At 40.9% G+C, this 144,179-nt stretch overlaps 2 protein-coding genes across 2 annotated transcripts; both read left to right on the forward strand.

The window, feature by feature from the left end:
* ATF1 (activating transcription factor 1) lies at window positions 6,754–69,015 on the forward strand. The gene is given in 9 exon segments (XM_021091659.1): window positions 6,754–6,918; window positions 15,856–15,954; window positions 41,949–42,068; window positions 44,663–44,763; window positions 52,887–53,017; window positions 56,737–56,919; window positions 57,004–57,053; window positions 57,056–57,162; window positions 67,505–69,015. Coding segments are annotated over 9 exon segments (1,008 nt in total). The 5' UTR covers window positions 6,754–6,846; the 3' UTR covers window positions 67,650–69,015.
* On the forward strand, window positions 86,418–115,544 carry TMPRSS12 (transmembrane protease, serine 12). Its single transcript, XM_021091214.1, has 5 exons — window positions 86,418–86,862; window positions 87,548–87,743; window positions 100,891–101,159; window positions 111,195–111,337; window positions 114,542–115,544. Exons 1-5 carry the CDS (start codon window positions 86,517–86,519, stop codon window positions 114,791–114,793), a joined length of 1,206 nt encoding a protein of 401 aa, XP_020946873.1. The 5' UTR covers window positions 86,418–86,516; the 3' UTR covers window positions 114,794–115,544.

Raw genomic sequence — 144,179 nt, forward strand, 5'->3', positions numbered from 1 at the left:
GTCTCGTGATCAGGGGCATGCTGATATAGTCCCTAAGACAGAAAAAACAAGTTGCTGCATCCTGCATCCCTTTCTCAAAGAGGGAAGAACAATCCTTGGAAGGCCTGTTCAAGTTCTGGGGACAACACATTCCATGCTCAGTAATACTGCTCTGGACAAATATCAAGTGACACCATTAAGTGTGGTTTGGAACCATATGATCTGGCAGATCCCACAGTGGTGGAGGTGACTTGTGGAAAAAAAGCAATGGGAGAATCATAATGCCTATTCTGGAGCAAGAATATACCAGCTGTAGCAGAGGATTGCAAGCTTTTGAAAACAGCTTCTGGTGTGCTGCCGGGCCATGGTGGAGATGGAAAACACGATTGGGTGACACCCGGTGACTACGTATCTGGAACTGTCTATCATTGGCTGGATTCGGTCAGAGATACTGAGTCACAGAGTCAGATGGACCCAACACCAAGCCATCATAAAATAGAAGTGCTACACCTGGGATCAATCTTAAGCAGGATCAGAAGACATAGTCAATATGCATGCAGAAGTAATCCAGAATCGAAGTTCCTGTTGTGGCTCAGTGGTTAACGAATCCTAGGAACCATGAGGTTGCGGTTTGATCCCTGACGTTGCTCAGTGGGTTAAGGATCTGGCATTGCCGTGAGCTGTGATGTAGGTCATAGACGAGGCTTGGATCCTGTGTTGCTGTGGCTCTGGTGCAGGCCGGCAGCTACAGCTCCAATTAGACCCCTAGCCTGGGAACCTCCATATGCTGCGGGAGCAGCCCTAAAAAGCCAAAAAAAAGACGTAATCCAGAATCTCCTGTTACCCACTGTGGTTGCACCAGCCTTCTTCACTTAGCTCACACCTATGGCCATAGTGAAAAATGGGGGTGCTGAAGCAGGCAGAAAAAAGCCCATTTGGCTTATGCATGAATTATGGCCTTTCTCAGGAGTGACTTTGAAAGGCAGTTATATGGGGAATCTTTCCAATGGGCAGGTATTAAAGTGATCACCCATTTTGTGTGGAAGGGGAAGTGGCTCAAAGTGAGAATACATATCATGGGCAGTGGCCTGGCCAGTTGGTCAGTGTCTTCAAAGAAAAGAGACTTAAGAATAGATGCAACGAGGTCTGGAGTAGAGTATATGCATGGATATAGGGGAGGGAAGACAAAGTATGAAGATCTTCGCTTTATATGTCAATGCCCACGAAAAAGAAGTCACGGTAGCAGAGACCCCGGACATCCAGATACACAAAACGATGTGACTGGTTGTCAGCCACGTAGCATCTCAGAACTGGCACAAGAAGCACGTGAATGGAATAGGCACAGTGGCAGAGTAGAGGCTATGCAAAGGCCCAATAGCATAGACTCCTCCTATCAAGGTTGATTTAGCTACTGCTCTCTGAAACTTCAACTGAATATTGACAGAGACCAACACTGAGCTCCCAAGGTGGGGCTCTTTCTTTAGGAGACTAACTGGCCACTTGACAGTAAGTTGACAGCACTGGGCTTCCTCCATCCTAGAAGAGCTAGTGATTTGTTCTCCCGTGGTCTTATGTTTTCTGGATAAGAATCTGATTCTCCCATCCTCAGAGCCTCACTAAGCATCACAGCCTGGGGTGTTACAAATGTGTGTTATACTTGCAGGCTGCTCTAAAGATGGTTCCTCCAGTAAGCTGAATTTAAGTTCCAAGCTGTTTTGCTACAACTCTGATCATCACAAATTTTTTTTTTTCTTTTTAGGGCTGCACCTGTGGCATATGGAAGTTCCCAAGCTAGGGGTCAAATCTGAGCTGCTGCCCTATGTCACAGCCGTAGCAACACAGCATCTGAGCCATCTGCGAGCTACACTACAGCTCAGGGCAACAGTGGATCCTTAACTCCCTGAATGAGACCAGGGACTGAGCCTGCCTCCTCATGGATACTAGTTGAGATCCTAACCTGCTGGGCGACAACAGGAACTCTCTTGGACTCCTTAATCAATTGAAATTGGTAAGAAGCCTAACGAGAAATTCAGGCAAGGCTTTACTGGGATTCCTGCTGCACGAGGGATCCAAAACAAGGAACAGGTTCCCTAGCTCCCTCCCTGGGAGAGGGAGGGGGTGAGCTGGTCCCTTAAATGGGGTGAGAGCAGGGGTGGATCCATGCGTAGGGCCGGAGTGGTGGCTTAAGTGGTCTGCCACCCCCTTGGTGGTGCTGTGTGCAGGGATCAGGGGCAGCTCCTCACACCTCAGAAGTAGCGGTTGGCTTTTTGGTCTTTTAGTATTTTGTTCATAATTTGCCCCAACGTGCATGTATGCAGTCATTTTCGTCTCTTATATTTTCTTTGTATTCTGATGCTTGAGGAGACATTTGTCCAGGTGCAAACACTGCAACAAGGGGTCCCAGGTTCCAGGTCTCAGCCTGTTTCTCTTCCATGAGAAAGAAACAAGGATGGTAGAAATATTTGTGAGTGGAAGTGTTGCACAGCATAGTATTTGATTTAGACTTACGATGCTTTACAGGTGGAAGAGGAGCTAAAGGAGCAGACCATGCACATTTTGAAGGTTTCAGTAAAATTTAATTTCTTTCTTTTTTCTTTCCTTCCCTCCTCCGTTTCTTTTTCTTTCTTTCTTTCTTTCTTTCTTTCTTTCTTTCTTTCTTTCTTTCTTTCTTTCTTTCTTTCTTTCTTCCTTCCTTCCTTCCTTCCTTCCTTCCTTCCTTCCTTCCTTCTCTCTCTCTCTTCTTTCTCTCTCTCTCTTCTTTCCCTCTCTCTCTCTCTCTCTCTCTCTTTCTGCACCTGCAGCACGTGGAAATTCTCAGGCCATGGACTGAATCCGAGCCACAGGCTGGCTCCTTTACCTTGCTGCACAGGGCCAGGGACCGAACCCACACCTCCTCAACCTGAGCCACTGAGGTTGGATTCTTTTTTTTATTTTTTGGCTGATTCTGGCACATGGAGTTCCTGGGCCAGGGATCAGATCCGACCTGCAACTGTGATCTACACCACTGTTGTAGCAATGCTGGATCCTTTAACCCACTGTGTCAGGCTGGAAATTGAACATGCATCATGTTGCTGCAAAGATGCCGCCAATCCCATTTTGCCACAGTGGGAACTGTGGGTTGTTTTTTTGTGTTTTGGCTTTTTTTTTTTTTTTAGCTTTTTAGGGTCATACCCATGGCATATGGAGGTTCCCAGGCTAGGGGTCCAATCAGAGCTACGCTGCCGGCCTACAACACAGCCACAGCAATGCAGGATCCTAGCCACATCTGTGACCTACAACACAGCTCATGGCAATGCCAGAACCTTAACCCGCCGAGGAAGGCCAGGTATTGAACTGTATCCTCAGGCATACTAGTCAGGTTTTTAACCCGCTGAGCCACAAAGGGAACTCCCTAAAATTTAGTTTCTTTTGATGGTTGACATTTTTCGGTCTCCCCGACCCCTTCTTGTCCCAATCAACATTTGTTAAGCATTCTCTCTTCCAAGGAAAAAACAACTGAACAGGAAAGAATGCTGGACTTTGTTAATCAAGAAAAGCTGATAGGAGTTCCTGTTGTGGCACAGTGGTTAACGAATCTGACTAGGAACCATGAGGTTGCGGGTTCGATCCCTGGCCTTGCTCAGTGGGTTAAGGATCCAGTGTTGCTGTGAGCTGTGGTGTAGGTTGCAGATGTGGCTTGGATCCATAGTTGCTGTGACTGTGGCGTAGGCCAGCAGCTACAGCTCCAATTCGACCCGTAGCCTGGGAACCTCCATATGCCTCGGGAACTGGCCCAAGAAATGGCAAAAAGACAAAAAAAAAAAGGCTGATATCTGAGAATCTCTTCTCCAGTCCTTACCTTTATAGGAGGACACTTTTCTATGATATATGACATTTTGATTCTTTAAATAATGCTGGGACATGGGATGAGTATTACATTTTTCCCAATTTTGATAAGAAGATGCACTTATGTTGGGTAATCTGCTTGAAAATCTAAAATAAGAGCAGTTGGAGTTCTCTTGTGGCATAGCGTGTTAAGGATCCAGCATTGTCTCTGCAGGGGCTTGGGTTGCTGCTGCGGTATAGGTTTGATCCATAGCCCAGGGAACTTCCACGTGCCACAGGCACAGCACCCCATCCCCACCGAAGACAGCTAGCCAGCTAGATAGATAGGTAAATAAATAAATAAGTATATGTATAAATAATACATCTAAGTTCCTGTTGTGGCTCAGCAGTAATGAACCCAACTTGTATTCATGAGGATTTGGGTTTGATCCCTGGCTTCAGACAGAGGTTGAGGATCCTGAGTTGTGCAGCCCTAAAAAATAAAAAAAAAAAAGTCATAATAAAATAAATAAAATAAGGGCAGTTACTTGTTGCTTTTATTTTTTTTGCTTTTTATGACTGCACCCATGTATGTGGAAATTCCCAGGGTAGGGGACAAATCAGAGCTGCAGCTTCTGGCCTACACTACAGCCACAGCAACGCCAGATGTGAGCTGTGTCTGCGACCTACACCGCAGTTCACGGCAATGCCAGATCCCTAACCCACTGAGCGAGGCCAGGGATCAAACCCACATCCTCATGGATCCTGGTCGGGGTTCACTACCACTGAGCCAGGACAGGAACTCCTGTAGCTTTTAATAGGTAGTCAGTGTTTGCTGAATGACAATGGATAAATGACAGTTCTTAGGACTGTCTGGAAGAGCCAAGTCTGCATATTGAAGTTCCCAGGCTAGGGGTAGAATCCCAGCGCAGCTGCCAGCCTACACCACAGACAGTTACTTGGGATCCGAGCTGCACAGCTCATAGCAACACTGGCTACATAACCCACTGACTGAGGCCAGGGATCGAACCTGCATCTTCATGGTTAATAGTTGAGTTGGTTACCCCCGAGCCACAACAGGAACTCCTGGGAGAATAACTCTTGAGCTTTAAATCACATTGTCTGGCCCTATAGGTCAAACCAGGAAGGTTCCAATCACTCAATCAGTTTCCTAGTTGGAGCTCTCAAGCTAGTAGTTTCAGAAAAATTCTGATTTTTGTCTAGGGTATCTTGAAAGGTTTATCCTTTGTTGTTCATTATCACTATAAAGCCATAAAAGAACATTTTGCAAAGAAATGGATAAAGAGTTCAGGAGTTCCCGTCGTGGCGCAGTGGTTAACGAATCCGACTAGGAACCATGAGGTTGCGGGTTCGGTCCCTGCCCTTGCTCAGTGGGTTAACGATCCGGCGTTGCCGTGAGCTGTGGTGTAGGTTGCAGACGCGGCTCGGATTCCGCGTTGCTATGGCTCTGGCGTAGGCTGGTGGCTACAGCTCCGATTCGACCCCTAGCCTGGGAACCTCCATATGCCGCGGGAGCGGCCCAAGAAATAGCAAAAAAGACAAAAAAAAAAAAAAAAAAAAATTCAGAATAACACATCAGAATAATGCATCATCCCTGCTCCAGAAAGGTAGATGCACATTAAAAAATGTGTTTTTTTCTTTTAATTTTTCTCTTTTTACCGCCATACCTGTGGCATAGAGGGCTAGGGGTCTAATCAGAGCTGCAACTTCCAGCCTACCCCACAGCCCCCAGCAACAGGGATCTGAAGGGCATCTGAGACCTAAGCTTCAGCTTGCAGCATGACTGGATCTCTAATCTACTGAGCGAGGACAGGGATCCAACCTGCATCCCCAGAGAGACAACCTCGGGTTTTTAATCCGCTGAGTCCCAACAGGGAATTGTTAAAAGTTTTTTAATGTATCAAAATGACGACGTGATTTTACTTTACCACTTTATGTTAACATTTTTCTGGCATAATAGTTGGGGTAAATCTGTGCTTCAGTGTGACACTCCCTACCTGGCACCCAGTGGGCGTGTTTTTTAATCCTTTCAGATGTGATAAAAGACACAAATCCTAACGTGGTTTTATGGGATTAGAATTAGCCTGGGTGGTAAGAAGCGGAGACAAGCCTTGAATCTTCAAGTCACTCTGTCTACAAAGGGCGGATAGGTCGGGCGTGGGTCAAGGCCGGGGACCACAGCTCGGGCCAGAGCTAGGAGCTGAGCTGAGGGATGTAATTAACCGAAGAAAAGTGCCCCACCCCGAGCGACCTCCCAGAGTCCGGCCGGTCTCCGAAAACAGCTGTGCGGGGAAGAGTGCGGACAAAGCTCCTGCACCGAAACGGAACGCAGGTAACTTTCCCCCTCCACCTCTCTCTGCCAATAACACTTTCGGGACTAGAACTGGCCAACCCGGAGAGCCCCGGCTCAACATGGCGTCGCGTCACGTGAGCAACGCGGTGACGTAGGACGGCGGCCCAAGCGGAGGGCCCGCCCTAACCTCACCCCCCACGCTCTTACTCACTTTTGCCCCCCTTCCCTCCCCCGCCCCCGGCCTGGTGTAGATCATGCCGCCAGTGGCGGCCCTGACTGCCGAGGAAACCGTAGCCTAGGACAGTTGGCTGTTAAGTGACACTGATTCTCCCCGCCCCGCCTGACCCCTGAGAAAGAGGCACGTCCCCCGCCGCGTGAGGGGGTGGGGAAGTGGGTAGCGAATTCGGATCCACCTGGGAGGGGGGGAGTGGAAGTTCCCGCCCCAGACAGCGGCGAGGCGGCAGCCACAGGTAAGCGGGGGGCGGGGGTGGGTACGTGCTCCCGTGTACCCGGTAGGGGGAGGGGACGAGGACGCGGCGCCGGCGGGGACGCCGAGCGGGTCCCGCGTCGGGTGGGGGGTCGCGCGGGGCGGCCGCGGTGGGGGAGGGGCGCGGAGGGCCCGCGGCGGAAGGGGGAGGGGCCGCCCGCTCTCCCCCACGGCCAGGCGCGCTTCCGGTTCTCGCGCCTCGGCCCCGCGGTGCCCCTCTTCGGTCCGCTGTCTCCGCCTCCCTCCTTCCTGCCGCCCCCTCATGAAAATTAAACCGAAGACCTCCCGCCGCGGGGTGGCTTTCGCCTCTGAAGCCGCCCGTCCGCGGCCCAAGGCGAGCGCCCTCCGTCGAAGGTCTTGGGGTTGGGGCGGGAAGCCAGGGGGAGGGCGGCGTGGCCTTGGCCTCCGCCAGTCGTCCGCCGAGCGCAGCTCAAGACCGGTCATCTCTGCCGGCGTCCTCGGGGTGGGGGCCCGGGCCGGCAGAACCATCCCTAACCATCTGGGAGCTTCCACTCGATTGGGGAGGCAGTAGAATAATCACAACACACGAAACAGTATGGAAAGGTGCAGCCGACAACCAAGGAAGGAGTGTGTGGAGTGACAGAGGCTCGTCTTTTTACTTCTGGAGAGTTGACTAAATTTAGGAAACGATCTCTTTGATTTTCCTCCTGTATCACAAAACTAAGCGTGGTATATACCATAGCGTCAGCTGCGCTGTGAAGCGTGTCGCTTGATCTCTTCACAATTACTGCAGGTGTTAATGACCGTTGTTTTGTCAACTTTTGAGGCACAGTGGGCTCTTAGTCATTGGGAACCTTTACGTTTCTGAGGCTTTTTCTGCATAGATTTGACAAGCGTCTTTGTCAGACTGGCCTGTGATGAGAGTATGTACACTGTTTGCTTATGTTCGCAAAATGCGTTTTATCCCGAGAGTTTCGTTACCAACAGAAATTGCAGTTTTATTAAAATGCAGTTTTTCCTATTGACTTTATAACGTGCAGTTTCCTCAGTGCTCATTTGGCCTCAGTACTGCTGTCCTAAAACCGAATATGTGAGCTCTGTTACTGGCAGCTCTTCTTTATGCTTCGTCTGTAATACATCTGTGCAGTACTACTGTATCACCGGTAGGTGGTAGTACCTTCAAAAATGCTTTCGCCCTCCATGTCATCCCATTTGTACTAAAGAATTTTTAACTTTAAAGTAGGATGTTTTCTTATGCCTGAATTTTCCTTTTTCTAAAGGTAGGTTGAAGTAATTGTCTAAAGATATTTCTTTAACTGTTATTTCTATCAGTTTTAAGTAGGTAAATCTGTAAGTAAACATTGATTTATTCAGCAGTAATAATCTTACACTGGGAACAGGATGTGGTCTTGACTCCTTAGAGCTTGCATTCTGGTAGGGAGACAAAAAACAGGCCATTACATCAGCGTGATAAGTGCCCTGAAAGGAGGGGGAACATGTGTTGTGGGGATAGAGCTGAAGCTTCTAGACCAGCCTAAGGGAGTCATGAAAACTTGCCTGGAAGAGTAACTCATAGAAATAGGCCACATGAAGAGAAGAGGAATAGTATTTCTGGCAGAGGGAATAGGATATGTGAAAGCCTGAAGGAGAGAGAAAGCAAAGCCAGCACATTTGTAAATCTGAAAGAAATTCAATTTGACTAGTAGGAGCAATTTTGAGGGGTGATCATGCGTTCGGTTGTGGAAATGTTGAGCAAGAGACTTCTTACCCTCAAGCTTATTGTAGTTCAGCATCATCTACAGGTGGGGAAACTTAAGGCTCTTCATTCATCAGGTGAGAATACTATACTGTATTTGTTGATGTCTACTGCTTTACTGCATACGTGAGGGTCTGCTGGGCACAGAGCATATACTCACAAGATATAGGCCCTGTTCTTAGGCACTTTAAAACTGGGGGAAACAGACATGCCAATAAACACACGGCTCAGAATATTAAGTACCTCATTAGAAATATCTGCAAGGCACAGTGGACCAAGCATTAAGGAAGGAAGGAATAGAGCAGTTGGAACATAAAGTTTGGGATGAAACTTGAAAATGAGGCGTGTGCTAGGTGGACAAGTTGGGGATGTGAAGGTATTCTTGGAAGAGGAGCAGTATGGAACAAAAGAACATGGATTTTGGTTTGTTGTTGTTGGGGTTTTTTTTGTCTTTTTGCCTTTTCTGGGGCCTCTCCCGCAGCATATGGAGGTTTCCAGGCTAGGGGCTAATGGGAGCTGTAGCTGCCGGCCTACAGCACAGCCACAGCAACACGGGATCTGAGCTGTGTCTGCGACCTACTCCACAGCTCACAGCAACGCCGGATCCTTAACCCACTGAGCAAGGTCAGGGATCCACCTGCAACCTCATGGTTCCTAGCCAGACTCCTTTCCTCTGTACTATGACAGGAACGCCAGTAATTCCGTCTTTGATGCTGTCTGTATGTTTAGTCTGCTGGCTTATTCTTTTAGTCTAGATTAAAAATCACTGCTCTCTTGGAGTCCTCTGGTGGCCAAGTGGTTAGGAACTTGGTGTTGTCACTGCCGTGGCTCTGGTCACTGCCGTGGCTCAGGTTCAGTCCCTGGCCTGGGAACTTCTGAATGCCACAGGTGCAGCCAAAAAACAACAACAACAACAAAAAATCACTGCTCTCTTTAAAGAAGGACTATATGTAGCTTAAAAGCGGCTGAAGAAACAGCAAAGGAAGCGCTAGATTAATGTGTCAAAATTTGAAGTTCTAAAATAACCGTAGTTAGGTATATTGGAAAAAATTTGTATCAAAATGAAGGAAATAAAATTTATATGAAGAAATAATAGGAGTTCCCGTCGTGGCGCAGTGGTTAACGAATCCGACTAGGAACCATGAGGTTGCGGGTTCGGTCCCTGCCCTTGCTCAGTGGGTTAACGATCCGGCGTTGCCGTGAGCTGTGGTGTAGGTTGCAGACTCGGCTCGGACCCCGCGTTGCTGTGGCTGTGGCGTAGGCCGGTGGCTACAGCTCCGATTGGACCCCTAGCCTGGGAACCTCCATATGCCGCGGGAGCAGCCCAAGAAATAGCAACAACAACAACAACAACAAAAAAGCAAAAAAAAAAAAAAAATAATAGGGCGTTCCCATTGTGGTGCAGTTGAAACAAATCTTACTAGTGAGGTTATGGGTTCGATCCCTGGCCCCTCTCAGTGGGTTAAGGATCCGGCATTGCTGTGAGCTGTGGTGTAGGTCTCAGACTTGGCTTGGATCTTGCGTTGTTGTAGGCCAGCAGCAGCTGTAGCTCTGATTCAGCCCCCTAGCCTGGGAATTTCCATATGCTGCAGGTGAGGCGCTAAAAAGCAAAAAAAAAAAAAAGGCGAAAAGAAAAAAAATAATACAGAGTAATAAGGAAAACACTAAGATGGATAGGCAAATAGTATGAAAAGAGAGCTTACACAACTAATGGAGAAGGAAAGTAATGTAAAACGGTGGGCCGTTTTTTATCTGTTAGTAATGACTTTAAAAAATTCCTGTTGCTTTCTCACATGCTTCTGGTTGACTAATTCCTTCAGAAGACCTTCAGTAATCATACTTCTTAATTAAGTCATTCTTCTTTTGGGAATAAATCCTATGGAAATTCAGTATTGTTTTGCTTGGTGAAAAATGTGAATTAGGTACAGTCACTTGTTGAGATACTATTTTAGTCTTTAAATATGTGTCTACTTAAAACCTAGACAATATTTCTGATAAATGCGTAAAGAGGATACAAAATATGAGGATACAAAGTTGAACATAAAATATGTTTATAACTTTTTCAGAGTTGTGGAAAGAGGAGACAAAAGAAATTAATATTGTAATTAAGGTTTTGTCATACTTTTTTATTTCTGGTGTGTGTGTGTGTGTGTATATATATATAAATTTTCTTTTTAGGGCTGCAGCCACAAAAAAGGAGGCTCCCAAGCTAGGGGTTGAATTAGAGCTACAGCTGCTGGCCTGCACACAGCCACAGTAATGTGGGATCGATCCCTTACCCACTGAGCAAGGCCAGGGGTTGAACCTGCATCCTCAAGGCTGCTAGTCAGATTTTTTTTTTTTTTTTTTTGTCTTTTGTCTTTTTGTTGTTGTTGTTGTTGCTATTTCTTGGGCCGCTCCCGCGGCATATGGAGGTTCCCAGGCTAGGGGTCGAATCAGGGCTGTAGCCACCAGCCTACGCCAGAGCCACAGCAACGCGGGATCCGAGCCGCGTCTGCAACCTACACCACAGCTCACGGCAACGCCGGATCGTTAACCCACTGAGCAAGGGCAGGGATCGAACCCGCAACCTCATGGTTCCTAGTCGGATTCGTTAACCACTGCGCCACGACGGGAACTCCCTGCTAGTCAGATTTGTTTCTTCTGTGCCACAATTGGAACTCTTTTTAAAAATATTAGCCATCCTGATAGGTGTGAAAGTACTTGATTTGCATTTCCCTAATAATTAGTGATACTGAGCATCTTTTCATTTGTTTTCGTTTGATGGCCAGCTCTCTTTTTTAAAAAAAAGTCTTTTCACATAATAATAGAAACTTTAAATTCTACTCAAATCTTTTACTAGTCTCTTGCTAAGTGGTGTTCCTCCTATTTGACATTCTATCTCTCATTTAGTCTCATGCTTACCCTGCCTGCATGTCTTGCAGTTGATTACCTAGATCATTTAGATCTTTCTTTTTTTTTTTTTTTTTTTTTTTTTTTGTCTTTTTGCTATTTCTTTGGGCCGCTCCCACGGCATATGGAGGTTCCCAGGCTAGGGGTTGAATCGGAGCTGTAGCCACAGGCCTACGCCAGAGGCACAGCAACGCAGGATCCGAGCCGAGTCTGCAACCTACACCACAGCTCACGGCAACGCCGGATCGTTAACCCACTGAGCAAGGGCAGGGACCGAACCTGCAACCTCATGGTTCCTAGTCGGATTCGCTAACCACTGCGCCACGACGGGAACTCCCATTTAGATCTTTAAAACCTCCTTAGGTTGGTTTCATTGGTTTATTTATTTTGTTCAACCTTTGCTTAATAAATTCTCTTATTTTAAACTATATATACCATTATGAACTGTTCCCTAGACTGCAGCAAAGACTGTAGTGTCTCTGGACAGAAGACCATTATACTTCTTGAGTAGAATAACATTTGAAAACTTAATCACAATAATTTATGTACAAATACCGTTTATTAAAACGTTTATGTTGATCAAAATTCAAAAAATTTAAAAGAATATGCAAAGAAAAGTCTCTCTTTAAAACATTTTTTTTATTAAAGGATAGTTGATTTACAGTGTTGTGCCAATTTTGTATAGCAAAATGACTCAGTCATACATACATATATGTGTGTGTGTGATGGAAAAATAACATGTTTATTTTATATACACACACACACGTTTTCATATTATTTTCCATCATGGTCTATCCCAGGAGATTGGATATAGTTTCCTCTTATCTGTCCTTTCTAAATGTAATAGTTTCCATCTACTAACCCCAGACTGCCATTCTCTTTCCTTGCTTCCTCCCCCTTGGCAACCACAAGTCTATTCTCTGTGTCTGTGAGCCTGTTTCTGTTTTGTAGATAGGTTCATTTCTGCCATATTTTAGATTCCACATATAAATGATATACCCTATGGTATTTGTCTCTCTCTTTCTGATCGACTTCACTTAGTATGAGAATCTCTAGTTGCATTCATGTTGCTGCAAATGGTATTATTTCATTCTTCTTTATTGCTGAGTAGTATTCTATTGTATTTATGTGCCATAAGAGAACTCTTGTCCTGTATCTTCTTAATGCATTCATCTGTCAGTGAGCATTTAGGTTGTTTCCATTGGCTATCCTGAGTAGTGCTGCTGTGAACATACAAGGGCATGTATCTTTTTGAATTATAGTTTTATCCAGATATATACCCAAGAGTGGGATTGCTAGATCATAAGGTTGTTCTAGTTTTAGTTTTCTGAGGAGCCTCCATACTGTTTTCCATAGTGGTTGTACCAGCTTACATTCCCACCATCAGGGTAGGAGTGTTCACTTTTCTTCATACCCTCTCCAGCATTTATTTGTAGACCTATTAATGATGGCCCTTCTGATTGAGGGCCATCATGAGGTAGTACCTTGTTGTAGTTTTGATTTGCATTTCTCTAATAATTAGCCATGTTGAGTATCTTTTCATGTGCCTGCTAGCCATCCATCTGTCTTTGGAGAAACGTCTATTTAGGTCTTCTGCCCATTTTTCTTTTGTTTGTCTTTTGAGGGCCGCACCCACGGCATGTGGAGGTTCCCAGGCTAGGGGTGTAATCCGAGCTGTTGCTGCCAGCCTACGCCAGAGCCACAGCAACGCCAGATCTGAGCCCCGTCTGCGACCTACACCACAGCTCATGGCAACACCGGCTCCTTAATTCTGCCCATTTTTCAGTTGGGTTTTTGTTGTTGAGGTGTATGAATCGTTTGTATATTTTGGAGATTAAGCCCCTGCATCGTTTGCCAATATTTTCTCCCATTCTGTAGGTTGTCTTTGTGGGTGATGGTTTTTTGTGTGTGTGTTTGTGGTTTCCTTTGTCATGCAAAAGCTTGTAAATTTGGTTAGGTCCTATTTGTTTATTTTTTGTTTTTATCTCTTTTGCCTTGGGAGACTGACCTAAGAGAACCTTTGCATGGCTAATGTCAGAGAATGTTTTGCCTATGTTCGAGGAGTTTTATGGTGTCTCGTTTTATCTTTAAGTTTTTAAACCATATCAAGTTGATTTTTGTACCTGGTGTGAGGGTGTGTTGAATTTCATTGATTGACATGTCTAACTGTACCAGCACCTCTTCAACTAAAGAGACTCTCTTTTTCCCATTTTATATTCTTGCCTCCTTTGTTGAATAATTCACCATAGATGTGTGGGTTTATTATTTCTTTTTTTTTTTTTTTTTTGTCTTTTTGCTATTTCTTGGGCCGCTCCTGCGGCATATGGAGGTTCCCAGGCTAGGGGTCTAATCAGAGCTGTGGCCGCCAGCCTACGCCAGAGCCACAGCAACGCAGGATCCGAACCGCGTCTGCAACCTACACCACAGCTCACGGCAACGCCGGATCGTTAACCCACTGAGCAAGGGCAGGGACCAAACCCGCAACCTCATGGTTCCTAGTCGGATTCGTTAACCACTCGCCACGACGGGAACTCCTATTTCTAGGCTCTCTCTATTCTGTTCCATTGATCTGTATGTCTGTTTTTGTACCAATACCACACTGCTTTGATTATTGTAGCTTTGTAATAGTGTCTGAAGTCTGGGAGAGTTATGCCTTCTGCATTTTTTTTTTCCTCTGAGGAATGCTTTGGGCAATTCTGGGTCTTTTATGGCTCCATATAAATTTTTGGATTATTTGTTCTACTTCTGTGAAAAATGTCATGGGTAATTTGATAGGGATGACATTAAATCTATAGATTGCTTTGCATAGTATGGCCATTTTAACTATTCCTCCACTCCAGGAGCATAGGATATCTTTCCATTTCTTTGTTGTTGTTGTTGTTTTAAATTTTATTTTAGGTGTTTTTCTATTATAGTTGATTTACATTGTTCTGTCAGTTTCTGCTGTACAACAGAGTGGCCCAGCCATATATATGTGTGTGTGTGTGTATATATATACACACACACATATATATATATGCAGACACATTCTTTTTCTCACATTATCCTACATCATGTTCCATCACAAGTGACTATATATATATATAGTTCCCTGTGCTATTCAGCAGGATCTCATTGCTTATCCACTCCAGATGCAATAATTTGTACCAACTAACCCCAAACTCCCAGTCCCTCCCCCTCCCCTTTGGCAACCACAAGTCTGTTCTCCAAGTCCATGAGTTTCTTTCTTTTCAGAAAGGTTCGTTTGTGCTGTGTATTAGATTTCAGATATAAGTGAAATCCTATGTTATTTGTCTTTCTCTTTCTGACTTCACTTAGTATGAGAATCTCTAGTTCCGTCCATGTTGCTGCAAGTGGCATTATTTTGTTCTTTTTAATGGCTGAGTAGTATTCCATTATGTTTATATACCAGATCTTCTTCTTCTTCTTTTTCTTTTCTTTTTTTTTTTTTTTTTTACATTTTAGGTCTGCACCTGAGGGGCATATGGAGGTTCCCAGGTTAGTGGTCCAGTTGCAGGCCTATGCCACTGCCACAACCACAGCAATGATGGATCTGAGCCATGTCTGTGACCTACACCACAGCTTATGGCAACACTTCAATCCCTGAATGAGGCTAGGGATTGAACCCACATCCTCAAAGATACTAGTCGGGTTCGTTACCATTGAGCCGCAACTCTCCGACAACCCATTGGTTTTTTAGTAGCATGTTGTTTAGTCTCCATGTAGGTTTTTTTTTTTTTTTTTTTTTTTTTTCATTTAATAAAGAGTCTCTTTTCTGTCTCTGTACCATAGGTATCAATTCTTTTCCATGAGGCAACCAAGTTTTCAATTTTTATTCAGCTGTATAGAGTATACTATCCATATTCTGTAGCACTTCTTTTGTTTTGTTTTGTTTTTTTCTGTAGCACTTCTTATTTGCCATTTTTTTTCTTTCCTCTTTTAGAGCTGCACCTGTGGCATACAGAAGTTCCCAGCCTAGGGGCTGAATCAGAACCATAGCTGCTGGCCTACACCACAGCCACAGCAACACCAGATCCTAGCCACATCTGCAAACTGTGCTGCAGCTCGTGGCAATGCCAGATCCTTAAACCACTGAGTGAGCCTAGGAATTGAACCCATCTCATGGATACTAGTTGGGCTCTTAACCTGCTGAGCCACAGCAGGAACTCCTTTTATTTGCCATTTTAAAAGATCTTAATCATTCAGTCCCTATACACCCAGAGCAGAGGTGTGGGAACATATGGAGTCTGGATCACTTGAGCTTGGCCCATAGTATAGAAAAACTTTGTCTTTTTCCTCAGAAAAAGTATGTATGTTGGAGTTCCTGTCGTGGCGCAGTGGTTAACAAATCTGACTAGGAACCATGAGGTTGCGGGTTCAATCCCCGGCCTTGCTCAGTGGGTCGAGGATCCGGCGTTGCTATGAGCTGTGGTGTAGATTGCAGACAAGGCTCGGATCCTGCGTTGCTGTGGCTCTAGTGTAGGCCGGTGGCTACGGCTCTGATTAGACCCCTAGCCTGGGAATCTCCATATGCTGAGGGAGCAGTCCTAGAAAAGGCAAAAAGACAAAAAAAAAAAAAAAAAAGTATGCATGTTAAGAAATGTCTTAAGATTTTGTGAAAATGAAATTAGCATCTTTTAACTGATTTTTTTCCCCTTGCAGTTGATTATGGAAGATTCTCACAAGAGTAACACTTCAGAGACAGCACCTCAGTCTGGTTCAGCAGTTCAGGGAGCTCATATTTCTCACATTGCTCAACAGGTAAGGCAAGAACCAGCCAAAATATTGAGCCAGTTAGGATTATCCGTAATGTAGATTAATCTGTTGTTTCAGATTGCTAATTACTAACATTCAAAAAAAGAACCAAGGAGGGAAAAAAACCTGTACAATGTTGAAATGTATAGAAGGAAGGGATATTTTATTTAACTATCTTAAGATCATTGTTTTATTTTCTTTCATTCAAAGTATATTTAGTATTGTTTTAATATGCATATACTTCTCAAAACTTGGAAAGATAGATTTCATTTTATGTGGTGCAGGATCATTTAGATATTTTTCAGACAAAATTTATTGCTGCATAAGAAGAATGAAAAATTATTTGGCTTTTTGGGCTAACTTGAAATAGACACTGATAGTTTCAGGTGGGAAACTTTCTTTTATGGGGGGAACCATTTCCAATTTTATAGATATATTGTGGATATATAGAAAATATTTTTGCTGAACTGGAATATAGGCATATTAGAGAATTTAAACTGACAGTTGTACATATTGCAGAACTGATGATATTTTTAAAATGTCAAATTTTCTGATTCATGGACCTGACTCTATTCAGGGAAGACAACTGACAGTATATGTTGCCAGCAATAGGATTTGAATTTTTGGAATTCCTTTCGTGATGCAGTGGAAACAAACCCGACTAGGAACTATGAGGGTTGTGGATTCGATCCCTGGCCTCGCTCAGTGGGTTAAGGATCCGGTGCTGCTGTGAGCTGTGGTATAGGTCGCAGACATGGCTTGGATCCCGCGTTGCTGTAGCTGTGGTGTAGGCCAACAGCTACAGCTCTGATTCGACCCCTAGCCTGGGAACCTCCATATGCTGTAGGTGTGGTGCTAAGAAGCAAAAAAAAAAAAAAAAAAAAAAAAAAGAGTTGAACTTGCAAGCAAAAATTAGAATTTCAGAAAACTTGTATTCACCATCGTGACCTTGACAGCTTCCTAGTAGTTACTGACTTTTTAGTTACAGAATTGTGTTATAAAATCATGCATGGTGTAAGTTCCATCCAGGGTGCAAGACAGACCCACGGATTTTAATCCTTTAACTCGTCCTCATGAATGCTAGTTGGGTTCGTTAGCACTGAGGCACAACAGGAACTCCCCAGACAACTTTTATGAAAATACATCCTGTCGAGTTTAGATATGGTATCAAAAAAGAAATATCCACAACTATCTGAGAGTTCCCTGGTGGTTAAAGACCTTTAAAACACTCCTTCCTTTTCTGACTACATATCTTTGTGAGGCCGGACTTTCTTCATATATTTCAACCAAAATAATGTACAGCAGATATTTAATGTAGAAGCAGTAAGCGATTTCAGCCATTTTCTGTGAATTCATACATAAGGAGATTTGCAGAAAAGTGAAACAGTGTCATTTCTCTCACTAACTTGGGAAGTGTTTCATTTTATTAATGAAAATACATTATTTAGGTTTATGATTGTTATTTTTGGATGAACTGGTAAATAGTTTGAAAATTTCTATTTAAAATGTAAATGTTAGTAGATAAAAATCCACATAATTAAAAGTTCTTTGGGGTCCTTAATAATTTTTAAGAGTCTTGAGACCACAATTTGAGAATAAGCATTTAAAGGATTAAGCTTTCAAGCTTAAGCATCCTTCTCTATTTGGCTGTATGTGTGAATACACAGTGATACAGAAGCAGTGAAAGAGTCTTTCAGTTACCTTTCTGTTAATAGAGCCCCTCACAGAAATGTTTTAATTCAGTTGGATTACTAATACATTTCAGTTATTTTGGTTAGATGTGAATGTTTTTCAAGTGTCCTCAGAAGCCTATTTACAGTGAGAATAAGTACATTTCTAGTTGGTGAATAATTTTATAGCGGTTTTTAAAAATAACGTCATTGACTTTGTATCCAAATTCTCTTTGCTTGACTGCTTTATTAGGCTCTAAGTTCTCTAAAGAAACAGTATCCAATATAGTGATATTTATCCAGTCATTGAGTATAAGGTGGGATATAGCAGTGAAGGGAAGTCTCAGCTCTCATGGAACTTACATTCTAGAACTGGGGAGAATAAAACATGTCAGTAGCAGGAGTTCCTGTCGTGGCACAGGGGAAACGAATCCGACTAGGAACCATGAGGTCTGGGTTCAATCCCTGGCCTTGCTTAGTGGGTTAAGGATCTGGTGTTGCTGTGAGCTGTGGTGTAGGTCATAGACATGGCTCAGGTCGTGCGTTGCTGTGGCTGTAGGCCAGCAGCTGTAGCTCTGATTAGACCCCTAACCTGGGAACCTCCATATGCTGCGGGTACAGCCCTAAGAAGACAAAAGACCAAAAAAAAAAGTCCCCATCACCATCAACAACCCCCATTCTTCCTACCCTGCTTTATTAGCCTCCACAGCGCATATTACCTACTGGATTTTTTTTTTTTTTTTCCTGTTTTTTTAGGGCCGCACCCGCCGCATATGGAGGTTCCCAGGTTAGGGGTCTAATCGGAGCTATAGCTGCTGGCCTACAGCCACAGCAACGCTGGATCTGAGCCGTGTCTTTGACCTACACCACAGCTCACTGCAACACTGGATCCTTAACCCAATGAGCGAGGTCAGGGATCGAAACCACGACCTCCTGGTTCCTAGTCAGATTCATTTCCACTGCCACAACAGGAACTCCTGACTTTTTTTTTTAATTAAAAATTTTTTTGGTCTTTTTAGGGCTGCACCCACAGCATATAGAGGTTCCCAGGCTAGGTGTCGAATCAGAGCTGTAGCCACTGGCCTACGCCACAGCCTTTGCAAGATCCAAGCCCTGTCTGTGACTTACACCACAACTCACAGCAATACTGGATCCTTAACCCACTGATCGAGGCCAGGGATCGAACCTGCATCCTCATGGATGCTAGTAGGATTCATTTCTGTTGAGCCACGATGGGAACTCCTAATTTTTAAATTTTTTGAAGGGGGGTAAAGGAGACAAAGATAGTTTTACTGCTTTGTCAGGCAAAGGGGGCCACAGCAGGCTAAAGACTGCCCCCCTTGGAATGGGTTAGGAGGTGGTTTTATAGTTTGGGGAGTGGAATAAGGATCAGGGCCATAGGTAAGGATCAAGGTAGATGCAGGCTTGCATTGTTTCTCAAAGCTGGTGTTTCGTGGCCCCAGAACTGGTTATGGTGGTCCTCCTTCCTGGAATGAAGAATTCTTTATCAAGTAGTTCTTGTATTTCTTGGAAGTTTTAGTTCCAGTGTCTGGACTCACTGAGGTTCAGTTTTTTCATGCCTCTGTGCAGGAGTTCAGCAAGAGACAAAGTGATAGGCAAGAAATAGATTTATTAAGATAGGATGCTTATTAAGAGAGAAGCAAGCGGGCAGGCATAGAAGCTCTCCCTAATTTTTAAAATTTTTAAATTTTTTTGTCTTTTTAGGGTCACACCTGCAGCATATGGAAGTTCCCAAGCCAGGAGACAAACAGGAGCTGTAGCTGCCCGCCACAGCCACGCAATGCCAGATCCAAGCCCTGTCTGTGACTTACACCACAGCTCATGGCAATGCCAGATCCTTAACCCACTGAGTGAGACCAGGGATGGAACCCGAGTCCTCAGGGATACTAGTCGGGTTCGTAACCGCTGAGCCATGTCGGGAACTCAGGGGACTTGCCTTTTTATATAAAGTGGAAATACCTCTTCAGTTTTGTGTACCAACAGTTGTACAGTCTGAGACTGATATGTGCTTGGTATGGTTGAGGAACAGCAGGGCAGCCGGTGTGATGGAATGAGAAGGGAGAGTGATACAAGACAAGGCGGAAAAGTGAGGTGCGAAGGGAGGTTGCTAGATAATGTGGGTCTTGTATGCCCCTGTAAGATTTCTGGCTCTTAATCTGGGTGAGATGAGGAAGCTTTGGAGTGGTTTGAGTAAAATCATTATCTCCTTGATATTTTTATGGAATCACTCTGGCTGCTTTGTGTGGAGTAGAAGTAGGAGAACTAGTTAGGAGCCTGTTACACCAATTGTGTGTGAGAAACAACAGTGGCTTGGGCCAAGGTGGCGACTGTGGTAGTGAGATAAAGTTGGATTGTGGATATAATTTGGTTGTGAAACCAACAGTGTTTGCTTTTGGATTGGATGTGGGTTTAGAGAAAAAAAAGGAGTCAGGATTGACTCTACAGTTTTTGAAAGAATGAGAGTTATTTTAGCTCTCAAAGTGTAAACAATTCTGTTTCGTGATCTAGTTAGTGCCACATTTTTCACCTTTTATTGTGCTTTTTGATAGTGATTTTGCTGTTTATTTTTTTCATTTTTTTTATTACTCAAATGAATTTATCACATCTGTAGTTGTATAATGATCATAACAATCTAATTTCACAGGATTTCCATCCCACAGCCCAGGCACATCTCCCCACCCCCCAAACTGTCTCCTCCAGAGACCATAAGTTTTTCAATGTCTGTGAGTCAGCATCTATTCTGCAAAGAAGTTCCATCTGTCCTTTTTTCAGATTCCACATGTCAGTGAAAGCATTTGATGTTGGTGTCTCATTGTATGGCTGACTTCACTTAGCACGATAGTTTCTAGGTCCATCCATGTTGCAAAAAATGCCGGTATTTCATTCTTTTTGATGGCTGAGTCATATTCCATTGTGTATATGTACCACATCTTCTGGATCCACTCCTCTGTCGATGGACATTTAGGTTGTTTCCATGTCTTGGCTATTGTAAATAGCACTGCAATGAACATTGGAGTACATGTGTCTTTGTGAGTCATGGTTTTCTCTGGATAGATGCCCAGGAGTGGGATTGCTGGATCAAATGGTAGTTCTATGTTTAGTTTTCTGAGGAATCTCCATACTGCTTTTCACACTGGTTGCACCAATTTACAATCCCACCAACAGGGTACTAGGGTTCCTTTTTCTCCACACCCTCTCCAGCACTTATTGTTTGTAGACTTTTGGATGATGGCCATTCTGGCTGGTGTAAGGTGGTACCTCATTGTGGTTTTGATTTGCATCTCTCTAATAATGAGTGACGCTGAACATCTTTTCATGTGTTTCTTGGCCATCCATATGTCTTCTTTGGAGAATTGTCTGTTTAGATCTTCTGCCCATTTTTGGATGGGGTTGTTTGTTGTTTTGGTATGGAGCTGCAGAAGTTGTTTATAAATTTTGGAGATTAATCCCTTGTCAGTCGATTCATTTGCAAAGATTTTCTCCCATTCTGGGGGTTGTCTTTTTTTTTTTTTTTTTCCCCACTGTACAGCAAGGGGGTCAGGTTATCCTTACATGTATGCATTACAATTACATTTTTTCCCCCATAGGGGTTGTCTTTTTGTGTTTAGGGTTTCCTTTGCTGTGCAGAAACTTTAAGTTTGATTAGATCCCATTTGTTTATTTTTCTTTTTATTGTCAATACTCTGATAGGTGGATCTGAGAAGATGTTGCTGTCGTTTATGTCAGAGAATGTTTGGCCTATGTTTTCCTCTAGGAGTTTGATAGTGTCTGGTCTTATATATAGCTCTTTAATCCATTTGGAGTTTATTTTTGTGTATGGTGTTAGGGAGTGTTCTAATTTCATTCTTTTCCATGTGGCTGTCCAGTTTTCCCAGCACCACTTAATTGAACAACCTGTCCTTTCTCCATTGTATATTCTTGCCTCCTTTGTCATAGATGAGTTGGCTGTAGGTGCATGGGTTTAATTCTGGGCTTTCTATCCTGTTCCACTGATCTATATGTCTGTCTTTGTGCCAGTACCATGCAGTCTTGACGACTGTTGCTTTGTAGTATAGTCTGAAGTCCGGGAGCCTGATTCCTCCAGCTCCATTTTTCTTTTTCAGGATGTCTTTGGCTATTCTGGGTCTTTTGTGCTTCCAAACAAACTTTAAAATATTTTGTTCAAGTTCTGTGAAAAGTGTCCTTGGTAATTTGATAGGGATTGCATTGAATCTATAGATTGCCTTGGGTAGTATAGTCATTTTGATAATATTAACTCTTCCAATCCACGAGCATGGTATATCTTTTCATCTGTTTGTGTCATCTTTGATTTCTTTCATCAGTGGCTTGTAGTTTTCAGAGTACAGGTCTTTTGTTTCTTTAGGTAGGTTTACTCCTAGGTATTTTATTCTTTTGGATGCGATGGTAAACGGGATTGCTTCCCTAATTTCCTTTTCTGCTCTGTCATTGTTAGTATATAGAAACGCTATCGATTTCTGTGTTACGCTATTGATTTTGTATCCTGCAACTTCGCCAAATTCATGGATAAGCTCTAACAGTTTTCTGGTAGAGTCTTTAGGATTCTCTAGGTATAGTATCATGTCATCTGCAAATAGCGATAGTTTTACTTCTTCCTTTCCAATTCGGATTCCTTTTATTTCTTTTACTTCTCTGATTGCTGTGGCTAGGACTTCCAGAACTATGTTGAAGAGTAGTGGTGAGAGTGGACATCCTTGTCTTGTTCCTGACCTCAGCGGGAGTTCTTTCAGCTTTTCCCCATTGAGAATGATGTTCACTGTGGGTTTGTTGTATATGGCCTTTATCATGTTGAGGTAGGTTCCCGTTATGCCCACTTTCTGAAGGGTTTTTATCAGAAATGGGTGTTGGATTTTGTCAAAGGCTTTTTCTGCGTCTATTGAGAGGATCATATGGTTTTTATTCTTCAGTTTGTTAATGTGGTGATGGATTTGCGGATATTGAAGAACCCTTGCATCCCTTGGATAAATCCCACTTGATCATGATGTACAATCCTTTTAATGTATTGTTGGATGCGGTTTGCTAGTATTTTGTTGAGGATTTTTGCATCAATGTTCATCAGTGATATTGGCCTGTAGTTTTCTTTTTTTGTGGAGTCTTTGTCTGGTTTTGGTACCAGGGTGACGGTGGCCTCATAGAATGAATTTGGGAGTATCCCTTCTTCTGCAGTTTTTTGAAATAGTTTCAGAAGGAGAGGTGTTAGCTCTTCTCTAAATGTTTGATAGAATTTGCCTGTGAAGCCATCTGGTCCTGGACTTTTGTTTGTTGGAAGTTTTTTAATCAGAGTTTCAATTTCAGCTCTTGTGATTGGCCCATTCAACTTTTCTGTTTCATCTTGGTTTAGTCTTGGAAGATTGTACTTTTCTAAGAATTTGTCCATTTCTTCTAGGTTTTCCATTTTATTGGCATATAGTTGCATATAGTAGTCTCTTATGATCCTTTGTATTTCTGTGGTGAACTTTGTTACTTCTCCTTTTTCATTTCTAATTTTATTGATTTGAGTCCTCTCTTTTTTGCTTGATAAGTCTGGCTAGGGGTTTATCAATTTTGTTGATCTTTTCAAAGAACCAGCTTTTCGTTTCATTGATCTTTTCTATGGTTTTCTTTGTTTCTATTTCATTGATTTCTGCTCTGATCTTTATGATTTCTTTCCTTCTACTAACTTTAGGTCTTGTCTGTTCTTCTCGCTCAAGCTGCTTTAGATGTAAAGTTAGCTTGTTTATTTGGGCTTTTTCTTGTTTCCTGAGGTGGGCTTGTATTGCTATAAACTTTCCTCTTAGAATGTCTTTTGCTGCATCCCATAGGTTTTGGAGTGTCATATCTTCGTTGTCATTTGCTGCTAGGTATTTTTTAATTTCCTCTTTGATTTCTTCAGTGATCCATTGGTTGTTTAGTAGCATGTTGTTGAGTCTCCATGTGTTTGTGTTTTTTGCAGTTTTTTTCTTGTTGTTGATTTCCAGTTGTATAGCATTGTGGTCGGAAAAGATGCTTGATATGATTTTGATTTGCTTAAAGTTACTGAGGTTGGATTTGTAGCCCAGGATATGGTCAATCTTAGAGAATGTTCCATGTGCACTTGAGAAGAATGTGTATTCTGTTGCTTTTGGATGAAATGTCCTATAAATATCTATTAAGTCTATCTGGTTTAATGCTTCATTCAGGGCCTGTGTTTCCTTATTGATTTTCTGTCTGGTTGATCTGTCCATTGCTGTAAGTGGGGTGTTAAAGTCCCCCACTATGATTGTGTTATTGTCAATTTCTCCTTTTAAGGTTGTTAGCAGTTGCCTTATATGTTGTGGTGAACCTGTGTTGGGTGCGTCGATATTTAAAATTGTTATAACATCTTGGATTGATCCTTTGATCATTATGTAATGTCCTTCTTTGTCCCTGAAAATATTCTTCATTTTAAAGTCTATTTTGTCTGATGTGAGTATTGCTACTCCAGCTTTCTTTTGATCCCCGTTTGCATGAAATATTTTCTTCCATCCTCTCACTTTGAATTTGTATGTGTCCCTAGAAGTGAAGTGGGTCTCTTGAAGACAGCATACATATGGGTCTTGTTTTTGTATCCATTCAGCCAGTCTATGTCTTTTGGTTGGGGCGTTTAGTCCATTCACATTTAAGGTAATTATTGATATGTGTGTTCTTATTGCCATTTTATTAATTACTTTGGATTTGTTTTTGCTGCTCTTTTTCCTTTCCTTCTTCTTTTGTTCTTTTCTGCCTGTAGAAGTTCCTTTAGTATTTGTTGTAAGGCTGGTTTAGTGTTGCTGAATTCTCTCAGCTTTTGCTTATCTGTGAAGGTTTTGATTTCTCCTTCAAATCTGAAGGAGAGCCTTGCTGGGTAGAGTAATCTTGGTTGGAGGTTTTTTCCTTTTATCACGTTGAGTATATCATGCCACTCCCTTCTGGCCTGCAGAGTTTCTGTTGAAAAATCTGCCTATAGCCTTATCGGGGTTCCCTTGTATGTTTTCGTTTCTTTTCCCTAGCTGCTTTCAAGATTTTCTCTTTGTCTTTAATTTTGGTCAGTTTGATTAGTATGTGTGTTGGGGTATTCCTCCTTGGGTTTATTTTGTTTGGTATTCGTTGTGCTTCCTGGATTTGAGTGAGTGGTTCCTTTCCCATGTGAGGGAAGTTTTTGGCTATTATCTCTTGGAATATTTTTTCTATCTCCTTCTCTCTCTTCTCCTTCTGGCACCCCTATAATATGGATGTTGGTGCGTTTCACATTGTCCCAGAGTTCTCTGAGACTCTCTTCATTTCTTTTCAATCTTTTTTCTCTTTTCTATTCTGCGTCCATAATTTCCACTAATCTGTCCTCCACCTCGCTTATTTGTTCTTCTGCCTCCTGTATTCTGTTGTTAGCTGCTTCTAGTGAATTTTTTATTTCAGTTAAGTTATCCATCTTTGCCTTCAGTTTATTTCCAATGTCTTGTAATATCTTCAGCATCAACAGTCTAAAGTCTTTCCTGGAGGCTGAGAATCTCCTCATGGCTTAGCTGTTTTTCTGGGGTTTTTTCTTTCTCCCTCATCTGAGTTATAGTTCTCTGTCTTTTCATTTTTATAGGTTTTTGGTGTGGTGACCTTCTTACAGATAATAGAGTTGTAGCCTCTCTTACTTCTGATGTCTGTCCCCCTGTGGCTGCAGTCAGTATTGGGGCTTGGTGTAGGCTTCCTGATGGGAGGGGCTGATGCCTGCCCCCTGGTAGGAGGAGCTGATTCTAATCCCTCTGATGGGTGGGGCTTAGTCTCTGGATGGGATTAGAGGCAGCTCTGTGCCTGAGGGGTCTTTAGGTAGCCTGTTTACTGAGGGGTGGGGCTGTGATCCCACCTGGGTTGTTTGCCCTGGGGCTTCCCAGCGCTGGCTGACTTGGATGGGGCCAGATTTTCCCAAAATGGCCCCCTCCAGAGAAAGGCACTGCTGCTGAATATTCCGGAGAGCTTTGCTTTCAACGTCCTTCCCTCATGACAAGCCACATTCACCCCTGTTTTCCCAGGATGTCCTCCAAGAACTGTGGTCAGGTTTGACCCAGATTCCCTTGGAGACTTTGCTTTGCCCTGGGACCCAGTGCACGTGAAAGTCTGTGTGTGCCTTTTAAGAATGGGGTCTCCGTTTCCCCCAGTCCCGTGGAGCTCCTGTGCACAAGCCCCACTGGCCTTCAATGCCAGGTGCTCCAGGGGCTCTTTCTCCCAGTGCCAGATCCCCACACTTTGATGTGTGGCTCAGAACTCTCACTCCTGTAGGTGAGTCTCTGTGAACCAGTTAGTTTTCAGTCTGTGGAACTTCCCACCCAGGAGGTATGGGGTTGTTTATATCACGAAATCGCCCCTCCTACCTCTTGATGTGCCCTCCTCTTTTTCTTCTGGAGTAGGGTATCTTTTTTAAGGTTTCTGGTCCATTTTGGTGAAGTGTGCTCAGCCTTTAGTTGTGAATTTTGTTGTTTTTAGGAGAGAAGTTGAGCTCCAGTCCTTCTAGTCCATCTTATTCCCCTCCTCCCAAATGAATTTTCGATTTTGCTGTTTAAAGTGGCCTCTAAGCATAGTGCTAAAGTGTTTAAGAAAACAAGAAGGATGTGCTAAGTTTCACTGAGGTAAGATTTGTAGGGCACTTGACTGTATGTTCAGTGTTAATGAATTAATGATACTATATTTCAGACCACTGCAATGAAGTTAATATTGCAGTAAAGCAAGTCACACGTTTTTCTGGTTTCCCACTGTATAAAATCTATCTTTATACTGTATATAGTCTATTAAATATACAATAACGTTCTGCCTAAACAAGGTACATACTTTAATTTAAAGATGCTTTATTGGGGTTCCCTTGTGGCTCAGTGGCTTGAAGATCCAGTATTGTCACTGTTGTGGCTTGGGTCACTGCTATAGTGCAGGTTTAGTCCCTAGCCTGGGAACTTCTACATACCATGGGCAAGGCCAAAAACAACAAACAAACCCCAAAACTTTATTGGGGTTTGTTTGTTGTTTTGTGTGTGTGTGTGTGTGTGTGTGTCTTTTTTGCCTTTTCTAGGGCTGCACCCCACGGCATATGGAGGTTCCCAGGCTAGGAGTCTAATCGGAGCTGTAGCTGCCAAGCCTATGCCAGAGCCACAGCAACTTGGGAGCCAAGCCATGTCTGCAACCTACACCACAGCTGAGAACAACGCTGGATTCTTAACCCACTGAGCAAGGGCAGGGATCGAACCCGCATGGTTCCTAGTTGGATTTGTTAACCACTGAGCCATGATGGGAACTCCCCAAAACTTTATTGTTAAAAAGTGCTAACTATCAGAAGTTCCCTTGTGGTGCAGTAGGTTAAGGATCCTGTAATGCTGCAGCTTTGGTACAGGCTGTACCTGTGGTGCAGGTTTGATCCTTGGCCCAGGAACTTTCACATGCTGCAGGTGCGGACAAAACAAACAAAAAAAAGAAGTGCTAACCATTATCTGAGCCTTCAGCAAGTAATAGCAACAAAGATCAATTATCACATCACTAGAACAAATATAATAATAATGAAAAAGTTTTAAATGTTGTGATAAATTACTAAAAGTTTAAATATTGTGATAATTACTAAAATATTGCAGGACATGAAGTGAGCAAATGCTGTTGGGGAAAATGGTTGCCACAAACCTTCAATTTGTAAAAAATGCTGTGTCTGCAAAGCACAAAAAAGTGAAGCACAATAAAACAAAGTATGCCAGTATTAAATAAGGTGTCTTTAAACAGAAACACACTTAAAATAAGGTTATATATTGACAAGTTGATGAAAATGTGCCCAGAGGTTTGCAGAACCTAACTCTGTATTCCTAGGAGCAGTGGTTCAGTATTTGCTAACTCAGTATACGTGGCAGCTTCATAGAACATAACCACAAATAATAAGAATTGATTGTACTTTGCAGCATGGAGTTCACTGACAGCCTGGACGTGAACTATTTTTAGTGTAAGTGGGAATAAAAATCTAATTGGATCCAAGAGAACATGGGGAAAAAAAGGGGGAGAGAAAATGAATAGACTCATTGACAACAAAATGAATAGGCAGCTTCATCAAGGATTTTTGCTGCAAAGGGATCTCAAAGTTGGTGGAGGCAGGTTTATAGGTGATGGAAATTTTACTTTTATTTGAACAAAATTTAAAAAATTTTTTTGTGTTCTGTTTTGGCTGCCTGTGGCATATGGCGTTCCTGAGCCAGGGATGAGATCCAGGGTGCAGTTGCAACCTAAGCTGCAGCTGTGGCAACACCAGATCCTTAACCCACTGTGCTGGGCCAGGGATTGAACCTGTGTCCCAGAACTTCCAAGAGGCCGCTGAGCTGATCATGTTGTGCCACAGCGGGAACTCCTGAAGATTTATTTTTATTATTACTTTTTATGATGGGGAGGAATCAACAGCCTGTTCGTATTACCATGGGAATTATATAGTGAAAGGGGATAATCTGATGATACAGGACAGAAAGGACAATCCTGGATGATGTCCTTGAGGAGGGGAATGATGAGAATTAGTGTAAAAGGAAAAATTTTATATGAGCATAGGTACATCATTAGTGATAAGAAAGTAAATAAGGTTACGTGGGTATATTGGGGATGAGATACTCTAAGTTTTTTCTTGATAATTTCTTTTAAAGTCAAATAAAATGCTTTGAGAAGACAGTGAGGAAGAAGAAACTATGAAATAGTTTGGTAGGGCAGTAGCAAACATAAACGGACTAGGGCTATGTAGTAGGTTTGTTGGAGAGCATAAACAGTCCACTTGAGTTTACTGATCATGAACTTAACGTGAGACCATTAAGTTCAGTTGTGTGTTTTTCTCCTGTCAGACTCAGGTGCTTGCATTCAGGTTACAGCCACATAATATGTGAGTTAACAGGTTGCTGTTTAGCAGAGAGAGACTACAGTGAAGCAAGAAAAGACAAGGACGTTGAAGGTGTATGGGATACAGCGATGATGATGGTGAACTGTGAAATTTCAGCTGTATAAAGAAGAAAGTGGGGACTTGATGAGGTCAAGGGCAGGGAATAGATAGTAGACTGAATGGATTGTGGGTTCCCGTGGAGTCCAACAATTGTTGGGAGTCCAAATAGTAGAGGTAGTGAGTTGGAAGTAGATGGTACTCAGAGAGAGGGATGCTTGAATTTGAGATTATGGAAGTGTGCATTTATGGTCATGATGAGGTTTAAGTAAGTGTTCTGAAGTGGTACTGCTTCTCCAGTGAGATTCTGGAAATAATGTAGGGGGGTTGGGCTTGCCAACTGGCATTTCATGGGCAGGGGCCTGAGATGCTAAATGTCTTTCACTGAGCAGGATATTCTTGCACATGGAAGAATTTTTCTGCTCAGAATTCCTGTTGGGAAACCCTGTAGGGTATGACAGTGGGAGTGGGTGGCTGAGGAGGGTTAAAGACAGGAGAGGAATCAAAAATAGAGGTCCAGGCATGGCATGATACTGGATGTTGTATACTGAAATCACCACAGATTATATTAGGAATAGTATCGAAGAGAATAGAGTGATCATAGGGCTCAAGTCTTAAAGAAACGAGAGGACATGACTGCCACAAGGATAGGCTGCTGCTATGAGCCTCAAAGTTGGGAGTTTTCAGGTAGAACTTTGAAGGGACAGTGGCGTGGAAGTACCAAAGGAAGCACCTACCGTGCCTGTAGGCTTGTGGCACAAGGACTGTAAGCGCAGTGTTCTCCAGAGAGCAGAGGTTCAATTACGGCAGGAGAGTGAAGAGGAGGGACTCAATACTTGACGAGTCTTGTTTGAGACCTGTTCTGACTCCTGGTTTTGTCACTTAGTAACTCTGGAACATTGACAAGCACTTGACTTATTTAGACTTGATGTTCAGCATGTAGAAATTAAGGGCATTAGACCTGATGATCTCTAAGGTCTTTTCCAGCTCATAACTTTCAGTAATTCTTATACTGTGGAGAAATTTGTTTTCTTTAACCATGTGTGAATGGGGAAAAACACCAATGATAGTAGCAGCTAATATTAAATATTCACTGTCTACCAAGTGTATTTCTAAGCATTTCACATGTTTTAATGCCTTCAAACCTCTATATTAACCTACTGTGCTTTCGTAATCCCCATTTTAGAGGTCACACAACTAGTAAGGCTAGGGACATAATTTGAATTCTACCAGTTTGACATCTCTCACAGGTTTCCTAAGAAGCAAATGGTGTGATGGACATTAGCATGCCAGAGGCTTATTAGGAAGTCCTAATACCTACCTGTGGATTAGGGATTACCACCTGTGGAAGGGACAGAAAGGAATAGAAGGAAGCAGGTTTGGGTAGAGAGAAAAATTGGACTGTGATTCAATCTCAGTTGAAGGCCTCAACTGACCCCATGGGGAGCTCTGAAGCTGAGACAGTTCTTTACAATTAGGGTAGAGGGCCAGCCAGGCCTTTATATTCCTGCATGCACCAGGCACTGGATCTTCACTGACCTGGGAAGGGGTACCTCAGGCAAGGCGACTCTCATCAGCAATTCCTAGAAGGGCTGACAATTGAACATGTTTAGCAGCTGTCCTCCTGCAGCTGGGGAGTTTGTTTTTTTTCTGTAGATAGCTTCATATGTGCCATATATTAGGTTCTAGATATAAGTGATATCATATGGTATCTTTCTCTTTCTCACTTATTTCACTTAGTATGAGAATCTACTTCCATCCATGTTGCTGCAAATGGCATTATTTTGTTCTTTTTATGGCTGAGTAGTATTCCATTGTGTCCATATACCACATCTTCTTCATTCATTCATCTGTTCGTGGACATTTAGGCTATTGTGAATATAGTGCTACAGTGAACATAAGGGTGCAAGTATCTTTTTCAGTGAAAGTTGTGTCCAGATATATGCCCAGCAGTGGGATTGCTGGGTCATATGGTAGTTCTACATTTAGTTTTCTGAGGTACCTCCATACTATTTTCAGTAGTGGCTGTACCAGTTTACATTCCCACCAACAGTGAAGGAGGGTAGCCTTTTCTCCACACCCTCTCCATTTGTGATTTATTGACTTATTAATGATGGCCATTCTGTGTGAGGTGGTACTTCATTGTAGTTTTGATCTGCATTTCTCTGATAATCAGTGATGTTGAGCTTTTTTTTTTTTTTTTTTTTTTTTTTTTGGCTTTTTGCCTTTTCCATGGCCGCTCCTGCAGCATATGGAGTTTCCCAGGCTAGGGGTTGAATTGGAGCTGTAGCCGCCGGCCTACACCGGAGCCACAGCAACTCGGGATCCGAGCTGTGTCTTTGACCTACACCACAGCTCACGGCAATGCCAGATCCTTAACCCACTGAGCAAGGCCAGGGATCGAACCCGCAACCTCATGGTTCCTAGTTGGATTTGTTAACCACTGAGCCACGACGGGAACTCCATGTTGAGCATTTTTTCATGTACCTGTTGGCCATCTGTATATCTTCTTTGGAGAAACGTCTATTTGGGCCTTACGCCTGTGTTTTTTTTTTTTTTTTGTCTTTTTGTCTTTTTGCCATTTCTTGGGCCGCTCTCACGGCATGTGGAAGTTCCCAGGCTAGGGGTCTAATCAGAGCTGAAGCCGCTGGCCTACACCAGGGCCACAGCAATGCGGGATCCGAGCCACGTCTGCAACCTACACCACAGTTCACAGCAACGCCGGGTCGTTAACCCACTGAGCAAGGGCAGGGATGGAACCCACAACCTCATGGTTCCCAGTCGGATTTGTTAACCACTGCGCCATGACGGGAACTCCCATGCCTGTTTTTTAATTGGGTTGTTGGCTTTTTTGTTGTTGAGTTGTGTAAGTTATTTGTGTATTTTAGAGATTAAGCCCTTGTCAGTTGCATCATTTGAAACTATTTTCTCCCATTCCATAGGTTGTCTGTTTTTTTGTTTTTTTTTTTTTTAATGGATTCCTTTGCTGTGCAGAAGCTTGTAAGTTTGATTAGGTCTCATTTGTTTATTTTTGTTTTTATTTCTATTGCCTTGGGAGACTGACCTAAGGAAACATTTGTATGGTTAATGTCAGAGAATGTTTTGCCTATATTCTCCTCTAGGAGTTTTATGGTGTCTTGTCTTATGTTTAAGTCTTTAAACCATTTCAAGTTTATTTTTGTGCATGGCATGAGGGTGTGTTCTAGTTTTATTGATTTACATGCAGCTGTCCAGTTTTCCCAGTATCACTTGCTAAAGAGACTGTATTTTTCCCATTTTATATTCTTGCTTCTGTTGAAGGCATAGACATTGATCATAGATGTCTGGGTTTATTTCTGGGTTCTCTATTCTTTTTTTTTTTTTTTTTTTTTTTTTTTTTTGGTTTTTAGGGTCACAGCCATGGTGGCATATGGAGGTTCCCAGGCGAGGGGTCCAATTGGAGCTACAGCTGCCGGCCTACACCACAGCCACAGCAACATAGGATCCGAGCCATGTCTATGACGTACACCACGGCTCATGGCAACACCAGATCCTTAACCCACTGAGCAAGGCCAGGGATCAAACCCACAACTTTTAATGGTTCCTAAGTTGGATTTGTTTCCATTATGCCATGATGCGAACTCTTGGGCTCTCTATTCTGTTCCATTGGTCTATGTGTCTGTTTTTGTACCAGTACCACACTGTCTTGATTACTGTAGCTCTGTAATATCTGAAGTCCGGGAGAGTTATGTCTTCGGTTTTTTATTTTCCTCAGGATTGATTTGGCAATTTTGGATTTTTTATGTTTCCATATAAATTTTTAGATTGTTCTAGTCATGAAAAATGTCTTGGGTAATTTGATGGCCTTGTACTGAATCTGTAGATTGCTTTGGGTAGTATGGCCATTTTAACAATATTAATTCTTCTAATCTAGGAGCATGGAATATCTTTCCATTTCTTTGAATCCTCTTTAATTTCCTTAATTAATGTTTTATGGTTCTCAGCATATAAGTCTTTCACCTCCTTGTTCAGGTTTATTTTAGGTATTTAATTTTTTAGGGGTGAGATTTTATTTTTTTATTATTATTATTTTTTTTGTCTTTTTGCCTTTTCTAGGGTCACTCCTGTGGCATATGGAGGTTCCCAGGCTAGGGGTCCTATTGGAGCTGTAGCCTCAGGCCTACGTCACAGCCATAGCAACACGGGAACCGAGCTACATCTGCAACCCACACCACAGCTCACAACAACGCCGGATCCTTAACCCACTGAGCAAGGCCAGGGATCAAACCCACAACTTTTAATGGTTCCTAAGTTGGATTTGTTTCCATTATGCCATGATGCGAACTCTTGGGCTCTCTATTCTGTTCCATTGGTCTATGTGTCTGTTTTTGTACCAGTACCACACTGTCTTGATTACTGTAGCTCTGTAATATCTGAAGTCCGGGAGAGTTATGTCTTCGGTTTTTTATTTTCCTCAGGATTGATTTGGCAATTTTGGATTTTTTATGTTTCCATATAAATTTTTAGATTGTTCTAGTCATGAAAAATGTCTTGGGTAATTTGATGGCCTTGTACTGAATCTGTAGATTGCTTTGGGTAGTATGGCCATTTTAACAATATTAATTCTTCTAATCTAGGAGCATGGAATATCTTTCCATTTCTTTGAATCCTCTTTAATTTCCTTAATTAATGTTTTATGGTTCTCAGCATATAAGTCTTTCACCTCCTTGTTCAGGTTTATTTTAGGTATTTAATTTTTTAGGGGTGAGATTTTATTTTTTTATTATTATTATTTTTTTTGTCTTTTTGCCTTTTCTAGGGTCACTCCTGTGGCATATGGAGGTTCCCAGGCTAGGGGTCCTATTGGAGCTGTAGCCTCAGGCCTACGTCACAGCCATAGCAACACGGGAACCGAGCTACATCTGCAACCCACACCACAGCTCACAACAACGCCGGATCCTTAACCCACTGAGCAAGGCCAGGGATTGAACCTGCAACCTCATGGTTCCCAGTTAGATTCGTTAACCACTGAGCCACAATGGGAACTCCAGGAGTGTGATTTTAAAAGTTATTTTTATGTTTTCTAATATTTCATTGTTAATATACAGAAATGCAACTGATTTCTGAGTGTTAATCTTGTATCCTGCTACTTTGCTGATTGGGTAGTTTTTATTTGGAGTCCTTAGAGTTTTCTATATATAATATCATGCCATCTGCATATAGTGACATTTTTACCTCTTTTCTAATTTGGATACCTTTTTTTCTTTTAAATTTAAATCTGATTGTTGTGGCTAGGACTTCTAATATGATGAGGATGTTGAATAGAAGTAGTGTGTGTGGGCATCTTTGTCTTGTTCCAGATTTTAGCAGGAAGGCTTTTAGCTTTTCTGTGTTGAGTATTTTATTGGCTGTGGGTTTGTCATAAACAGCTTTTATTATGTTAAGATATGTTCACTCTATACCCACTTTGGTAAAAGTTTTTATCATGAAAGGATGCTGGATTTTATCAAATGCTTTTTCTGTATCCATTGATTAATCATGTGGTTTTCGACTTTTCTTCTTTGTTGAAGTGGTATGTTGCATTGTTGATTTGTGATGTTGAACCATCCTTGTGAACTTTTGATGAAGCCCACTTGGTCACTGTGTATGACCTTTTTTGTGTGTTGTTGGATTCTGTTTGCTAGATTTTTTTTTTTTCCTTCACTTTTTAGGGTTGCGCCTGTGGCATATGGATGTTTCCTGGCTAGGGACTGAATCGGAGCTGCAGCTGCTGGCCTACAGCAACGCCAGATCTGAGCCACATCTGTGACCTACACCATAGCTAACAGCAACACCTGATCTTTAACTTACTGAGTGAGGCCAGGGATTGAACACTCTTAGTCAGGTTCATTACCGCTGAGGCACAATGGGAATTCTGTTTGCTGAAGTTTTCTTGAGAATTTTTGCGTCTGTGTTTATCAAAGACATTGGCTTGTAATTTTCTTTTTTGGTAGTATCTTTGTCTGGTTTTGGTATTAGGGTGATGGCGGCTTCATAGAATGTTTTTGGGAATGTTCCTTCTTCAGTCTTTTGGACAGGTTTAATAAGGAGGATTGGTGTAAGTTGTTTGTGTGTTTGGTAGAATTGCCTGTGAAGCCATCTGGTCCTTGACTTTTGTTTGTAGGAGTTTTTTAAACTGCATATTCAATTTCATCTCCAGTGATTGGTCTGTTCAAATGATGTATTTCTTCTTGAGTCAGTTTTGGAGGGCTGTATGTTTCTAGAAAGTTGTCCATTTCCAGATTCAATTTTTTGAGGAACCTCTATACTGTTCTCCTTAGTGGTTGCACCAGCTTACATTTCCACCAGCAGTGCGTGAGTGTTCCCCTGTCCTCACATCCTCACTAACACATTATTTGTTGTCAAAAATTTGATGACAGCCATTCTGACAAATGGGAGGTGGTATCTCATTGTGGTTTTGATTTGCATTTCTTCAAAGATTAATGATGTTGAGCATCTTTTCATGTGTCCATTAGTCATCTGTATGTCCTTTTTGGGAAAACGTCTATTCTGGTGTTCTGCCCACTTAAAAGTTTGAATTGTTTGGGTTTTTTGGTATTGGGTTATATAGGTTCTTTCTATATTTTGGATATTAATTCCTTAATGGATATATCATTTGCAAATATCTTCTCCCAATTCATTAGGTTGCCTTTTTGTCTTGATGGTGTTTTTCACTGTGCAAAAGCATTTACATTTGATGTAGTACCATTTGTTTATTTTTCTATGTATAGTATCATGTCATCTGCAAACACTTTTCTTTCTTTTCCAATTTGGATTCCTTTTCTTTACTTTTTTTTCTCTAGTTGCCATGGCTAGGACTTCCAAAACTAAGTTGAATAAAAGTGAGAGTGGATCCTTATCTTGTTCCTCATCTTAGTGGAAATTCTTTCAGCTTTTCAGCATTGAGAATGATGTTAGCTGTAGGTTTGTCATATATGGCCTATTTTTTATTTTTATTTTATTATTTATTATTATTATTGTTTATTTTTTTGTCTTTTTGCCATTTCTTGGGCCGCTCCCGTGGCATATGGAGGTTCCCAGACTAGGGGTCCAATCAGAGCTGTAGCCGCTGGCCTACGCCAGAGCCACAGCAATGCAGGATCCGAGCCGCGTCTGCAACCTACACCACAGCTCATGGCAACGCCAGGTCCTTAACCCACTGAGCAAGGGCAGGGATCGAACCCGCAACCTCATGGTTCCTAGTCAGATTCGTTAACCACTGAGTCACCACGGGAACTCCTGGCCTATTTTTTATATTGAGGTAAGTGCCCTTTGTGCTCACTTTCTGGAGGTGGGTTTTTTTGCTTTTTAGGGCTGCACTGCCCTAAACCAAAAAAAAAAAAAAAAAAAAATTTCCCAGGTTAGGGGTGGAATTGGAGCTGCAGCTGCTGGCCAATGCCACAGCCACAGCAACTCCAGATCGGAGCCACATCTGTGACCTACCTATGCTGCAGCTTGTGGCAACTTCAGATCCTTAACCCACTGAGTGAGGCCAGGGGTTGAACCCACATGCTCATGGATACTAGTCTGGTTCTAAGCCAACTGAGCCATAGCAGGAACTCTGTGGATGTTGGATTTTGTCAAAAGCTTTTTCTGCCTCTATTGAGATGATCATATGTTATTTGTCAGTTTCTTCACGTGGTGTATCACACTGATTGATTTGTGGATATTGAAGAATCCTTGCATCCCTGGGATAAATCTCACTTGATCATGGTGTATGATACTTTTAATGTATTGTTGGATTTGGTTTGCTGGTATTTTGTTGAGTTTTACATCTATGTCTGTCAGTGATATTGGGCTATAATTTGGGCGGGGGGCATCTTTGGTTTTGCCATGAGGCGGGTAATGGCCTCTTAGAATGAGTTTGGGAGTATTGGTTCCTCTGAAAAATTTTGGAACAGTTTCAGAAGGATGTTAATGCTTCTGTAAATGTTTGATAGTATTCAGCTGTGAAGGCATCTTTTTTTTGGTCTCTCAGCAGTATATGGAGTTCCAGGGCAGGGGATCAGATCCGGGCTGCAGCTGTGGCAGAACTGGATCCTTAACTCACTCCGCTGGGCTGGAATCAATCTTGCATCCCAGCACTCCATAGATGCCACTGATCTCGTTGTGCCACAGTGGGAACTCCCAGTCCTTCACTTTTGTTTGCTGGAAATTTTAAAATCAGTTTGAATTTCAATACTTGTGATTGGTATGTTCATATTGTCTGTTTTTTCATGGTTCACTATTGGAAGACTGTACCTTTCTAATAACTTGTCCATTTCTTCTAGGTTGTCCATTTTATTGGCATATAGATGCTGTAGTAGTTTCTTATGATCCTTTGTATTTCTGTGATGTCCATTGTAGCTTCTCCTTTTTCATTTAAAAAAATTTTTTTTTTTTTTTGCCTTTTCTAGGGCCGCTCCAGTGGCATATGGAGGTTCCCAGGCTAGGGGTCTAATCAGAGCAGTAGCCGCTGGCCTACCAGAGCCACAGCAACGTGGGATCTGAGCCGCATCTGCAATCTATACCACAGCTCACAGCAATGCTGAATCGCTAACCCACTGAGCAAGGCCAGGGATTGAACCCGCCACCTCATGGTTCCTAGTTGGATTCGTTAACCACTGCGCCACGACAGGAAATCTTCCTTTTTCATTTCTGATTTTATTGATTTGAGCCCTCTCACTTTTCTTCTTGATGCGTCTGTCTAAGGGTTTATTAATTTTGTTGAGGCATAAATTAGGAGTCTGGGATTAAAACATACACATTACTCTTTATAAAATAGATAACCAACAAGTACCTACTGTATAGCACAAGGAACTATTTATTGTTCTGTAATAACCTATACGGGGTTTGACCCAGATTCCTATGGAGACTTTGCTTTGCCCTGGGACCCAGTGCACGTGAAAGTCTGTGTGCGCCTTTTAAGAAAGGGGTCTCCGTTTCCCCCAGTCCCGTGGAGCTCCTGTGCACAAGCCCCACTGGCCTTCAATGCCAGGTGCTCCAGGGGCTCTTTCTCCCAGTGCCAGATCCCCACACTTGAAAGTTTGATGCGGGGCTCAGAACTCTCACTCCTGTAGGTGAGTCTCTGTGATCAGTTAGTTTCCAGTCTGTGGGGCTTCCCACCTGGGAGGTATGGGTTTGCTTATATCACGAAATCGCCCTTCCTACCTCTTGATGTGGCCTCCTCTTTGTCTTCTGGAGTAGGATATCTTTTTGAAGGTTTCCGGTCCATTTGGTTGAAGATTGCTCAGCCTTTAGTTGTGAATTTTGTTGTTTTTAGGACAGAAGTTGAGCTCCAGTCCTTCTATTCTGCCATCTTAATCCCACCCTCTGTAATAACCTATATGGGGAAAAAAATCTGAAAAAGAATGAATATATGTATATGTATACTTGAATCACTTTGCTGTACACCTGAAACACAACATTGTATAGCAGCTGTGCTCCAGTAGGTGTAAAAATTATAAAAATTCTATTTACAAAGGAGGAAGCTGGTCCTGGGAGGTTAAGTAATTTGTTCAGCATCACAGTGCAAATGATTGCCTTCAGCTGAAAATCAGCCAAAGCCTGCCTCACTCCAAAGTCTGTGTGCCTTTCTGGAGTTAGAACATTCAAACTCTGATAAATAGAGGTCTCTTTCCCATGCCACTCGATTAACTCCCTACCCTCCCTCATCCACGTGTTTACCGACCTGGGATCTGCTAATTAGGGAGCTAAGGAGTACGCTAATTTTTGCCCAGTCACTTGCATATTTTTAGTTTTCTGAGGAACCTCCATACTGTCCTCCATAGTGGTTGCATCAGTTTACATTCCCACTGACAATGTAGGAGGGTTCCCTTCTCTCTGCACCCCCTTCCAGCATTCATTATTTGTACATTCATCAATGGTGGCCATTCTGACCAGCGTGAGGTGGTACCTCATTGTGGTTTTGATTTTCATTTCTCTAATAATTAGTGAAGTTGAGCATCTTTTCATGTGCCTACTGGTCATTGTCTTCTTTGGAGAAATGTCTCTTTAGGTCTTCGGCCTAGTTTTCAATTGGGTTGTTTTTGTCATTGTTGAGTTTATGAGTTGTTTGAATATTTTGGAGATTAAGCCCTTGTTGATTGCATTGTTTGCAACTATTTTCTCCCATTCTGTAGGTGGTCTTGTCTTTTTTTTTTTTTTTTTTTTTTAATGGTTTCCTTTGCCGTTCAAAAGCTTGTAACTTTGATTAGGTCCCATTCATTTATTTTTGTTTTTACCCCTATTGCCCTAGGAGCCTGACCTAATAGAACACTGGTACAATTCACGTCAGAGAATGTTTGCCTTATCTTTTCTTCTAGGAGTTTTATGGTGTCATTCATGTCTTATGTTTAAGTCTTTCAGCTGTTTCGAGTTTATTTTTGTGCATGGTGTGAGGGTGGTCACTTGTATAAGAGTGAGCTCAACCACCCTGTGGAGTGAGAGGAAATCAGAGAACCTTGATCCCGCAGCTACCGATTTAATCAGAGCAGCTCCAAAAAAATTCCTTTTCTACATTTAACATCTCCTAAGAGATAGTTCTGAGGAGTAACTAGCTGGTTACTAGCAAGTTCTACAGCTGTAACATCTAGAAATGGATTGTTTACTAGCTGGTTCTACAGCTGTAACATCTAGAAATGGATTGTTTACTAGCTGGTTCTACAGCTATAACATCTAGAAATGGATTGTTTACTAGCTGGTTCTACAGCTGTAATATCTAGAAATGCTCTGTTCAATATGGTAGCCACAAGTGGATATTTTGATTTTAATGTGAATTACTTACAGTTAAATGAAATTTAAAAACCAGTCCCTCACTCATACAAGCCACATTTCATTTTTTGCTTTTCTTCTCCCCCCCCCCCCCCCCCCCCACTTTTTAGGGTTGCATCTGTGGCATATGGAAGTTCCCAGGCTAGAGGTTCATTTGGAGCTACGGCTATCAGCCTACACCACAGCAACACAGCATCCAAGCCGTGTCTGTGACCTGTACCACAGCTCACAGCAATGCCAAATCCTTAACCCACTGAGTGAGGCGAGGGATTGAACTCGCAGCTTCGTGGTTTCTTGTTGGATTTGTTTCCGCTGCACTGCAGCGGGAACTCCACATTTCACGTATCTGATGTGACTACCATATTGGACAGTGCAGATCTAGAAGATTTCTGTCACTGCAGAAAGCTCTGTTAGTGATGAAAAGTAGCAGGTGGAGGCCATCATCTTTGTCTCAGCCTTGGGTTAAAATTGGAGGTGGCAGCAGCTCCTTTTCGTTTTTTGAGAAAGATCTCAGGATTTAGATTGTTATGTTTGAGCGGCAGTGGGAGGAACCAGGCTTTGGGACCCTGAATAACGAGCATTTTTGTGAGGTTAGAACAGTGACCTTAAGGGGAAGTAACAGCTATTAACTAAAACAAAATCTGGTGCTGTTTTTCCCTTTCTACTTGCCAGATGCATAGTCTGCATAAAATCACAAGGATTGCCAGAAACTCTGGAGGAATGATTGCTTTTATCCTTTTAGAAATGTAAATTAACCCCATCACACGCTCTCATCATTAGTTGAGTGATTGCTTTAGTTAGAAGAGTAAGTGGATGTCTGAGTGTAAGGGTAACTCTGCAGCTAGACTCTTAGGATGTATGAATTCTGTTTATTTCTACTCAGTGATTTCTGTATCCCCATATCGGGTACTGTTAAAGAGAAACAGAGCCAGACCCTTACTTGTTAATGGCAGCAAGACAGATTTCATTCAGACTAATGCAGTATGGAAGCTAAACTCTGCTGAAACGAAAGGTTGGTCCCTTTTTAAACGCTGGGGTGTGCTCCAGGCAAAGTCCTGCGGATGGTAGGTGGAGAGGTTGGTCAGTGTGATTAAGCCGCCTGTGTTCGTTAATTGGTGCTTAGCAAAGTTAGGCCACCACGGAGACTAGGAGACAAGGCTCTATCCTTCCTGATGATCACATTTCAGAGGGATGACTCCCAGGTCCTTGAGAAAGACGTTTCTGGGTTCTAGAAGATTTGTATCTCAGAGGTCAGAGAAAGGATTTACGGTTGCAAGTTTTCTAAAGTAAATGCTCTAAGAAAAGTGAAGTTAGAGGCCTGTATGGTTTTGGGTTTTGGGTAGAACAAACAATTATTTTGGCAACATTGAGCTTTCTGGGGCAGGCATTTTAAGGAGACCGGGTCATCCTAGAGCTGACGGAAGCTGTGCTAGAGTTTGGTCATGTCTCTTGCTGTGTGGGAGGGAGGTTGGATAGAGTAGTTTGTGCTGAGAGTTTGCAGTGCTCAGAACCTGGGTAGCGTTTTATATACAATTAGACTGACATTTAGTCCTATCTTGGGAACAGGATTAATCCTTCAATGAGAAGGAATAAGGCATTGTTTTGGAAACCTGCTGCAAACAAAAAAAAAAAAAAGAGGAGAGCAGTCGAGAAGGTGATTTTTCAGGACTCGAAGCAGCTTTAGATTTTATTTTGTGATTTTAATGGTATGAACCAGGGTAATCTAGAAGAAGTAGATCTGAAAATATCTGAGAAAGCTTCTTGGAAGAGGAAGACTGGAGCTGAGTCTTGAAGGATTTGGGGTGGGCTTTTCTTAGTTTAGTATTTTATTGTGGTATTTCCATGAAACCCTATCTGATTTCCACAGCAATCATTTCAAGCAAATGATAAATTATAACTTATTTTTCTTTAAAAATACTGATAGCTCACTTTTGACTCTTGATTTCATGGTTTTCAACAAGATCTCTTCAGAATAACATGTTCTAAAGACCCATCTTAGGGTTTTTTTTTTTTTTTTTTGTCTTTTTAGGGCTGCACCCACGGCATAATGAGGTTCCCAGGCTAGGGGTCTAATCGGAGCTGTAGCCGCTGGCCTATGCCAGAGCCACAGCCACAGCAACTCTGGATCCAAGCCGCGTCTTCGACCTACACCACAGCTCATGGCAATACCAGATCCTTAACCCACTGAGCAAGGCCAGGGATCGAACCCGCAACCTCATGGTTCCTAGTCAGATTCGTTTCCGCTGCACTATGACGGGAACTCCGACCCATCATGTTTTTACATCATTATTTCTTCTGCCCCAAATGCCTTCCAACCCTATCCCTCATACACACCTTCAAGGAATTGTACATCCTTCAAGACTCAGCTGAAGCAGCCCCCTTTCTTTGCTCCCACAGTACAGTACTACTTTTCTGCTTATATTGTAGCTCTTACTGTTTGTTGTAGTTTGTACTCTCCACCCCTAGTGCAGTCTCTTGCCCATAGAAGATACCTAATGTGTGATTGATAGATGTGGTTAAGTATAATAAGCTCTGAAATGCATTTTCCAGTACTAAGTACTCAGCTATCTTACGTGCACTGGTATAATATGTATTATGTTAATTGAATTTTTATTTGTTCTTAGATGTCATTAAGAGGATCTGCGCCAGTGACAATTGTACCTCTTCCTGGAGAGCAAGTACAGGTTCAGGGGGTCATCCAGACAGCTCAGTCTTCTGTAATTCACCCACCACACGTGCAAACGGTACAGAAATCAAAGACTTAGTGGTTGAGAGAGGGGGCTTTTGAACCCTGAGTCTTTGGACACACTGAAATTGCTGTGTTATAATATGATAAGCCAAGCTAATAAAGTTGTCTTAGAAATTAGACTATAGAACAAATGAGGCAAATAGAAAAGTTTTAGAACTTCTAGTTTCATGTACATATTACCCAATGAAAATAGAAGGTAATTTTGGAGGAAGTTATTGCTTAGAATTAAAGGAAATGAAAGATTTACTGAAGGGAAAAGGACTTTTTTATCCAAGTGGTATCCTTCATGAAAAAGAGAATTCTGAAGAAAGGGTGTTGACTTGAGCATCTTAGCAAAGTAATAAAGTACCTACTTTATGCTTTATTGTGGTCAAATAAAAGAGTTCGTTCTTAGTAAAGTTCTTACTTATATCTTTCTTCATATTAACACCTGACAACAAGTAGGAAGGAAAGAGCCATCTTGCGTTCCCTCTCTTTCTACTCTTCCTATTTTACCTTCTGACTTCTGTGAGTCTTAGAATGCCTATGGTCATCTGAGAAGCAGCTATCCTGGAAGAAAGCTGTATAACTCATTTTTTCCTCTTGAATGTATAGTGTCCGGTAGTGTTGTCAGCTCTAGAATTGCATCTTTTGTTTTTTTTGTTTTTTGTTTTTTGTTTTTTTCCTATGCCTGGGGCATGTGGAAGTTCCTGGGCCAGGGACTGAACCCATGCCACAGCAGCAACCTGAGCTGCTGCAGTGACAACGCTAGATCCTTACCCTGCTGTGCCACCAGGGAACTCCTCTAGAGCTGCATCTGTTTTTTGTTGTTGTTGTTTTCCTATTTGAAGGGTGACTGCTGCATGGATTTTTGAGTCTTTATATGAAGATATTACTCTTATTTGCTAGTGCTGTCAAAGAGAAACACTTGATCTTAGTTATAAATAATCTCTTAGTTTTAGAAATTATTTTCTTGAGTTCATTGCAAGGCTTTGGAGTAAATTTAGGGACAAATGGTGAAAACAACTCAAGATTTAGAATAGAAATGGTATATCTGTGATGCTTGAGGAAACATGAAAGTGACAGATCTTCCTTAATTATTACTTTATTATTTGTTACTGTAATATTTCTTACTTATTGCAGATTGTAACCAGTTTTTTTTTTGTTTTTTTTTTTTTTTTTCCTATCAAAAGATAAGGATTTAAGGAGTTCCTTGGTGGCTTAGCTGGTTAAGGATCCAGTGTTGTCACTATTGTGGCTCGGGTCATTTCTGTGGCATGGGTTTGATCCTTGGCCTGGGAACTTTCTGCATTCTGCAAGTGCAGCCAAAAAAATATTAAAAAGTAGTCGTACACTAGAACTTGTTTTTGAAGGACATTATAGAATGTAAAACAAGCTTCTCTAGAGATTGTAAGATTTGAAGTCTAAATAGTTTAGGGGAAAGCTTTCTGTAGATAGTAAGTAATGTAGAGAATTTATTTGTGTCCTCCTAGAAGCCAGTTTTGTTTAGTAAAATGAAGATGAAGTCAGGTGTCACAATGCAACTTTGGGCAAAAGTTGGGAAATTTAATACATTTTAAAAATTGAAAAAACTTGTTTCCTCAATTTATGATATTGTTAACACTTGCATATGGTTATTGTATCAACTAGTTTTAAAAGGCTTATTATTAATAACAATTAACATTTAATATGTGCTTGCCATATGCCATGCACTAAGTGCTTTACACATACTAACTCATTTAACTGTGAAGTGAGATCAGGCTAATTATTACAGGTTTTTCATTTGCCCATGTTTGTACTTGCCTCTTCCAATGAGCTCTGCTTTGCTGAATTGAATGGTTGTTCTGAGTCCTTGTTTTACTTCACCTGTTGGCAGCATTGGACAGGGTCGATCATTTTTTCTCACTGTCTTTGCTACTTTTCTTTTCCAAGGACACCTTGCTCATTGGGTATTCCTTCTGCCTCACCGGTGGCTTGTTCTTGGTCTCATTTGCTGATTTCTCTCCTTCTTCCCAACCTCTCAACACTAGAGTATTCCTATATTTTGTCCTATATTTTCCCCCTTACTGAGCTCATTCAGTCTTATGGCTTTAAGGACTATCTAAAGAGCTGTGGCTTCCAATTTATATGTCTAGCCCAAACCTCTTCCCTGGCTCATAGGCTTGTATATTCAGCAGTCTCCTCAATGTAGTTATCTCATAATTAGATATTGGTTGGGTATCTAATAGCATTTCAGAGTTAGCAGGTCCAAAATCCAAATCAGATGGCCCTTAATGATAAAAACAAAACAAAACAAAACTAAGTAGTGTGCATCAGTATAGAGACTGATTTTCACAATTCTAGTGAAGTAGTATTGCTTTATTTTGGGGACAGACTTCCTTCTTAGTTCTGAGCTGGCTATGTTTTATATGTTCCTTTACTTAGCTGGTCTCCTGAAGTAAACTTTCTCCTTTCCCTTTTCTTTCTTTCTTTCCTTTAGTCCTTAGATTTAATGACATATGAATTTGGGGGGGCCAGAAGACAGATCATTTTTTTCTCAAAGTAAAAATTCAATTGAATTCTTTTTTTACCTGTTTTGTTCATCATAGTAAAACCAGTTCTATTCTTCAGGTGTCCTCTTTATCAGAAAGTGAGGAGTCTCAGGACTCATCTGACAGCATAGGCTCCTCACAGAAAACCCACGGAATCCTAGCACGGCGCCCATCTTACAGGTAAGTCCTCACATCAGACCCTGCATGCGTTACAGTATATCAAATGAGTTTGAACGGTGCTGTGCAAAGCAGATTCTATAAGGAAGGAGCATGTGTTTGTATAGGAAGGGAAGCATGGAAAGTATTAAGAGAGATTCAAGCCACATTATGAAGGGCCCAAGTTGCTATGCTGAAGAAGAATTTAGTTACCTTCTGGCAAGGTGTTAGATTTCCATATTTACTTGTAGATGGTTAACTTTAATAGTAACATGAAAGAAGGACTGTCGATTTTAAGGATTGAACTACTTTGTGTTTCCTTTCCTAGCTTTGGGCCTCTGTCTCTCCCTTGTGTCTGTGACCCTGTGCTGAAACACACTCTTCTAGATTCTGCACACACTTTAGGCCTCATTTCCTCCTGGAAGCCTTCTCTGTTTACTTTCTCTTCAGCTTTGCAAGACCAGTTTAGGTCTTTCTTCTGCAGCATCCATTTACTGACCTGTTATAGTACTTACCCTGTTAGAATCCAGTTTTTTTAAGAGCATGGCCTGTGCATTATTATTTTTTGTGATCCCAGGGCCTAGCAAAAGTAACCGTATGAGAACAGATGTTCAGTATTTACTTGTTGAATGAATGGAGAGCTGGAAGTACAACTAACAAAGCTTTTGAAATAATCTGGGTGATTTCATATAGGCAGTGGGTTATCTTTGGCATGGGTTGATTTGAGACACTTTTGTGTTTGAAATGACCAGACCTGGTGACTTGATAGTAGGAGGAAAGGGAGACAGAAAATTGATAATGTTATCTTTGAAACACATAAACAAGCACAGTAAGATTTTAGATGTATAGAGACTTTTTGTATAGGGTATAGTATTCCTGCCTGATGGAGTAAGTAGGAAAGTCTTCATAAAAGATGTGATTTGGTTCATCACCAGTCTGATAAATTTTGTGAGCTAGGAGCAGGGAGGGGTTTTGTAAGTTAGGAAAAGCGCTCTTAGGCTGAGGGGACAGCGTAATAAAAGATAGATTGTATGATATGAAAGAGGTTGGCCTATTCTGGGGATTGGGATCCTTAAGATACAGGGAGGAAGAGGAAGTTTAGTAAGAAAAGTAAGCAGGAGCCAGATTACCTACTGAATAAACAGTTAATGAACAAGACAAAATTTTGACAGTGAATTGCTGGGGGAGCTGAAAAGTAAGCCCACTAAAATGAGCTCAACTCTGAAACTATAAAAGGCTGAAAGAAGTAATTCATTATTTTTAGCAAGTAGCAGCAGATACAATAAACAGAATTAAATCCATAAACAACTTTAGATAATAAAATTGCCAGGGACTTTAAGTATAATCATAAATTTATTAAAGACATAAGGAATCAAAACCCTAATGTTAGGATAAAAGATTGGTGAACTTAAAAAAAAATAACTGAGCCAAACTTCTAGAAGTGAGAAATATAATTGCTGTAAGTCTATTGAGGGATTTTAAAATAACTTTTGTAGCAGAATAGCTATAACTGGAAAGAGATTGGGGAACTGGAAGATGGAACTCTGAGTAAATTACCTAGAATGGAGCACAGAAAGATTAAGAGACACAGAAGATAGAATTAGAAGGTCTAAGACATGAGTTTCTCAGCCTTAGAAAACAAGGTCCCAAACAAGATAAATTAATACAAACCTACATCTAGATATATTTTATGAAGCAAAATTGGAGAACACCAAAGATAAGATCTTAAAAGCCTCTGAAGAGAAAAGACAGATTACCTAGAGTAGAATGACTGTTATGCTGACAACAGATTTTGGTAGTACTACCAAAGGTAGTATTTGAAGACAGTGGATTAAAGACTTGGAAACAACCTGTATGTCCATTGATTGATGAAGGGATAAAAAAGATGTGGTGTGTATATACCCAAACACAGTGGAATACTACTCAGCCATAAAAAAGAACAAAATAATGCCGCTTACAACAGCATGGATGGACCTAGATATTATCATACTAAGCAAAGTAAGTGAGAAAGAGACAAATACCATATGATTATCACTTATACATGAAAGCTAAAATATACAAATGAACTTATTTAATGAAATGAATAGACTCACAGATATAGAAAACAAACTTATGGTTATCAAAGGGGAGAAGGGGTCAGGAGTTTGGGATTAGCAGATATAAACTACTATATATAAAATAGGTATACAAGGACCTACTGTATAGCACAGGGAACTATATTCAATGTCCTGTAATAAACCACAATAGAAAAGAATAGGAAAAAGAATATGTCCAACTTAATCACTTTGCTGTACACCAGAAACTAATACAACATTGTAAATCAACTGTACTTCAATTTTAAAAAATGAAGGGGAAAAAAAAGGAGTTCTCATTGTGGTTTAGAGGGTTAAAGACTCAACGTTGTCTCCGTGAGGATGTGGGTTTGATCCCTGGCCTCGCTCAGTGGGTTAAGGATCCAGTGTTGCCACAAGCTGTGGCATAGGTTGAAGATGTGGCTCGGATCTGATGTTGCTGTGAGTGTGGCCATTAAAAAGAAAAAAAAAGGAAAAAGAGACAATGGGCTAAAATTTTTACATTAAGTTTACCATAGACTTTTTAGAAAAGAACTAATGATTAATTTGGGTAGTTTAAAAACAAAATGGAAAAAGAAATACCAAGCAGAATATTTAAGATAAGAATATGGTGTATTGGAGTCCATATTGATTATCTCTGCACTTACCTTAGACTGTTAGAGGTATCACCAAAAGAATATAGATTAAAAAGTTTAATTTCCAAATAGTGCGGCTCTTGCCGCATGAAACAGTTAACTCTTGGATAAAATGCTTGTTTAATGAATTGTACATTTATAGGAAATAGAAATGTCTTATCACTCTCTTCAATAAATATAAAACCATGTACATACAAATTGAGCTGAAACCAGAATGGGAAGCAGAAGCAGGCATGAAAACCAAGGTACAACGCATTACTTTAGGTCTATTGCAGTAAGGAACTATGAACCTGAATTTTTTTATTAAGCTGGAATCCCTACAGGAAGCTATAACATCTTAACCAAGTTAAGCTTTCTGAATTCCCTACAGGAAGCTATAACATCTTAACCAGGTTAAGCTTTCTGAATTACCAAATACAAATTCACAATCAGAAATCATCAAACATACAAGGAAATAAATCACCGTAAGTGAGAGTCAGTAGAAACAATATGTAATCAATTCAATAAATGCAGAAAAAGTATTTTAATAAAATTCAGCATCCACTCATAAATTTTTAGCAAATAGTAAAAATGGGCTTTCTTAGCATACATAGACTTTGAGAACTGAACTATACATAGGACAAAACATAGCTCCAATTCCAAACTGGACCACTGCACGGTTCACACATAGGCCAAATCCGAACTGCAGTGCAGTCTTTGATGTTGGAACCACAAACCACAGAAGCCTGGTCAATTTGTAGCTAGGTGGCAACCACATAACCTGCTAAAATAAGAATATCAAAAATTCTCCTCAGGGAGTTCCCATTAGTGGCTCAGTGGTTAACAAATCCGACTAGGAACCATGAGGTTGCGGGTTCGATCCCTGGCCTCACTCAGTGGGTTAACGATCCAGCGTTGCTGTGAGCTGTGGTGTAGGTTGCAGATGCGGCTCGGATCCCGCATTGCTGTGGCTCTGGTGTAGGCCCGATTAGACCCCTAGCCTGGGAACCTCCATATGCGGTGGGTGCAGCCCTAGAAAAGGCAAAAAAAAAAAAAATTCTCCTCAGGATTTAAAGAAGAGTCTAATATATTGAAAATGTCCAAAATTACTTCACATACAAAGAACTTGGAAGAATCTCAACTTTAAGGGAAAAGACTATGAGCAAATGTCATCCCCTGGGTGACCTGGATATTGGAATTATATGACAAAGTCTTTAAAGGAATTATTACTGAAATGTTCTAACTAACAAGTAAGGGTGAATTCCCTTGAAATGAATGGAAAGTTAGGAACTCTCAACAGAAAAAAAGAAGTTATAATGAGAACCAAATAGAAATTTTAGGGCTGAAAAATACAGTAATAGAAATAAAAACCTCACCAGAAGGATTTGGTAGAACAAAGATAGGGGAAGTTCCCTTTGTGGCTCATTGGTAATGAGCCCAACAAGTATCCACAAGGATGCAGGTTTGATCACTGACCTCGCTCAGTGGGTTAAGGATCTGGCCAGAGTTGCCATGAGCTGTGGTATAGGTTGCAGACTCGGCTCAGATCCCGAGTTGCTGTGGCCGTGGCATAGGCCAGCAGCTGTAGCTCCGATTGACCCCTAGCCTGGGAACCTCCATTCCACAACTGCAGCCCTAAAAAAAAAAAAAAGAACAGCGATAAGAAGTTAGTCAACTTCCAAGATAGTTCAGTGGAGATTATCCAATCTGAAGAACAGAAATTGGGAAAATTAATTCTGAGGGGCTTGCGAGACAATACCAAAAAATCTTAACATATGTGACATTCAAGTCATAGGTTGAGGAAAAACTATGTTGCAGAAAAAAAACACTTGAAGAAATAATGGCTGAAATGTCCCCAAATTTGGTGAAACCTACAGATTCAAGCTCAGCCAAGCTTAAGCAGGATAAACATGAAGGCATCTCTGCCCAGAAATATCATAATCCAGCTGCTGAAAACTAAAGACAAAAATCTCATGAGCAGCCAGAGTACTTATAAGGGAATAATGTGAATTATTACAGATTTCTCCCCAAAACTATGGAGGCTAGAGGGAGTTCCTGTTGTGGCTCAGTGGAAACGAATCTATCATCCATGAGGATGCAGGTTCGATCCCTGGCCTTGTCCAGTGGGTTATTAAGGATCCATTGTTTCAGTGAGCTGTGGTGTAAGTCGCAGACACGGCACGGATCTAGCGTTGCTGTGGCTGTGGCGTAGGCTGGCAACTACAGCTCCACTTGGACCCTTAGCCTGGGGGCCTCCATGCGCTGTGGGTGTGGCCCTAAAAAGTGAACAAACAAACTATGGCGGCTAGAAGGAAACTAAAATAGCAGTTTTTTTATTTTTTATTTTTTTTTTTAGCCCATAGCTAGCATTATGTTTAATGGTGAAAGACTGAAAGTTTTCCCTCCTAAGATCGGGCACAAGGCAAGGCTGTGGATGCCTGCTCTCACTACTTCTACCTAGTTTACTCAGGCAGTTAGGCAAGAAAATGAAGTAAAAGGTATCCATATTGGAAAGGAAGAAAAACATTTTGCAGATGATAATGATCTCATATAGAAGATCCCGAAGAATCCACCTGTGGACCATGTCATTTATTCTGAGGTAGGGAGCCACTAAAGATGAGTGACTTCACTGACTTTTTTTTTTTTTTTTTTTTTTGCTATTTCTTTGGCTGCTCCTGCAGCATATGGAGGTTCCCAGGCTAGGGGTCGAATCGGAGCTGTAGCTGCTGGCATACACCAGAGCCACAGCAACGTGGGATCCAAGCCGCGTCTGCGACCTACACCACAGCTCACGGCAACGCCAGATCGTTAACCCACTGAGCAAGGGCAGGGACCGAACCGGCAACCTCATGGTTCCTAGTTGGATTCATTAACCACTGCGCCACGACGGGAACTCCTTGACTGACATTTTTAAAAGATGACTGGTTGTCGTGTGGGTTATGGACTGTTGCAAAGGAAGGGTAGGCTAAAGGAGGATCAGGTAGAGGCTGTTGTGACTGTCCGGTGAAGGGGTGGTGGTAGCATGGACTGGGGTGCAGCAGTGGAGGTGATGAGGGTGGGTAAGATTCTGGATATATGGTTAAGAGAGACAGTGAGGTCTACTTATGAACTGGATAAGGGTTGTGAGAATGAGAGGATGACTCCAAAATTTTTGGAGAAATAGTTGACAGTGAGTAAGACTGCCAGGGATGGAAGGATATTTGATGTTACATTTGGGTGTATTAAGTTAGAGGTGCCTATTGAACGGAACTATTCAATACACAATTGGATATAGGAGTTTGGAGTTGAGGAGAGCAGCTGAGGCATATCATTTGAGGGATCATCAGTATACACAAGGCATTCAAACCCATGGGACAGATGAGCTCATCAGGAAGAAATAGATGAAGAGAAGTCCAAAAGACTGCTCTCTAAGGTTCTCCAAGGTTGAATCAGGAAGGAGGATAAGAAAGAATACCAGACAATGGTAAATAATAATAATAATAATTATATCTCTAAATGCTGTGTAGTAAAAATAAACTTAGATATAGGAATGAAAAACAATTTAGATAATGGTACTCTTCGAGGGAGGAAAAGAATAGGGAAAAGAATTGGCGGTGACATTTTGGTGTATCTGTACTTAATTCCTATTAGAAATAAGATAACCTGTATTAAATATTAGCATCTCTTGGTTCTTGGTATATGGTAATAGGTGTTTTATTGTCTGTACTTCTTTTTATTCCCAAAATGTTTCATAACTTAAAATTGAAGAAGAAATGGGCACAGCATTCCAGTCTCAGGCGAGGCTGGCTGCATAAGACCATGCAGGGAGCTTGTTAAATGGATTCTGGAGCTCTGTCCTGACCCACTCACTCAACCTGTAGGGGTTTCAGATGGGAATCTGGGTTCAGTAAACCTCTCCAGATGATTCTGGTATGTTAGCCGGTTTACACCAGTTCTACAGATGGCTGCCACCTCCCTTGTTTTCTGTGTGCAACTTCTGAGGTGCATTCTACACTTGCGTTAGCGATGGGTGGGAAGACTGTCCAGAGTAAGGCGACCACGCTGAAGAATGATCTTCAACATGTATTAGAAGAACAGCTGAAGGATCTAAAATTTTTTGGCTTCTAGTAAAGAAGGCCTGTGGCAGTTATCAAATACTGCAAAAATTTTTTTGGACATGGATATAGAATTAGGGTTAGGTTTAACTTTCTCTAGCTCTCTAGTGGAATGAGATTTGAGTCTAAATAAGGAACAACTCTAACCATCAAATAACTGCATACTTTGCTTTTTGGAAGCTGTGGATGCCTTATTCCTGGAAGTTAAGACTGTTAGGAATGTTAGGGGATTCCTGCATGGGCTGGAAGGCTAGGATAGAGAACATGAAAGATCTCTTTTAATGCTAAAGGATTTTTTCCCTTTGTGATTCTTTTTTTTTGTCTTTTGTCTTTTTGTCTTTTGTTGTTGTTGTTGTTGTTGCTATTTCTTGGGCCGCTCCCGCGGCATATGGAGGTTCCCAGGCTAGGGGTCGAATCAGAGCTGTAGCCACCAGCCTACGCCAGAGCCACAGCAACGCGGGATCCGAGCTGCGTCTGCAACCTACACCACAGCTCACGGCAACGCCGGATCGTTAACCCACTGAGCAAGGCCAGGGACCGAACCCGCAACCTCATGGTTCCTAGTCGGATTCGTTAACCACTGCGCCACGACGGGAACTCCTGTGATTCTTTTTTGTTGTTTTCACACAGGTATTCCAGGTTTTCTACAGTAAACATTGAAGTTTGTGTTTTTTTTTTTTTTTTGCCATCAAATTCTTGCATAAACTTTTTTTTCTTTTTCTTTTTTCCCCCCAGAAACAAATAATGCTCCCTCCATCCCCAACTGTGTTTCGAAAAACCTTTCTTTTCAGCAAGGAATCTTTTTCTATCCCTTTATTCTTGCCATGACCTCCTTTTTACCAAGTCTGAGGGATACCTGTGGAATCAAACTTACTTCTTACTAAATAAGCAGTTTTACTTATCACTGATACAGCATTTTTATAGTAGTATTTCTAATCTCCCTTTTCTTTCTGAGAACTGTGAATTTCTCTTCCAACTATAGATTTGGAGGTTGGAAAAGTAAATCTGATCTTTTAAAATGAAGGTGACTGACACTGTTTAGAAAATGAATAGTACACCTTGTTAATTAATGAAATACCTCACAATGGAGCCATCTCTTCTGTAGGGGAAAGAAACATTTTATACCTCTGCAAGGGCCTTGTGTATTGAAAGGCACTCTGGATGGGTATTTGTCTCTTCATAAACTAAAATATAACCAGCCTGTTAAAGTCTAAGTTTGTGTTTAAAACAGTACATGCTAAACAAAGACTTCCTTGACACAACAGATTACTGTACTTTTAAATTGAGCTTGAAAAAGGTTTAGCAGTTTCTTTTTGTAAAGCTGTCCACATTACCAGCATTAATAATAAGAGTCCTATTTTTCACAGAAAAATTTTGAAAGACCTATCTTCTGAAGATACACGGGGCAGAAAAGGAGACGGAGAAAACCCTGGAGTTTCTGCTGTCACTTCTATGTCTGTTCCAACTCCGATTTATCAGACTAGCTCCGGACAGTACAGTATGTATAGGAATAAATTTACTGCATGATAGACATATAAAAATTGACCTTTCCATGTAAAGAAGTGGTGTGTAGACTATCATACTTCAATAGTGGTGATTATTAAAGGATAACATTTTGAGCCAGAAATAATGCATAGTTCTCCTTCAGCATTACCTCAGTCCTTGAAACAACTTTGCGAGGTGGGCAGTTACCAATTTACAAGGGAACTGAGGTTTAGAGAGAGAATGGTACACAGCTTATAAATGGCATACTTATTTAGGGGTATAGGTCTATGAGTTGTTGGGTTTTTTTTTTTTTTTTTTTTTTTTCTTCTTCTTTTAGGGCCGCACCTGTAGCATATGGAGGTTCCCAGGTTAGGGGTCCAATCGGAGCTGTAGCTGCTGGCCTACACCACAGCCACAGCAACTCAGGATCTGAGTCATGTCTGCGACCTACACCACAACTCACTATACCACAGCTCACGGCAACGCCGGTTTCTTAACCCACTGAGCAAGGCCAGGGATTGAACCCACAACCTCATGGTTCCTAGTCAGATTCATTTCCACTGCACCATGACGGGAACTCCTAAGTCTATGAGTTTTGACAAATGCATGGACTCATCTACCTACCCCCACAATCAAGACGTAATTCCATCACCCCAAGAAATTCACTTGTGCTGTCCACTTAAAGATCATCTCCCTCCACTCGTACCCCTGTTCTCCAGGTCTCATTGGCTCTTGCCACAAAATCCATGTCCCATCTAACTACCTCTCACCATCGCCAACTGTCATCTCCACCGCCCTGCTTTACACGGTCATCTGAATTGCCACAGTAGGCATCCGATGGGCTATCTTGCTGCTGTTCCAGGACGCCAAAGCAATTTATTTAAAATGTCAATCAGATAACATACCACTCTTATTCTCAGTCTTCCAACAACTTTGTCACATTTAGAATAATCCTATTACATTCAGGATTTGGCTTTGCCTACGACTCTTATCATATCTCCTGTCGCTTGATGGCACTCTGACCTCATGGACTTTGCTGCTGTTTGTTAGACACATGAAGCTTGTTTCTGTCTCAGAATCATCGGGAGGTGTCATCCCTTCTATCTGCACGTTCGTCACCCCGATCCTCTCACATCCTGCTGACATCCTCACTCCTGCTTAAGTGCTGCATCTTGAGAAAAAGCACTCTTTTTAAAATACACTACTTCACCCTTTAGTCTACTTTCTCATGTACTTTAACAAAAAATTTTTTTATGGCCACACCTGCAGCATATGGAAGTTCTCAGGCTAGGGACTGAATCTGAGCTGCAGCAGCCACGTGTACTGCAGCTACGGCAATGTCGGATCTTTTAAGCCACTGCACTGGGCTGGGAATCAAACTCACACCTCTGCAGGCACCTGAGCCGCTGCAGTCAGAGTCTTAACCCAGTGCACCGCAGTGGTAACTCCTCTTATTTACTTTTTTAATTACATGTAAGTTCTACAAAAAATATATTAGTTTAATTATATAATATATATAATTATAGATTAGCTTATTTATGACCTGTTCTCAAGGAATGTAAATTCCTTGAGGGAGAGAACTTTGCCTTGTTCACAGCTATAACCTTGCCATATAGGGCCTGGCACACAGTAGGTGTTCAGTAATGTGTGTTACGAATACATGACTTTAAGAATATAGAGAGAGGAGTTCCCTGGTGGCTCAGAGGGTTAAGGGCCTGATATTGTCACTGCTTTGGCTCAGGCTGCTGCTGTGGTGTGGATTCCATACCTGGCTTGGGAACTTCCACATGCTGTAAGTGTGGATGAAGCAGAGTAAAAAAGAAAGAAAGAAATATGTATAGAATATCTCAGTAATACATAAGAAACTGGGAATGGTGGTTACAAGGAAGGAAACTTAAGAGCAGAATCAGAGGCAGCTGGGAGGTTCACTTTCATTTTAAACAAAACTGAAAATTTTTTTAACCATATACATGTATTGTTTAAAAAATTTTTTAAGGCAGCGTATTAATTAAAAGTTATGATAAATAGTAAATGGTTTATTATTCTAAAACCATTAAAAATTAGACTTAGGAAAACTACATAGAAACTTAGGCTAATATTTCATATGTTACAATTGAAGTAAATACCTCAGAAGTAGTATTTAAGGCAGCATGAGCCAGTAGATCTTCCTTGATGATGGAAATAAATGTTCTGTATTTGCATTGCCCAGTACAGTAGCTGCTAAACTATGTGTGGCTACCGAGCACATGAAATGTGGCTTTTGAAACTAAAGAACTGAATTTTTAAATTATTTATTTGGGCCACACCTGCAGCACAAGGAAGTTCCCCAGCCAGGGATCAAATCTGAGCTGCTGCAGTGACATTGCTGGGTCCTTAACCCGCTGTGCCACAAGAGAACTCCCAATAGTAAAGTTTTTGTTTGTTTGTTTTTGGCTATGCCCACAGCATGCAGAAGTTCCTAGGCGAGGGAAGGAACCCGTGCCACAGCAGTGACCTGGGCTGCTGCAGTGACAGTGTTTCATCATGCTTTGTGGGTGTTTCATTTAAGGTTTGAGGGGAAAGTATTAATGTGTAGAATTCAGTGAAAAATGCTTATGGGGAGCTTAGTAGTGTGATCTCTATCATGGCTTGCTTTCTTTTCTTTTTTTTGGTCTTTTTAGGGCCACACCCAAGGCACATGCAAGTTCCCAGGCAGGGGTCCAGTCGGACCTGCAGCTGCTGGCCTATGCCACAGTTTCAGCAACATGGGATATGAGCCATGTCTGCATCCTACACCACAGCTCAGGACAGCACCAGATCCCTGACCCACTGAGTAAGGCAGGGATCGAACCCACAACCTCATGGATACTAGTCAGATTCGTTTCCACTGTGCCACAATGGGAACTTCTGTCATGGCTTTCTGATGACTTTATTGGTGATTTTCACTAGAGGGTGACTGAATGATTACACTTCATACTTAAGTGTTTACAGTGTTCAGCACTGGAAAGTAGAGCTAAGAAAGAGTATGAAGATTCATTTTTTCATTATGTATCCTTTTATCCTTTGTGAATTTTTTCAATAGACACACTTATCTATTCAAAAGTATTTTAGTATTGTGTATTTTAGTATTTAGTATTGTGGCTTAGCTGGTCAAGAACCCAACTAGTATCCACGAGGACAGGGGTTTGATCCCTGTCCTCGATCAGTGGGTTAAGGATCCGGTGTTGCCACAAGCTGCGGCAGAGGTCGCAGATGCAGCAGATCTGGCATGGCTGTGCCTATGGTGTAGGCCTGCAGCTGCAGCTCTGATTCTGCCCCTGGCCTGAGAACTTCCATATGCCACAGGTGAAGTCCTAAAAAGAAAAAAAAAATTCAAACTGTGTTAACATATTCTTCTACTTATTCCTTTAAAAGTTTGTGATTGGTGGTGCTCTCTTCTCATGCCCCAGAACTGCTATGACAGTATGAGCAGTTAGCGTGGAATGCTCCATTGAGCCCCACATGTGTTTTGACCTATCAGTTATATTGTATAGTGTGAGACTAGATTTAAGATTGTGTATCTGATATATAAAATTTTATGGAGAAATGCCATCTACTTCTTTTAAATAGAGCTCACCTCAAAGGAGTCAACAGTTATCCAAGTGGAATTGCATTTAAACCTACTTTAATAAATTGCATTTTTTTCCCCACCAATCCTTTGTAATTAATGTGTTATTTAGCCTTACATTAACTATATTCTTTCTCTGATTAAAGTTGCCATTGCCCCAAATGGAGCCTTACAGCTGGCCAGTCCAGGCACAGATGGAGTACAGGGACTCCAGACATTAACCATGACAAATTCAGGCAGTACTCAGCAAGGTACAACAATTCTCCAGTATGCACAGACCTCTGATGGACAGCAAATACTTGTGCCCAGCAACCAAGTGGTTGTACAAAGTAAGTATGCTTAAGTATCTACGGAAAGCCCCCAGACTGCTTTCAAAGACACTTATGAATTAATTCATTCTTGTGACCCCACAGCTGCATCAGGAGATATGCAGACATATCAGATCCGTACCACGCCTTCAGCTACTTCCCTGCACAGACCGTGGTGATGACATCTCCTGTGACCCTCACATCTCAGTCAACGAAGACAGATGACCCCCAATTGAAAAGAGAAATAAGGTTGATGAAAAACAGGTAGGTAGTAAAATTATACTGTCAGAATGGGTTATGTTTTAAAATTTCAAAACGTAACCAGATGTTAACTGGTTAGAAATAAGGAGAGGGTTTACATCAGCTTCATTTTATTTATTTGTTTTTTGTCTTCTTAGGGCTGCACCTGCGGCATATGGAGGTTCCCAAGCAGGGGTCTAATTGGAGCTGTAGACACTGTCCTATGCCACAGCCACAGCAACGCCAGATCCAAGCCACGTCTGCAACCTACACCACAGCTCATGGCAACACCGATCCTTAACCCACTGAGCAAGGCCAGGGATTGAACCCGCAACCTCATGGTTCCTAGTCAGATTGGTTTCCACTGCGCCACAATAGGAACTCCATATCAGCTTTAACTGAGCGTTTCTAGTTCATTTCCATTGGATCAGTGAGTCCCTTTACATTGTCTCTTTATTTAACACATGATCTAGGAAGTTCTCTTGTGGCACAGCAGGTTAAGGATCTGGTGTGTCATTGCTGCGACTTGGGTTGCTGCAGCACTGGTTCAGTCCCTGGCCCAGGAAATCCCTCATGCCATGGCCATGCCCAAAGAAAAAATTACATGACCTAGAGGTCTTCCTTTTCTTTTTTTAACTGTTATTTCCCCAATATAATTTTTTCTACTGTACCGCACAGTGACCCAGTTACACGTACATGTACACATTTTATTTTCTCACATTATCATGCTCCATCATAAGTGACTAGACATAGTTCCCAGTGCTTTAGAGCAGGATCTCATTGCTAATCCATTCCAAAGGCAGTAGTCTGCATCTATTAACCCCAAACCCCTAGTCCCTCCTACTCCCTCACCTCCCTCTTGGCAACCACAAGTCTGTTCTCCATGTCCATGATTTTCTTTTCTGTGGAAAGGTTCATTTGTGCCATATATTAGACTCCAGATATAAGTGGTATCATATGGTATTTGTCATTCTCTTTCTGATTTCACTCAGTATGAGAGTCTCTAGTTCCATCTATGTTGCTACAAATGGCATTATTTAGTTCTTTTTATGGCTGAGTAGTATTCCATTGTGTATACATACCACATCTCCTAATCCAATCAGCTGTCAATGGACATTTGGGTTGTTTCCATATCTTGGCTGTTGTGAATAGTGCTGCAATGAACATGTTGGGTGTGTCTTTTAAGGAAAGGTTTGTCCAGATATATGCCCAAGAGTGGGATTGCTGGGGCATATGGTAGTTCTATGTATAGTTTTCTAAGGTACCGCCATACTGTTCTCCATAGTGGTTGTACCAGCTTACATTCCCACCAACAGTGCAGGAGGGTTCCCTTTTCTCCACACCCCTCCAGCATTTGTTATTGGTGGACTTATTAATGATGGCCATTCTGACTGGTGTGAGGTGGTCTCTCATGCTAGTTTTGATTTGCATTTCTCTAATAATCAGGGATGTTGAGCATTTTTTCATGTGCTTGTTGGCCATCTCTAGATCTTCCTTGGAGAAATGTCCATTCAGGTCTTTTGCCCATTTTTCCATTGGATTGTGGACTTATATTCTAGAGATTAAGCCCTTGGCAGTTGTATCATTTGAAACTATTTTCTCCTATTCTATAGGTTGTCTTTTTGTTTTCTTTTTGGTTTCCTTTGCTGTGCAAAAGCTTTTCAGTTTGATTAGGTTCCATTGGTTTATGTTTGCTTTTATTTCTGTTGCTTTGGGAGACTGACTTGAGAAAATATTAAGGTTGATGTCAGAGAATGTTTTGCCTATGTTCTCTTCCAGGAGTTTGATGGTATCTTGTCTTATATTTAAGTCTTTAAGCCATTTTGAGTTTATTTTTGTGCATGGTGTGAGCATGTGTTCCACTTTCATTGATTTATATGTGGCTGTCCAGTTTTCCCAGCACCACTTGCTGAAAAGACTGTATTTTTCCCATTTTATATTCTGCCCTTGTTGTAGATTAATTGATCCTAGGTGTCTGGGTTTATTTCTGGGTTCTCTATTCTGTTCCATTGGTCTATATGTCTGTTTTGGTACCATTACCACACTGTCTTGATGACTGTGGCTTTGTAATATTGCCTGAAGTCTGGGAGAGTTATGCCTCCTGCTTGGTTTTTTTTTTTTTTTTTTTTTTTTTTTCGTCTTTTTGCTATTTCTTTGGGCCGCTCCCGCGGCATATGGAGGTTCCCAGGCTAGGGGTCGAATCGGAGCTGTAGCCCCCGGCCTACGCCAGAGCCACAGCAACGCGGGATCTGAGCCGCATCTGCAGCCTACACCACAGCTCACGGCAACGCCAGATCGTTAACCCATTGAGCAAGGGCAGGGACTGAACCCGCAACCTCATGGTTCCTAGTCGGATTGTTAACCACTGCGCCACGATGGGAACTCCGTCCAGCTTGGTTTTTGTTCCTCAGGATTGCTTTGGCAATTCTGGGTTTTCTGTGGTTCCATATAAACTTTTGGATTGTTTGTTTTAGTTCTGTGAGAAATGTCATGAGTAATTTGATAGGGATTGCATTGAATCTGTAGATTGCTTTGGTTAGTATGGCCATTTTTACAATATTAATTTTTCCAACCCAGGAGCATGGAATATCTTTCCATTTCTTTACATCTTCTTTAATTTCCTTGATTATTGTTTTATAGTTCTTGGCATGTAAGTCCTTTACCTCCTTGGTCAGGTGTATTCCTAGGTATTTGAGTTTTTGTGGTGCAATTTTATTTTTTATTTTTTCCACTTTTTTATTACTCAAATGAATTTATCACATCTGTAGTTGTATAATGATCATAACAATCTGATTTCACAGGATTTCCATCCCACAGCCCAGGTACATCTCCCCACCCCGCAAACTGTCTCCTCCAGAGTTTTTCAATGTCTGTGAGTCAGCATCTGTTCTGCAAAGAAGTTCTGTCTGTCCTTTTTTCAGATTCCACATGTCAGTGAAAGCATTTGATGTTGGTGTGTCATTGTATGGCTGACTTCACTTAGCACGATAGTTTCTAGGTCCATCCGTCTTGCAAAAAATGCTGGTATTTCATTCTTTTTGATGGCTGAGTCATATTTCATTGTGTATATGTACCACATCTTCTGGATCCACTCCTCTGTCGATGGACATTTAGGTTGTTTCCATGTCTTGGCTATTGCAAATAGTGCTGCAATGAACATCGGAGTAATGTGTCTTTGCGAGTCGTGGTTTTCTCTGGGTAGATGCCCAGGAGTGGGATTGCTGGATCAAATGGTAGTTCTATGTTTAGTTTTCTGAGGAATCTCCATACTGCTTTCCACAGTGGTTGCACCAATTTACAATCCCACCAACAGGGTACTAGGGTTCCTTTTTCTCCACACCCTCTCCAGCCCTTATTGTTTGTAGACTTTTGGATGATGGCCATTCTGGCTGGTGTAAGGTGGGACGTCAGAGTGGTTTTGATTTGCATCTCTCTAATAATGAGTGACGCTGAACATCTTTTCATGTGTTTCTTGGCCATCTGTATGTCTTCTTTGGAGAACTGTCTGTTTAGATCTTCTGCCCATTTTTTTTGATAGGCTTGTTTTTTTGGTATGGAGCTGCAGAAGTTGTTTATAAATTTTGGAGATTAATCCCTTGTCAGTCGATTCACTTACAAAGATTTTCTCCCATTCTGTGGGTTGTCTTTTTGTGTTGTTTAGGGTTTCCTTTGCTGTGCAGAAACTTTAAGTTTGATTAGATCCCCTTTGTTTATTTTTCTTTTTATTGTCAATACTCTGTTAGGTGGATCTGAGAAGATGTTGCTGTCGTTTATGTCAGAGAATGTTTGGCCTATGTTTTCCTCTAGGAGTTTGATAGTGTCTGGTCTTATATCTAGGTCTTTAATCCATTTGGATTTATTTTTGTGTATGGTGTTAGGGAGTGTTCTAATTTCATTCTTTTCCATGTGGCTGTCCAGTTTTCCCAGCATGTGGTACAATTTAAAAAGGTGTTGTATTTTTATATTCCTTTTCTAATATTTCATTGTTAGGATACAGAAATGTGACTGATTTCTGAATGTTATATATATAACATATATCCTGCTGAATTTGTTGATCAGTTCAAGTAATTTTTGGGTTGAGTCCTTAGAGTTTTCTGTATATAGTATCATGTCATCAGCATACAGTGACAATTTTACCTCTTCTCTTCCTATTTGGATGCCTTTTATTTCTTTTGTCTGATTGCTGTGGCTAGGGCTTCCAGTACTACGTTGAATAACAGTGGCGAGGGTGGGCATCCTTATCTTGTTCCCGATTTCAGTGGGAAGGCTTTCAGCTTTTCTCCATTGAGTATTATATTTGCTGTGGGTTTGTCATAAATGGCTTTTATTATGTTAAGGTATGTTCCCTCTATACCCACTTTGGCAAGAGTTTGGATCAGGAATGGATGTTGGACTTTGTCAAATGCTTTCTCTGCATCTACTGAGATGATCATATGGTTTTTTTGACTTTTGTTTTGTTAATGTGGTGTATGATGTTGATTGATTTGCGTATTTCGAACCATCCTTGTGTACCTGGGATGAATCCCACCTGGTCGAGGTGTATGATCTTTTTTATATGTTGTTGGATTCAGTTTACTAAATTTTGTTGAGAATTTTTTGCATCTATATTCATCAAAGATACTGGCCTATTGTTTTCTTTTTTGGTGGTATCTTTGTCTGGTTTTGAAATTATGGTGATGGTGGCATCATAGAATGGGAGTGTTCCTTCTTCAACCTTTTGAAAAAGTTTAAGGAGGATTGGTATAAGTTCCTCTTTGTATGTTTGGTGGAATTCACCTGTGAAGCCATCTGGTGGTCTTCCATTTTTATTGCATTCTTTGAATAGCACTGTGAAGCAAACTTTTTTTGGGGGGTCTTTTTTTTAGGGCCGCATCTGCGGCATATGGAGGTTCCCAGGCTAGGGCTCGAATAAGAGCTGTAGCTGCTGGCCTATGCCACAGCTACAGCAGTGCAGGATCCATGATCCGAGCCGTGTCTGCGACCTACCCCACAGCTCAGGCAACACTAGATCCATAACCCACTGAGCAGGCCAGGGACCAAATCTCTGTTCTCACGGATACTAGTCAGGTTTGTTAACCACTGAGCCATGACGGGAACTCCTGTGAAGCAAAACTTTTCAAACAATATATTTTGTTCTTGTTGGGCTGACAAAAAGTTAAGTCAAAATAATAATTTGCTGCTTGCTATTGTTTAGACCAAAAAAGAGGGAAGAACTAGTAGGGTTTTGCATATGTTAAATATACTAACTAATACAGAAACACTTTTTAAAAATGAATTTTGATCATGAAAATATAGTAGTCATTTAAGTCCCAGCAACATTTTTTTTCATTTTGAAGGTATTCTAAACATTGCTATGTGCACTATATATATGCATCGGGTATGAAAAACCACTCGTTCTTTGAGAAAAGGAATACAATGGGTAGCCTTCCTTTTGCAGTGTGTACAAGGAGGGGAAAAAAAAAAGACAAGACAGCAATAAACTATATTAGGAACCAAAAAAGGGCAAATAGCCACAGATACAACTAATTTAATTCCTTCAAAATAAAATGTTTCCTTACTAAAAATAAGAGGAAGCATCATGATAAAAATGAGCTTGGTAATGAGCAGGGACCGTCTGTGGTTTTCGAGGTTCCATCAGACACAGAAAGACAAATGAATGAAATAAGTTTATGTATATATTAGAAAAAGAATTGTATTTCTTTGCTAATGATATATATGATTGATATGATTTTAACAAAAGACTTGTTAAAAATTACTAGAATGAGACTTCTCTTTCTGACACTATGACCTCAGTTACATAATATTTTTGAAAGCTTGATGTGAAATGTTTAAAATTCTTTTAAATGATTGGATAAGCATGCAAGAAAGTAAGAAATCTTACTTCTTGAGGTGAGGAATAAACCAGAAGCACAAAACTGTGACGTTAATAAGCAGTGAAGCGGCCCCTGTATATCCTGGGGATAAATTCAGATACTTGTGATTGGTGTAGCTTTGGTATGCAGAGGGGACTAGAGACAGAGCCTGGGGCCTCTGTAGGCTAGGGAACTGGATCAGAGATTATTTATTCTTCATGAGGTCCAGACCCAAGAAGTATTACACCCATAAACTGAGAATTGTAATTTAAAAAATAGTGTCGGGGCCATAGTGCTCCCACAGTTGCTTAGAGAAAGCTATCTCAACACAGGCTTTAATGAATCCCCATATACTGCGTTCTAATAAGCACAAATTGAAAAATCACCGATTACCCAAGGAATTAGGGTTTCATTGTATGTGCCAAGCCTTTATGCAGTTTTCACAAAAAAAAATTCTATCTATTGTGGTCATGAGAACATTCATTATTTGCAGAATAATATACAATAAGCTTTCTTTAAGATGTTTGCAGTTATAAACATTCAGCTTAAACACAATTCTTCAGGAACATAATTACTGAAAAAAGTAAAGATTACTTGTCAGAAATAACTATAAATAATCTTGTGTAGAGACTGTATATGTGACATTGAAACCAAAAAAAAAAAAGCTAATCCCAGAGTTCCTGTCGTGGCTCAGCGGAAACAAATCTGGCTAGGAACCTTGAGGTTGTGGGTTCAATCCCTGGCCTCGCTCAGTGGGTTAAGGATCTGGCATTGCCATGAGCTGTGGTGCAGGTCAAAGACATGGCTTGGATCCGGCATTGCTGTGGCTGTGGCGTAGGCCAGCAGCTATAGCTCCAATTCAACCCCTAGCCTGAGAATCTCCATATGCCATGGATGTGGCCCTAAAAAGCCCCCCCCCCAAAAAAAGTAATCCTTGCCCAGTGAACTTGTTTGAATAACCTGGTAGAAATATAATTTTTTAAGTTACAGGATTACTTTAATTTTTTTGAGATGAAGAAACTGAGACCTAGGGAAATTAAGTTATTTGACCAAGGTAACAATGCTAGTAAGTGACAGAGGTAGGATTTAAACTCATGGGTCCAAGTTTCAGAGTCCAAAGCCTTAGGGATACCACACTATCTTTTAGGAGTAAGAGTCTGCAGAAACAGCAGACAACAGATGAGTTTTGTAAAAGTCTTCAGTTAGGAGAGAAGGAAAGAAGCATCTTTGTTGTATTTAAAAAAGGTTGTCATTGAAAATCATCAAAGATAAGATAAAAATGATAAAAACTGGAGAAGAAAAATAAAACTTATTATTAGTAAAGGTATATTCATCTGCAGACTATTCAAAAGCTTGAAGAAGAACCAGTTCTCTTTTAACACTGTAGAAATCCTTGCCAGTTCAGTAAAACAGGAAAAAAAAAAGGGAGCAGATTACAAGGATTTAAGTGAAAAAGTAAGAACTATTACTATTTTTTATATGATCACCTAATGAAAAACAAACAAAAAACCCACAGAAGTTCCTGCTGTGACGCAATAGGATCACTGGCATCTCTGCAGCACCAGGGCACAGGTTCGATCCCTGGCCCTGCACACTGGGTTAAGGATCCAGTATTGCCACAGCTGTGGTGTAGGTCACAGCTTTGGCTTGGATTTGGTCCCTCGCCCAGGAACTTCATATGCCATGGGGTAGCCAAAACAAAAAGCAAAAAAGAATCCAAGTGGATTTACAGAAAAATTATTTCCAAGTAATGAGTTTATAAGGTTACTAGATAGAAAATCAGTTTTCAAAAATCAGTTGTATTTCTTCACATCAACAAGAGTTTAGTAGATAATTATTAAAAAGTATCATTTATGTTTTAATTATCAATAAATAAAATACCTGAGAATAAATCTAACAGATGATGTCCAAGACATTTATGAAAATTATTGTAAAATGTTTTTGAAAGACCTAAAGATGTAAATAAATGGAGAAATATACTATGTCCATAGACATAGAAATTCAGTACTATAAAGATGATTATTTTTCCCCTAATTGATCCATAGATTCAATGCAGTTCCAATCAAAACCCAAACAGGTTGTTTGAAGAACTTGACAAGTTGATACTAAAATTTGTAGAAGAGTAAAGGGCCAAGAAAAGCCAAAACATTCCAGACAAGAATAAGGTGAGGAGATACCAAGTTTTATTTAAATCTATGGAAATGTGATACTGCCATTGAGATAAAGAAAATGACCAACGAAATAGAGCAGAGTTCAGAAAGAGACCTGTGAAACTTTGATAGGGCAGATTATTGCGGGAAAGAGGGACTCTTCAGTAAATGGTACTAGGATAATTACTTATTTATATGTGAAAAAATACTGGATTTCTTCCTCACACCATTCATAAAAATCATTCAAGATGGATTAAATAGGAGTTCCCATCGTGGTGCAGTGGTTAACGAATCTGACTAGGAACCATGAGGTTGCGGGTTCGATCCCTGCCCTTGCTCAGTGGGTTAATGATCCAGTGTTGCCGTGAGCTGTGGTGTAGGTTGCAGACACGGCTCGGATCCCGCATTGCTGTGGCTCTGGCATAGGCCGGTGGCTACAGCTCCGATTAGACCCCTAGCCCGGAAACCTCCATATGCTGCGGGTACGGCTCAAGAATAGGCAAAAAGACAAAATAAAATTTAAAAAATACATATATGTGAAAGGTGAAATTTTAAAACTTTTTAGGTGAAAATACATAATCTCATGGTTTCAAGTATGGGGAAAGATTCCTTGAACAAAACACAAAATTTAACATAAGAGACTGATGAATTTTCACTAAAACCAGTAACTTCTGTTCATCAAAAGATAGTGAAAATATGATTCAAACCTCTATAGAAGATACCTAACCAAAAAAAAAGGTTTGAAGATCTTCTAAAGATCTTCTAAATTCATAAGAAAAGTACAACCCAAATGAAAAAAATCTGAATATTTTTTGAAATGGTACTGACACAACTCCGTATCTAGAATTTGAAAATTAAATTGGACTGCAATTTTATACCATATACAAAAGTAACTCCAGATGGATTAATGATTTAATTGTGAAAATTAAGTAATAAAATCTTTAGGATAAAATTAGGAAGAAAAAATAGTGTGTAGCATTTTAACCTAAGCCAAGAGAAAGGCTAAAAACATTTATTGCATAAGAAATGAAAATATCAATAGTCAAATGGTAGACTGGAAAACATATAAAAACAGATAATTACTCTATATTATGCACCAAGAGTTCTTAGGTTGTCTTTCTAATAATTTTTAATTATATAATAGGCAAAAAGTAGAAACAGACAGAGCATGAATAGGCAAGTTACATAAGAGCAGATCCAAAAGACCATTAAACTTTTGAAAAGATGCTCAATCTCACTAGTAGTTAGGGAAATGAAAATAATTTAATGAAACGTCCACACGGCAAAGGTCTGTGTACTAGACAGAAACACTATTAAAGTAGTATGCATAAAAAAGCAAGCTGCAGGAGTTCCCATCGTGGCTCAGTGGTTAACGAATCCGACTAGGAACCATGAGGTTGTGGGGTCGATTCCTGGCCTTGCTCGGTGGGTTAAGGATCTGGCATTGCCATGAGCTGTAGTGTAGGTTGCAGACGTGGCTCAGATCCCACGTTGCTGTGGCTGTGGTGTGGGCTGGTGGCTACAGCTCCAATTCGACCTCTAGCCTGGGAACCTCCGTATGCTGCGGGAGCGGCCCTAGAAAAGGCAAAAAGACAAAAAAAGAAAAAAAGCAAGCTGCAGATAATATCTATAGTACACAGTATAAAAAATACGTAATACTTTTTCTATATGAAACTTGAATGTAAATTCATAGAAATATTCTAACAGGACACGAGCATCATGCATTGTTTGTAATTAAAATTCAGTAAATAAAAATCTAAATGCCAGAAGTTAACCAGAGGGCCCATAAATTTCACTCCTTGATATTTACCCAAGAGAAATGGGACACATGTTCACAGAGAATGGCAGAACAACATACATAGCAGCTAAAACTAGAAAATAGCCCAAGAGAATGGATCAGCACATTGTGGAATATTCATACAGTGGGCTATGCCCAGCAGTAGAAAGGAACAAACCACCATGCCACAACCTGGATGACCCTCAATAATCTACTGAGTAGAAGAAGGCCGGATACAAGAGTACATTCTGTATGACTCTTATCTGAAGTTCTAGAATAGGAAAAACTTCAGTTACGGTGACACAAATCACAACACTACTTGCTTGGGGGAGACGACTAGGCATGAGGAAATTCTCTGGCACCATAAAAATGTATGTCTTGATAGGTGTGTGGGTCATACAGGTATACGCATATGCCAAAACTGAATTCCACACCTAAGATCAATATATTTCAGTGTATATAGATGACACTTTAATTTTTTTTAATGGGGAAAAAATGATGACTGGGGAAAATTACTGAGTTTCAATTACTGTTTTACAGAATGTGAACTTTTTTCTGACATTGCTTTTTAATGTGCTTATATTTAGAGAAGCTGCTCGAGAATGTCGCAGAAAGAAAAAAGAATATGTGAAGTGCCTGGAAAATCGAGTTGCAGTCCTGGAAAATCAAAATAAAACTCTAATAGAAGAGTTAAAAACTTTGAAGGATCTTTATTCTAATAAAAGTGTTTGATTCTTAAGAAAACTTTTTTTGCGGACTTGCCTAAAAATTAGACGGATTTTTCTTTTTAGTGGAGTTTTATAAATTAAAAGGTCAAAAATGAAGCTTTTAGGCTTTTGCAACTCGAAGATAAGTATCTTACACAAGAGATCTGGTGACAGAGGATAAAGTGGAAAGTGACCTCAAGGAAGTTACTGGCACAACTGGAAGCTCTGTAAAAATGAAATATACTCAAGAAACAAGAAGCGAACTTTCATCAATTTAAATTTCCTGAATAACAACAGTTGTCAATGTTCCAAAAATGGCAGATAAGATGAAATTTGGTAAATCGAAAATTTAAAAATACATCAATTTACCCTAAAGGTTGTATTTCTTACTGTTTCCTAAAATTTACCCTTTTCAATTTTGTGTGTGTGTGTGTGTGTGTGTGCGTGTGTTCTGTTTCCTCCAATAAATTCTAAATTACAAATAGAAAAGATAATACATAACTAAATATATAAATTATGTGTTCTGATTCTGTATACTTGTTCTATTGTCAGGTCTTAAATGGGTTTTTTAAAGTTTCTTTATTGGACTTGAGCAGGTTTTGGAGACCGGGTTAACTATTTTTGAGGCCTTGTCCTAAAAGGTACATGAGGGGAGTGTGGTGTTTGTAACTTTTTTTTATCAGAATGGAAAGAGAACTATTTAAAAGTTTGATACTTTTAAATAGTTTGGTTTTTAGTTACTCTGGGAATGGTGATTTTTACAAATATTTAATAAAATTGTTTTTTTGATTCCATATTCTGTATGCAGTTAGATATACATTACTTATTCTGTCATGCTTTAATAGAATGGAATGTTTACAGGCCCATGAGATGATATCAGAGTATTTTTAAAACCTGAAAATGCATACCAAAGTTTTCCAAGAGGATTTTATAATCGATTTAATGTAAAGTTTATCAGATTCTAAAATAGTACAGTTATTAAGGCAGTTTTATGTTAGAGACTATTTTGTAACGTAGTGAAAGGTACATTTCTAAGAAAAGTGACCGCCAATATATTTTTATAGCTAATCTTTATAAATTCTAAAGTTGAGTTTTTAATGATTATTTTAAATGTTTATATAGTTTGTTAGTAAAAAAAAATATTTTGCATCTCAAAGTATCATTTTTATATTATATGAGAAGTAAAGTTTCCAGATTGGCTAATATTTGAATTCTAAGTTTTGTATGCAGTTTATCCAGAGTTCAAAAATGCTGTCAGTACACCAGTGTTTAAACCTCTGTATTCCAACGTGTATACACTTTGAAACTGTACTTCAAAACTGTTGTGCGCTTCTTATACAATATGTATCATATTGTTGTCTATGAAATTAAAGGACGTTTGATAAAATTAAGTTTGCTGAATGTAACATATATTGCTTGATATATAAATGACAAGCTTCCCGCTAGCTATTCTGTAAAATGTACTAACTATAGTGCATTTCTAATTTTTTAAACTGAGGATAAATTTGCAAACCTGGTCTACACAACCTATTTTAAGAAGAGGATATATGTTTTGATTCAGTCAGAACCAATTATAATAAACTAAACATAGCAAAATATTTTGTTCTACTAAGGAGCCTGTCATGTAGAAATCTTAACCCAATCAATAAATTTGCGATTAGTCCTAATAAAAATTTTCAGTAACAGGATCTTTTAAAATGAGACTTTGTTGACTTGGCAGCAGTTTACAAAAGAAAGAAAAAGATTTACTCACCAGTGGGATTACTCATTGTCCTATGTAAAGCCTGAGTCTCAAAACAGTGGCCCATTAGGCCTAAAGAACAGTAGGAAGTATGGGTGTCACTGGGTTATATCAAGTGTGTTTTAAAAGATAATATATCGGGCAAGAGGTGTGTCTGGCTCCAACAGCCAAAGCGTAGTCTAGTCCTTGGTGTCTTAACAATCAGACATCCACAAATACTTGTAAACTCGCCACAGCTGTATCTTTTCAGCGTAGGACCTTGCTCACTAGGTTGCCTTGCCTAGTTTGGGCATATGTAACAGGCATGGGCAAGCCACTGAAGAGTCCGTAAGAGATTACAAATTATCTTCCTATATGTTTTTCTAATACGAATCCAATTTAGGATTATGACATTTTAAAGGTAGTTACAGTACAAGCCTGAAATGACACTTCAAAAGTCTTGGACTGATGAAGTTATTTCCTTAACTCAATTTACTATTTTTCATAAATCCTCAATTTACTAACTTATTATATTGATGGAAATACACTATTGTCCACAAACACATCCTAAGCATATAAAATATCCCGTTAATTTTATGGACCAAGGCATGGAGAATGGACATGCGTTAGAGCTTTGGAAATCTTTTATCTTTATTCCTTCAGCAGTTGTTTTAGTGAAGTTTTAACAAGTTCAACCTGTGCTTTTCCCCAATTAAAATATGTGGCCATAATACATTAAAGTAAAAATATGTACTATGCCTTGGAATTATAAAATTTTCATAATTACAGTGTAAATTTCCGGAAAAGATGCTGAAATGATTGATATAAAGTGAGGGAGCTCCTGTTGTGGCGCAGCAGGAACAAATCCAACTAGTATCAATGAGGTCGCAGGTTCAATCCCTGACCTTGCTCAGTGGGTTAAGGATCTGGCCTTGCTGTGAGCCGTGGTACAGGTCACAGACGTGGCTCGGATCCCGTGTTGCTGTGGCTGTGCTGTAGGCTGGCAGCTGTACCTCCGATTAGACCCCTAGCCTGGGAACTTCCATGTGCCATGGGTGCGGCCCTTATAAAGCAAAAAAACAAAGTGAAATTTCACCAGGGACATGAAAAGATAAGTTAAAGTCACAGGTTATAGTGAAATAAAATTAAGTATGTCACAATCTTTTTTATTTTTGCTTTTTAGGGCTGCACCTATGGCATATGGAGGTTCCCAGGCTAGGGGTTGAATCGGAGCTAGAGCTGTCGGCCACAGCCTCAGTCACAGCAATGCCGGATCCGAGCTGCGTCTGTGACCTACACCACAGCTCATGCTGGATCCTTAACCCACCGAGTGAGGCCAGGGATCGAACCTGCCACCTCAAGGTTACTAGTTGGATTCATTTTCACTGTGCCACAATGGGAACTCCATATGTCACAATCTAATTGCAGAAATCATATAACATGATTTAGTCTGCATAGTAAGTTTTGGTTTTTTTTTTTGCTATTTCTTTTGGGCCACCCCCACGGCATATGGAGGTTCCCAAGCTAGGGGTCGAATCGGAGCTGTAGCCACCGGCCTACACCACAACCACAGCAACGCCAGATCCAAGCCTCGTCTGAGACCTACACCACAGCTCACAGCAACGCCGGATCGTTAACCCACTGAGCAAGGGCAGGGATCGAACCCGCAACCTCATGGTTCCTAGTCGGATTCGCTAACCACTGCGCCACGACGGCAACTCCAGTTTTCTTATTTTTAATACTGCCTTTTTTTAAACTATAAAAGTGAAGGAACACTTACATCAAGGCTGTAGAATTCAGAAGTCTGAGCTAGGGAGTGTTTGGCACAAGTCTTTGAAGGACAATTGTTTGGAGGAGGTTTAAGCCATTTAACTTTTTTTAAGAGACAGAGTCTGATAACTCTGCCCCCTTTTTATCAGTGTAAATTTCTTTGTAGCAAACATAGGTAGGCATTAGAGATCAAGTCTTTGCCACTTCAAGGTTGAGATCCTTTTCCTCAAAATTGACAGCATGTATGGAGTAGTCTGCTGCCTTCAATAAGTGTTAGGTTTCCAATGAATATGTAGTCATTAGTAAAGATTTTAAAAGTTCTATTTAAATGTGTCCACTAGATGGCAACCTCCATTTTAAAAATCATGTAAGTTTTACAAACTTTTAAAAAATTATGGAAAACAACACAACACATCCAATCCTGTATGTGCAACATCCAGAATTAATAAATGTTAATATTTTATCATCTTTATTTCAGATCATGTTCTGAAGAGGGAAAAATGCACAGAGTTCCTACCTTTCTTTCCCCAATCTTAATTTCCCTCCCTGGTCGAAACCACTATCATGAACTTAATGTAGATCCAGTCCATGTTTTTATATTTACTGCCTGAATCCTTAAATAACCCAAGCCAGACTGTAGCATCTTTTTTTAGAAATTTATAAATGGTACCTTAATAGTGTACCATTCCCTAATGAAAGGTCAAACAGACCAAAGAAAATTTAGGATTTAATTTAGCTATGGTAACGTAATACTTTGTTTTGGAAAATAAAACCTGAAAATCAAAGCATTTTGCCCCAACTGACAACTCTTTTCTTTTTTTGGCCATACTCTTGGAAAGCAGAAGTTCCCCAACCAGGAATCAAACCCATGCCACAGCTGCAACCCAACTAGTGACAATGCCAGATCTTTAGCCCACTGAGCCACCAGGGAATTCCTGACAATTCTTAAAATATAATGGCAGATCTGGAAAACATGCTTGCCAAGAAAAAATTTTTTTTTCATTCAGAGGATGTGCAAATAAAGCTTAGGCTAAGTTTACAAAACAGTAACGAATTTTTTTAAAGTTCACATCACTTCTTTGCCAACTACCCACTGTCATCATAAATGAGTAATCAAATGAAATGTCTATGAGTTAACAACTATATGCTTGGTGAAGGATACTAAATACATGTGAAAAAGTCTTTTACAAGCTCAAGCTACTTGGGGAAATGGCAGAGAAGACAAGGCCCCTCGACTTCTCACCATAGCATTTATGTAATAAAAAAATTCAGAATTCTATACCCAGTAAAAACACACTCCAAATGACAAAGGAGAGAAAAGAAGCAAGCAGGACAAATTGCCCAATATAAAATGATAGAAATCTATGTGTATCCGTAATCATAATAAATATAAAACCACTAGGTATTTCAGTTAAATATCAAAGATTGTCATGCTGGGTTACAAAACAAAATCTAGCCATGTATCATTTATATGAGGGGCAGATCTTAAACTATAAGTAACTGATAGAGTGGGATAATTAAATAGTTTATAAATCCCACTAGGGGACAGAAGTGGTGCAGCAGGTTAAGGAGCCAGCATTGCTGCAGCTGTGGGGCAGACTGCAACTGCAGTTTGGGTTCCATCCCCAGCCTGGGAACATCCACCTACTAAGGGTGTGGCCAAAAAAACATGTACCCCACGAGGGGATTAAAGAGGGACTTTTAAAGGAGTTGGGGAGACCGTTACAAGCTAATGACCACTCAAGAATCCGGTAACCCACGAACAATCTACACTACCTTGAAGGCAGGCCAGGGGCATTCAAGTGCTAGGCACACTCAAGGCATAAATCCTGATGGTTAGAACACGAGATAATAGATATGGGAGCGACATCTTGTTACATGAGGTCAGGGAGTTGACGGTCCACGAAAAGTAGCCCAGACAAGAATACAGATAAAAGGGGAAAGAAGCTAGGTGAAAGGTGACATTACACTGAACCCTGAGAAAAACTACCATATTTTAGTATGGTCACCAACCTTTTGCGAATACATATGATTTATTTATGTATTTTGGCCATGCCTACAGTATGTGGAAGTTCCTGGGTCAGGGATCAAACCCACGCACAGCAGTGACGCAAGCCGCTGCAGGACAACGCCAGATCCTTAACACACTGTGCCAGAGAACACTACATATGGCTTAAGCAGCACCGTAACAGTCCCTGTGACATGGTACAGGGTTAAAGGAGGAACTAATCATGTTAAGCCTTGATATCTACTCAAAAATAAGGAAGAAGATGGTCTCATTTTTTCTTTGTTTATAAAAACGTAGCCCTCTGATTTCTGGGGGCTGCACTCCCTTTCCTGCCTGCTTGGATCTCTCACAAGCATCCTATGCTAATAAACTCATTCTTGGCCCGACACTGCCTCATGCTGAATTCTTTCCGCATCAAGACAAAAGAACCTGGGAGTTCCCATTGTAGCGCAGTGGTTAATGAGTCCGACTAGGAACCATGAGGTTGCGGGTTCGATCCCTGGCCTTGCTCAGTGGGTTAAGGATCCGGCGTTGCCGTGAGCTGTGGTGTAGGTCACAGATGCAGCTCGGATCCTGCGTTGCTGTGGCTCTGGCGTAGGCTGGCAGCTATAGCTCCGATTGACTCCTAGCCTGGGAACCTCCATATGCCTCAGGAGTGGCCCTAGAAAACAAAAAAGACCAAAAAAAAAAAAAGATAAAAGAACCTGAGCTTCAATAAGCCCTAACACCAGAGGAGTAGTGTTTTATTTTGTTTGTTTTTTTCTTTTTAGGGTGGTACCTGTGACATATGGAAGTTTCCAGGCTAGGGGTTGAATCAGAGCTCCAGCTGCCAGCCTACACCACAGCCAATGCAACATCAGATCTGAGCCACATCTGCAACCTATACTGCACACCACTTGTGGTAATGCCAGATCTTTAACCCACTGAGCGAGGCCAGGGATTGACCCTGTATCCTCATGGATACTAGTCAGGTTCTTAACCTGCTGAGACACAATGGGAACTCCCAGATGAGTGGTTTTAATTAAAAGACAGTGGGCTCAATTCCCTCCTAGGTCAGGAATTGTGGATTCAAGTCACAACCAGTTTTGGCTGGTTTCGAGTCCCAGCCAAGAAAGAGTGTGGTTTCACAAGGATATAGCAAGGTTGAAAGTAAAAGCATGGAAAAGTTATACCAGCCAAATACTAGCCAAAAGAAAGCATATAGTGTAACTATATTTATAGTGAACAAAATACACTCTAATAGAAAAAATTATTACTTGGGACAAAGATGGTCACTGTAAAACGGTAAAAGATTCAACTCACCTAAACTTGGATGCACCTAATAATACAGGATCAGGATGTCAAGCAAAATGCAGAAAGAGAATGAGAAAGAAAAATCCACACCCTTAGTAGAGTTTAACATACCTCTCTCATAACTGATACAAAAAGCAGGAAAATAATCAGTACAGAAACTTGAAAAAACTGGCCTAACATACTGAACTTCTTAGACAGTGATCTACCACTGATTGCAAGGCACACTATTATCTTAAGTACCGCTAAGAAAGAAAAGCCGCTGCCAGTTAAAGTATGCCACTGATGGCCAGATGCATACTGATTTCAGAGATGTTTAAATATGGAAAACGCGCATCTTCTAGTGAATAAAATTTGATGTAGGAAATACAACTGTAAATAGTTCTTTTCAAACACATAAGGGTATTTATGAAAGGATAACCATATATTGAGTAATAAAGTAAGTCTCAACAAATTTTCAAAGACTGGTTTCACAACTGGTTTCATTGATCTATATATATAGATATACTTTCACCCAAACCACCTTTTTTTTTTTTAAGGGCTGCACCCATGGCATATGGAGGTTCCCAGGCTAGGGGTCGAATTGGAGCTGTAGCTGCTGACCTACACCACAGCCACAGCAACACAGGATCCAAGCCTTGCCTGTGATCTACACCACAGCTCATGGCAACACTGAGCAAGGCCAGGGATCGAACCTGTGTCCTCATGGTTCCTAGTCGGGATTTGTTTCCACTGCGCCACAATGGGAACTCCCACACTATCTTGGTTCCTGCAGCTTTATAGGAAGTCTTGAAATCAAGTGGTAAGAATTCTTGGGAGTTCCCGTCGTGGCGCAGTGGTTAACGAATCCGACTAGGAACCATGAGGTTGCGGGTTCGGTCCCTGCCCCTTGCTCAGTGGGTTAACGATCCGGCGTTGCCGTGAGCTGTGGTGTAGGTTGCAGACGCAGCTCGGATCCAGCGTTGCTGTGGCTCTGGTGTAGGCCGGTGGCTGCAGCTCCGATTCAACCCCTAGCCTGGGAACCTCCATGTGCCGCGGGAGCGGCCCAAGAAATAGCAACAACAACAACAACAACAAAAAAGAATTCTTCAAGTTTTACTTTTTGGTTTTTTTCTCCCAAAAAATTATTTTGGCCAATCCAGTTCCTTTGCCTTTCTCCATGAATTTTAGGATGAGCTGGTCTTAATCTAAAAAAGAAGATCCTGCTGGGATTTTGATTGGGGTTGTATTAAAACTATATATAGATCAAATGGGGAAGAACTAACATCTTAATATTGAAGCATCCAATCCACAAACACAATATATCTCCATTTATTTCGTCTTCTTTAATTTTTTTTTTTTTTTTTTTTTTTTTTTGTCTTTTTAGGGCCGCACCCGTGGCATACAGAGGTTCCCAGGCAAGGGGTCTAATCGGAGCAACAGCTGCCAGCCTACACCACAGCCTCAGCAAGGGGGGATCCAAGCTGTGTCTGCGACCTACACCCAGCCCATGGCAACGCCGGATTCTTTACCCACTAAGTGAGGCCAGGGATTGAACCCTTAACCTCATGGTTCCTAGTCGGGTTCTGTTTCTGCTGCGCCACAACGGGAACTCCCGATTTTTTTTTTTTTTCTTCTTCTGTGTTTTGTAGTTTTTGGCAAAGACCACGTAGGCATTTTGTTACATTTATACCTAATTACTACTTCTTTTCCTTCTTTCTTACAGGTATTTTAAATGTTTAAATTTCAGTTTCTGATTGATTCTAGGCAATATATAGAAAGAGGCCATGTGTCCTGGGACTTTACTAAATTCACCTGCTAGTCCTAGGAGCTTTTAAAATAAACTTTCTTGGGGGGGGGTAATTTCTATATAGATATTGGCATTTGTGAACAGAGACAGTTTTATATCTCTTTTTCTTCTCTTTCTTTTCTTTCTTTTGGCTGTGCCCACAGCCTACAAAAGTTCCCAGGTCAGGATGGAAACTTCACCACAACATTAATCAGAGCCTCAGCAGTGACAACTGCTGGATCCTTAACATGCTGAGCCACCAGGGAACTCTTTAAAATCCGTGCGCCTTTAATTTATCTTGCTTTATTGTACTGCCTAGGATTTCTAGTACAATGTTACACAGAATTGGTAAGAGTGGACTTTATTTGTTCCCAAATAAAGCTCTAGAAGCTCTTTTTTTCTAGAAGCTCTTTCTCAGTTTAGGGGAGTTCCCTTCTATTCTATGAGTTTTTTTTTTTTTTTTTTTTTGTCAAAGATAGACTGAATTTTTTTTTTGCTTTTTGCTTTTTAGGGCTACACCCATGGCATATGGAGGTTCCCAGGCTAGGGGAAGAATCGGAGCTGTAGCTGCTGGCCTAGGCCACAACCACAGCAACACTAGATCCAAGATGCATCTGTGACCTACATCACAGCTTACAGCAACGCTGGATCCTTAACCTACTGAGCGAGGCCAGGGATCAAACCCATATCCTCACGAATACTAATCAGATTCATTTCCACTGTGCCACAATGGGAAATCTGATAGGTACTAAATTTTATCAAAGCCTTTTTCTTTATGCATTGATCATGTGGCTTTTCTTCATTAGTCTGTTTATATGATAGATTTTATTAATTGATTTTCTAATGTTAAAGTCTTGCTTTCTCAGGGTAACTATTATTTGGTCAAGATGTATAATATTTTTTATGTAATTCATCTAACATTTTATTGAAGATTTTTGTGTCTCTGATGATGAGACACAAAACTATTGGTTTGTAGTTTTCTGCTCTTTTTTTTTTTTTTTTTTTTTTTGGTCTTTTTGTCTTTTTGCCTTTTCTTGAGCCGCTCCCACGGCATATGGAGATTCCCAGGCTAGGGGTCAAATCGGAGCTGTAGCCACCAGCCTACGTCAGAGCCACAGCAATGCAGGATCCGAGCCGCGTCTGCGACCCACACCACAACTCACGGCATCACCAGATCCTTAACCCACTGAGCAAGGCCAGGGACCAAACCCGCAACCTCATGGTTCCTAGTCGGATTCCTTAACCACTGCGCCACGACAGGAACTCCAGTTTTCTGTTCTTATAATGTCTTTGGTTTTTGGTATCAGGGTAATAATGCCAGCTTCATTTAATGAACTGCTATTAAAGAATTATGATTTGTATTTTAAGTGTGATAATGGCATTGCAATTATGTTTTAAAATCCTGTTTTTTTAAAAAAATATTAAAATGTGTATAGACAAATTGTGATTCTTTGAATTTCCTTCAAAATAATTTTGGGGGAGAAAATAGTTTCAAATGATGCAACTGACAAGGGCTTAATCTCTAAAATATACAAACAACTGATTCAACAGCAAAAAAGCCTACAACCCAATGGAAAAATGGGCAAAAGACCTGAATAGACTTTTCTCCAAGGAAGATCTAGAGATGGCCAACAAGCACATGAAAAAATGCTCAACATCCCTGATTATTAGAGAAATGCAAATCAAAACTACCACGAGATACCACCTCGCACCAGTCAGAATGGCCATCATTAATAAGTCCACCAATAACAAATGCTGGAGCGGGTGTGGAGAAAAGGGAACCCTCCTGCACTGTTGGTGGGAATGTAAGCTGGTACAACCACTATGGAGAACAGTATGGCGGTACCTTAGAAAACGATACATAGAACTACCATATGCCCCAGAAATCCCACTCTTGGGCATATATCCAGACAAAACTTTCCTCTTTTTTTTTGTCTTTTTCTAGGGCTGCACCTGTGGCATATGGAGGTTCCCAGGCTAAGGGTCTAATTGGAGCTGCAGCTGCTAGCCTACACCAGAGCCACAGCAATGTGGGATCCGAGCCTCGTCTGTGATCTGCACCACAGCTTACATCAAAGCCGGATCCTTAACGCACTGAGCGAGGCCAGGGATTGAACCCAAAACCTCATGGTTCCTAGTCAGATTCATTAACCCCTGAGCCATGACAGGAACTCCCAAAACTTTCCTTAAAAAAGACACATGCACCCACATGTTCATTGCAGCTCTATTCACAATAGCCAAGACATGGAAACAACCCAAATGTCCATTGACAGCTGACTGGATTAGGAAGATGTGGTATATATACACAATGGAATACTACTCAGCCATAAAAAGAACGAATAATGCCATTTGCAGCAACATGGATAGAACTAGAGACTCTCACACTGAGTGAAGTAAGTCAGAAAGAGAAAGACAAATACCATATGATATTGCTTATGTCTGGAATCTAATATATGGCACAAATGAACCTTTCCACAGAAAAGAAAATCATGGACTTGGAGAATAGACTTGTGGTTGCCAAGGGGGAGGGGAAGGGAGTGGGATGGACTGGGAGCTTGGGTTAATAGATGCAAACTATTGCTCTTGGAATGGATTAGCAATGAGATCCTACTGTGTAGCAATGAGAACTATATCTAGTCATTTATGATGGAGCATGATAATGTGAGAAAAAAGAATGTATACATGTATGTGTGACTGGGTCACCATGCTGGACAGTAGAAAAAAACTGTATTGGGGAAATAATTAATTAATTAATTAATTAATTAAAAAAAGAAAAAATAATAATTTTGGTAGTGGGGAAAAGTATCTTACATAGGAATATAAATGTTGCAAGACTGGTCATGAAAAGATAATTGTCAAAGCTGTGTGATGGGTACATGGGATTTATTATTCTATTCTTTTTATATATTTGATACTTTTCCATACAAAAAAAACTTAAAAACTAAGTAAATGGGGCTAGAACTATGGGTTATTCACATAGGAGTAAAAAGGAAATTGGAGTCTTAACTCATACCATACACGAATCAATTCCAGTTGCAAGTTAAGACTTAAATACGAAAGACAAAAACTATAAAACCTTTAGAAGATAATATAAGGAACAGCTTTATGACCTCATTCTAGGGAAGGATTCTTAAAATCACAAAAAGTACAGAACACAGGCCTTATATCCTGCACAAAAATTAACTCAAAAACGGACCACAGCCCTAAATGTGAAACACAATAGTTTAAAACTCTTAGATGATATAAGAGAAAATCTAGATGACCTTGGGTTTGCAATGATTCTTTAGATGCAAAACAAAGGTATTATCTATGAAAGAAAGAACTGATAAACTGGACTTCATCAAAACTAAGAGTTTCTAGTCTATAAAAGACAATGTGAAGACAACGAAAGGATAAGTCACAGACAGGGAGAAAATATTTGCAAAAGACATATCTAATAGAGGACTATAACAAAAAAAATACAAAATGCTCTTAAAACTCAACAATAACAGCCTGACTAAAAATGGACCAAAGACCTTAAGAGACATCTCCCCAAATAAGATATACAGATGGAAAATCAACATATGAAAAAAATGTTCCACATCGTATTGTCAGGGAGATGCAAGTTAAAAGAATAAGATACCACTATACTCCCATTACAACAGCCAAAATCCAAAACACTGGTAACACCAAAAGCTGGTGAAGACGTGGGGCAACAGGAACTCTCAGTTCACTGTTAATGGGAATGCAAAAACGGCAGAGCCACTTTGGAAGACAGTTTGATGATTTCTTACAAAACTAAACACACTCCCATCATTAATTCGGCAATTACACTATTTGGCAAAAAAGCCTGCATACAGATGTTTACAGCAGCTTTATTCATAAATCCCAAACTTGGAAGCAACCAAGATGTTCTTCAATAGATGAATGGATAAATAAACTGTGGTATATGCAGAGATAATGGAATATTACTAAGTAAAAGAAACCAATCTGAAAAGGCTACATACTGTAGGTATCTATTATACGATATTCTGGAAAAGGCAAAATTATGAAGACAGTAAAAGAGATCAGTGGCTGCATTAATGAAATCAATACGACAAATAAAAGACCTAAGTAGGTACTTAATATGAAATAATTGATAGTGTCCCATAAATATATGGAAAGATATCCAAATACTCAAAACATTTAAAATCAGGAAAATGCAGACTGAAACCATGAATTTCTCAATTCATACCCACAAGACTGGTAAAAATGTAAAAAGCACTGATGATAATATACACAATGGGAACATACTCACACTGCTACTTGGAGAGGACATTGGCACAACATTTTGGAAAATGAGCTGGCATTATTTAGAGACGGCGATGGTGTATAATCTCTATAACTCAGCAATCCCAACCTGGCATACAGTCCAGAGAAACTTATGCTCATATGCATAATAGCATTAGGTTTTTATTTTTTGGCCACGCCCGTGGCATGCGGAAATTCCTAGGCCAGGGATCGAACCTGCACCACAGCAGTGACCCAAGCCACACCAGTGACAACCCCGGATCCTTAACTCACTCAGTCATGAGGGAACTCTTATAATAGTTTTAGTTATAATAGCAGAAGTCTGCAAAGAGTCCAAATGTTCATCAGTACTAGAGTCCAATGTAGATAAATACACTGTGGCGTATTCACACCATGTGTATGGTAAAAATAAATGAATGACATATATATAGGTAACCACATGAACAAATGTAAAGAAACTAACACCAGGAGTTTCCATTGTGGCGCAGCAGAAATGACTCCTACTAGTATCCATGAGGATGAGGGTTCAATCCCTGGCCTCGCTCAGTGGGTCAAGGATCCAGTGTTGCCGTGAGCTGTGGTGTAGGTCACACACGAAGCTTGGATGTGGCGTTGCTGTGGCTGTGGTGCAGGCTGACAGCTGCAGCTCCAACTCAACTCCTAGCCTGGGAACCTCCATATGCCCTGGGTGTGGCCCTGAAAAGCAAAAAGAACCTAACACTGAATGAAACAAGGCTAGCTGTAAAAGAAAATGAATTGTATGATTCACCTGACACAAAGTTCAAAAACAGGTAAAACTAAGCAATAAATTGTTGGGAGCAGTGCTGACAAACAGAGCTCTTTGCAATGATGTAAATATTCTCTAACTTGGCCGTCCAGTGTGGTAACCACTAGGCACCAGGCTAACATGACTGAGGACCTGAATATTAATTTAATTGAAATATAAACTTTCCACCTGTGGCTAGTGGCTACCGTATTATTGTACAGTCAGGTTTATAAAGAGAATTAATAGAATAGTAAGTACAAAAACCAGAATATTGGTTATTTCTCAAGGAAAGAGAAAGGGACAGAATCCCGGATGGGTACCCAGGGGACTTCCAAAGTAACGATAATGTGCTTTTTCTTAAATAGGTAGCCTTATATTTTTTTAAATCATCTAATTCAATTTAATGACAACTGAGAAAGATGGATTTGTGATTTAATCAACCTAAATGGTAATTTTAATGTTCATGCCTTTAACTTTGAAGAACCTTATATTGTTGTTGTTACACTTTTTCTTTCTTTTTTTTTAAGGCCACATCTGCATCGTATGGAAGTTCCCAGGTTATGGGTCAAACAGGAGCTGAGGCTGCGGGCCTACACCATGGCTACAGCCATGGGTGATCCAAGACACATCTGTGACCTATATCTTATCTGGCAGCAATGCCAGATCCTTAACCCACTGATCAAGGCCAGGGATTGAACCTGCGTCCTCACGGATACTAGTTGGGTTCCTTACTGCTCAGCCACAATGGGAACTCCCTGTCATTATTCTTTAAACTGTATTATAAATATTCTTTCAAAAGGATTAAATATTTGACAAAACAAAAATAGTGCCTAGGGTGATAGGTACATGGATGTTTTGTGGTTCTTACTTAAAAGTCTACATAATAAAATGTTTTTATTAAAAAGATTTCTAGGAGTTCCCGTCGTGGCGCAGTGGTTAACGAATCCGACTAGGAACCATGAGGTTGTGGGTTCAATCCCTGGCCTTGCTCAGTGGGCTAAGGATTTGGCGTTGCCATTGGCCATGGTGTAGGTTGCAGACGCGGCTCGGATCCTGCGTTGCTGTGGCTCAGGCGTAGGCTGGCATCTACAGCTCCGATTCGACCCCTAGCCTGGGAACCTCCATATGCCGCGGGAGTGGCCCAAGAAATGGCAAAAAGACAAATAAATAAATAAAAATAAAAAGATTTCTAGCACTAAGTCAAGTGGAGCAAGGGACATCTGGGAAGAACAAAATCTCCCCCAATTCCAGACCCAGTCAACTGTACTGCGCTGTGTGGCCCCAGCCAATCCCAGGCCTAGGCCCCAGCACTAATGCCCTCATCCCTCCTTCAAAGGTAGGAAAGACAAGATGTTTTGTATGTTGCTACCTAATAAATTATTCCAAAACTTAGTGGCTTAAGACAACAAATATTTGCTATCTCACAATTTCTGTGGGTCAAGAATTTTGAGTGTGGCTCAGGGGATGCTTCTGGCTTACGGTCACTCAGGAGGTTGCACTGAGGGCCTCAGCCAGAACTGCGGTCTCATTGGAAGGGCTGCCCTGGGGAAGATCTGCTTCCTGGCTCACACAGGCAGTGTGGTCTGCTTCTTCGTGGGCCATTAGATTGGCTACAACTGGAAGCCCCTCCACAGGGTCATAGGGCAGCTCACAACATGGTAGTCAGCTTCTCCCAGAGCAAGAGAGCTAGAGAAAATGGGTATCACAATCTTTTTGTGTGTGTGTGTGTGTGCTTTTTAGGGCCGTGGGCACGACATATGGAAGTCCCCAGGCTAGGGGTTGAATCAGAGCTACAGCTGCCGGCCTACACCACAGCCACAGCAACATGGGATCAGAGCCATGTCTGTGACCTACAGACGGATCACGGCAATGCCGGATCCTTAACCCACTGAGCGGGGCCAGGGATTGAACAGGCAACCTCATGGTTCCTAGTCAGATTTGTTAACCACTGCACCACAACAGGAACTCCCACAATCTTTTTATAATCTAATTTTGGAAGCCCAGTACTTCTGCCACTATCTATTTGCTAGAAGTGTTTCACAAAATCCAGCCAACACTAAAGGGGAGAGGACTTGGAGTTCCCATTGCAGCTCAGCAGTAACAAATCTGACCAGTATCCATGAGGATGCAGGTTCAATCCCTGGCCTTGCTCAGTGGGTTAAGAATCTGGCCTGCTGGGAGCTGTGGTGGAGGCCAGCAGCTGCAGCTCCAATTCAATCCCTAGCCTGAGAACCTCCATATGCCCTGGGTGCAGCCCTAAAAAGGGGAGGTTAGGGGACTAACGGGGTGTGACTACCAAGAGACAGGGCTAATTAGAGGCCACTGTGGAAGCTGCCTGCCACACCAGAGGATATTTGTCTGCTGAATGGAATGATCCCACAAAGAAAGGAAGTGAAAAAGCAGATGAGAAGATGGAAGACCTTGAAAAAGCAGAGGAAATCCAGGCCCAGGACCTTTGCATGTCCTGGCCCACTGCATTTTTCATTGCCCTGTCATGACTTGGCTGCATGCACCTGCTTCAGGATCTGTAAAAGACATCTGTTGAATCTCTGTTATCTGCCTCAGCATCCTGCCCTGCTCACAAAGCCATACCCAATCTGATCACATCCCCCATCCCATCAGAGAAGCATACCCCAACTGCGCCTCTCCCCTTTCAAGCATCATCTTTCACTAAACTCTTTGGGGAACCAGAAATGTGTTTCCGGTCCTGCCCGTGGGTCAGTTCATGCTGCATCTTGTTTCTCCAACACCACTGGCCTCCCTCCCACTGATTTCAGCTCAGCCCTGAGCTTCTATTCTCTTTCCACTTGCTACCACCACCTGCAAGCTTCAACCAATAGCCTCCTTTGATTTAATGCTTCCAACCATGACAACCACAGAGGATATGAGCAAGGCGCTGTCCTTTTGCTGACCCCTATTTTTATTCCACACCATGTGACCAACCTCCCTGACTGCCACAGCCCACACTGTGCTCCTGTTACTGCAGGAGTCTGGTTAACAAAGGTAACCCTTAGCACAACTCAAGATGGCAGTGATACAATAATTTAAAACCAAACACCACACACGGCTGTTCTTAAAAACCCTGGGTCAACACACCGCAGTGAAACTCTCGCAAATACCTTTCGGCTCAGGCCTGGCTTTCTGCCACATTGCTGAGCTGCCTGCTTCTTTCCTCTCTCTTCCTTTGCATAGTGCAAATTTTCTCTTCATTATGCTGAGCATACTTATACCTGAAAGTGTGAAACAGGCTCCAGGCCTACTACTGCGTTTCCAAAATCATAGTAAGTGGTTCTGCTAAAGGGAAGAAGGGTCCTTACATGTTGATCCTGGACTCAAAACGGAATCAAATCAAACACAAAACCGGAAAGAAGCATTCAACGTAGGTTTTTCTTTTTTTTTTCTTGTATATCCTGATCAACATTTTTAACAGAAGAGAGTAAAAATAAAATAAAATAATATATACATATTGTATTATGATTACTGGGGTGGTTAATTTTATGTGTCCACTTGAGAGATCTAAGGGATGCCCAGAGAGCTGGAAAAATATTCCTTCTGGGTGTGGGTGTGGGTGCGTGGGTTTCTGAACGAGATGAGCATCTGAACTAGTAGACCGAGTAAAAGATCTGCTCTCACCAGTGTGGGTGGACACGATCCAACTCAATCCACTGAGGTCCCCAAAACGTAGAGGAAGGGCAACTTCTTCCTCTTTCTTCTTGAGTTCCTCTCTCCTGCCCGCCCACCATCAGAGCTCCTGGCCTTTGGGCTGAGGCTGAATTATAGCCCTGGTTTTCCTAGATCTCCAGCATGTGGATGGCACATCAAGGACCATCCTAGCCTCTAGAACTGTGTGAGATAATTGCCATTAAAAAATCTCCACTTCTGCATCTCCTATTGGTTCTGTTTCTCTGGAGAAATGTGCATGGATATAGAACCATGGCTTTGCCTCCTCTGTCTTCATATCTCCTTGATCTTCCTCGTCTATGTAGGCCCAGGCCACATTCCCCTCTGGCAGGGAGCCCAGGCCACAACCCACCCACTCCCTTGGGTCTGAATTCCCATGAGGCCTCTTTGTTCCTCAAGTGAATTATCCCTGATTTTCTCTGTAAGCCAAGTGGTAAAGTTCTCTGGGTCAGGATGTTTTAAAAACATCCCATGATATGACACTTCCACGAAATTTTGGTCTGTGGCAAAAGGGCAGTGTGAGGGTAATACCTACGTGTTCAGGGGTCTATTAAGCAGAGCCATTTATCTGCATTCTCTTCCCACAGTGTTTATAACGTCAAGGGTTTTGATGGCACAAGGAATAACGCGGCTCTCAGGCTAGGGACTGAAGTGACTGTGTGTGTGCCTGTGTGTAGGGTGGGGGTGGGGTGCAATTACCGCCAGTCAGGCTTTGTCCTAAAACTTGCAGGTCTTTAAACGTGATTTTATCAGGGACCCTGAGGTGAACGGATGAAGGCAAACTACCACAAAACAATTCATAATGAGATCAACGTGGGTTACAGAATTTAGGCTCCCTCGATGGCCATATTGTCTCAAATTCCAACTTTTTTTGTCTTCTGTCTTTTTAGGCTGTACCCGCCGCATATAGAGGTTCCCAGGCTAGGTGTGGAATAGGAGCTGCAGTTGCTGGCCTATACCACAGCAACACCAGATCCGACCCGCGTCTGTGACCTACACCACAGCTCACGGCCATGCCGGGATCCTTAACCCACTGAGCAAGTCTGGAGATCAAACCTACATCCTCATGGACACCACTTGGGTTTGTTAACCACTGAGCCATGAAGGGAACTCCTCAAACCTCCACTTGTGCATTTCCTTAGCCTTCACCTTGTCTCCCCTCCCCAGCTTACCCACTGCAGATGCTCTTCTGGAAGCCTTCCTGGCCCTGGACGTCAGAACCAGGAGCGCGCTCCAGCGGTTCCAGTGCGTGGACCACACTACCGTCCTCCTGCACTATCTCGGCGTGTAGCTCCGGCTTGGGAAGGTCTCGCCAGAGACTTGAGTTGAACTCAACTCCCTTGAGTTCAACAGATCCTGCCTGAGGCAAGAAGCTTCACATATCCCATTACCAGGAGACCAATGAGGGGTGGATGAAGGACTGAGAGACTCATCCGGGCAACTGTGCCAGCCTGGCAGGGCTCCCCGCCTGCGCCTCCCCTACTTGGCGCGCGTGTTCCCCGCCCCCCCACGCATGCGCATGTCCCGCACACTGGCCTCCGCCGTCCCACCTCGCACATCTCGGAGCCCCGGCCGCCCCAGGCCGAGGGCCCACTCGGCCACCGGGAAGCGGGGCCGGAAATGCCTGCCGCCATCTTGCCTGCCGGATGTTCCAAAATGGGGCTGGGGCTCCCGGGCGCCCTGCTGCTGTTCCTGGGGAGCTCTCTCATCTACTCAAATCACGACGCGCTCTCAGAAAGGAGTAGGCGTGGCTCCTCGTGGGAACAGACCCGTCATCCCCGGTGGCCTGAGGCTGTGAGTAGGAGGCCCAGGCCGCAGAAGGTGCAGCAGGGCCAGGAAGAGGGAGAGTTGGACACAGAGGGCAGTATCTGTTCCTTCTTCTCTCTGGACCGTCTCCCTTGCCTTTCTCCCACTTCGGTGGTGTTTGAATTGGGGGCCCTCCTCTTCTGCTTTTCCAACTGCCTTTAAAAATGTACGGACCCAAGTAGTCCAATTACAATGATGACTAGTAGTAATGCTAATTGTTTAGAAGGAAAAAAAAAAGCCATACACTGGTGCATCTGTATATGCTCCTCAGAACATTCTGGGGTCTGTCATTCCCATTTTACAGATTAATAATTCATTGGCACTCAGAGCTAAAAGGGCTAATAGGTGACTTTTCTATACTACAGTTGAGAAAAATTAACCCAACTTTAACGGCAAGTATGAGAACTTAACGCTCTTGATCCACCAGTCCCAGGCTCTTTTAATCGCCATTTCACACAGGGAAAAATATGATACCTGACCAAAGAAACTTGCCTCATTGTTACATTTCTCAGGAGTAGAGTTTTAAAATTAATGAATTGTGTTGGATGTAATGTCTATTTGTAAGTAATCAATTAAGGCATGTTTGTCTTAACTCTTTAAGATTTTTTTTTTTTCCCAAAATATGGGCACAGCTTAGGTATCCTGCTTGCTTTATCAGTTTTTTAGATGGGAATTTCAAAGATGAATGAAAGATTAGGATTAATGTAATCTAAGATTAAGAAGTAACACATAGAATTATTAGGATTGCATGCATTATATGTATCACTAATCTTAATGATTAATTTTTAAGATTAGGAAGTAATACATATAATATTGTCTAAATAATATATGATTTTAATTTTTAGATTGTGGATCAGCACCACTTGCGGATACATTCAAGGGGTCTCGGGTTGTAGGGGGCACAGAAGCCCGAATTGGTGCATGGCCATGGATAGTTAGCTTGCAGATTCAATCTGGCAGATTTCTTATTCATGTCTGTGCCGGAAGCTTAGTGAAACATAGATGGGTCCTCACAGCTGCCCACTGCACTAAGGACAGTAGGTATGTATTCAGAACATAATTTCTATTTTATTCTCTTATTTTGAAGTGGTAGAGGACCACCTGACTTTAGCCATGTTCAGTTAAGCCATGTAATTGCAAGTGGCCATGATACTGAATAGTGCACTGAACATTTATTGAAATAAATCCTTTAAGTCAGAGGTCAAAAAACATTATTGGTAAAGACAGTAAAATACTTTAGGCTTTGCAGAAACCTATGGTCTCTGTAACAACTAACTCAGTTCTACCACAGTAGAACCACAGCGGCCACAGATAATATATAACTGAATGAGTGTGCTGTCATCCAATAAAAGTTTATTTATGAACAGCGGAATCTGAACAAAATCCTATTTTGTTATTTTGGGTTTTCTCAAACAATTTAAAAGTGTGAAAAAAACATACTTTTTTCATGGGATGTATAAAAACAAGAGACAGGCCAGATGTGGCCTGTGGGTTGTAGTTTGTCAGCTCTTGCTTTAAATAATGAAGCTTTTCTTTTAACTTTAAAAATTATTATATTGTAATCATGTGTTTGTCTTTCTCATTATTAGATCATGAGATCTTTGAAGACAAGGACTACATGTTTTATTTTGAATTTCTGGTACTAATATAGGAGTCATCCTACTTTATAAGAGACATAATAAATATTTATCGAGTCTTTCGATAATATCAGTCTTGGAGAAATAGGATTTACCACAGTTAGAAAAGAACTTTATGAACTTCCTAAGATTTAAAATGAAGCTCTAAGATAAATACTTTTGAAAACCACGGTAACTGTCATACAGTCCCCGTTTAGTCTCTAATTTTTAAGAGTTGTCTTGGAGAAGAAGGAAAGTCTTTAAGATGAGCTAACAACAACTTCAAAATTCAGCTGAGGGTAACTGGCCTGATGACATAAAGTTTCAATCTTTTACTCTGTATACCACATTTTAAAAATATGCATTTCAATTCCATAACTTGGCCTCCTGAGGAATAGAGATCAGAAAAATGGGAAGCTCTTAATGTATAAACCCAAGGGTACAGAAAAAGATGTAGAAAAAAGTTTCACAGTTAGAAATCAATTTTGTTCTTTCAGGTATGGCTGTCTGACAACTCTTTTCTAACATGCTCTCCTTAAAAACTGCTTGCAACAGCTTTCAAACCTTAAAGCAAGGGAGGAAAAGCCTGCTTGGTATGGTTTGAAGGTCGTTGGAAAAGCTCTTCTCACCTACTAAGTCCTGACATTGTGCCTTTACTGATCTGTTCCTTTGACACGGTGGGAAGAACAGTGCATTTGGAGTGGGGAGACCTGTATCCAACTCCTCCTCCTCTGACACTTTGTGATGCAGTGGCTTTAATTAAGGTTCCAGAACCTACTTGATAATATCACCTTGGTCAAATAATACAGTTTTTTGTTTTTGTTTTTTGTCTTTTGGGGGCTGTACCCACGGCATATGGAAGTGTCTAGGCTAGGGGTCTAATTGGAGCTGTTGCCGCCTGCCTACACCACAGCCACAGCAACACCAGATCCGAGCCACGTCTGCAACCTACACCACAGGCTCACGGCAACACCAGATCCTTAACCCACTGAGCGAGGCCAGGGACCGAACCCACAACCTCATGGTTCCTAGTCAGATTCGTTTCCACTGCGCCATGACGGGAACTCCAAATAACATAGCTTTAAAATAATGCCATTAAAAAAAAATAATGCCATAGAATCTTAAGAGTTCAACGAGGTATTTTAAACCTCTGTCCTGTATATGAATCCTTCTTCAAATACTGAAGTAAAGGGATCTGTAGTCTGAAACAATTATTACTTCAGTGTAATGAGTCAGGTATTTTTTCACACATAATTTTCACTGCTCTTCACGGCCACTCTTTGCTGTAGGGAGATCCTGGCTGGAAAGCAGCAAAATCAGAGGTCATGTCCAGGTGTGTCAGAATGAAAGTCCCCACACATGACCGTAATTATAGCATTTATCTCTCTGCTTGAAACACCTCTTGTGATGATGAACTGCTGCCTTGGGAAATATCGCATTTCAGTTTTGAACAACTTTAATTCTTAGAAGGCTTTGCCTTGTGTTGAACAAAGTGTCCAGGTTTTCATTCTGCCTTCTGACGCCATATATATTAAACCTCATTCATCTTCCAAGCATTTGAAGCTAATGTTCATATGGCACTTAACAGTTCTCAACATTAAATCTTAATGATATTTTTACTCCTTTACTCAACAAACACTTGCTAAATATGGGTTATATACTAGGGACCAGGCGAGGTGCTGAGAAAGTACACATTACAGGGGCAATACATCTCTATTTTTCAGGAGTTTCTGAAGCCTCTGCCACTTTCTATTCGTCCTCACTTCCTAACCCTTGCAGCATCAGTTACGTCTTATTCCTTCTTACAACAACCATTTATCAAAGAGCTGCTCTGAGATTAGGTCCTGTCTAAGGATGCTGCACATAATTCTGTATTTTTTAAAAAGCCCTCCCAGTGGCCCTCTGAGATAACTATTATCTCTGTTTTGCACTTGAGGAATCCAGAGATCAGAGAGATTTGGTAACTTGTCAAGATCACATTGCTGTAAAGTGGCAACCTGTTGATTTAAACCTAGTCTCAAATCTATGCTGTTTCATTATACCTCACTGTCTCTTTAGTATTTTTCAATATTTTCCTCTTACTTCTTCCCTACACCCTTCAAACATGGTTAAGTCACCTGATTGTTATTTAACAAACCCTCCGTGTTTCTGTTCTTCCCTTCACTGTGAGACTCTTCCTAGAAAGACTCCCTTTTGCTTCATCTGCATTGACTCATAAAACCTCATTCGTAGTCTGATCTCTGAGGCCAGTACCCTCTATTAAAGACCCACCTCCGTGCCGAATCCAGTGTCCTCTACCCAGTCTACATCCTTTTTCATCTCTGGAACATTCTGCACAGTGGGTCAGTGCTCTCCTTAAAACTACACATATTTTTTCCATTTTAGGGCCACACTTGCAGCATGGGGAAATTCCCAGGCTAGGGGTCAAATCAGAGCTGCAGCTGCCGGCCTACAACACAGCCACAGCCATGCCAAATCCGAGCCACATCTGTGACCTACACCACAGCTCACGGCAGAAAGTGTGGTCCTCCAACTTCATTCCTATTTTTCAAGATTATTTTGGCTATTTGCAGCCTTTTGATATTCCACATGAATTTTAGGATGGGTTTTTACTTCTGCAAAAACATCATTGGAGGGAGTTCCCATTGTGGCTCAGCTGTAATGAACCTGACTAGAATCCATGACGATGCAAGTTTGATCCCTGGCCCTGCTCAGTGGGTTAAGGATCTAGAGGTGCTGTGAGCTGTGGTGTAGGTCGCAGATGTGGCTCAGATCTGGCATTTGCTGTGGCTGTGGTATAGGTTGGCAGCTGCAGCTCCAATTTGACCCCTTGCCTGAGAACTTCCATATGCTGCAGGTGTGGTCTTAAAAAAATTTGGAATTTTTACAGATATTACATTGAATCTATAGATCATTTTGGGTAGTACTATCATGTTAACAATTTATTAAGTCTTCCAATCCATGAACAAGGTGTATCTTTTCATTTATTTATGTCTTTTTAAATTTCTTTCAGTAGTGTTTTGTATTTTCAGTGTATATAACCTGTTATTTAATCTTGTGGTATGAATATAAATTGAAGTAATATAAATTGATTCAGGCATTCTATGTCTTTTGATTGAAGAATTTAATCTGTTTACATTTGAAGTAATTGTTGAAGGGTAAGGACTTACTGTTTTCTGGTTGTCTTGTAGATCCCTTGCTCCCTACCCTGCTGTCTTTTTTGTGTTTCCATGTCTTTTTGTATTAGTGTGCTCTGACTTCTTTATCATGTTCTCTCATATAATTGTACGTTTTTTTCCTTGAGTTTATCAAGAAGCTTACATAAATGATCTTAAAATTATAACACCCTATTTTAAGCTTTTAACAACTTAATTTCAATAGAATTCCTAAACTTTACACCTGTACTTCTTCTCTACCTCACATTTTTTTTTATTTAATGATTTTTATTTTTTTCCATTATAGCTGGTTTACAGTGTTCTGTCAATTTTCTACTGTACAGCAAGGTAACCCAGTCACACGTACAAATATACATTCTTTTTTTTTTTTTTTTTTTTTTTTGCCTTTTTGCCTTTTTGCCATTTCTTGGGTTGCTCCCGCAGCATATGGAGCTTCCCAGGCTAGGGGTCAAATCGGAGATGTAGCCTCTGGCCTACACCAGAGTCACAGCAATGCAGGATCCGAGCCATGTCTGCAACCTACACCACAGCTCACGGCAACTCCGGATCCTTAACCCACTGAGCAAGGCCAGGGATCGAACCCACAACCTCATGGTTCCTAGTTGGATTTGTTAACCATGACGGGAACCCCATATATGCATTCTTTTTCTCACATTATCATGTTCCATCATAAGTGACTAGATATAGTTCCCACTGCTATACAGCAGGATCTCATTGCTTAACCATTCCAAAGGCAGTAGTTTGCAACTATTAACCCAAAATTCCCAGTCCATCCCACTCCCTCCCCCTCCCCCTCGGCAACCACAAGTCTGTTCTCCATGTCCATGATTTTCTTTTCTGTGGAAAGGTTTGTTTGTGCTGTATATTAGATTTCAGATATAAGTAATATCACATGGTATCTACCTCACATTTTAGATTATTGCTGTTACAGTTTACATATTTCTAATATTTTGTGATGGACTGTTTATAGTTATGGTTATTTTTACTGTATTAATTTCTTTAACTTCTTTTTCTTTTTTTTGGCTGCACCTGCAGCATGTGGATATTATTAGGCCAGAGATTGAACCTGTGCCACAACAGCAACTCAAGATCCTTAACCTGCAGTGCCACAAGGGAATCCTCAATTTCTTTAAATTTTTAAACTGAAGTTGTAAGTGAATTACGCACCACTGTTACCAAATTACAGAATCTAACTTTGACTACACACACACACACACACACCACTACCAGTGAGTTTTGTACTACCTTTTTATGTTTTTATGATGTTAAGGAGTGTCCTTTCACTCAAAGAACTTCCTTTAGCATTTCTTGCAAGGATAATCTAGTGGTAACGAAATCTCTCAGCTTTTGTATGTTCAGGAAAGTCTTTATCCAACAACATGCTGCCTACAAGGGGCTCACTTTATCTTTAAAGGCACACATCATTACCCCACCACCACCAAAATCAGGGGTAGTTATACTTGTGTTAAGACAAAACAGACTTTATACATAAAATTGTAAAAAGAGGTCATTATGCAATAATAAAGGGATCAATCCATCAAGAAGATATGATAATTGTAAATATTTATGCATCCATCACTGGAGCACTTAAATATATAAAGCAAAAACTAACAGAAAGAGAAATAAACAGCAATACAATAATAATTAGGGACTTTAATATCCCACTCTTAACAATGGATAGATCATCCAGATAGAGAATCAATAAGGAAACAGTAGATTTAAACAATGCTATAGATCATGGTGAATTTCAGAGACACATCTAGAATGTTCTAACCAACAACAGCAGATTATACATTCTTCTCAAGGGCACATGGAATATTTTCTAGGATAGACCATATATTAGGCCACAAAACAAATCTTAGCAAATTCAAGAAGATTGAAATCAGCTGAGATCTTCTCAGACCACAATGGCATGAAAGTAGAAATCAATAAAAAGAGGAAAATGGAGTTCCCATTGTGGCTCAGTGGGTTACAAACCCAACTAGTATCCATGAGGATGTGGATTTGATCCCTGGCCTTGCTTAGTGGGTTAAGGATCCAGTGTTGCTGTGAGCTGTGGTGTAGGTTGCAGACGTGGCTTGGATCTTTCATTGGTGTGGCTGTGGCATAGGCTGGCAACTGTAGCTCTATTTGACCCCTAGCCAGGGAACTTCCAAATGCTGCAGGTATAGCCTTAAAAAAATAAAAATAAAAGGGAAATTTAAAAGTATCTTGGAGTTCCCCTCGTGGTGCAGTGGTTAACAAATCTGACTAGGAACCATGAAGTTGCAGGTTTGATCCCTGGCCTTGCTCAGTGGGTTAAGGATCTGGCATTGCCGTGAACTGTGGTGTAGGTTGCAGACACGGCTCAGATCCCACATTGCTGTGGCTCTGGTGTAGGCCGGTGGCTACAGCTCCAATTAAACCCCTAGCCTGGGAACCTCCACATGCCGTGGGAGGGCCCTAGAAAAGACAAAAAAAAAAAAAAAAAAGTATCTTGAGACCAACAAAAACTGGAAACACAATATAATAGGACTTATGAGACACAGCAGAAGCAGTTCTAAGAGGGGAGTTCCTAGGAATAAAAGTTCTTGCTAAGAAGAATATGGATGAACAATAAGGTCCTACTGTATAGCACAGGAAACTATATTCAACATCTTGTGATAACCATAATGAAAAAGAATGTATGTATATGTATAACTGAATCACTTTGCTTTCCAGCAGAAGTTAACAGAGCATTGAAAGTCAGCTATACTTCAATAAAATAAAAGAAGCAAGGAATTCTGTGGTGGCACAGTCGGTTAAGAACCTGATGATGTCACTGCTGTGGCATGGGTTAAATCCCTGGCCCAGGAACTTCTGCATACCACAGGTGTGGTTCCCTCCCCCCAAAATAAAAGCAAGATCCAAAATAAACAACCTAACTGTACACCTTAAGGAACTAGAAAAAGAACAAAGAGCCTACAATTAAGAAGGAAGGAAATAATAAAGATTAGGGCAGCAATAAATGAAATAGAGAACAGAAGAACAATATAAAAGATTAACCAAACCAAGAGTTGGTTCTTTGGAAAGATAAATAAAATTGACAACCCCTTAGCTAGATTTATGAAGGAAAAAAAGAGAGAGGACCCCAAAAAGTTATAAATGAAAATGGAGACATTACAACGTATACCACAGAAATACAAAGAATTATTTAAGAGGCTACTATGGAACGACTAGATACCAACAAACTAGACAACCTAGAAGTAAGGGGGAAATTCTTAGAAACATAAAATCTAATAAAAATGAGGGAGAAATAGAAGATCTGCATATATCAATTATTAGTAAGGGGACTGAGTCAGTAATAAAAAAGTTCTCAAAGAAGAAAAGCCCAGGACCATGGCTTCTTTGGTGAATTTTACCAAACATTTAAAGAATTAACACCAATCCTTTTTGAACTTTTATAGAAAATTGAAGAGGAAGGAACCTCCCAAATGCATTTTACGAGGTCTAGCATTACTGTGATACCAGAGGGGGATAAGGATACTAATAGAAAACTACAGACCAATATCCTTGATGAATATTTATGAAAAAGTTCTCAATGAAACACTAGCAAACAAAACTCAGCAGCCCATTAAAAGGATTATTCATGGAGCTCTCTTGCAGCACACTGGGCTAAGGATCCAGTGTTGTCACTGCAGTAGCTTGGGTTGCTGCTGTGGCACAGGTTTGATCCCTGGCCTGGGAACTTTTGCATACCATGAACACAGCCAAAAATAAAGAAGTAAAAATGGATCATTTACCATGGTCAAGAGGCATTTATCTCTGGGATGAAAGGATAGTTCAGTATATGCAAATCACTGTGATATAGCGGTAGAATGAAAGAAAAGAATCACAGGATCATCTCAAGAGCCACAGAAAAAGTGGCTGACAAAATTCACCATCTATTAATGATAAAACACTTAACAAATCAGGCAAAGAGGGAACATATCTGGACATAATAAAAACCATATATGACAACCTCACAGTTAATATCATGCTCAATGGTGAAAGGCTGAAAGTTTTTCCTCTAAGATCAGGAATATGACAAAGGTGCCCACTCTCACCACTCCTATTCAACATAGTATTGGAAGTCCTAGCTAGAGTGATAAGGCAAATAAAAGGAATGCGAACTAGAAAAGAAGAAGTAAAATTGTTTCTACTTTGCAGGTGACATGATTGTATATATAGAAAATCCCAAAGACTTAACCAAAAAACTGTTGGAACTAATCAATGAATTCAGTTGCAGGATACAAAATTTAAAAATTCAGTAGTGGAGTTCCCATTGTGGCTCAGCAGGTTTAGAACCCAACATAGTGCCTGTGAGATGTGGGTTCAATCCCTGGCCTCATTCAGTGGGCTAAGGATCTGTCGTTACTACAAGCTGCAGCACAGTATGCAGATGGGGCTCAGATCCAGCATTGTTGTGGTGTAGGCCTCAGCTACAGCTCTGATTAGACCCCTAGTCTGGGAACTTCCATATGCCGTAGGTATGGCCATAAAAAGAGAAGAAAAAATCAGTAGCATTTCTACACATTAAAAATGATTTCTCGGGAGTTCCCGTCGTGGCGCAGTGGTTAACGAATCCGACTAGGAACCATGAGGTTGCGGGTTCGGTCCCTGCCCTTGCTCAGTGGGTTAACGATCCGGCGTTGCCATGAGCTGTGGTGTAGGTTGCAGTCACGGCTCGGATCCTGAGTTGCTGTGGCTCTGGCGTAGGCCGGTGGCTACAGCTCCGATTCGACCCCTAGCCTGGGAACCTCCATATGCCGCAGGAGCGGCCCAAGAAATAGCAACAACAACAAAAGACAAAAAGACAAAAAAAAAAAAAAAAAAAAAAAGATTTCTCTGAAAAAGAAATAAAATCACTGAAATCACTGATTACCCTTACAACAGCATCAAAAATAATAAAATACTTCATAATAAATTTAACCAAGAAGACAAAAGATTTCTACTCTGAAAACTGCGAGACATTTATGAAAGACATCAAAGAAGACACAAGCAAGTGGAAAGGTGTGTTCATAGATTGGAAGAATTAACGTTGTTCAACTGTTAATACTGTCAAAAGCCTACCATAGATTCAATACAATCCCTATCAAGATTCCAATGATAATTTTTAACAGAAATAGACAAGACACTCCTAAAATTTATATAAGTAGTTCCCTAGTAGGGCAGTGGGTTAGGGATCCAGTGATATCACTGCAGTGGCTTGAATCACTGCTGTGGTACGGGTTTGATCCCTGGCCTGGGAATATCCACATACCATGGGAGCAGCCAAAATAAAATTTAAAAATTATATGAAACCACAAAAGACCCTGCATAGCCAAATAAATCCTGAGAAAGAAGAAAGTAGAGGCGTCACACTTTTTGATTTCAAGCTAAAACTAAAGCTATAGTAATTAAAACAGTATGGTACTGACATAAAAACAAATAGACAATGGAACAGAATTGATAGCCCAGAAAAAAACCCCCAAGCATATACAGTCAACTAATAATTGACAGTAGAACCAAGCATACTCAATGGAGAAAAGAAAGTCTTTTCAATAAATGGTCCTGGGAAAACTGGATGTTCACATGCAAAAGAATGAAACTTGACCTTTATTTAACATCATTAACAAAAATTAAGTCAAAATAGACCAGCAACTTAAATATAAGACCCAAAACCATGAAACTCCTAGAAGAAAACAAAGGGAGAAAACCTCCTTGACATGGGTCTTGGTAGTGCTTTTTTTGGAAATCACTCCTAAAGCACAAGCAACAAAATAAAAAATAAGTGGAATTAAATCAAACTAAAAAACCCACACAAAATAATAAACCATGAACAAAGTGAAAAAACAACATAGGGGAAAAATATTTGCTGGAAGGGGTTAATACCCAAAATATATAAAGAACTCATGCAACTCAACAGCAAAAATAAAGAGTCCTTTTTTTTTTTTTCCTTTTAGGGCCACACCTGTGGCATATGGAAGTTCCCAGGTTAGGAATTGGAGCTGCAGCTGCTGGCCCGCTCCACAGCCACAGCAACAGGGGATCTGAGCTGCATGTGCAACCTATACTGCAGCTCATGGCAACACCAGATGCTTAACCCACTGAGCGGGGCCAGGGACCGAACCAGCATCCTCATGGATACTAGTCAGGCTCGTTACCAATGAGCAACAATAGGAACTCCAATAATCCAATTTTTTTTTCTTTTTCTTTTTTGGCTGCTCCATGGCTAATGGAACTCCCAGGCCAGGCATCAGATCTGAGCCACAGTCAAGACTTAAGCCACAGTTGCAGCAACACTGGATCCTTATCCCACTATGCCAGGCTGGGATCAAACCTGCATCCCAGTGCTCCCAAGATGCTGCCCATCCTATTGTACCACAGCAGGAACTCCAATAATCCAGTTTTTGAAATGAGTAAAGGATCTGAATAGGTATTTTTCCAAAGAAGATATGAATGGCCAAGAGTTACATAAAAAGAGGCTCAATTTACTGATCATTAGGGAAATGCAAATTAAAACCACAAGGAAATATCACTTCACAACTGTTAGAATGGCCATCATCAAAGAAAAATAGGAAAGGGAGTTCCCATTGTGACTCAGCAGATTACTCACCTGACTAGTATCCGTGAGTATGCAGGTTTGATCCCTGGCCTTGCCCGGTGGGTTAAGGATCCGGTGTTGCTGTGAGCTATGGTATAAGTCGCAGATTTGACTCAGATCCAGTGTGGCTGTGGCTTAGGCCGGCAGCTGCAGCTCCAATTTGACCCCTAGCCTGGGAACTTCCATGTGCCACAGGTACAGCCCTAAAAAGCAAAAAAAAAAAAAAAAAGAAAAGAAAAGAGAGAGATAACAAATGCTAGTATGGATGTGGATAAAAGGGAATACTTGTTATTGCTGCCGGGAAAGTAAACTGGTACATGTACTATGGAAAATAGTATGGAGGTTCATCAAAAAATTAAAAATAGTACTATCACATAATCCAGCAATTCTACTTCTGGGTATATATCCAAAGGAAATGAAAACACAAACTTGAAAAGATATTTGCACCTTCACGTTCATAGCAGGATTCTCTACAATAGCGAAGACATGGAAATAATGGAAATGTCCATTGTTGGATGAATAAATAAAGAAGTAGAGAAGTGTGCATGTTTTTAAAATTCAGCCATAAAAATGAGGAAGTCCTACCATTTGCAACAATGTAGATGGAACTTAAAAGCAATATGCTAAGTGAAATAAGTCAAACAGAGCAAGACAAATATATATATTGAACAATTTCAGTTATAAGTAGAATCTAATAAAAACAAAAAATCCCCACCAAACTCAGAGAAAAGGAGATGAGATTTGTGGTTACCAGAGCTGTGGGGTGGAGGGAGGGGGATATTGGAGGAAGGTGGCCAAAAGGTACAAACCTGCATCGTAAGATAAATAAGGACGAGGGATGTAACGTCCACCATGATGACTAGTTAACATGCTGCATGAAATACAGGAACCAGAGTAGATTCTAAGTGTCTCAAACAAGGAGAATTTTTTTCTTTCCTTTTCTATTATATCTATATGAGAGAGTGGATGTTAACTAAACCTATCGTGGTAATCATTTTACAATGCATGTTAAACCAACATGCAGTACACCTGAAACTTGTACATCGATGTATGGTCAACTATTTACCAATAAAACTAGAAAAAATTTTTTATTATTTTTTTTGATGATGTTTGCAAGCCTGTATAAGTTCCCAGCAAAGATCACCCTGCACCACAGTAGCGACGCAAGCCATGGCAGTGGCAATGCAAGATCCTTAGCCTGCTGTGCCACCAGGGAACTCCAAAGTGGAAAAAAGTTAATTTAAAAAAGAGAGATTGTGTATGTTTGGAAAAGAAAAATTTTTTAGAGGTTACCCAGTCCACTTTTAAGATAGAGAAGTCTCTTTGTTTCTTTGGAATCAATTTTAGGAAGTAGAATGAATTGCAGTGTCAAACACAATGCAACTTTATAGGCTATTGATACATGTTGCCAAAGTGCCCCTCTAGCTATACTTTAACCAATAAGTATGAGTACCTTTGTTCCTTTGACGTTTTAAGTACTGAGCATTGTCATCAAACACACACACACACACACACACACACACACCACTCTCTCTCTCTCTCTCTCTCTCTCTCTCTCTCTCTCTCTCTCTCTGTGGAAGGGTGAAAGGAAGTTCAGCATTTGTAAACAATAGGGTAGAAAGTAAACGTTTCTCCTTCTGAATCCAGTTTCAGATGCAATAACTATTAACCACGCGGGGTTTTAATTGTTGATTTTTGAACACAGAAGATTTCTTGGTTTTGGTTTGCTTTTTGTTTGCTTTTTGCTTTTTAAAGACTGTCAAGATCCATTAGTTGCTTCTTTTATATTTAGTGTCATGCTTTGTAAAGTCCTTTCTCACAGAGATGGAGTCCAGTGGAATGTTCCAAGTTGCTCAGATAGAATTACAAAAAGGCACAAAGTGTGTTTTCACAGGGATAGAATCCACTGGAATGTATAAAGTTCTTTCTCATGTCAATGTTATATATTCATCTGTGTTTTCTTGCTGGTTTAATTTTTAAATTTATCCTAATTTAATATCCAAATGTTTCATTCTTTCAAAAATTTACAAAAGTAGAGGGAATAGTTTAGTGAATTTCCACATATGTATTATGCAGCTGCAGTTCATCCATTCACGCCTGATCTTAATCATCTTTATCCTCACCAACGACCCCTCCAATTTCTCTCTCTCTCTCTTTTTTTTTTTTTTTTTTTTTTTTGCTTTTTAGGGCTGCACTTGCAGCATATGCAAGTTCCCAGGCTAGGGACTGAATCAGAGCTGCAGCAGCCAGCCTACACTGCAGCTCACTGCAACGCTGGATCCTTAACCCACTGAGCAAGGCCAGGGATTGAACCCGCATCCTCCTGGGTACTAGTCAGGTTTATTACCACTGAGCCATGACGGGAACTCCCGCCCTCCAGTTATTCTGAAGGGAATCTCAGACATATCACTTTATGTATCTCTGAAAGACAAGAAGTTTTTATTTAAAAGATTTGTGTATTTAAATATTTAATACATTTGGAGTTCATTTTAGTGGTTGGTATTTTTTAGGGATTTTGTTTCACTTTTCAAACTAGTTAGCTAGTTGTCCCAATACCATTTATTTGTCCGCTGCTGAGAAGGCTACTATATATTAAATTCTCACGTGCTTGAAAGCTGTTTGGGACTTTCTGTCTCATTGATCTTCTCCTTTCTTACATCATTAAATTTAGGTTTGACTTGATACAACTTTGTCACATGAAAGTAGGATTACCTTTTTCGTTCTTAATCTAATGTGAGAAAAAAAATAGTGGGAGATTAAGACTATTTATTTAAATAACCATGTTTATAATCAGAACATTTACTTTCTTTCAGAGATCCTGTAAAGTGGAGAGCTGTGATTGGAACTAATAACATAGATGGGACGCAGCCACAGACCAAGAATATCCAGGTTAAAGCGATCATTATCCATCCAGACTTCGACACGGAATCTTATGTAAATGATATCGCGCTTTTTCATTTAAAAAAAGCAGTGAGGTATAATGATTATATTCAGCCTATTTGTCTACCTTTTGGTGTTTTCAAAAAACTGAACCGAAACACCAAGTGTTTTATAAGTGGCTGGGGAAGAACAAAAGAAGAAGGTAATTATAATCTGAATTTTGTTGCTACAGATTTTCTTGATTATTGGCAGAGCCTGAACCCTTTTATACATGTCTTTATCTCTTTATATAATGAGTTTGAACAACAGATCTTTATAAACTGGTGAAAAGGAACATCTTTTTAAATTTTCTGCGCGTTTTCTTCCTTGTGGAATAGAGAAGATTATCCTCCAAAGCAGACAGACTTCCTTTTGTTACACCTGCCAAGATACTTAATTAAACCTTTCCACATTCTCAGAGGAGTGTTGGTTCCCAGTGTTGCTATAATTTCTGAGACACACAGGTGATGAAGCAAGCTCTGTAGCCAATTTGCTTACCTTAATAGTATGCTTCTAGCTTTACGGAATCAAATTTAGCGTCCTTTTTGTTTAGTGCACTGTTTAGCATCCAGTGGCTTGATGGCATGTATTTCCTTTCATGCAAAAAGGGGCCCTCATTGTTGACTGACTGAACTAATGGAGGAATTAAGAAATGTAGAAAACAGTCTCCGCCTTTGGTAATAACAGCTACCGTTTGGGAGCATTTACCCTGTTTTAAATATATAACTTTATTTTACCTTACCCTCCCAATACACCTATTAGGGAGTTAATGTTACTATTCCCCTTTAACAGACCAGGGATTGTGAATCTTACAGGTTGAGAAGCTGAGACTCAAATATCAAGTCTTTTTCTTTTTTTTCCAAAGCCTGGAAATTTAAGAACTCCATTAAGTACAGTCTGCTCCTGAGGGAAGCAAAGTCTAGTAGCGATATACAAGACCAAGTACTGAGTGACACTTTTTTTTCCTGTTTTACACCAAACTTCGCCATTTAAATATTTGTAGGATATTTAGATAGGCGAGAAATAAATGTATGAAAAGTATGTGAATTATTTTCTTTTTTCCCCTCTGTGAATACCTTCTAAGGAAGGAAAGGAAAGTGACATGATGTGGCAAAAAGAGCATGGGCTTTAGAGTCACAGACCTAAGTCTGAATCTCAGCCTAGCCATGCTAGCTGAATTATCAGGGGCAAGTTACTGAATCTTTAACAACAATTAGAACAACGATGATAGGAGCAACTACCATTTATTCAGGGCTAGGTGCTAAATAAAATGCTAAGCATTTTAATGTATTTCTCATTTAATGCCCCTGACAACACTATGAGAAATATAACCTGGATGAATAAACTGAGGTTTAAAGAAATTAAATAAATTGCCCAAAGTTACACAGCTAACTTAGTGAGAAGTCAAAAATTCAAGCCCAAGATTGGCCTGCCTCAAAACGCGTATGTTTCCATTGTATTATGTCATCTCTCACAATGTCATGCATTTTTATGATCTATAAGGTAAGAGCAACAATATCTATCCAAGAGCTGTTTTGAGGATTATATTGGCTCTCCAGCAAAGTGGTAAATTACACACACCAACCTTCCCACTGAAAATTATTATTATTATTATTATTATTTGCTTTTTAGGGCCACGCCTGCAGCATATGGAAGTTCCCAGGCTGGGGGTCGAACTGGAGGTACAGCTGCTGGCCTACGTCACAGCCACAGCAACTCGGGATCTGAGCCACATCTGCGACCTACACCACAGCTCATGGCAACGCTGGATCCTTAATCCACTGAGCAAGGCCAGGGATTGAACCCGCATCCTCAGGGATACTAGTCGGATTTGTCTGCATTGTGCCACAATGGGAACTCCCCACTGAAAATTATTAAAGAGGGAAAATACACAGGTCAAGGACTGAGTGTGAGGATGGAAACAGATGTAACTGGAGCCTCCTTCCCTTAGAGTAGCTATTGCTCTTTATCTCTTCCTTTCACCCTTCCTACATCAGGGCTGTCACCTTCCAAATACATGTTTTATTCTTCATTCAAGTTTTCAGTTTCTGTATCTTTCATTTTTTCCCAATAGCCACCATATTGTTGGAATTGCTAATTCAAACAACCTAAATCTTTACTAATTTTTCATCTGCTAATATGCCAATAATAATTAAAAAGGAGTTGGAGTTCCCATTGTGGTTCAGTGGGTTACCAACTCAACTAGTATCCAGGAGGAGGTGGGTTCGATCCCTGGCCTCACTCAGTGGGTTAAGGGATCTAGTGTTGCTGTGAGCCATGGTGTAGGTCACAAACGCAGCTCAAATCCCTGAGTTGCTGTGGCTGTGGCTGTGGCTGGCAGCTGCAGCTCCAATTAGACCCCTAGGCTGGAAACTTCCACATGCCTCAGGTTTAGCCCTAAAAAGAAAAAAAAAAAGGAGTTGTGTTAAAATTCCCTACATCATAGGGACTATGCCACAGTCTAAGCACTTTCTCTTATGGAAGGAGTGAAGTAAAACAATAGGAAATCAATACACCAAGTAAATTTAATTAAATGAAGGCTGGTATCACTATGCAGCTAGCAGACAAAACAGACATTTAGAAAAAATTCAACTCACTAGGAAGACAGAGGAGTTTTAGATTTGTGAGGCTAATAATAAACAGGATCCAGATAATATTAAAATAAAATAGGTAGAATTATATGACAAACATTATAACTTCCCTATGATAGTAAATAATTTTAACAAAATTAGTAAAGATTTAGAGTTTTATAGAAAAGAAACTCACAGACTTGGAGAACAGACTTGTGGTTGCCAAAGGGAAAGGGAGGGAGTGGGATGGACTGGGAGTCTGGGGTTAATAGATGCAAACTATTGCATTTGGCGTGGATAAGTAATGAGAACCTACTGTATAGTACAGGGAACTATATCTAATCACTTGTGATGGAACATGATGGAGGGTAATGTGAGAAAAAGAATATATATATATATATATATTTATGACTGGTTCTCTTTTCTGTACAGTAGAAATTGACAGGCGACTGTAAATCAACCATAATGAAAAATAAAAATCATATAAACTTAAAAAAAAGATTGAGAGTGTTTAAATTAGCAAGCTTGATTTAATAGATAAATCAGAAAATAATGCACCCCCAAATCAGGGAATTTCATCCTTCCTTTTCTTTATTTTTTTTAGGGCTGAACCCATGGCATATGGAAATTCCCAGGCTAGGGGTCAAATTGGAGCTGCAGCCACAACCCTATACCACAGCCCACGGCAACAATGGATCCGTAACTCACTGAGCAGGACCAGGGATCAAACCTTCGTCCTCATGGATACTAGTCAAGTTTGTTACCACTGAGCCACAACTGGAACTCCTCACTTTTGTTTTGTTTTGTCTTTTTGCCTTTTCTAGGGCCACTTCCCGCGGCACATGGAGGTTTCCAGGCTAAGGGTCTAATGGGAGCTGTAGCCACCAGCCTACGCCACAGCCACAACAATGCGGAATCCAAGCCACATCTGCAACCTACACCACAGCTCACGGCAACACCAGATCTTTAACCCACTGAGCAAGGCCAAGGATCCAACCCGAAACTTCATGGTTCCTAGTCAGATTTGTTAACCACTGAGCCACAATAGGAACTCCCCTCACTTTTTCAATTACAGGCAAAACTTCTATAAATACTGACCACTTACTAGGCCATAAAGCAAATCTCAAAGTTCAAAGGATACCTAATATACAGACCACATACTCTGATTACAATTAAATGAGAAACAGTCAGAGAGCTGAGGATTTTGGCTATGATCGCATAAGGAGATTGGCAAAACCTCTTCCCTCAATGTAAATATGAACTGGACAAAATTGTCAAAAGCAACCCTTTCAGAGCCCTGGAAATCAAGCAAAATACAAAACAAACTGAGAAGCATTTGTTCATTATAAACAGTTAGAAATTTGGCTAAAAATAAGAATTTACAGGAGTTCCTGTCATGGCGCAGTGGTTAACGAATCCGATTAGGAACCATGAGGTTGCGGGTTCAGTCCCTGCCCTTGCTCAGTGGGTTAACGATCTGGCGTTGCCGTGAGCTGTGGTGTAGGTTGCAGACACGGCTCAGATCCTGAGTTGCTGTGGCTCAGGTGTAGGCCGGTGGCTACAGCTCCGATTGGACCCCTAGCCTGGGAACCTCCATATGCCACAGGAGTGGGCCAAGAAATAGCAAAAAGACAAAAAAAAAAAAAAAGACAGAAAAAATAAAAAATAAAAAAAATAAGAATTTACAGTTTTCTTGCTCATGACTGCTCCTAATCCCCCTCTCACATCAGTCAGTGTCCTGGTTTTATTAGGATCATGAGGGAAAAGAGTCTTGCTACCAGGGTGGATGGGCTTGATTTGGAGGAGGAGTTGATAATCCAGGCCAGCAGCACTGTCAATAAATGTAGTGGACTCAACAAGAAATGAATGGGGGAAACACACAGCTCTGCTGGTCTGGGATTGTGGTCCTAGAAGCAGCCAGGAGTGGAACCGTCAGAGGTTTGACAGCTACAGAATGACGAGATAAGCTTTCGAAACATCCTTGGCTTATTGGGGAACTATGTGTGTGTGTATATATGGGAAGAAATCTGAGCGGGCTCGGCATGAAGTGAAAACCAAGGTAGATTTAAAATGACCGAACTTTGTTTTGCACAGCAAAGGAAACCAAAAAGAAAACAAAAAGACAACTTTCAGAATGGGAGAAAATAGTTTCAAATGATGCAACCGACAAGGGCTTAATCTCTAGAATATGTAAACAACTTATACAACCCAACAGCAAAAAAGCCAATCAATCAATGGAAAAATGGGCAAAAGACCTGAATAGACATTTCTCCAAGGAAGATATACAGATGGCCAGCAAACATGAAAAAATGCTCAACATCGCTGATTATAAGAGAAATGCAAATCAAAACTACCATGAGATACCACCTCACACCAGTCAGAATGGCCATCATTAATGAATCCACAAATAACAAGTGCTGGAGGGGCTGTGGAGAAAAGGGAACCCTCCTGCACTGTTGGTGGGAATGTAAACTGGTACAGCCACTATGGAGAACAGTTTGGAGATACCTTAGAAATCTATACATAGAACTTCTATATGACCCCGCAATCCCACTCTTGGGCATATATCTGGACAAAACTCTACTTAAAAGAGACACATGCACCCGCATGTTCATTGCAGCTCTATTCACAATAGCCAAGACATGGAAACAACCCAAATGTCCATTGACAGATGATTGGATTCGGAAGATATGGTATATATACACAATGGAATACTACTCAGCCATAAAAAAGAATGACATAATGCCATTTGCAGCAACATGGATGGAACTAGAGAATCTCATACTGAGTGAAATGGGCCAGAAAGACGAAGACAAATACCATATGATATCACTTATAACTGGAATCTAATATCCAGCACAAATGAACATCTCCTCAGAAAAGAAAATCATGGACTTGGAGAAAAGACTTGTGGCTGCCTGATGGGAGAGGGAGGGAGTGGGAGGGATCAGGAGCTTGGGATTATCAGACACAACTTAGAATAGATTTACAAGGAGATCCTGCTGAGTAGCACTGAGAACTTGGTCTAGATACTCATGTTGCAACAGAACAAAGGGTGGGAAAAAAATGTAAATGTAATGTATACATGTAAGGATAACTTGATCTCCCTGCTGTACAGTGGGAAAATAAAATTTAAAAAAATAAAAATATAAAATAAAATAAAATGACTGAACTTTGAATGCATCTCTCAACCCAGACACAGATTCATCAATTAAGGATGAAAGCCCAAGTTATTAACTGGCCAGTAAACTATGCAGACACTGGGGCAAGCCCTATGAAGCCAGGTTAAAGAGAAAAATCAGAATTAAAATACTGAGCAGAGACATCAACGGTCACCCAGTATGGGGAAACAAATTCCACAATTTTAATCTAAGCACGTTATTTAAAAAATTACAACAATAGGGAGTGCCTGTTGTGGCTCAGCAGGTTAAAAACCTGACTAGTATCCATGAGGATGCAGGTTTGATCCCTGGCCTCCCTCAGTCGGTTAAGGATCCAGCGTTGCCACAAGCTGCAGCACAGGTCACAGATGTGTCTTGGATCCTGCATTGCTGTGGCTGTGGCAGGCCAGCCACTGCAGCTCTGGTTCAACGCAGAGCCTAGGAACTTCCATATGCCACAGGTGCAGTTCTAAAAAGCAAAAACAAACAAACAAAACCCACAAAAAAATCCAACAACAATAGGAGATCCCTGGTGATCTAGTGGTTAGGACTTGGTGCTTTCATTGCTGTGGCCTGGGTTCAGTCCCACAGGAACTTGATATGAAATCCCACATCAAGCTGCTGCAGGCCTCCGCCAAAAATTAAATAAATAATACCAACATTGTTGAAAAGTGAATCAAACCCCGAGTTGTTACAATACCTTAATCTAAACTGTCCAGTTTTCAACAAAAATTTTCTAAGTGTGCAAAAACACAGAAAAACCCAGAAGACCCAGGGATGTGTGACCTATACTCAGGGGAAAAGGGTCGTCAATAGAAACTGAGTCGGAATAGGCTCAGACATTGAATACAGCAGACAAAGACTTCAAGGAAGCTCGTTAAATATGATAAGTTGAAAGAAATGGTTCCTCAAAGAATTTTTTAAAAATGTAAAGGCAGGGAATTCCCGTCGTGGCTCAGTGGTAACAAACCCAACAAGTATCCATGAGGATGCAGGCTTGATCCCAGGCCTCACTCAGTGGGTTATGGATCCGGCTTTGCTATGAGCTGTGGTGCAGGTGGCAGACATGGCTCAGATCCCACATTGCTGTGGCTGTGGTGTAGCTGGAGTGAAGGAAGTATCCTAAAACAGACTGCGGGGCTGGCGTAAACTGAACAAAAATCACTGAACTTCATGCTTACAGTGAGAGAATTTTATGTTATGTAAATGAAACATTAATAAAGCTTTTTTTAAAATGACATCATTTGGAAAATTCAAAACACACTACTAAATAACTCCTGTCAAAGAAAAATTCATAACAATTTTAAATCCTTAGAACTGGATAATAAGGTATACACAACATAGGAAAACTTGAGTGCTGCAACTAAGGTACTACATAAAGGGAGATTTAAAGCTTTACATACTTTTAGGTTCAACCACATGGAAGGGCAAATACTAGACCTAGAATATTTGGTCTAACAGGGAAGAAAGGCAGAATGTTATACATCAAATGTCCACCTTTATGGAGGTGAAAAGAATACTACATGATCCATAGAAAAGAGAAAATAAGCACAGTAGTTAATGAATAGAAAATAAAATCAGAAAAAAGGAGCCAACAAAGACAAAATCTAGATCTTTGAAAAAACAAGTCTCCAGTAAAATTGATGAGAAAAGGAGAGAAGGCACAAATATAAATATTATGAGTTAAAAGATGATACCTTAAACAATGTTATGCTCTCAATTTTAATATTTAGACAAAATGGGTACATTCCTAGAAAATTCTTACTAATTCAAACTGACTTAAGTAAATAAGATTAGTAAAAAAGAGTGAAAGAACTGAATCAATAGTTAAATTTTTTTTAAAAAAATAAAATACTAGGAGTTCCCGTTGTGGCTCAGTGGTTAACGAATCCAACTAGGAACCATGAGGTTGCGGGTTCGGTCCCTGTCCTTGCTCAGTGGGTTAAGGATCCAGTGTTGCTGTGAGCTGTGGTGTGGGCTGCAGATAAAGCTCGGATCTGGCATTGCTGTGGCTGTAGCTGTGCTGTAGGCTGGCAGCTGTAGCTCCAATTAGACCCCTAGCCTGGGAGCCTCCATATGCTGAGGGCGCAGCCCTAGAAAAGACAAAAAAAAAAAAAAAAAGACAAAAAAAAAATCCTAAAACATTTTAAAAAGGTATTAAAGAATAAGTAAACAAAATGGTATACTCTGTGGCTGAATAGGAGGACTCAGTATCAGAAAGATGTCAACTCTATCTGAAAAACTGAAAGACACCAGGTACTGATAAACCCTAACATGAGTTTTGAGAGAATTAAAAAGCTCATTCTAAAAGACCCAAGAATAGCCAAGACACTCCTCTGGAAGAAAAATATGTTGGAGAAGTTGCCATCCAGAAATCAAGGTTTATTCCAAAGTTGTGGTAATTAGTGTTACGTTTGTGCAAGAATATTCCAAGTGACCAGTGGAACAAAATAGAAAACCCAGACATCTATTTCTGGGCTCTCCTATTCACTTTGAAAATCTCTGATTATTTTGAATAGCCTTGCACCAATACCACAATGAATTAGTATTGTTCATAAGTTAGATGATACATTCACAAGTGTTCATTTAATTATTATATTCTATAACCTACATGTTACATATATTCTTTTATATACAGCCAGTACCACTTTTTTTTTTTTTTTTTTTTTTGCTTTTTAAGGCCGCACCCGTGGCATAGAGAGGTTCCCAGGCTAGGAGTCAAATTGGAGCTACAGCTGCTGGCCTACACCACAGCCACAGCAACGCCAGATCTTAACTCACTGAGAGAGGTCAGGGACCCAACCCACAATCTCATGGTTCCTACACGGATTCTTTTCTGCTGGTGCCACAATGGGGACTCCAGCCAGTACTACTTTAAATTCATTATTTTATTTTATTTTTTTGTCTTTTTACCATTTCTGGGGCTGCTCCCTCAGCATATGGAGGTTCCCAGGCTAGGGGTCGAATCGGAGCTGTAGCCACTGGCCAACGCCAGAGCCACAGCAATGTGGGATCCGAGCCACATCTGCAACCTATACCACAGCTCATGGCAATGCCGGATCCTTGACCCACTGAGCAAGGCCAGGGACCGAACCCACAACCTCCTGGTTCCTAGTCGGATTCGTTAACCACTGCGCCACGACGGGAACTCCTAAATTCATTATTTTAAAGGGCAGAAATGTGGCTGGCTTTTAGGAAGCCTCGACCCAAAAATCTGAATGCCATTAGGACACATTTTATTTCTATTTCCTATTCCTATTCTTTCTGCATGTTGACTTTACTTTCTTAGGTTGCCTGTCCTCTTAAAGCTGGAACTATGGCTGCAGACTGTTTATAGCTAAACAGTCAAGTGACTAGGTGAAAAGGTTTTTCTCTGGCAGCTCCAGTTTAAAAATATTGGATAAGTATTCCAGTTGGCTAGGCTTATACCAATAGTCACCTCTAGACCAATCCGTGCAACCAGGAGAATGGAATTCTGTGAATGGAACAGGTGGGTCATTTGCCCACCTGCAGCCAAGGTAGAAATTTCAAAATTACTTGAAAAGCCGGGGAAGGCTATGGGGACATAAAATATTCAACTATCACACGGAACAACTGCAACTCTGAGACAGGCTCTTGGGATCAGAGATGCTATCCAGTAGCTTTTGTAAGGATAAATCTTACAATAATCTGTCCATTAATGGTTCCTGAAGTATTATCTTACATTCTTCTATCTTTTCTGTAGCAAAGAACCATTTTACATTCAGGAACCAGCAGAGAAGGGAGTACATGAATTAAAATCTGTTTTATGGAGTTCCCTTTGTGGCGCAGTGATTAACGAATCCGACTAGGAACCATGAGGTTGCGGGTTCAATCCCTGCCTTTGCTCAGTGGGTTAACGATCCGGCGTTGCCGTGAGCTGTGGTGTAGGTTGCAGACGCGGCTCGGATCCCGCGTTGCTGTGGCTCTGGCATAGGCTGGTGGCTACAGCTCCGATTGGACCCCTAGCCTGGGAACCTCCATATGCCATGGGAGCGGCCCAAGAAATAGCAAAAAGACCAAAAAAAAAAATCTGTTTTATGTTTATATCCAACATCCTTCAAGACTTAGCATCACTACAATGTAATTAAAATCATTCACAACTTACAACCTAAGAAAGCGTGGCCTCGGCATTTGGCTCTTTAGCCCTTAGCACTTTTTATTTAGTTTTACTTTGTAAAAGCTATAAATCCTTCTGTGAGATCTCCGAGAGATACAGCATAGGAAAAGATAACAAAAGGAACTTGAAAATCCTACTATTTAGAGGTAACTGTCATTAACATTTGGTGAACTCTTTTCTACGATTTTTCGAGGTGTACGGGGCATGTGAATACAATTTTACATATTTGTTCAGTCAGTCACTTTAGAAACCTGTTCAACATGGTCATTTTCTACTGCTGTCAAAACGTCTGCTCTCCAAAATAACGTCTTGGTATTTTTTGTTAATAGGTAATATTACAAAGGTCTTACATGAAGCAGAAGTGCATTATATTTCTCGAAATTTTTGTAATTCTGAGAAGAGTTATGGGGATATAATTCCGGACACTTCGTTTTGTGCAGGTGATGAAGATGGAGTTTTTGACACCTGCAGGGTAAGGCCAAATAATTTTTCTTAGAAATACTTTCTAAAGACAGAAGGGAACCTGAAAAAGTCCTCTGATCACCTTCTGGTGAAGTCTTAATTCACAGGTCGACTAAGTATTCAGTTATTTTTCTCCTATTTACCTATTCCAACAATCCAAATTGTCCTGCTTGCCTGATTTCCTTGGTTTCTATTCAGGGTTACCCTTAGGCAAAGTTTGCCTCGCATTTTTCTTTCTTTTTTTTTCATTACCACTTTTATTAAGATATAATATACACATATACATTTCACCCATTTACCACTTAGCGGGGTTTTAGTATATTGACAGAGTAGTGGAACCAGCCCCATAATCTAATTTTAGATCACTTTTGTCACCTTCCCCCCAAAAACCTCTACCCTTAGAAGTCACTCCCATTCTCCTCTCACCCACCCCTAGCCCTAGGCAACCATTCATCTCTCTCTCTCTCTCTCTCTCTCAAATCGAATGGAACCATTCAATTTGTGGTCTTTTGTGACTGGCTTCTTTGACTTAGCATAATGTTTTCAGGGTTTTTATAGCAGGTATTAGTACTTTATTCATTTTATTGCCAAGTAAGATACCATGGGGCCACATTTTATGCATCCATTCATTCGTTGATGGGTATTTGAGCCATTTCTACTTTTTTTGCTATTATGAATAATGTGGCTGTAAACATCTGTGTACCTGTTCTTATATGTGGGTACGTTTATATTTCTCTTGGAAATTCCATCGAGGGTGGGAATGACTGAGTTGATGTTTAACATTTTGAAGAATTGCCAAAACTATTCCAAAGCAGCTGCACCATTTTACATTCTTACCCAGCAATGTATGAGAGGTCCGATTTCTCGACATCCTTAACAGCACTTGTTATTGTCTGTCTTTTTTTTTTTTTAACCGAAATATAGTTGTTTGAAATATTGTATAAGTTTCAGGTGTATATCAAAGTGACTCAGTTATATATTTTTTTCCAGATTATTTTCCATTATAGGTTCTTACAAGATATTAAATATTGTTTCCTGTGCTGTATAGCAAATCCCTGTTGCTTATCTACTTTATGGATAGTAGTTTGCATCTGTAATACAGTAGAGTAGTTATAATCCCATACTCCTCATTTATCCCTCCCCGCCTCCCTTTCCCCTTTGGTAACTGGAAGTTTGCTTTTTATGTCTGTGAGTCTGTTTCTGTTTTGTATATCGACTGATTTGTATTATTTTTTTTAGATTCCACATTTAAGTGGTACACTATTTGTCTTTCTTTGATTTACTTCACTTACTATGATATTCTCTAGGTTCATCTATGTTGCTGCCAATGGCAGTATTTCATTCCTTTTTATGTCTGAGTCATTAGCCATCCTTTGCCCATTTTTATATTGTGTTATTTATCTTTTCATTATTGAGTCATAAGCATTATTTACATAATCCAGGTATAAGTCTCTTACCACTTGCATGGCTGGCAAATATTTTTTCCCATTCTGTGGACTGTCTTTTCACTTTCCTGATGTTACCATTTATAGACAAAAGTCTCTGATTTTGTATGAAGTCCAACTTATCTATTTTTTGTCTTATCCTTGTGCTTTTTGAATCTTTATTTCTCTTTTCTTCACTACTTCTAAATGTACCAGCACATCACTCCCAAACAGTGTCCTATGCTCTGATCTTTTCCTACTCATTCAGATTTCTGTAACCCTAGCTTTATCCTTTCTGTGTCATTTTCCTTAAAAATCTTGCTGAGTAAAAGAATTTAGTCTAATGGAATGGTAATTCACAAGTGAAACATCCTCATCGTCAAAAAATAATTACTGAATGCCACTTTCAGCAACATGGATGGAATTAGAGATTCTCATACTAAGTGAAGTTAAGTCAGAAAGAGAGACAAATACCATATATCACTTCTATCTGGAACCTAATATATGGCACAAATAAACCTATCCACAGAAAAGAAACAAATTCACGGACTTGGAGAACAGACTTGTGGTTGCCAAGGGGAAGGGGAGGGAGTGGGGTGGACTGGGAGTTAGGGGTTAGGAGATGCAAACTATTGCATTTGGAGTGGATAAGCAATGAGATCCTGCTGTATAGCACAGGGGACTATATCTAATCACTTGTGATGGAACATGATGGAGGATAATGGGAAAAAAAGAATGTATGACTGGGTCACTCTGGTGTAGAGCAGAAATTGACAGAACGTTATCAATCAATTATAACAGAAAAAATAAAAATCTTTAAAAGAATGATTGTTGAATGCTTACCTTATAGAGAGAATTTTAAAACATTTTAGAAACATAGTCCTTAACCTTTAGGGACAGAAACAGTTATTTCAGTGTCCTTGTTGTATTGAATAATTAACAGTCCTCAGTAATGGTGCTTCGGAGCATTAACAGTATCGTATAAACTGTAATAGAGATTTGTTACTTGCAAGAGTACTGAGAGGCTTAGCCATTTATTCCTGTTGTCCTTCACCAGCCAATGTCAACATTTAGAAAGATGCCACCTCTTGCAAGATGCCAGTTTACACCTCTCCTCTAGGTAGCAAACCACACACACACACACACACACACACACACACACACACACACACCCCTAAAAGAATCCTTCATATATCTTTTTTTTTTTTTTAGTCTTTTTAGGGTTGCACCTGTAGCATATGGAACTTCCCAGGCTATCAGAGCTGTATCTGCCAGCCAACACCACAGCTCATGGCAACACCAGATCCTTAACCCACTGAGGGAGGCCGCAAATTGAACCCGTGTCCTCATGGATACTAGTCAGGTTCATTACCACTGAGCCATGATGAGAACTCCCTCCTTCATATATCTTAGTTCTACTTTCTCACACAGAATTAAGCAATAGTAGTATTCTAAAAGACTGTCCTTAACTGTATTTTGCATACTTCCTAATTTATATTTTTCCTGAGGAATTGCAATACAAAATCCAAACAATTGGAGTTACAGTATTCTTGTTCAAAACTATGTAGGTGGGAAGTTTATCCACCAGTTACGTATGGTTCCTCTAAATACCAGACTGAACACCCCCTGGACTGGACTAGAAAACTGAAAATGTATGGATCTTTATAACTTGGAGGTATACTGAAAAAAAATATATATATATATGTTTAATGTGATTAATTTATTCCAGCTTTACCCTTGTTTAAGGATTACTGGAAGTAATTAACACTGTTTTGGGACTTTTTAAATAGGGTGATAGTGGTGGACCACTAATGTGCTACTTACCAGAACGCAGACGATATTATGCAATGGGAATTACCAGTTACGGATATGGCTGTGGTCGAAGAAATTTTCCTGGTGTCTATAGTGGGCCATCCTTCTACCAAGAGTGGCTGACAAATTACCTCTACCAGGCAAGCAATAAAGGCATCTTCAACATAAATATTCTACTCGGACAGGTCCTTGTAGCTTTAGGTTCTGTTGTCTTACTAGCAACTCCGTAAAGAATTTTGAAAAATCCTTATTTTGCATGATGTCCCTTCCCTCGTTCTACATAATGAAAATCATTTATTCTTTTGACAAGTAATTGCCCACTGTAGAGCTCTCAAGTGAACACTGTTTGGAATAAAAGGATTGTGACGTATTAGATATGTGATTATGAATTTGGCACTGAATCACATGCTTCCTTGATGTACCTTGTTTTACTTTATAATCATAATTTTGCATTTGGAATACTTAGCTAGAGTTTGTATGAAATATTCAGTTAAAAATATATTTGATGTATATAAACATCAAATAATAAAGAGTTTATAATTAAAATGAAGGTTGTTCTTTTGTTAATCAAAACTCCTTTTAAGTTAGATTGTATTTTAGTCAAAAACATTTGTTTGATATATAATTTGTTTGTTTATTTGTTTGTTTTTTTGGCTGTGCCTGTGGCAAGCAGAAGTTCCTGGGCCAGGGATCAAACTGTGGCCAGCTGTAACCCAAAACCACAGCAGTGACAGTGCCAGATCCTCAATCCGCTGAGCCATGAAGGAATTCCTTCATTTTCTGAATTATCATCTTGTTTCTGGTTCTCAAAGGATATTTGGAGAAGTAAGTATTTGTCTATCATTCAAATTCTAATTAAAACTGTTTAACTCTAAAGGAAGTTTTGTTTTCGTTTTTGTAGGGCCGCACCCACAGCATATGGAGGTCCCCTGGCAAGGGGTCGAATGGAGCTGTAGCCACCAGTCTACACCACAGCCACCGCAATGGCAGATCCGAGCCGTGTCTGTGACCTATACCACATCTCTCGGCAACGCCAGATCCTTGACCCACTGAGCGAGGCCAGGGATTGAACCCAAAACCTCATGGTTCCTAGTTGGATTCGTTAACTGCAGAGCCACGACGGGAACTCCCAACTGTTTAACTCTAATACTTCCCTTCCTAATGCCAAGACAGAATTGTGGTGCAAACACCCCCAAATAATTTACTTTTTATTCAGAAATGTATACTGTGGAGTTCCCGTCGTGGCACAGTGGTTAACGAATCTGACTAGGAACCATGAGGACGTGGGTTCAATCCCTGGTCTTGCTCAGTGGGTCAAGGATCCAGCATTGCCATGAGCTGTAGTGTAGGTTGCAGATGCAGCTCGGATCCTGAGTTGCTGTGGTTGTGGCCCTGGGAACTTTCATATGCTGCGGCTGTGGCCCTAAAAAGCAAAAAAAAAAAAATTTTTTTCTACAATGACTAGTCTATAATACAAATTATTAAAACAAAAGAAAAAGTTGACTGGATTAATATATACTATTAATCAACTCACATCTTCCTTAAGCTTTTGGAGAACCCATATAGTAAAGGAGAAATAATTATTTTCTCATCCTTCTCTATATTCAGCCAGCTAATACCACAAATTTTTGTTATTATTTTGTTTCATTTTGCTTAGCTTTAACCAAATTTCAGAATTTAAGTGAAAGTAAGCATGAATTTTCCATCAGTTAATTCCCTTGGGGGTCATTACTGGTTGAACACCTAAGGGCTAGAAAACTGTGATTTTTATAGACTTGCAAGCAACCCTGAGGGGGTACTGACTATTCTTTATTGATGAAGACCGTAGTTTATCCACTGACTAGACCTTATAAGGAATTAGTTGGTAATGCTTATATAACAACCAGTTTAATACATCAGTCATTTTCTGTTTATTCCACCTATCAGATTCACTTGATAAGCCCTGAATACTAGTTAATTCTAAGAAACTCTTCTAAAAATGTATTGACAGCATTGTAGAAGAAATTTACTTTTTACTTCAAAGGTATGTCCTAATTACTCCTTAGGTCTGTTCTTCTAATCAGGCAGGAGTTACTGTCTGCAACTTTTTTTTTTTCTTTTCTTTTCTGGGGCTGCACCAGCAACACATGGAGGTTCCCAGGCTAGGGATCTAATCAGCGCTGTAGCCGACAGCCTACACCACAGCCACAGCAATTCGGGATGCGAGCTTCATCTGTGACCTACACCACAGCTCACAGCAACACCACAGCTCGCAGCAACGCCAGATCCTTAACCCACTGAGCGAGGCCAGGAATCGAACCCGCAACCTCATTGTTCCTAGTCAGATTTATTAACCACTAAGCCATGAGAGGCACTCCTGCAACTTCTTATCCTTTGCTTAGTTCACTTATTTCAGCCAACCAGAATTCAGTTCTGTAACATTTCTCTCCACAAGAGGCTATTAGAAGATAGACTTCAAAATCTAGGATAGACTTTGTTCTAAATTTCTTTTCTTTTTTTGTCTTTTTAGGGCCACACCCGCGGCATATGGAGGGTCCCGGGCCAGGGGTCAAAGCAGAGCTACAGCTGCTGGCCTACACCAGAGCCACAGCAACACCAGATCTGAGCCACGTCCGTGACCTACACCACAGCTCACAGCAATGCCAGATCCTTAACCCACTGAGCGAGTCCAAGGATTGAACCCGCAACCTTATGGTTCCTAGTCGGATTTGTTAACCACTGCGCCACGACGGGGAACTCTAATTCTAAATTTCATTCTTTTAACTTAGTAGTTAACAGAGTTTGGACAGTTATTAATATCTACTTAAGCCATTGTTGTGATGATTAAATAAACTGATTAAACGAAGTTCTTAATATGGTGAAGGTACTCAGTAACTGGCTACTATTATTATTATCTCAACGTTGACTCCCACAACCTTTTCATTATACAGATCATTATGTATTGGATAAATATCTTACTACTTTCATTTGAAAAACTTCCTAAAACAAAGGAATTATTTCTTTTATAAACTTGAATTTAAAAGTATACTTTTTTCTTTTTAGGGCCACCCCTGTGATACATCGAAGTTCCTGGACTAGAGGTCAAATGTGAGCTTGAGCTGCTGGCCTGTGCCATAGCCACAGGATCACCAGATCTGAGCTGCATCTGCCACCTGCAGCAATGCCGGATCCTTAACCCACTGAGCGAGGCCAGGGATTGAACCTGCATCCTCACTGACACCATGTCTAGTTCTTAACCTACTGAGCCACAATGGGAACTCCAAGTTCCTTTTATATACTGAATATGTCCTTTGTCAGATATATGTATTAAGAATACTTTCTGGAGTTCCCACCATGGCGCAGTGGTTAACGAATCCGACTAGGAACCATGAGGTTGTGGGTTCGATCCCTGGCCTTGCTCAGTGGGTTAAGGATCTGGCATTGCCGTGAGCTGTGGTGTAGGTTGCAGATGTGGCTCGGATCCCACGTTGCTGTGTCTCTGGTGTAGGTCGGCGGCTACAGCTCCGATTCGACCCCTTGCCTGGGAACCTCCATATGCCGCGGGATCGGCCCTAGAAAAGGCAAAAAGACAAAAAAAAAAAAAAAAAAAAAAGAATACTTTCTTCCAGTCAGTGGCTCGCCTTTTAGTATTAGGTGTCTTTTTTTTTTTGGTGGGCCGCCCCACAGCATATGGAATTTCTCGGCCAGGGATCAGATCCAAGCTTCAGTTGTGACCTAAGCCACAGCTGCAGCAATGCCTGATCCTTAACCCACTCTGCTGAGCCAAGGATTGAACCTGTGTCCTAGCACTGCCAAGGCGCTATCAATCCTATTGCACCATAGCAGGAACTCCAAGTTTTAAGTGTCTTTTGAAGAGAAGTGTTCAATTTTAATGTAATCCAATTTATTATATATGATATTTATGTCATATGCTTAATGAAATTTATATAACACATACACCATATTTATAGATATATAATTTATATATATATATAGGATTTGTGCTTTTTATGTCCCCAAAATTTATCCCTAAAAGAAGGTCATCTAGATTTGGTTTTTTTCTAGAAGTTTTACAATTTTTACGTCTATATTTAGGTCTATGATCAATTCTGAGTTAGTTTTTGTGTATCTGAGGTAAGGGCTGCCATTTAAGTTTCTATATAACAATATCCAGTTGTTCCAGTCATTGTTTAAAAGGTCACTCTTTTATTTTTTCTTCATCAGATTATCCTAGCAGTTTTGTCAACAAAAAAATTGACCGTATATAGTAGGCAGATTTTTGGACTCTATTCTAATTCATTGATTGCTATATTTCTCTCTCTCTTCTTCTTCGTCTATTTCTTTTTTTTTTTTTTTTTTTTGGCTTTTTAGGGCTGCACCTATAGCATATGAAAGTTCCCAGACTGGGAGTTGAATTGGAACTGCAGTTGCCAGCCTACACCAGAGCCACAGCCACAGCAACTCGGCATCCAAGCCACATCTGCAACCTACACCACAGCTCACAGCAACACCAGATCCTTAACCCACTGATCAAGGTCAGGGATTGAACCCACATCCTCATGGATACTAGCTGGGTTCATAACCTGCTGAGCCACAGTGGGAACTCCTGTTTATCTTATATCCCATAACATTGCTAATAAACTCACTAAATAATTTTAGTAGCTGTACTATAAACTCCTTAGGATTTTCCACATATAATCATGTCTGTGAAGAACAACTGCTTTACTTTTTCTTTCTACATGACTTTATTTCTTTTTCTTGCTTTTTGTACTGTCTAGGACTTCCAGTGCAGTGTTGACCAGAAGTGGTGAGAGTGGAGAGCTTTGTCTTATCCCAATCTTAGAAGCAAATGCAAAAACAAACAAACAAAAAAACAAAACCAAAACAAACAAAAGTAGTCTTGGTGGCTCAATGAGTTAAGGACCCTATGTTGCCTCTGTGAGAATGTGAGTTCAATCCCTGGCCCTGCTCAGTGGGTTAAGGATCCTGCGATGCTGCAAACTGCTGAGTAGGTCACAAATGCAGCTGTGTGGCTGTGGCTGTGGTGCAGGCCAGCAGCTATAGCTCCGATTCGACCCCTAGCCTGGGAACTTCCATGTGCCTCCATAGGTGAAGCCATAAAAAAAAGAAGCACATACAATTATTTTTTTAAAGAGGAAAAAAAAAGAGCAAATATTTACGAGGATGCGGAGAATCCTTGTGCATTGTTGGTAAGAATGTAAAACAGTGCACCTGCTATGGAAAAGAGTGTGGTTAAAAAATTAAAAATGAATTACCATGTAATTCAGCAGTTCTACTTCTGGAATGGAAGAAGTATGACGGAAAGAACTGGAAGTAGGCTCCCAGAGAGATATCTGCTCAAGCACGTTCATGGCAGCATTTTTCACAACAGCTAAAATGTGGAAGCAACCCAAGTATCCAGCAAAAGATAAATGGATAAAGAAAATGTGGTATATGCATACAGTGGAACATTATGCAGCCTTAAAAAGGAAAGCTATTGTGTCCCATGCTACCACATGGATGAACCTTCAGAAAAATAAGCCAATCACAAAAGGACAGATATTGTTTGATTCTAACTGCTTGAGGTTATCTAGGTTGTCAAGGTCATAGAGACAAAAAGAACGGTGGTTGTCGGGTGCTGGGAAAAGGGGGAAATGGAGAACTATGGTTTAATCGGTACAGGGTTCTGCATAACGGAAACAGTCTGTGGATGGATGGTGACAATGCTAACACCACATTGTGCGTGTACGTAATGTCACAGAACTGTGCATGTAATAATGGTTCAGACAGCAAATTTCATATGTATTTTACCACAACTTAATATACTTAACAATTTTAAGGCAGTTATTTTCAGACTAGGTAAAAGGCAATAACCAACTGAGTTTGTCTACAAGATACACTTTAAGTGTAAGGATACAAATAGGTTGCACTAATAGTTGGAAAGAGGAAGCATAATAAAGCATAAGAGTGGCGAAATGCATAGCCGACAAAATAGACTTCAGGACAAAACACAACACAAAACACCTAAAAAGAGGGAGAGAGTTCCCTGGTGGTCTAGTAGTTAGGACTTGGTGGTTTTATCGCTGCGGCCTGGGTTCCACCCCTAGTCTGGGAACTGAGATTCTACATCAAGCTGCTGCACATAGCGGCCAAAAAAAGAAATGAAAGAATGAAAAGAACTATCTAAAGAGTTTCTTTACAACTGTGTAACTTTCTGTGTTTGCCTTTGAAGTCTTTAACTAACTGCTTAGATAACTAAGCAGTTCACAGTGACCTACGATCCTATTTAATCAACTGTGGTTTTTGGTTTGTTTGTTTTAGGGCTAAATCTGTGGCATATGGAAGTTCCCAGGCTAGGTGTCAAAACCGGCCTACACCATAGCCACAGCAACGCCAGATCCCAGCCACATCTGTAACCTACACCACAGCTCACAGCAACACTGGATCCTTAACCCATTAAGCAAAGCCAGGGATCAAACCCTCATCCTCATGGATACTAGTTGGGTTCTTAACCCCCAGAATCACAACAGGAACTCTCAATCAATTGTTTTAAAGCCTTTCGATATTTTGACAAACTTTCTAAAATTCAAATTCTAAATGAAGTCTTGCTGACTTTGGGATTTTTCTTTTTTTTTCTTTTTGTCTTTTCTAGGGCCACACCCACGGCACATGGAGGTTCCCAGGCTAGGGGTCCAATCAGAGCTGTAGCCGCTGGCCTACGCCAGAGCCACAGCAACTCAGGATCTGAGCCGTGTCTGCAACCTACACCACAGCTCACCGCAATGCCGGATCCTTAACCCACTGAGCCAGGCCAGGGATCAAACCCAAAACCTCGTGGTTGCTAGTCAGATTCATTAACCACTGAGCCACGATTGGAACTCTGACTTTGGGATTTTTCAGAGGACCCCTGGAGCATCTCAGAAGATGTGTTCTCTCTCCTTATCAAAGAAAGATATTAAACTAATTAGGCTTATTTGCTATGTTAAATATCATAGGGGTGTTGTCAAGTAACCAGTAATGGTAAATTTTTTAAGGGTGTATTTGTTTGAAATTCCTGTAAATCTGCTATATCTTGGTGTAATATTAACAGTCACAATTTTATTTTATTATTATTATTATTTTTAATTTAGTTCCTTTCCTTTGATATATATATATATAGAGAGAGAGAGAGAGAAAGAGAGAGTTTATAAGACTTTCAGCTTCACTAGAGAGAAATAATGATAAAACAGTATTCAAATTTATTTCCTAATGACAGTTATTCATCTTAACTTATCACAAGATAGTATAACAAGAATAGCTATGGTTAATTTTATTTTGCATCATATCACCTGTAGGTCTCAGGGGCAGCCCTTAAAAAGATATGTTCATGTTCTAATCCCTGGAACCTGTGAATGAACAGTCACAATTTTAAAATGTATGTCAAAGAAATAAGCAAATTTCATTGTCAATTGCACTATATCAATGAATGCTCATCAGATACTTAGCCATGGATATTTTAAATGCTTTTGTCATCTACACAATGGAAATGTTAGACTTAATTGACATTTTCAGGATATTACATCTAAAAAAATAAGAATTGGAGTTCCCGTCGTGGGACAGTGGTTAACGAATCCGACTGGGAACCATAAGGTTGCGGGTTCGGTCCCTGCCCTTGCTCAGTGGGTTAACGATCCGGCGTTGCCGTGAGCTGTGGTGTAGGTTGCAGACACGGCTCAGATCCCCCGTTGCTGTGGCTCTGGCGTGGGCCGGTGGCTGTAGCTCCGATTGGACCCCTGGCCTGGGAACCTCCATGTGCGTGGGAGCGGCCCAAGAAATAGCGAAAAGACCAAAAAAAAAAAAAAAGATAATAAAAATTTAAAAAATAAGAATTAAAAAAAAAGAATAAAAAAAGAGAAAAAAAAATGAGTTCCCATCATGGCTCAGTGGTTAATGAATCTAACTAGGAACATGAGGTTGTGGGTTTGATCCCTGGACTTGCTCAGTGGGTTAAGGATCCGGCATTGCTGTGAGCTGTGGTGTAGGTTACAGACACGGCTTGGATCCTGCATTGCTGTGGCTGTGGTGTAGGCCAACAGCTGTAGCTCCAATTAGGCCCCTAGCCTGGGAAACTCCATATGCCATGGGTATAAACTCAAGTACACATGGAATATTCTTAAGGATTGATCACATACGGGGGCACAGAACTAATCTCAACAAATTTAAGAGTATAGAAATTATTTCAAGTATCTTCTCTGACCACAATGGCATGAAACTAGAAATCAACCACAGGAAAAGAAATGAGAAAAAACTAACTACATGGAGACTAAACAACATGCTGCTAAAAAAACAATGGGTCAGTGAGTAAATCAAGAAGGAAATTTAAAAATACCTCGAGACAAATGATAATAAAGACACAACCATTCAAAAATCTATGGGATGCCACAAAAGCAGTGTTTAAAGGGAAATTCATAGCCATAGAGGCCTTCCTCAAAAAAGAAGAAAAATCTCAAATCAACAACTTAACCCACCACCTAAATGAGTCAGAAAAAGAAGAACAAACAAAACCTAAAGTCAGCAGAAAGAAGAAAATCATACAGGTCAGAGAGGAAATCAGTAAAATAGAGATTCAAAAAATAACAGAAAAAAATCAATAAAACCAAGAGCTGGCTTGGAAAAGGTAAACAAAATTGACAAATCTCTGGCCAGACTCACCAAGAAAAAGAGAGAAAAAACCCAAATGAAAAATAAGAAATGAAAAAGGAGTTCCTGTTGTGGCTCAATGGTTAATGAACCCAACTGGGATCCCTGAGGATGTGGGTTCGATCCCTGGCCTCGCTCACTCAGTGGATTAGGGATCCCTCATTGCCCTGAGCCGTGGTGTAGGTCACAGACATGGCTCAGATCCTGCATTGCTGTGGCTGTGGTGTAGACTGGCGGCTATAGCTCTGATTCAGCCCCTAGCCTGGGAACCTCCATGTGCTGTGGGTGTGGCCCTGAAAAGACAAAAATACAAAAAAAAAGAAAGAAAGAAAATAAATGAAAAAGGAGAAATCACAATGGATATTGAAGAAATACAAAAAAACTTTAAGAGAATACTATGAACAATTATATGCCAACAAATTTGACAACCTAGAAGAAATGGGAAACTTTCTAGAGACTTAACAGCCCACCAAAACTGAACCAAGAAGAAATAGTTCAACTGAACAGACCGATCACTAGAAATGAAATTGAATGTGCAATAAAAACACTCCCTACAAATAAAACTCCAGGAGCAGATAGCTTCACGGGCAAATTCCACCAAAGAAATAAACAGATCAACTGAACAGACCGAGCACTAGAAATGAAATTGAATATGTAATAAAAACACTCCCTACAAATAAAAGTCCAGGGCCAGATGGCTTCACAGGTGAATTCTACCAAACATACAAAGAGGAACTTATACCGATCCTCCTTAAACTTTTCCAAAAGGTTGAAGAAGAAGATACACTTCCATTCTATGACGCCACCATCACCATAATACCAAAATCAGACAAAGATACTACCAAAAAAGTATATATCTTTGGTGAATATAGACGCAAAAATTCTCAACAAAATTTTAGCCAACCAAAATCTGACAACATATAAAAAGGATCATACACCATGACCAAGTGGGATTCATCCCAGGTTCACAAGGATGGTTCAACATATGCAAATAAATCAATGTCATACACCACATTAACAAACGAAAAGTCAAAAAATACATGATTATCTCAATAAATGCAGAAAAAACATTTGACAAAGTCCAACATCCATTCATGATCAAAACTCTTACCAAATTGGGTATAGAGGGAACGCACCTTAACATAATAAAATCCATTTATGACAAACCCACAGCAAATATAATACTCGACGGTAAAAAGCCAAAAGCCTTCCCACTAAAATCTGGAACAAGACACGGATGCTCACTCTCACAGCTTTTATTCAACACAGTGTTGCAAGTCCTAGCCACAGCAATCAGATAAACAAAAGAAATAAAAGGTATCCAAATTGGAAGAGAAGAGGTAAAATTGTCACTGTATGCAGATGACATGATACTATATACAGAAAACTCTAAGGACTCAACCCAAAAACTACTCAAACTGATCAACAAATTCAGCAAAGTAGCACAATACAAGATTAACATTCAGAAATCAGTTGCATTTGTTTTTTTTCTTTCTTTTTTTTTCCTTTTTTTGCTATTTTAGGGCCACACCCACGGCATATGGAGGTTCCCAGGCTAGGGGTTGAATCAGAGCCATAGCCGCCAGCCTACACCACAGCCACATCAATGCAGGATCCGAGCAGTGTCTGTGATCTACATCACAGCTCAGGGCAACACCGGATCCTTAACCCACTGAGTGAGGCTAGGGATAGAACCCACATCCTCATGGATCCTAGTCAGGTTCCTTAACCTCTGTGCCATGAAGGGAACTCCAGAAATTAGTCGCATTTCTGTATACTAACAATGAAATATTAGAAAAGGAATACAAAAATACAATACCTTTTAAAATTCCACCCCCCAATATTAAATACCTGGGAATAAATCTGAATAAGGGGGTGAAAGACTTATATGCTGAGAACCATAAAACATTAATTAAGGAAATTAAAGAGGATTCAAAGAAATGGAAAGATATTCCATGCTCCTGGGTTGGAAAAATTAATATTGTAAAAATGGCCATACTACCCAAAGCAATCTACAAATTCAATGAAATCCCAAACAAATTACCCATGACATTTCTCATAGAATTAAAACAAACAATCCAAAAGTTTATATGGAACCACAGAAAACTCAGAATTGCCAAAGCAATCCTGAGGAACAAAAACCAAGCAGGACGGAGTTCCCGTCGTGGCGCAGTGGTTAACGAATCCGACTAGGAACCATGAGGTTGCGGGTTCCATCCCTGCCCTTGCTCAGTGGGTTAACGATCTGGCGTTGCTGTGAGCTGTGGTGTAGGTTGCAGACGTGGCTCGGATCCCGTGTTGCTGTGGCTCTGGCGTAGGCCGGGGGCTACAGCTCCGATTCAACCCCTAGCCTGGGAACCTCCATATGCCGCGGGAGCGGCCCAAAGAAATAGCAAAGAGACAAAAAAAAAAAAACAAAAAACGAAGCAGGAGGCATAACTCTCCCAGACTTCAGGCAATATTACAAAGCCACAGTCATCAAGACAGTGTGGTAATGGTACCAAAACAGACATATAGACCAATGGAACAGAATAGAGAACCCAGAAATAAACCCAGACACCTAGGATCAATTAATCTACAACAAGGAAGGCAGAATATAAAATGGGAAAAATACAGTCTTTTCAGCAAGTGGTGCTGGGAAAACTGGACAGCCACATATAAATCAATGAAACTGGAACACACGCTCACACCATGCACAAAAATAAACTCAAAATAGCTTAAAGACTTAATTTTTTGTTTGTTTGTTTTTTTGCCTTTTCTAGGGCCGCTCCCTCAGCACGTGGAGGCTAGGGGTCGAATCAGAGCTGTAGATGCGGGCCTGCATCAGAGCCACAGCAATGCGGGATCCCAGCCACATCTGTGACCTACACCACAGCTCATGGCAACGCCGGATCCCCAACCCACTGAGCAAGGCCATGCAAAGCTGAACCCGCAGCCTCATGGTTCCTAGTCGGATTCTTTAACCACTGCGCCACGATGGGAACCCTGGCTTAAAGACTTAAACATAAGACAAGACACCATCAAACTCTTAGAAGAGAACAGAGGTAAAACATTCTCTGACATCAACCTTACAAATGTTTTCTCAGGTCAGTCTCCCAAAGCAACAGAAATAAAAGCAAAGATAAATCAATGGGACCTAATCAAACTGAAAAGCTTTTGCACAGCAAAGGAAACCATAAAAAAACAAAAAAAGACAACTTACAGAATGGGAGAAAATAGTTTCAAATGATGCAACTGACAAGGGCTTAATCTCTAAAATATACAAACAACTGATACAACAGCAAAAAAGCCTACAACCCAATGGAAAAATGTGCAAAAGACCTGAATAGACATTTCTCCAAAAAGATATACAGATGGCCAACAAGCACATGAAAAAATGCTCAACATCCCTGATTATTAGAGAAATGCAAATCAAAACTACCATGAGGTACCACTTCACAGCAGTCAGAATGGCCATCATTAAAAAGTCCACAAATAACAAATGCTGGAGGGGTGTGGAGAAAAGGGAACCCTCCTGCACTGTTGGTGGGAATGTAAGCGGTACAACCACTATGGAGAACAGTATGGCGGTACCTTAGAAATCTATTCATAGAACTACCATATGCCCCAGCAATCCCACTCTTGGGCATATATCCGTACAAAGCTCTCCTTGAAAAAGACACACCCAACATGTTCATTGCAGCAGTATTCACAACAGCCAAGGCCTGGAAACAACCTAAACGTCCATCGACAGATGAATATATTGAGAAGATGGGATAGGGATATATAAACACAATGGAATACTATTCATCCATAAAAAGAACAAAATAATGCCATTTACAGCAACATGGAGGGAACTAGAGACTCTCATACTAAGTGAAATAAGTCAGAAAGAGAAAGACAAATACCATATGATATCACTTATATCTGGAATCTCATATACAGCACAAATGAACCTTTCTACAGAAAAGAAAATCATGGACTTGGAGAACAGACTTGTGGTTGCCTGGGGGAGAGGGAGGGAGTGGGATGGCCTGGGAATGTGGGGTTAAGAGAGGCAAACTATTGCCTTTGGAATGGATAAGCCATGCGATCCTGCCGTGTAGCACTGGGAACTCTATCTAGTCCCTTATGATGGAGCGTGATAATGTGAAAAAAAGAATGTATGTATGTATGTGTGACGGGGTCCCTTGCTGTACAGTAGACAACTGACGCAACACTGTACACCAGCTATAATGGAAAAATAAATTCTTTTGTCATTTAGACAGTTACTATTTTACTCGGATGCTTTTGCAAAAACATTCCTCCGAAAGTGGTTCACCTTCGCGGAGATTCATGGGGAAGACTCCGACAAGCCCAGGTGTCTGACACCTAAGATCAGTTTGCCTTCATGCGGAGGGACAGGAACGAACTATGTCCAGTGCTTCCCCAAGGCCACCCGCACAGCCCCACAACCTGTCACGGGAGGGCAGCCCAAGACTCATCCCTGTTCTTCCCCACACCAGTAAAATGGGCCCATTACACTGATGACATAAGGCTAACCTGTGAAGTCCTGACTCTGCTGCAACACCCGTGAGGAAGAGGATGGGTGGTGAACCCTCAGAAAATTCAAGGCCCGAGCAGTGGCCACAAAGTTTGGGGGAGTTTTTTTGGTCAGGTAAAGCGACAAATGGTCCCAGAAGTTGCGATTGATAAGAATATAAAAGAGGTACAAGCCTTTGTAGGGATCTGCGGTTTGGGAAGCTTAGCTCTCCCCTGGAACAGTGGTCAGACAGCAACTGGGGGTCACATTTCAAAGGTCATGATATACAAGACTGGGCAAAAGAACATGACAGTGAATGGAAGTTCCATCTCCTCCCCTAGATCCTATGAGCAGCAGGGTTGGTAAAAAGAAAAAATAGATTTTTTCTTTTTTTTGGTCTTTTTAGGGCTGCACCCACAGCATATGGAAGTTCCCAGGCTAGGGGTCAAATCAGAGCTACTACAGCTGCTGGCTTACACCTCAGCCACAGCAACGCAAGATCCAAGCCACGTCTGTGACCTACACCACGGCTCACGGCAATGCCAGATCCCCAACCCACTGAGTGAGGCCAGGGATCGAACCCCTGTCCTCATGGATACTAGTCAGGTTCATTACCGCTGAGCCACAATGGGAACTCTGGAAAAATGGAATATTAAAGCAGTAGACTGAATCACTAACAGGGAAAACCACCTCGGCCAGGTAAGACTAAAGTACTGCCCCAAGTTTTAATACATTTGAATGATTCAACCAGTATGACTTGTTGCCCCACATGCTGGAAGGGGGGACCCTGCCAAGACACTCAACATTATAAAGTACAGAAGTCGGAGTTCCCGTCGTGGCACAGTGGTTAACAAATCCGACTAGGAACCATGAGGTTGCGGGTTCGGTCCCTGCCCTTGCTCAGTGGGTTAACGATCCGGCGTTGCCATGAGCTGTGGTGTAGGTTGCAGACGCGGCTCGGATCCCGAGTTGCTGTGGCTCTGGCGTAGGCCGGTGGCTACAGCTCCGATTAGACCCCTAGTCTGGGAACCTCCATATGCCGAGGGAGCGGCCCAAGAAATAGCAACAACAACAACAACAACAAAAGACAAAAAGACAAAAAAAAAAAAAATAAAATAAAAAAAATAAAGTACAGAAGTCCCTGGAAAAAGGCAATGCCCTGACTCTCACCATAAATCAACATGCTGTGCTGCTGACAACACCAAACCCCATCACATCTGGGAAAGGCATTATCTACTGTCATGTTTAATGAGATGCCACCAGGACAGGTGAGTTACTTCGTACCCTTGGATGAGCAGTAATTACTCAATCTCCATTGGGATCCTACTGTCCTGCTGTAAGCTATGCCTGAAATGGAACATACACGTATAGAAAGAAAAGGTGAGGGTTCTGGTCTGGCATATTCCACCCTCTAGCCCATCTCCCCACGCCCGACAGTGCTGCCTCCCCTCAGCCACAGGTGTGGGAGAGATACACAACCAGGTCGAGATCCTCAAGCTGCCAGCCTCCTTCTCTGCAAGGCCAGGTGGGTATGTTCTGTCTTCCACTGGGACTACCCACCTGGCTGCTGTCTTTATCCCCTCCATTGGCCGGGGTGACGATATAGCACCCACAGAAGCCTTTGCTCAACGCACCCAGCAAGCCTTATATGATAGCCAGGAAAGTCTGTCCATGCCAAACACTGAAATGTCTCTGATGAGAAAAGTGTCCTCCAAAATAGGATGGCCTTGACTTTACCACTGCCTCAACAGGGGGCACCTATGCCATTGTCCACACAGAATGTTGTATGTTCACACCCGATGCGTCCGTCTGCTGATGTGTCATCTCTATTAAATCGCCTGAGGACACAAACACATTCCCTGAGGGATCTGACCACCAGTGCAGGGGACTGAGTAAATCAGTGGTGCAGATCCGGGGGCTTAGTGGAAAAAACGATTTCCTTTGGGAATCAGTGTCTTAAGCTGTGTTTTCTCTTGCGTATGTCTGTACTGTTGCTGTGGCATGTGCCTCCAACACAGCCCGACGGCTCCCACGTGAACCCCCTCCATGCTAATGACACCCCCTGCGGGGTGCTCAGGGCACTCTGAGGAAGAGGGCTGCGGGCAAGACTGGAAGAGCCGGTCACGAGGGGTGGAGGGTCGGAGGAGGTAACCCAGAGGATGAGACTGCTGGTTGACCTGTGAGCTGGACCCAGGCAAGCAGAGGCTCCTTGCCCCTCCTCTGTGCCTGGAATACACTTTGCCTCCTTTCTCACAATGGGAACTTTCCAAGGACACAGCGCTGAGTAAGGAAGGTGCCGCTGAGACCAGACTATGGCAATACACCCAGCTACAGCCTATAGATACATGTTTACCATTCTGGTGAGCAGGGGGAGATCTACTCACCCTGAGGTTGCTCAAGACAAGTCTTGTAAATAAGTTCCCTTGCTTATTAAAACCATCACCTATGAGGGAATGTAATTTGGTACAGCCACTGTGGAAAACAGTAAGGAAATTCCACAAAAAAAATAAAAAACTAACGACCATACGATCTAGCAATTCCACTTCTGGGTATTTACCCAAAGAAAACAAAAAACACTACTTAGAAAAGATATATGCACCCCTATGGTTCACTGTAGCATTACTCACAATAGCCAAGATAGGGAAGCAACCTAAGTGCCCACTCGTTGTGTGTGTGTGTGTGTGTGTACATACACGCACGTGCGTGCACACACACACAATGGAATATTACTCAGTCTTTAAAAAGAATAGGGAAGATAGGGAAGCAACCCAAGTGTCTACTGATTGTATGTATGTGTGTATACATACACATGCATACACACACAATGGAATATTACTCAGTCTTTAAAAGGAATAACAATATAGATGGACCTAAAGGATGTTATGCTAAGTGTATAAGTCAGACAGAGAAAGACAAATATATGATTTCACTTATACGTAGAATCTTAAAAACCAAACAAATGAGCAAACAGAACAAAACAGGAACAGAGTCATAGACATAGAGCATAAAAGCAGGTAGTTGTCGAAGGGGAGAAGGGTAGAGGGATGAGTGAAATAGTCCAAACTTCCAGTTACAAAATCAATAAATCACAGGGATTAAATGTTTAGTGTGGGAAATACAGTAAATAGTAATATAATATCTTTGTATGGTGGCAGATGGTAACCAGACTTAGAGTTGTCAACATTTTGTTATATACAGAAATATCCAATCATTACGTTCTCACACCAGAACCTAACACAGTCCTGTAGATCCATTTATACTTTAAAAACAAACAAATAAACTCATAGAAAAAGAGATGAGATTTGTGGTTACCAGAGGCAGGGGGCGGAGGGAAGGGGGAATAAAGGAGAGCAGTCAAAGGGTACAAACCTCCAGTTTTATGACACGGTTACTAGGGAGGGAATGTTCAATGTCATTAATACCGCTTCATGTTATCCACGGAAGTTGTTAAGAGGGTAACTCCTAAGAGTTCTCAGCCCACGAAAAAAGGTTTTTTTTCTTTAAATTTCGCATCTCTATGAGATGACGCATGTTCACTAAATGTACTGTGGTAATCACTGCATGCTGGATGTAAGTCAAATCGTTACGGCTGTACACCATAAACTTATAGAGTCCTGCATGTAATTATATCTCAGGAAAGTTGGAAAGAAAAAAAAAAACAAACGATAAAAATGAATAAGTAAAACCACCACTTACCAGTCTGGAGTGGTCTGCCTCTTACTTCAGTCTCTCATTGCCACCCGCATACAGAAGCCAGTTTGCAAACTATCAACTGTCATTATCAGTATTGCAGAGAGGACACTTCAATAGCTCCTACAGGGATTAAAAGGACAATAAGAAAATATTATGGGAGTTCCTGCTGTGGCACAACAGAAACATTGGTGTCTTGGGTGTACCGGGATGCAGGTTCAATCCCCAGCCTGGCACAGTGGGTTAAGGATCCAGTGTTGCCAAAGCTGTGGCTTAGGTTGCAACTGTGGCTCAGATCCCATCCCTGCCCTGGGAGCTCCATATGCCACAGGGAGGCCAAATAAGATAAAAAGAAAGAATATTATTAACAACTCTTTGCTAATAAATTCAACAACTTTGATTTAAAAGTGGCAAATTTTTTTGAAGGACGAGCTAACAAATAGACACAAGAAGAAATAGAAAATCTACATTTACTAAAGAGGTTAATAAATTTAGACTGGAAAACTCTCCCACACCAAAAACTGTAAACCTAGATGGCTAGACTGGTTATCAGACATTAAAGGGAAAACTACAAACAGTCGTACACAAATTCTTTCAGAAATTAGAGGAGAGAACTTTTTTTTGAGGCCAGCATTACCCAGATACCAAAACGAAATCATTAGAGGAAAAGAAAACTACAGACCAGCATCTCTCATTAAATAGATGTAAAAATCCTTAACGAAATATCAGCAATCAAATCTAACAATATAAGGAGTTTCCGTTGTTGCTCAGTGGTAAAAAGCCAACTAGCATCCATGAGGACTTGGGTTCGATCGCTGGCCTTGGCAGTGGGTTAAGGATTTGGCATTACCATGGCTGTGGCGTAGGCCAGCAGCTGCAGCTCCAATTCAGCCCCTGGCCTGGGAATTTACATATGCCACACATGCAGCTCTAAAGAAAAAAAGAAAGAAAAGGATGATACATCATCTGCAAGTAGGTTTATCCAAGAAAATGTAACACTGATTTAATTAATATTAAATACAACTTTAAATATTTAATCAATATTAAATATTGATTAAAACTTTGGGACTCTGCACCACTGAATTTTACACTGAATTTTTTAGTATGTGAATTTTGTCTCAATTTAAAAATCAATAATTACCTTAACAGACAAGAAAGGAAAAAATTACATGATCACCCTAATAAATGCAGAAAAACTATAGATAAAATTCAAAAATCCATTCACTATAAAAACTCTGAGAAAAAAAGAATAGAAAGAAAATTAGTCTAATAAAGGGTGTCAACAAAATAATCCTATGATTAACTTCATAGGTAATAGAGACAACTGAACTGTTCCCTCCTGAGATCAGGAATAAGGCAAGGATGTCTGCTCTCACCACGTCCATTCAACAGCGAACTGGAGGTTCTAGCCAGTGCATTAAGGCAAGAAATTAAAGGAAGCAGTAAAACTGTCTTTATTAACAGGCAATGTGATTGTATGTATAGACAATTCTAAGCAAATTACCAAAAGACCCTACTAGAGTTGAAAAAATGAATGTAGCAAAATCAAAAGATATAGGATCGAAAGACAAAAGTCTATGTATGTTTATATACTAACATTGAACAACTAGAAAAAATAGCTTAAAATTTCATTTACCTTAGCATCTAAAAACATTACCCAGGAAGAAATTTCACAACATACGTGCAAAATCTATGAACTGAAAGCTATCAAAGAAACTTGTAGAACTTGATGGGAGAAACTAAAGACTATCTAAACAAACAGAGAGAAACACCACATTTATGGAATGAAACACTCAGTGTTATTAAGATGTAAGTTTTCTCCATACTGAACCACAGATTCAGGGCAATTCCATCCAAAATTCCAGTAGGATTTTTGTTGAGATCAAGTTATTTATTTATTTTTTCTTTTTGGCTTTTGTCTTTTTAGGGCCATACCTGAGGCATATGGAGGTTCCCAGGCTAGGGGTCCAATCAGAACTGAAACCGCCAGCCTATGCCACAGCCTCAACAATGCGGGATCCGAGCAGAGTCTGTGACCTACACCATAGCTCACAGCAACGCCGGATCCTTAACCCACTGAGCGAGGCCAGGGATCGAACCCACAATCTCAAAAAAGAAAAAATGATAAATAAAAATAAATAAAAGAAACTCTGCAGCTGTGGAATAGGCCATGATTACTTAAGCAAAACCAACCAACCCACCAACCATGGGCCACAAAGTAAAAAAAAAAAAAAAAAAAGAAAAAATTAATAAATTGCATTTATCAAAATAAAAGACACAGCCATGAAAATAAAAAGGCAAGCCATGGATCAGAAGCAAATATCGGACACATATATGTATTCTTGGCGGATTCTGTATATAAGTCCCCTATTAGATGACAAACTCCCATTGTTTCCGATCACTGAAAACTAGATTCAGAGTAACTTATAGCTAACAAGCTGATACTTCAATCCTTTACATTCACATAGTTGAAATCTGGAAATTTACAGGTAAAACATGTGTTACTCATCATTACCTTTAGCTAGGATTGGGACTATACTACTGAACATGGCCAGGTATACTGTTGTGCATAGTTAACCTCAGTTAACTTATTTTATATTTACTGGTCATTATAGCACACATTTTTATGCCTCAAAGAAAACATCAGTCCAGTAAAAATGTTGTATTTAATTTTCTTTAAAGACTAACCAACTTTAAGGAACAAAGAGCCTTTCCCCCATCTCATTTTCAAATTACTGATACAACTTGATCAGAGAAATAATTACATATTTTGTCAAATGTCAAATAATCCACAAAAAGCTTCCAAAATAGAGGCACTTCTTGTTCAATTACCAAAATAAAGAGACTTTCTAACTGAAAGCATTACATTCATACCTAAGCTATGTAAACATAGAAAAATAAAGCTTAAAAAAAAAGATCTCTCCACTTTGTTTTTTGGGTTTTTTTAGGGCCACACCCACGGCATATGGACGTTCCCAGGCTAGAGGTCAAATCGGAGCTGCAGGTGCTGGCCTACACCACAGCCCCAGCAAGGCCAGGTACTTAACCCACCGAAGGAGGCCAGGGATCAAACCCCCATCCTCATGGATACTGGTCAGGTTCATGATCACAGAGCCACAAAGAAAACTGGCAATCTCCCCACTTTGGATAGTCCACTTAGTTACATAACGTATCTTGTGTCCAACACTTTCCCAAAGTATTTATTGCCTAAGAACATGCTGACAAGAGCCTTTCTTTCAAACCACTTAGCCTGTGTTAATGGCAAAACTGCAAAAGCCACATCAGTGGATTGTGAAATTTCTCAGTCCTCTTCACACCTTGAGCTTGCTCTGCTTATACATCAAACAAGCTTGCTTAACCATCTGCTACTTTAACACACAGACTCCCATCAGAATGCCTACATAGGCGTTCCCATCGTGGCTCAGCGGTATCGAACCCAGCCAGTATCCGTGAGGATGTGGGTTTGATCCCTGGCCTCGCTCAGTGGGTTAAGGATCCAATGTTGCCATGAGGGTGGTGTAGGCCAGCAGCTATAGTTCCAACTCGACCCCTGGCCTGGGAACTCCCATATACTGTGGGTGCAGCCCTAAGACACACACACACACACACACGCACGCACAAATGCCCTCATTGAGAACCACAAGCATCTTTAGAGGGCTAGAACCCTTCTCAGCTACAAAACTTCTTCTCCCAGGTCTGGTACTGTGGGGTGTTACTGGCTTGAGGGGAAGGGATAAAACAGTGGGACTGGACGTGATTATACCCGACCCACCAACGTTACCTCCTACAACCACAAACACACTCTAATCAGTGGAGAAAGGACAAAGTAAAAAATAAATAATGTTGGGGCTCCTGAGTAGCCAACTAACAAAAAGGACGGCTCACCCAAGGATAACTCATACTTCACCCCAGGATACCTTCCAAAGTGGGGCCAAGGATTTAAACGTAAAAAACAAAGCCACAAAAGTTCTAGAAAAAGCCCTGAGGGAATTCCCATATAACTTCAGAGTAGGAAAGGCCTTTCTTAGTACGACACAAAACCCAGGAGTCATAAAAGAAAAGATGAGGTCTATTACTCTGTTTTTCCCATCTCAATATGCCCTTCATCCCAACAGCAATAAAAGAACACGATCAAAGGCCACTGTTGATCCTGATGAGCCAAATCCAGGGGTCAATTCTCAGTCCACCTCCTTTTCAATCTCACTGCAGTATCTGACAGTGTTCATCACCACTATTTTCTTGAAAAACAGTTTTCTTCTGGCTTCCAAGACACTGCTGGGTTTCCCCCTATTGTACGAGGCTCCTTCTCAGTCACATTCCCTGGATCTTCCTCTTCTCCTGATCTTAAATGCTGGCAAGCTTCAGGACTTAATGCTCACCTCTATCTACAATTATTCCCCTAGATGGCCCATCCTGTCCCATATAAATGCTGATTACTTGAAAATCTGTATCACTTGATAACCTCTCTCCTAAACCCCAGATTCACGCAGCCAATGCCTTGCTGACATCTCCAGTTGAGTGCCCAATACATTTCTCAAAGTTACCATATCTAAGCCTAACTTCTTGACCCACCCCTAAAAAAGCTGCTCTGTCCCTTGTCCTTATTCTCATAAGGCACCACTACTGCCAGCTCAAGCCATAACTAATAGAGTTTTTTTTGTTTTTTTTTTGCTTTTTTAGTAAAAATTGAAGTCTACTTGATGTACAGTATCACATAACTTATAGGTCCCTTAACCTACTGAGCGAGGCCAGGGATCAAACCCACATCCTCACAGATACTGGTTGGGTTCGATACCGCTGAGCCACGATGGGAACGCCTATGTAGGCATTCTGATGGGAGTCTGTGTGTTAAAGTAACAGATGATTAAGCAAGCTTGTTTGATGTATAAGCAGAGCAAGCTCAAGGTGTGAAGAGGACTGAGAAATTTCACAATCCACTGATGTGGCTTTTGCAGTTTTGCCATTAACACAGGCTAAGTGGTTTGAAAGAAAGGCTCTTGTCAGCATGTTCTTAGGCAATAAATACTTTGGGAAAGTGTTGGACACAAGATACGTTATGTAACTAAGTGGACTATCCAAAGTGGGGAGATTGCCAGTTTTCTTTGTGGCTCTGCGATAACGAACCTGACCAGCATCCATGAGGATGGGGGTTTGATCCCTGGCCTCCCTCGGTGGGTTAAGTACCTGGCCTTGCTGGGGCTGTGGTGTAGGCCAGCACCTGCAGCTCCGATTTGACCTCTAGTCTGAGTCACGATTTTTAGTTATAAAACATTGGCTATACATGTGGAAACTGAAAAAAAGACAGACTGAACTTCTTTGCAGAAGAGATGCTGACTCAACAGATATTGAAAAACTAATGGTCTCCGGAGGAGACAGTTTGGGGGGTGGGGGGATGTGCTTGGGCTGTGGGATAGAAATCCTGTGAAATCAGATTGTTATGTTCATTATACAACTACAGATGTGACAAATTCATTTGAGTAATAATAAAATAAAATAAAATAAAACATTGGCTATATTTTCTGTGTTGTACAATATATCCTTGTAGTTTATTTTATATATAATAGTTTGTACCTCTTAACCTTATATCCCTATCTTGCTTCCCCCTCTCCCCAAAGGCAACTACTATTTTTTTCTATCTATGAGTCTGCTTCTTTTCGTTATACTCACTACATGGTTGTAATTTTTAGATTCCACATATATGTGAAATCATACAGTATTTGACTTTCTCTGTCTCATTTATTTCACTTAGTATAACATCCTCCAAGTACATCCATGTTGCTGCAAATGACAACATTTCACTCCTTTTTTATGACTGAGTAGTATTCCATTGCATATATATACACACCACATGGTTCTTTATCCATTCATATGTTGATGGACACAGGCTGTTTCCATATCTTGGCAAATGTAAATAATGCTGCTATGAACACTGGGGTGTATGTATCTTTTCAAATTAGTGTATTCATTTTCTTTGGATAAATATCCAGGAGTGGAATTTCTAGGTCATATGGCAGTTGGTTGTTTTTTGTTTTGTTTTTTGAGAAATCTCCATACTGTTTCCCACAGTGACTACACCAATTTACATTCCTATCAGCAGCATACAAGGGTTCCCTTTTCTCCACATCCTTGCCAACATTTGGTATTTGTTCTGTTTGATGGTAATCATTCTGACAGCCCTTCATGTTATCTGTGAGATGCTTTCTCATTGCAGTTTTGATTCGCATTTACCTGATGCTTAGCAATGTTGAGCATCTTTTTATGCACTGTTTACTATCTGCATGTCCTCTTTGGAAAAATATCTATTCAGGTCTTCTGCTCATTTTTCAATCTGGATTATTTGTTTTTGTTTTTGTTTTTTGCTTTTTAGGGCTGCACCCACAGCATATGGAAGTTCCCAGGCCAGGGACTGAATCAGAGCTACAGCTGCCTGCCTGTGCCATAGTCACAGCAATGCCTGATCCAAGCTGCACCTGCGACCTACACCACAGTTCACAGCAATGCTGGATCCCCAACCCACTGAGTGAGGCCAGGGATCAAACCCGCATCCTCATGGATTCTAGTTGGATTCATTCCCTCTTCACCACAATGGGAACCCCTGGTTATTTGGGGTTTTTTTCTGCTGAGTTGTATGTATGTTGGATATTACTCTTATCAATCATATCATTCATAAATATTTTCTCTCATTCAGTAGGTTGTCTTGTCATTGGTCAATGGTTTCCTTTGCTGTGCAAAAGCATTTAACTATAATTAGATTCCATTTATTTATTTTTGCATGTATTTCCTTTGCTTTAGGAGACAGATCAAAAAAAAAAAAATTGCTACAATTTATGTCTGTGCATCGATTCTCCTAAGTCCTGATCATTACACTGCACTCTTTCTTGGGTTGACCGCCTATTTCCCCATCACTTGGGTCTTCTTTGGGGGATTTATCTTGCTCCTTCATCGGGAACATGTTCCCCTGCCACCTCATTTTATTGAAGTTGCCATTTGTATCTGCACGTATCTGGCAGGTCAGTTATGTTCCCCAACCTTGGGGAAGTGGCCTTCTGTAGAGGACCTCCGATGCATCCAGGCAGCACACTCCCCTAGGCACCCAAGCCATGTGCTCTAGGGGTTCCCCCCTACGAGGGCTGTGTGGGCCCTTTTGTTGTGGCAGGTTATGTGGGCAGTCTGGTAAGCTTGGTTGGCCTCTAGTTTGGTCAGCTGCCAGGCCCTACGTTGTGTGGAGGTGACCGGCTGCTGGTTAGTGGGGTGTAGTCATGAGGCGGCTGACTGCAGAGCCCCAGGGTCTCCAGGACTAGTCCTGGCTCACTGGTGGGCAGAGTCAGAGTCCAGAAGACTCCAGGACTGTTGCCTACCCACGGGTTGGTGAAACCAGATTTTGGAATTAGGGCAGATGGAGCCAGGTCCTAGAGTCTGGCACAGAGCCCAAGGATCCCAGAGCTCAGGTCACCCTTGCTGGGGCAGGGGAGCTGGCTCTTGACACAGTTGGAATGTGAGGCCTGGGGTGTCCTGAAGGTGTTATGGGCCTGCTAGAAGTCAGGGCTGGGGCCCAGCTGGTTCCAGGGCAGGATCTGGCCAGCTATGCACAGGCTGGCTCTAAAGTCCCTATTATTGTGGTTTCTCTTTTTCTTTTCTTTTCTTTTTTTTTTTTTTTTTTTTTTTTTTTTTTTTTTTTTTTTTTTTTTTTTGCTTTTTAGGTCTGTGTCTATGGCATATGGAAGTTCTCAGGCTAGGGGTCAAATCAAAGCTACAGCTGTTGGCCTACACCACAGCTACAGCAACATCAGATCCAAGCCCATCTGCGACCTACACAACAGCTCATGGCAACGCCAGATCCCTGACCCACTGAGCAAGGCCAGGGATTGAACCTGCAACCTCATGGTTCCTAGTTGGATTCATTTCCGCTGCACCACGACGGGAACTCCTATTACAGTTTTTCTTGCATCCAGTGTCTGCCCCCTGATGGGCCAGGTTGGTCCAGAGGCTAGTATAGGCTTCCTGGAGTACAGGGCTGGTGCCTGCCCACTGGTGGGTGGAGCTGGGTCTTGGCCTTTGGTAAGCAGGGCCATGTCTACGTGTCTAGAAACAGGTGTGACCTCAGGAAGCTTTTTTTTTTTTTTTTTTTTGCTTTTTAGGGCCACACCCACAGCACATGGAAGTTCTCAGGTTAGAGATACAGCCACGCCAGATCTGAGTCATGTCTGGGACCTACACAGCAGCTCACGGCAACACGGGATCCTGAATCCACTGAGCAAGATCAGGAATCAAAACCTGCATCTTCACCTATCCTAGTCAGGCGTGTAACCACTGAGCCGCAATGGGAACTCCAGCTCAGGAAGTCTTTGGGCAGCCTATCTGCTGATGGGTGGAGCTGGATCCCTGCCCAGTGAGTTTTTTGGCCAGAGGTGTCCAAGTGCTGGACTGGCAGGTTATTGGGTGGGGCCAGGTTTTGGTGGTAATGAACTAGAGGGAGGCACCCTCCTACCACTCTAGAAAGCTCTCAAGTATAGCTGCAACCAGAATCTACATCCCCAGGGTGAGCCACAACCCCTCCGCCAACATCTCCAGGAGAATCTCCAAGGTCAGCAGGTAGGTCCGGCCCAGGTTTCTATCAAATCACTGCTTTTGCCCTGGGTCCTGGTGTGTGGGGGATTTTGTGTGTGCTCTTGGAGAGGGAAGTCCTGAAGAGCGTTCCCTAGTGACCTAATAGTGAAGGATTCAGTGTGGTCACTGCTCTGGCCTGGGTCTGATCCCAGGCCTGGGAACTTCCGAGTGCCACGGCCAAAAAAATAAATAAGTAAGAGCACAATCTTGGGAGCTCCCGAGTGGTCTACTGGTTAGAATTCAGTGCTTTCACCACTGCAGCCTAGGCTCAATCCCTGGTCTGGGCACTGAGATCCCACATCAAGCTGCTGCATGCCATGGCCAAAAAAAAAGAAAGTCTCTTATTTCCCCCGGTCCTTTTGGACTCCCCAGATGAAGCCTCGCTGGCCTTCAAAGCCAAATGCACTGGGAACTCATCTTCCTGATGCAAGGGGGGTGGCTGATGTGGGGCTCAGGACTCTCACTTCTTGGAGAAACTCTGCAATATCACCCCTCTCCAGTTTATGGGTCACCCACCTGGGTGCAGGGGCTTGACCACATCATGAGTCCACCGCTTCTCCATGTCTCATTGCGGTTCCTTCTTTACGTCTTCAGTTGTAGAAGATCTCTTCTGGTAGGTTCTGGTCTTTTTCATTGATGGCTGCTCTACAGAGAGTAAGGGTTCTGGTGCGCTTGTGAGAGGAGGTGAGTGTGGGGTCTTTCTACGTCCCCATCTTAGCCGACCCCATAGTTACTTTGAACACTTCTCTCTCATGTTCCACATCCAAATACTGGCAAAGCTGTCCAACATGTATTCCACATTCAACCCTTTAAGCCTTCTCTACCAGACCAGTTAGTCCGAGCCACTCTCAACTCTCTCTGAACCATAGCAGGAGTCACCAAACAAGTTTCCCTGATTCATTCTTGTCTCCTGCAGTCTGTGTTTGACCTTCGAAGAGTGCTCCTTCTAACATGTTCATCGGATCATATCTCAGTTTAGTTCTCAATCTTCCATATCTCAGTTCACGTTCAAAATCAAATCCGAGTCCCTAGTAAATTACCGCCCTTGGTATCCATCTCTGTGGCTCACTCTTCTCGCTCTGACTCACTGCGGTCCAGTGATATGATGTGGTGTGATGTGTCAGATATTAATAAGAGTGATGAAGAAAGCTAAAGCAGAGCAGGAGGCTCAAAGTGTGAGGATACCATTTTCCACAGGATGACTTCTCTAAGGAGGTGACCTGTGAGCTGAAACCGAAAAGAATCGAGGGAGTGAATCCAGCAAAACGCCTGCTGTTCAGCTGCTGTAACAAACTTGATGGTTTAATCAAAACGAACGTATTTTCTTGCAGTTCTGGCACTTAGAAGTCTGATACAGGTCTCCCTCTTCAAAGCCAGCAATGTGACATCGCTCAGACTTTTTTCCCATCTTCATGTCCTCCTCTGTGATTGAAGCTGGGAAGGGTCTCCACTTTTAAGGATTCACGTGATTAGATTGAGCCAACTCGGATAATCCTCTTATCTCAAAGTATGTGCCGTAAGTCACTTTTTTTTTTTTTTTTTTTTGCTTTTTATGGCCACACCCATGGAGGTTCTCAGGCTAGTGGTCAAATAGGAGCTACAGCTGCTGGCCTATGGCACATCCACAGCAACGCCAGATCCAAGCCACATCTCTGACCTGCACTACAGCTCACCGCAACACTGGATCCTCAAACCACTGAGCGAAGCCAGGGATCGAACACGCAACCCTGTGGTTCCTAGTTGGATTTGTTTCTGCTGTGGTACAACAGGAACTCCTGTTAATCAAATCTTTAAAATCCATTTCTTCCCATGTTGCTGTGGCTCTGGCGTAGGCCGGTGGCTACAGCTCCGATTGGACCCCTAGCCTGGGAACCTCCATATGCCGCAGGAGCAGCCCAAGAAATGGCAAAAAGACCAAAAAAAAAATAATAATAATAAAATAAAATCCATTTCTGCTGCGTGAAATAACAAATCTGTAGGTTCCTGATATTAGAGGCTGGACATCTTCGAAAGCTATCATTCCACCGGCCATACCATGTGCATTCTTCCACTCTAGAAACAATATTTATTTTTAAGCATATTCAAGTCTACTTTATACGTTTTAAACTTTTTTTTTTCCTTTGGCTGTGCCCACAGCATGCAGAGGTTCCTAGGCCAGGGATTGAACCCAAAGCACAGTAGTGACATTGCCAAATCCTTAACCACTAGGCCAACAGGGAACTCCATATGTGCTGTAAATTTTTTACAATTTTTTTTTTATAAGGGTGCCTTTTTTTTGCTTTTCCCTTTTTTTTTTTTTTTTTTTTTGGTCTTTTTAGGGCTGCACCTGTGGCATATGCAAGTTCCCAGGCTAGGAGTCAAATTGGAGCAGGAGCTGCCGGCCTATGCCACAGCCACACTAGATCCTTAACCCACTGAGTGAGGCCAGGGATCAAACCCACATCCTTATGAATACTAGTCAGGTTCATTACCACTGAGCCACCATGGGAACTCAAGGGACACTTATTTAATACAAAGCTATTTGTTGTTTTTTTTACTTATTACTATGATTGTTTCTATTACCTCCTCTAACTGGTTTTCATGGCTATCTACTGTGTTATGAGTTTAGCATTAATTCAAGGAGTCTTCAGTTTGTCATCCTAGGCTTATAGTTCTCTAGTCACTGACAAAGATAAGTTTGTCTTAGTAGTTATATTCTTTTTGGTCAGCTATACTTTATTTGGCCACACTATCTAGAACAATTTAATAATGCTGATGGTGAGAATGCTTGGGAATATGCCTCTTTAGAGAAATTACTAAGTATGAGGTTAGCATTCAGTGTAAGATATCTTTGTCAAATTACAGAACAACCCTACAGTTTTTAAAGGGAGCAATATTGGATTTTCTAGGATGCTTTTGACTATCCATTCATTTGAGCAGAGTTTTCAAAGTTCCTAGTGATGAAGGTATTAATTGTTTTCAAAAAAAAGTAATTAAACCAGAGTCCCAGTTGTTTGGAATTTTTCAAAAACTTTTTTTTAGTATAAAATATACACATGTAGCAAAAATTGCCTAAAACATATGTACAGCTTGAGGAATTATTATGAAGTGAATATGCATGTACCTACTACCTCAGTCAAGAAATAGACCTTTGCCAGAACTCTGGAAGCCTTCTGAGTTTCCCTTCTACATCAAAACACCTTCATAAACCCTGACTAATGGCAATTATTGCCTTGTTTTATAATTTCATATTTTTCTGTATAAAATTAAATATGGTATGAATATTATAGCTTCATTATATATAGTGTATACATACACTATATAATGAAATTAAATAATATTCATTACATGTTCATACACTATATATAATGAACACATAATATTCATACCATATATAACTAATGAATGAACATCATATATATTTAAAATGCTGAATATGGAGCACTATCATTTCTCTTTTTTTTTTTTTATTTTTTAACTGCTCACAGCGACATCCCCAGCATCCTAAACCCCACAAGCAGCGGCAGACCAAGGGACTTAGAACCCGCAACCTCATGGTTCCTAGGTCGTGTGGATTCGTTCCCATCCGCATCCTTCGCCCACAACGGAAAACCTGCTGGATAATCTATTACATTGTCATTTCTCCTTGTATTTCTGACAGACATTCTGCATGCTGGAATCATTAATTAAAGAGAGAGATAAGATCTGGAGGTGAGCCACGCAGAATGGTGACTGTGTGGCAGTCTGCTTTAAAAGAAAAAAAAAGTTTTCTTTCATTGAAAACGTTCTGAAAGCACCTGGTTTAAAAAAAAAAAAAAAATCCAGGCACTAAAAAAAGGTAGACAGTAGAAGATACATTTCCTGTACTCCACTCCTGAAATCATCTCTGCCTGCTCAGACTTCCCTTCATGAAGCTCTTCGGCAGGCCAGGCCTGGATTCCTCACTCCTTGGGAAATCCTGAGTATTTTTTTTTTTCTTTATCCCTCAGAATCTTATTCTTATCTCTTGGCCATTTTAGATTCTGTTTTGGGGTGTTCTGAAGTTTCGATTTTCACAGCAGTGTGCTTCAGGGGTTTCCCCCCCCATAAGGCAGGAAGTGTGGTGGAAGCAAGTCAGATAAGAACAGCTCTGTGAGGCTATTTTTTTGGTGTTTGTGTGTCTTTTTTTAGGGCCGCACCCG

This window comes from Sus scrofa, chromosome 5 (assembly GCF_000003025.6).
Source record: "Sus scrofa isolate TJ Tabasco breed Duroc chromosome 5, Sscrofa11.1, whole genome shotgun sequence".
In the NCBI taxonomy this organism is placed as follows: Eukaryota; Metazoa; Chordata; class Mammalia; order Artiodactyla; family Suidae; genus Sus; species Sus scrofa.

Bases quoted from the DNA above. Each gene is read 5' to 3' on its own strand.
- TMPRSS12 (XM_021091214.1), top strand. From the start codon at position 86,517: ATGCCTGCCGCCATCTTGCCTGCCGGATGTTCCAAAATGGGGCTGGGG. The intron at 101,160-111,194 runs GTAATTATAATC...TTTTGTTAATAG, and splicing joins GGGAAGAACAAAAGAAGAAG to GTAATATTACAAAGGTCTTA. The intron at 111,338-114,541 runs GTAAGGCCAAAT...CTTTTTAAATAG, and splicing joins GAGTTTTTGACACCTGCAGG to GGTGATAGTGGTGGACCACT.